The sequence below is a fragment of the Castanea sativa genome, chromosome 4 (genome assembly GCF_040712315.1).
Source record: "Castanea sativa cultivar Marrone di Chiusa Pesio chromosome 4, ASM4071231v1".
In the NCBI taxonomy this organism is placed as follows: domain Eukaryota; kingdom Viridiplantae; phylum Streptophyta; class Magnoliopsida; order Fagales; family Fagaceae; genus Castanea; species Castanea sativa.
In genome coordinates, this window is record NC_134016.1 from 21,279,127 (window position 1) to 21,402,651 (window position 123,525).

The window sequence follows — 123,525 nt, forward strand, 5'->3', positions numbered from 1 at the left end:
AAAACCAGTGGTGGCTTTCTCTCTAAAGCCATGGACTAACTAAATCGACGGTGGCTTTTGGATCTGGGGTTAGAGGTAGTGTGGGTTGTCGGATTTAAGGCTGTAAGGTTGTTTGTGGTTTCTAATCAAGGGTTTTGTTCATTGATTTGAGGGTTGAGTTTTTTGTTTGGTTGTGCATGGGGGCCGAAAATCTACGTTTGAGATATGGGTTTGAGATTTGTGTTTTTGTGTTTGGTTTCAAAGCATAAGAAAAACCTATTGAATGTCTTTGTGTAATTGTTGAATGTCTTTGTGTTTTGTAAATTTTTATTAATTTAACTATTTTCTTTTCTTTAAAAAAAAAAAAAAGAAGGTTAATTTTTTTTATCTGATGTGGCTTTTTAAAGAATTAAATTGCTGACATGGCATTTTTAAAAAGGCAAGTAAATTTTTTTAATATTATTTTAATGGACACATCAGCATTTACTATGCCAACAGTGCACTTTGTTTGCTATGTAGGATATTTCTGTTAAGTGAGTAATGGTAGAGACCAAAATAGAACGTTTTGTTTATTTAGGGACTAAAAGTGGTAAAATTAAAAAGTATGGACCAAAATGGGAATAGGGTCAAAACGTAAGGACGAAAATAGTATTTCCGCTTTGTTTTTAATTATACCCGTGCATTTCCAGGAAGTTACATGCTAGTTACAAATGATGATCGATAGTGGCAACCAAGTAGAGGAAGATAGAATATTGACAAATCAATGGCTAGTAAGTTAGAGTGTGAGATCAAAGAGGCATGATGATTCATGACGTCGGTGGAGGGAGATTGACCCTCACTCATCTCAAGAAAAGACAAAGATTAATAATAGTGAAGGGAAGAAATCGATATAGCGAAAAGCAAAGAAAGAGAGATCTGAGAGTTGAAACCTCTAAGACAAATAAAGCCAAAACTATATGAGAAATATTAGGGCCTATTTGATAAGGGTATTTAAATAAATATTTTTTTTTTAATTTTGCGATTCATAAAATGGTGTGCCCCACATTTGAATTTATTGTTTGGTTGATGTTCTCTAAATACAGTTTTCAAAAACCTATATCTTATTTTCCTTGTTCAAAACAGGATTTTGAAAACGGCAAAGGGATGTTTTCAAGATACATAAAATGTTTGTAATGGTATAATTATAAATAAATTGAAAACACTCAAAATAGTGGACCCCATAGATTTGTCCAAACTTTTCTATCTCTTAAATTAAGGAGTTTATCTTTATCACAAAAAAATTCTCACACTTCAAATTTGAAAATTATCATTATAATAATAATTAAAAAATGTACATGAGCTTTATTATCTTATCATTATCCAAAAAAAAAAAAGTAATCTTTCTACACAATACTTTTTTTAAAATTTTTTTTAAAGAAATCTCAAAAATAGAAATGGTCTCCCAAACATTTATTTTTCAGTATTTTGAAAATTGTTCATAAAAATGGGAGCCAAACACAAATAATGTAAAAATTATAATCTAAAAACTAGTTTCAATTTCAATTTCAATTTTTTGAATATTGTTTTCATACTGTTTTGAAAATAAAAACAAAAATTCTTTTACCAAACAGGCCCTTAGCATACTCATTATTTTTTCTTTTTTACCTTTCAAGTTTTGACAAGTAAATGGGTTTCACTTCATTTTATACATGCCTACACATCGCCCTATCTGTTATTATTTTATTCCCCCCCCCCCCCCAACACATGAATCGAGAGGGGAAAGTAACAAGAATGACAATGGGCTTTGTCCATGGAAAAAAAATTGTTTAATATTTAGGATGTAAATAAGTCCCAATAAAATCTATATAAAAACTTTTAGTTTTGAATACAATGGTGGCTTTAAGAATTTTTTTTACAGTGTAGTCATTAAAAAACTTAAATTATATAAAATCTAATAAAAAGAAAACTTTATATATAGACAAAAAAAAACACACAAATACATAAAGTCTTACAGCTTCCTTCTACGAATTTTCTTACTTTGAAATCATTGCATGATAGTCTTGTTATCAAAATGCTACAAGCTAACATATCTTTCAAAATTTTAGTTAAAATAAAGTTTTTCTTCAACTTTTTCTTTTTGTTTGTAAGGACCTAATATATGTTAAAGGGACCAAAGTTTAAGGACTAAGTTTGACTACAACTCCTACTAAACAAATTAACATGGCTATATATTTAAAAATCAAACCATTGAATTGTATATTCTTTATGTTCTTAAAACACATGTCAAATTTCATGCCAATCGGACGTTATTTACAATTCAATCAATAAACTTATTTTTTATGTATTATTTTAGACCACAAAAAATCAATATTTAAAATTTTGATTAATGACATAGCTATTGATCTTTGATTTTCTTAAAATTTTGCAACTATAGAAGGTATAAGAAGAAATTTTAATCCAATTGTGGATTTGTCAAAATTTACATCCAATAAAAAAATATTGAGTGGAGTTGTTACCTTAGTCTACAACCAAGTTTGTTGCCAAACCTTGTCCAAAGTGTCATTATGTTGGGCCTAAAAAACTTTAGGGTGGTCACAAATTTTTTTAAGGATAAAAAATCTTTAATTTTTTTAATTTTATATATAATAATTATTTTTTTTCCAGGTCAAGGAGGTCTTGTAACTACCCTGAACCCAATGTGGAGTTGCCCTTGAATTTGAGTCAAACTTTAACTCGTCATTATATTATCTGAGTTAATCTGTAGAATGATTTTTATTTATGAATTTATAAAAATTAGATTCACCAAATTTGTATTATTATTATTATTATTATTGTTATTGTTATTGTTATTGTTGTTGTTGTAAGGACACAATTTGCACCCGGACCCAACCGTGTGAAGGGTGCAGGCCCAAAAGGCCTTATATAATGAAATTTGTAGAGTGTGGGCTTAAAACCTAAGTTTTATGGATATTGGATAACAAGTATGGTGGGCTAGATCGCTAATACATGCACAATGAAATGATTAAATGACAGAAATTCTCCTCGGACGTAAGCCAAAGATGACTTATATTGCTTTTTCTTCGTTTCACAATAGATTATAGTTGAAGATGGTGTGTGCAATGTTTTTCTCTCTCTTTTTCCCGATCTCCCTTCTTGAATGCCACCCTTTTCCTTTTATATTCTCTTCTTTCTTCCCACCATCTTCCACATATGGACCAGATCACCAATCTAGATACTTGTCCCATCCACCGTCTTCTTGAACCCCTCAAACAATAGCTATAACACTGCCCACCACTGTTCAGAGGTCATTTCCCCATTAATTCGGCCAGAGAGGTAGGTGCAGAGTCTTTAATGCGGTGGTAGCAGCTTTCTCTAAGATATTTCTTATTTACTCCTTTTTTATGTATCTTTGCGAAATCCGTCTTCATCCACCATATCTCCTAAAATTTCCTCACAAACATCATGATGAACAACATATTCTTCACGTCGTATAGCCAAGGAGATGCCCCTCCTCAGACCATTCCCACCTAACTTCTGTCGCGATAGTTTGCTTGTAGGCCTTTGAGTCCAGTATCTTTATTATCACCAAACCCTCCTCGGACAGGTCAATATCCACAGATCAAGCCCAAGGCCCAAGAACATATTTTGACCCCTCTGCCCCGATAATAGCCCCTCAAAAATTCATTTTTCTCCTAGCTGAGGAGAAAAGTGAAGTTTTGATTCTACACCACAGCTTTCGAATGGTTTTTAAACTGTCACGTGTGAAAATGTCATTTCGCACTTCTCAAAACTGCTATTGATGTCTCGAAATTTATCACACCCCTATTAATTGCTCCAAGTAACGCCCTGTCTGCCACGTCCAACGGTAGGATGCATATCCAACAGTCTGGGTTCTTCTTCAAATTTTGAGTGGCATAACTCCCATTTAATGCCGTTTCCTTTATGTCAAAACGCCTAGGAAATCATGACTCGAACCATTACTCCAGAAATCAATCAAATCTTATAACTTCCTCCTTTTCTCTTTTCTCCAGAAGATCGCGAAGAATCGTCCACTCATTTCTTGTAAGTTTTCATTCTTTTAAAATCTTTTTCTCCTTGGCTGTAGTCCTCGGCCATTAACTGTACCCCTTCTCTTTCTTAAACTCCATTTTCCTTCCAACCAAATGGGTAGATTTAAGTGCCTACTAGATATTGACGCCAGTATGGAGGGTTTTCGGGCCAAATACCACATCCCTCCGGATGTGGGTTTGAGGTATTGCCCCCCAGAGGCCATAGCTAACGATAGGAAAAAAGGGGAAGTTGTCGTTCCCATCATCTCCTTTTTGGAGGGTGGAATGACTCTTCCCATGAAGAATGTAACTAGTGAATACCTGCGTAATCATAGATTATGCCTAGACCAGTGTACACCAAGGGAGTTGATACCGTACCGTACCGGCCGGTGCGGACGGTATTTTCCGTTCCGCCACCTTTGTCGGTACAGAAACACCTTTGTTTTGTACCGGTTTGAATACCGGACATACCGGGTTGTTTCGTCCATTTCGAAGAAAATATCGGATTCCAACCGAAAAATATGTACCAAACTGAAACAAAACCAAAATTACAGAATTAGATTTACATATAAAAACTAAAAATTACTCTCTCTCCTCCCACAGTAACTTACCGTTGCTCACGTTGACGTTGCCACCTCCATTTTGCCTTCATGTTGCTAGTTAGCTCAGGTTTTGGCGAGCTCCTCCTCATTGCTTCTTCTTCTTCATTTTCTTTTTTCTTGGCTCTCTCACCCAGATGCTTTCTGTCTTCTAGTCAACTTTATATTAACTTTTCTAATACTTTTTCATTTTCCCTCTTTGTTTTTTGTGTCTTCTGCCAAGCCCACGTGAAAGTTACTTTCAATATCAAATTTTAGTACCATTTGTCATGGCTATTGAGTACTATTTGTCAGTGACATGATGTCATTGATATGCCATTGCCTCAAAAGAAATTTATTTATATATTTATGTTATTATTTTGATTATTATTTTTAGTATTAGTATTTGAATTCTCAGCCGAAAAAAAAAAATATATATTAAATATATAAAATAGCGGTAAATCAGAAACGGTATACCGGTATTAACCGGTATCCGAAATATATCGTACCGCTGGCCAAACCGGTATAGCCTCCAGTATGGTATTAACTTCCTTGGTGTACACCCAACATGTTTAGGATTTTAGGTTGTGTCGATGCCCTCAATGAGCAAATGGGTTTAAGTCTCACATGGCATGATGTCGTCCATATGTACGAATGCCATCAACTTAAAGGCGTAGGTTACTACCTCAAGTCTAGGTCTAACATCGTTAGACTCATATCATGTCTTCCCAAATCTAACAAAGGCATGAAGGATGACTATTTAATTGCCTTCGGGAGATGGTCCAATGGTCCCCATTGTCCAGTCGAATGGGGAAAACCAAGTGTGATTCCTTAGGATTTAGATTCCATGGCCTGGGATTAAGTTCTCCTAACTTCATCATTTAGATGCACATTGTATTCTATTGCATTAAACGTTTTTCTTGATTTAACCCTATTTGACTTCTCAGATATTTTTCGTTGCAGATAAACAGCACGTATCGCCCCGTCTGAGCCTAACCAACATCGTAGACCTTAACAAAGTGTTAAGATCCGAGGTATTCGTAAGTGAAGACCTACAAGTGAGGGCAGCCCATCTCATTTTGGGGTACGAACCGTTGTCATCCACCTTCCAAGAGATCGGTAACGCGATCATCGCAGGTGATCGGAGACGTAGAAGGATAGACGTCTTAAAACCAGACTTCCTTGTTCCAAACGAATTACCGAACGACCCCTCCGTCATTCCATACATTCGCCCAATAAGAGCGATCCCCCTCTTGGCAAAATCTAAGGCAAAAGCTGTTCGAGAAGAGCCCGCGTCTCCTGGCCTATCCCTTGAAGAGGAAATAGTCCAATTCCGACTTGAGGAAGCAGAGAAACCTCTAAAGAGTTAGGTTGTCGATCTCTCGGACGAAGAAAACCAATCTGCCGAGGGCTCTGGTATCCAAGGTTTGATAACTGCACGTGTTGATAGCAGTGACGAGGAAGAAGAAATGTCTCAAAAACAAGGGTTAGGTTTGAAGGGTCTGCTTACCTAAAGAGGCCAACAATCCACTACGAAAAATGCCTCGGTGTCCCAACTTCCTACCAATCTCCCTCCTCCACCTCCTCCTCCAAGCCCTCTTCTCCCCGACCCCACCCTCAAGAAGAAAAGAACGATTGAGGTTGAAGAAGAGGAACTGGCCCAGAAGAAGGAACAGAAACAACAAAAAGCAGGAAAGGGCCAAACTCGAGCCTCCTCCGTGGAGAGTAGAGATAGCCGTGAATTGGCCGAGGTGCGCCGTACCCCGGCCCACTAGGCACCCTCGCTAGAGTTGGACGGAACTCCTATTCCTAACACTTTTCTATAAGGGAATTCCAAAAAAGGCATGCTCACCACTTAGCTGAATCCCTGGAAAAGCCCCTCCTCTTGCCAAGGGACATGGAAGCCTTGGAGAACATGAATCAACCACAACTTTTCCTTTCCCTAAAAAGGGATTTGGCTTTGGTATGTACCATTCAACTAGTTTTGCTTTGTTACTTAACTATTCTCTTCATATAAACTGTTTCGTACGCACTTTTCTATTACTCGCATCACAATGCATTTGTTCAACACTTCTTCTCAGGCTATCCAGGAGGTTTTTGTGGCTGGAAAATGGGTAGAAGATGCTCGGAGCAAGACTAATGCCGAGATCAAGGTCAAGGTAGAAACTGAAAAAGCCCTGGGCCAAGCTGAGTATGAAAAGAAGAAGCTTGTTGATAAGCTGGTGAAAGAGGAGCAACTAAGGAAGAGCGCTAAGGCTAGTCTTAACACAGCCGAGGAGCAACGCAAGTAGCTTCGAAGCAAAAGAGAGGTACTTGCCACTGCCTAACAAGAGATTGAACGCTTGAAGGGTGAATTAGAGCATGCTAAAGAAACAGCTCGTACCATCAAGGAAACTGTTGATGCTGCATTACTTGCTTCCTTCAACAAGGGGGTTGAAGAAACAGAAACTCGACTAGTTGAAGAATTTGCTGAAGTATGCAGGAAATACTATCAACAGGTATGGACAGAAGTCCTTAATGTTACTGGGGTCCCTACTACTTCCAAGCGGAGAAAAACTGAAAACATGTGGATTCCCCCAGACATTCGCGTGATTGAAGCTTTACCTCTTCCAATTGCCTCCGAGTCAGCGCCTTCTATGCAAACCTCAGTTGTCCAAGACTCACTTCCACCCCTTAAAGCGTCCCCAGGCCCTGATCAGGCTGCAGCCTAGGATGAGGAGGCTAACAAGGATCTGAACAAGAAGATTGACCAGGTTGACCTTTCACTTTGGGTGAAAGACAAAGGAAAACAAGTCATGACCTCGTCCGAGGTGAAGCCCTCCAACGTTCCCCTTGTTATCAGGGAAGTGACTCCTTAATCCAAAGAAACTGGCCGAAAAGGGGCGGAGAACAAAGCAAATGAAGTTGAGACCAAGTCCCAAGAAAACCCTCCAGTGAAGGCTAAGACATAAGTAACTTGGAACCCTCTCTCTCTCGACCTTTTTTTTAAATTCCAGATAGCACTTCTTCATTTCTAGTTTTTTATTTTCAATGTAATCAAGTACATTTTTAATGACAAGTTTAAGATTTTGATTTTTACTTCTTACAAATTTCACTCATTGGGAACATTTAACACTTGCACTCAGTACAACTAATGTTCATATTATGAATGACTTAGCGCACAAATGAACAGGGTAGGCCTCATATATGCATTAAATAACAACAACAATCTAACATAGAGATAGTTTCACTTTATGGACTTATGCCTTGAATCAATAATTTGTACGTTGGAATTATGTTATGCAACAACAAATAATTAAGTACATAAAAGAGTACATGAACTTAACATAGCCAAAATTTTGAAACTAGACTTCACGTGAAACTTAGGCATAAAGTAACTCATAAACCTTATCTAAGCATATGGTCCGAGAGCGAAATATAGCCAAAATTCTACTTGTTCCTTAGAAAGTTGAGTGTTAAATTTCCCAAAATAAATGATCTGAGGACCAGACGTAACTAAGGTTCTTTCTTTAATACTTAATAAAGATATCAATTTCTACAAGGTAAGTGGTCCGAGGAGCCAAGCATGACCAAGTTTCTGTTTGATACTTATCAAAAATGAACTGAAATGTTAATTTCCCCAAAGTAGATGATCTGAGGACCAGACGTAACTAAGGTTCTGTTTAACATTTAATAAAGATATAATTTCTACAAGGTACGTCACCCAAGGAGCCAAGCATGACCAAGTTTTTGTTTGATACTTATTAAAAATGAACTGAAATGTTAATTTTCTCAAAGTAGATGATCCAAGGCCAGATGTAACTAAGGTTCTGTTTAACATTTAATAAAGATATCAATTTCTACAAGGTACATGGTCCGAGGAGCTAAGCATGACCAAGTTTCTGTTTGATACTTATTAAAAATGAACTGAAATGTTAATTTTCCCAAAGTAGATGATCCGAGGACCAGACGTAACTAAGGTTCTGTTTAACATTTAATAAATATATCAATTTTTACAAGGTACGTGGTCCAAGGAGCCAGGCATGACCAAGTTTCTGTTTGATATTTATTAAAAATGAACTAAAAATCAACGCAACACTACATTAACAGAAATATGATGGCAAAAGTGACTTTCATTAATAATAATACCTTCGTAGGTTATTTACATTCCGGGGACGTTGTACAGCTTTTTCATCTAAGTCTGCAAGATAATATGCCCCTATACTAGCTATTGACGTAATACGATAAGGTTCCTCCTAATTAGGTCCCAACTTTCCCCATGCTGGGTTCTTGGCTGTACCCATAACTTTTCTTAATACCAAATCACCAGGGGCTAATGGCCTTAACTTCACATGAGAATCATATCCTTATTTAAGTTTTTGCTGATAATAAGCTAACTGAACCATAGCATTCTCTCGTCGTTCCTCAACTAGGTTTAAGCTTTTTTCCAGTAAGCTGTCATTACTGCTAGGGATAAAGGAGCTTGTTCTTAGCTCGGAAACCCAGTTTCCAAAGGGATTACAACCTCACCTCCGTAAATCATAAAGAAAGGCGTCTCTCCAGTGGATCTTCATGGCGTAGTTCGATACATCCACAAAACATGTGGCAATTCTTCTACCCACCTCCCTTTAGCATCATCTAGCCTTCTATTGAGTCCAATGATTATAACTTTGTTTACGGCCTCGGCTTGCCCATTCCCTTGCGGATAAGCTGAAGTGGAATACCTATTCATGATACCCAAATCACCACAATACCTTTTAAAGACTTTACTATCAACACTACAAAACACGCAGGTCTTAGGCCGCGTTTTTTTAAGCCGCGTTTGCAAAAACGCGGCTATAGACAGGCTAAAGCCACGTTTTTAAAAAACGCGGCCTAAAGAAAACAACTAAAGTCGCGTTCTAAACATGCGGCCATAGAACGCGTCTAAAGCTGCATTTTCTTGAGCTACAGCCGCGTTTTTGGAGGTGGAGCTATTGCCGCGTTTAAAACACGCGGCTATAGGACCTGCGTAATTCTTTTTTTTTTTTTTTTAATCTTATCTTAGGTCGCGTTTAAAAAAATGCGGCTCTAGCTTGCCTAAAGCCGCATTTTACAGACGCGGCTTTAAATTTTGTCTGTAGCCGCGTGTATAAAACGCGGCTTTAGTTTAGAAAGTGGCCACGTTTATTAAACGCGGCTTCAAATAGCCCCTATAGCCGCAGGTTAAAAACGCAGCTTTAGGAGTTATATAAATACTAAACTAAAAACCTTTTCAACCCTAGCCTCTCCCATCGCACATAGCCTCCATCTCTCAAGCCCGATCTCAACCCTCACCCTCTATCAGAACAGATCTTCCTTCACTTCCCTCATCTTTTCCACCTCCGCCGACCTCCACCAGATCCCTCCCTCTGGCACTCTCGTCACCACTCTCTTCCAAACCACCTGCGTCATTTCTATCCCTTTGCAATCATCAAACTCCACCGTGAGTCTCTCTCTCTCAGTATATTTGGTTTCATTTTGTGTGTGTGTGTGTTTTTGGCTTTTTAGTTTATCATCTTTGCATTTGGGGAAGTGGGTATTTCAAAAGTCAATGCTTTTTTTTTTAATTTTTGGTTTTGTTTGAGAGATTGGGGTGCGTGGGTTTCTGGAATATCTTGTTTGCATTTGCATTATTGCGACTGATTGTAAAATTAAATTTATGCTCTAAAATTTTAGCTTAGTTGTTTACAACCTCAATTTTTTAATGCAGCACTTGAGGCCAGAGGCAATTTTCTTCCAATTCCATCTAAGCGTGCTTTTGATCAGGTTTATCCCACTCTCACCTTGCTTTTGTTTTTATAAAATTACATTGGGGTATACTCTACTTTGGTTCCTTGGTAGTGACATATGACAAATCAGGAAAATGTGTCTATATACGCTTGTGTTGGGCTTCAGAATAAGAAAATCTATGATCCTGGGGTTTGTTAAATTGAGGGAAGGGATTTATGGTTTGTAGATCGAATTAGGTTTGAAAAGTTTGAATTTTGGCAGATGAAACAGAGGATGATAAGTTATAGAAATTTTGGGCAGCAGCAAAATTAGGTCCTTTATGGTTTATTTGATGGGTTATTTTGGTGGCTAAGAGATAGAAAAAAAAATGGTGTCTCGAGGTTTTGATAGGTAAGGAAAAGGTTTAAATCTGGAGTTGTAAAAGAGGTAGAAAAGAGAGAATTTTGTTGCTGTTTAAGGGCTATTGAAAGTGATGTGAACAGTGATAGTGAAGAGGGAGAAAGAACAAAACACTCTAGTCACTTTTCCTTCAATAAAAAATTTTGAATTCTTTGAGTACATTGAGCACAAATATGTAAAAACTATTTTTATTTATTTTTTAGTTATTATTAACCAGTAGTATTAGGACTTTTGATTTGACTAGTAAATAAAGACCTAAGAAATGCTTACTCTTAGGTGTCATTTTGTAGAGTGTGGAACTGACAAGTGAAGCTATGGAGTTTCTGACTAGAGTCTTTCGATTGTTTGACACTGACAATGTATGCCATAACAATATGCTGGCAGTTTTTAGTTCAATTCTATATCGTATCATATTAACCATTTTATTGCTGTTACAGGGGCTGGCTGCTTGTTTGTCAATATTTTTTTCAGATGTTGGAGGTGGTGTTCTTGGCTGTAGAGGATTTCATTCAAGTTTTAGAACCTCCCAGGGTGGATTATCTCTGAATATTGGTAAGATCATTTACACTTATATCTTGTTGCACCATGTTTTCCTAGTTGTATTAGGTGATTGGAAGCTACCCCATCTATTTCTTTCAGTTCAGGCAGTGGTGAGAGTTGTGTTGGTTCTGTGGTGAGACTTGAGAGGTATTATTCAATATTCATTATCATTAATGCACTTAATGAATTTTATGTGGTTTAGTTTTCAGTTGTGTTTATGACCAGCCTTCATTGACAAGATCACATAATTGTAGTGCATAATTAGTTGTTTTCCCATCCATCTAATTGTTTAATTTTTAAACTCAACCCATCCTGTGACATAGGAACTGACTGGGTAGGGCACATTGCACCATGTATTATATATGGTATATACCTTGACAACTAAACCAAAGAGAAAATGAAATTGATTAGGGCAGGGTAATATTGGAGCTCTATCCACAAAGATGCTCTTGAAAATCACTCCCAAAGATGAATCTTGGGGAAATACTATACAGTATATTTAAAGCAAGCACAGCGTTTGACCTCATATTATAATATTTAATTAATAAATGTTTATTTAAGGGCAAAAGATTTTTAGAGATATACTTTATTACACTACGTGTATGTACTCGATTACTCCTAAAAAGTACTGTTGTTCCTTACAATTTCATATTCAATTCTACAAAACCATTTTGGCAAGTATCAAATTTCTGTTGAAACTCAAATTTTGAGGTATGTGGGGTCCCAAAAATAATGACTTTGATTTTTTTTTTTTTAATAATTCTAAAAACTCTACATTAGTTGAAATGTTTAATTACACACATCAAAGAAAAGATTTGTGTAATATTCTCATATTGAAATGAACCACTACTGATTTTGCTAAAGTAAATAACATATAACTACATGATATCACTTTCTAATGTGTTTAGGCCTCTTAGGTTGTGCAATGGGGAGAGGAAATGGTCTCTTAAAGAAAGCCTAGTAGTTTCTTCATAAGATTAAATGTGGGCTCTGATGGGCAAGATGGGACTAAATGTGGACCTTTTTATTGTGGATAGTTGGTTGGAGTTTTATTTTTCATAAAATTTTATCAATATGCGTATCATGAATTTGAGGCACTGACATTACATAGTTCTGAAATTTACTTAAGGTTAATACTTTGATTGGTTGCCTAGCCAAAATAAATTCTAAGGTCTCTCTCTTGCTCTCTAAGGTTAATACTACTGTGATTCAAGTTACTTATCAGTCTGGCTGGCACTATGTTGTGATTGCAGAGAAGACGTGAAATTGAAGCAATTTATGGAGCATGGGCAAGGATTGGTCTCACCGTAGGCCTGGTCGTTGAAGGTCAGACTAGAATTTTTTACTGACTCAGGTATACTTGCTTTTCACCGTGTTTGTGCGCATGTATGTGCTCTCTAGCATATTTGTTATATATGTCATTTTGCGTAAAGATGATTTAAGGATATAGAAAATTGAAAAGGAGACACAATGTCTTTGATTCTAGAGACTTCTAAAATTTATTTTTATTTTTATTTTTCTTAAATTCCTTTTCCCCCAAATTATTTAATCATTTTCATTACATTTGATGAATCTGCAGAAAAAAATTTATCTTTTCAATATGAAAATGAAACTTTAAATTGTGATGGATTAGTTTTATTAGTTTGTACCTTTCAAACTAATAACCTGTGAAAGGGTTGACTTGGGAGATTCCCAAAGGATGGTGCCCCACTTTTTTCACTTGGGAGATTCCCACTTTTTGACTTTGGATTTTGATAAGTGTTGCTCAACTTGTTGATCACAGTTGAAGCAGAGGGAATATTATTATATTTGGATGGGTATTATATTGCCCACAAATTGAATGTTTTGGAAGGAAGATCTGGCGGGCCTAACGAGTGGAATTACTGTGATGGATAATAGTGTTCATGTAGGATGATTTGGTGGGCCTTATAAATGAAATCCATACGGAAGCCTGGAGATTGATTTGGCTACTAGCTTTCTTTACACTGTTTTTCAAGCTAGAAGAACACTATGGCAGGAAATGATTTTATTTTATTTTTTTTAGAACCCAATTTACTGTTGCTTGGGTATTTTTGCTTCTTAGGATGCAAAATGATGAAGGATATCATCATTCATTTTCATATTCTGACAGTAAAACTTAGCCAAATGGGTTGAATTTCTGTGAAATGATATATATATATATATATATATATTTTTTTTTTTTGGTGTGGATATGTAATCAATAAAGAAAAAGAACCAAAGTGGGCATAGCACAAGTATATGGTTCAATGAAAAAAGAGACCCCCTTAGGCCTTTTCAGTCCTTTCAATTCAATTATTAACACCAAACATTGGAGTTGTTTACAGGTACCATATGACCTTCATGTTTAATTTATTCAATTTGTATATATAATGTTATATTACGTCCTTTGTGCCATACTGCCTCAGGAATGATGGGATCATGGATTTTTATCGGGGACTACTTATGACTATAGGTGATGCATTTGTGTTGAATACATTTTTTTTTCTTTTGGCATTTATGTGAAAACAAGCCTTAAAAAGGTTCCTGCCTTAGAGTACTTAATGCTCCTACCTCCATCTTAAAGCCATCACAAAAGAATGCATGCTTTACTACCTTTTAGTTTTAACCCACGGCATTTTATTGATGTAATTTTTTTTTCCATCATTGGGTATATAATTGCTACAACTACTACGTCTTTACTACAGTGGGAATTCCCTACTATTTTGATATATATATATATATATATATATATATATATATATTTCCCTTTGTCGTTTTCTGTGTAAAATTGATTAATCGAATCATATTTTGATTTTTCCTTTGTATATTAATGTGTAAAACTGATGAGATAGATATTGTTTTGAATGAATACCATATGCATCTTTAAAGAGGTAACTTGATAGGTTATATGACGGTTTTAGAAAAGAAATGAGTTTTTCTAAAGTTTATGAAGGTGATTTAAGGATATGTATGACAGAGCTGTGATTTAAGGTGAGTTAGCTAATATGGTTGCACATGCTGACAATAATTTTATTGTTGGTTGTGTTGAAGGTACTTAAGCAGCTTAATTTGCCTCCTAATACTCCAATTTTGCTTGAAAAAGGAGATATTGATAGGGTAAGCCGACCTTGGGAGATCCTACCTACTGGTCACAAAATTGGGACACCAGAGCCATTGTTTAAGGAATTGGTATAACGCTCCTACTTCTATGATTTGTTTTGTGAATTGTGATGGAGATTTTTTTGTTTCATTAGTAAAATATGCTCAAGGCTTAAAACAAGATGTTGGAAGATAATTTCCTTTAAAGGAAAGTTAGTGTCATTTCATTTGTACATATTCATTGTTTCCCTTGGATCATTTTGGGGCTATAGACAAATTCAAAAAAGTATTTAGGGGTTATAGCTGCGTTTAAAACGCGGCTATAGTTGTGGGCTAAAGCCGCGTTTTTAGTGATAGGTTGAAGCCGCGTTTTTGAAACGCGGCTTTAGCTCATAACTATGGCCGCGGTTTTAAAACGCGGCTAGAGTATGTCCTATAGCCACGTTTGTAAAAACGTGGCCATTGGTCCTGGCTATAGCTGCGTTTTAAAAAATGTGGCCATAGACCCCTCAAGCCTATAGTTACGTGTTTTAGGCCACGGTTATAAACGTGGCCTAAAAAAACGCGGCTATAGACCAAATCGTCCTATAGCCACGTTTTTCTGAGCTATAGCCACGTTTTAAAAATGCGGCTATAGAACCTTTTTTTTGTAGTGCAAACTGCAGGCCATTATTTGAAATAAGAGTATGAAGGATTCCAAACCTAGTAACAATATTTTTCCAGAAAAACTTTTTTGCATCCATATCCCTGATGTTCGACAATGGTTCAGCTTCAACCCACTTAGTGAAGTAATCTGTTCCGACAGGCAACCATCTTCTATTCCCTGCTGCCTTTAGGAAAGGTCCTACAATGTCCAAGCCCCATTGAGCAAAAGGCCAAGGACTAGACAGAGGATTAAGAACACCCCCTAGTTGATGAATGTTGGGAGCATACCTCTGACACTTGTCGCACTTTCTTGCATAATCCTGTGCTACTCTCTGCATATTAGGCCACCAATATTCCTAGGTAATAGCTCTATGTGCCAAAGACCTTCCTCTTGTGTGACTTCCACAGATCCCTTCATACAATTCCTCCAAAAGTAATTCCGTTGCTTCAGGATGCACACACAGCAAATATAGTCTTGAAAATGAGCGTTTGTATAACTTTTGATCATCGGATAACCAAAACCGAGGTGTTTTCCTACGTATTTTGTCCGCTTCAGATTTCTCCTCGGGTAGAACATCATCCCTAAGGAAGGACACTATATGGTCCATCCAACTAGGTCCTTCCCTTATTTGATGAACTTGAATGGTGCCAACACTCATTCCACTGGGTTTGAACAAGTCTTCAACAAGGATAACCCAAGGTAGAATTTATGCTGAGGACGTTGCAAGGGTAGCCAGGGAATCAGCATGGGTATTCATACTCCTTGACACATGCAACAAGGTAAAAGATTCAAATTTTGATTGTAAATACCTGGCTCGGGTCAGATATTCTTGCATTCTTGGATCTCTAGCCTCCAATGTCCCTTCTACTTGGCCCACAACTAATTGCAAATCCGAGAACATTTGCACTAATTTTCCCCCCATTAACCATATCCATTCTGACCAATAAAGCCTCATATTCCGCCTCATTGTTGGTGGCCGAGAATCCCAATCTCAAGGATTTCTCAAACGTAAGCCCCTAAGGGGACACTAGAACTAGTTCCATACCAGATCCTCTTTGATTCGCTGCCCCATCAACATATACCTTCCATGTCGCAGGCTCCTTGCACGAGACCATGCCAACTGATTTTTCATCCATGTCCAGCCCTTTAGCATTATCTTCTAATGAAGGTTCAGCAAACTCCGCAACCAAATCAGCAAGCACTTAACCCTTCATGGAGGTGTATGGCATATACTTAATATCAAAAGCCCCCAAGATAGTGCCCCACTTAGCAATCCTACCCGTATAATCAGCACTTCGGAGTACAGATTTAAGAGGAAGTTGAGTTAGAACCACCACTGTATGAGATTGAGATTAATGGGGAAGCTTACGCGTATCGTGTACCACTACTAGGATTGCCTTTTCCAATGGTAGATAACGCACCTCGGCCTAGTGCAAAGACTCACTCACATAATAAACTGGTCTCTGTATAGTATTATCAACCCGTATCAGAACCAAACTAACAGCATGGTCTTCCACAGCAATATATGCAAACAGAACTTCATCAACTTCTGGCCGAGACATAATGGGTGGGCGCGAAAGATATTCCTTAAGCTGTTGAAAAGCTAGTGCACATTCCTCAGTCCATTCAAATCTCTTCCACTTATTCAGTAGCTGGAAGAAAGGCATGTACCTGTCTGCAGACCGTGAAATAAATCGGTTGAGGGCAGTGTCATCACTGTCAACCTTTGAACTTCTTTTAGATTCCGAGGAGGTTGTAAGCTATTAATAGCCTTGACCTGTGTGGGATTGACTTCAATTCCTCTGTATGTTACAATATAACCCAGGAACTTACCAAATCCCACTCCAAAGAAGCACTTGGAAGCATTAAGGCGTAACTTGTACTTCCTTAGCGTTTGAAAAGTATCACTCAAGTCTGATATATGCATAAAAACCATTTTACTCTTCACCACCATGTCATCCACATACATTTCAATTGTTTTTCCCAACTGAGGCTCAAACATCCTGGTCATAATCCTTTGATAGGTAGCCCCTGCATTCTTCAAACCGAAAGGCATCACCTTATAATGATAATTCCTTGTAGGAGTAACGAGGGCCGTTTTCTCCTGATCCTCCAAAGCCAAAGGTATCTGGTGGTAACCCTGAAAAGCATCTAGAAAACTCACCCAAGGATGCCCAACAGTGGCATCCACCAACTGATCTATGCGAGGCATTGGGAATGAATCATTAGGACAAGCCTTGTTCAAATCTGTAAAGTCTACGCAAACTCTCCACTTCCCATTCTTCTTCTTCACTACCACTATGTGAGCCAACCACTCTGGATAAAACACCTCTTTGATAGCGCCAGCCTTTTTGAGCTTAAGTACCTCTTCCTTGACAACCTCAGCATGCTCCTTAGATGAACGCCGAGGTGGTTGTCTCCTCGGCACTACGGACGGATTGACATTCAAGTGATGACAAATGAAACTTGGATCAACCCCGGGGGCTTCATAAGCATTCCACGCAAATACATCCATATTCCTTTTCAAAAACATGACCAGCTCCTCCTTCTCTAGAGGTGGCAGCTGAATTCTCACCTGAAAGAATTTCTCAAGATCATCGTTGATAAGAACCTTTTCCAATTCTTCACACGCATGCTGTTCTACCTCGGCAATCTTAGGTGTAGCCGAGGACATTGATTGCTATGAACCCCCTTCAGCTGAGGCCGATGACTCTTGCCTAGTCTGATGCAGAACTGCAGCCGTTATACATTGTCTAGCCACAGATTGACTCCCAATGATTTCCTCCATCAGTCCCCTAGATGGGAACTTCAACTTGACGTGAAGAGTTGAGGAAACAGCACCTAGAGCATGCAATCAAGGCCTTGCCAAAATGGCCGTGTAGGGAGAATAAGCATCTACCACAATGAAATCTACGTCTACAACCTCCGGACCTAATTACACAAGTAACCGAATTTGCCCTTTCAGAATGATAGCTTTCCCCTCAAAGCTTATGAGTGGCAAATCATAAGCCGTAAGATCCTCGAGCTTTAGGTTGAGCCCCCTAAACAAGTCAGGGTACATAATGTCAGCCCCACTACCCTGGTCAACCATTACCTTCCTCACGTCATAGCCCTCTATCCTAAGCATAAAAACCAAAGCATTGTCATGTGGTTGGATAGTCCTACTCTTGTCTTCTTCCAAGAAACCTAAGATAGGTGGAGTATTCCTCTTAATCCTTTTCGGCTCAGAGTGAGACTCCTCAACAAGAGTCCGTGACACAGACATCACCCTAGTGGGGCGAGAACCAGTCCTTCCCGGAGCAGCAAAAATAACGTTGATCGTACCCAAAAGAGGCCTTAAGGCATTATTACCCTAATTTACCAAGCTTGAATGATCTCCTTGCCCATTGGGCTGATATAAAAATTGCTTCAACCTTCCCTCCTTAACCAACTGCTCCAAATAATTCCACAAGGTCCTACAATTCTCAGTGGTATGACCTCTTTCTTGATGATAATGACAATGAATGTTCTGATTACGCTTCATGGGGTCCCCTACCATTTTGTTGGGCCACTTAAAGTATGGTTCATGATGGATTTTCTCTAATAACTGCTGAACAGGTTCACGAAACACATTATTCACTGCCTAAAGAGGGGCTGGACCAGATTTCCCTGCAAAATCTCTCTTAGGCCATTTGTTATTGTATTTGTCCGACCTGAAATCCCTCATCTCCTAAAGGATAACCTTCACCTTCCCTTTACTTTGCTGTTGATCCTCTTCAACCCGTTTATATTTGTCAATATGATCCATGAGCCGACGTACACTCTGTACAGGCTTCTTGGTCAGAGATTTCCTTAAGCCGTGCTCAGTTGGAAGGCCCACCTTGAAAGTATTAATCGCCACCTCATCAAAATCGCCATCGATTTCATTAAACATCTTCCAATACCTGTTAGAGTATGTTTTCAGGGTCTCCCCTTCCCTCATTGCCATGGATAATAACGAATCTAGAGGCCGAGGAACTCTACTGCAGGTAATGAAACGAGACCTAAATGCCATAGTGAGTTCCATGAAGGAATCAATTGAACCCGCCCTCAGGCCATTAAACTATCTCATAGCAACCGGTCCCAAGCTAGAAGGGAAGACTTTGCACATTAAAGTTTCGTTTTTAAAATGCACCGCCATTCTCTGATTATAATGACTCACATGCTCTATAAGATCCGTTTGGCCATTATAGATAGTGAAATTTGGTTGGGTGAAACGCCGAGAAAGCTTTCCTTTCTCCACCCTGCGCGTGAAAGGTGACTTGAAAATTTGGTGCAACGCCCTACTTATAGCATCATTTCCTAAGCCCCTAAAAGAAGACATCTTTCCCTTATGACCATGAAGATCATCCTCCTCATATGAGAAAGTCTCACTAGAAGGAGTTCTTTACCTGGGCCTATAACTACTACCTTGGGAGTCTTCAGAGGAAGGATCAAAAAACGAGGGTGTTCGTTGTCGTCTTGCATGGTGCAACTTCTTCTTCAGATGGTCAATCTCTTTTTGCATGGCCTTAGTATCGTCCTCGTGAGGGATTCTGCTTCCTCCCCTTGAATGACTCCTAGCAGTGTGCCCTGTGTGCATACTGCCTTCCCGATCTCTTTCCCATTCAAGATGTTGAAAGTGGTCTTCCTGCTGGGACCCCATAGACTCTACATGGTGTGGACCTGAGCCTGCCATCACACTATCCGTCCTTCAACACAAGATTTCTCATAGACGGCGCCAATTATAAGGACACAATTTGCACCCGAACCCAACTGTGTGAAGGGTGCAGGCCCAAAAGGCCTTATACAATGAAATTTGTAGAGTGTGGGCTTGGAACCTAGGTTTTATGGATATTGGATAACAAGTATGGTGGGCTAGATCGCCAATACATGCGCAATAAAATGATTATTTGACAGAAATTCTCCTCGGACGTAAGCCAAGGATGACTTATATTGCTTTTTCTTCCTTTCACAATAGATTATAATTGAAGATGGCGTGTACAATGTTTTTCTCTCTCTTTTTCCCGATCCCCCTTCTTGAATGCCACCATTTTCCTTTTATATTCTCTTCCTTCTTCCCACCATCTTCCACGTATGGACCAAATCACCAATCTAGATACTTGTCCCATCCACCGTCTTCTTGAACCCCTCAAACAATAGTTGTAACACTGCCTACCACTGTTCAGAGGTCATTTCCCCATTAATGCGACCAGAGAGGTAGGTGCAGAGTCTTTAATGCGATGGTAGCAGCTTTCTCTAAGATATTTCTTATTTACTCCTTTTTTATGTATCTTTGCAAAATCTGTCTTCATCCACCATATCTCCTAAAATTTTCTCACAAACATCGTGATGAACAGCAAATTCTCCACGTCGTATAGTCGAGGAGATGCCCCTCCTCGGACCATTCCCACCTAACTTCTGTCGCGATAGTTTGCTTGTGGGCCTTTGAGTCCAGTATCTTTATTATCACCAAACCCTCCTTGGACATGTCAATATCCTCAGATCAAGCCCAAGGCCCAAGAACATATTCTGACCCCTCTGCCCCCACAATTATTATTATTACAAAATTGACAAACTATATTTTAATAAAATACAAGTAATAATTCGACACCTTTGAAATTATTTACAAACTTATATAATTTAATCTCAAATCTATCGTGGGAACTACGACCTAGGAATGCTACGTTAGTGTGTCTTAAAGTGGATACTCAATAAATGATATATTACTCTCTCTAGAGTGATTTAATCTTGGGACAAGACCAATTGGATATTTCATAGACCCAAGTAGGTTGTAATACAAGTTTAATGGCCAAATACCACTCTTTTCCAAACTATGTTGCAAACTACCATTGTTTCGAAAATATTTAGCAATCTACCACTTTTTCAGTACACAAGCTTCATGAAATTGAGTTTCTAACAGTACTCGAATTCTAAGATCTCAAGTTCCTCTTGAGATTGCCAACGTAGCAGTGGCTGAGCTGGAAGTTTGTAAATTAAAAATGCCACCTTGAACTCGATGTCCCTAACATTAAGTTCTGTGTTGACTAAACTCGAGTTTATAAGACTCAGGTACTATGTTATTAACTACACAACACCCGAGCTCAATAAACTCTAATCTGGCTCGTGTACCATGTTATTTTACTACACTGTACTCGAGTTCATAGAACTCGAGTACTATGTAAGTAAATAACTGAGTTTTTAACTCTCGAGTACCATGTTATATGCTGCCCCGTCTACCACTCTCAGTCTCAGTCTCAATCTCCCTCTCACTCTCACTCTCAGTTACAATCTCCCTCTCCCTCTCCCTCTCACTCTTCCTTTCGCTCTCAATCTCACTCCCACCTAATTTCCTCTCACTCTAAATCTCACTCACATTCTCAAACTCAGTCTCACTCAATCTCACTCTTGCTCTCCAGTTCACTCTCACTCTCAATCTCGATGTTGATGATATCGAGTTCTTTAGTTGGTGATGCATCTTTAATTTCGAATTAAAAGGTACATACTCAATCTTTGTTTGACCATTTGGTTAGGATGGATATTACAGTTTGGGGGTTAGGGTTATTTGTGGTGTTTGGATGTTAGATGAGTCACTGTGATCAAAGAGGGAGGAATTTGGGGGTTATGGTTATTGGGTCACTATTATAACCTAGGCTTCCTAGAGCATTCTTTTTTCCTGCTCAAGTGTTTTTTAGGCTTTTCTGCCAAGTGTGGTGCATTTTTTTTTTATGGATGTTGACATAGAGTTCTGACTTGTTAGGGAGATAATCATGCTTGTAGCTAAAAGAAAAAATGGGACAAAAAATGTAGTGAAACTAAGGTAGTGGTAAAAACTAAAAAGAGGTGATTGACTTTGTTTGGTCAATTTGGTATTTCTGATGATCTTGTGGTCTTGTAATATGAAAACGTGGTCTATTATATGCACACTAATGTGAAGATGCCTGACTTCTGTACTCTTGTTGAAGTTATTATGTAGTTTTTATTTTTATAGATTCAATAGGATTTGAAAACTATGGTATTTGCTCCATAATGTTTACTTTTTACTATTAGGCTAAGACACTAATTAGTTTCTTTTTTGTGTAGGAGATGTTTCATAGTGCGCACAATCGCGCTTATAATCATATTTCTTTAACATTAAATTAGAATAAAATTGCTCTAATAAAGTGGAAGTTAACTATGGGAAGAAAATGTTGCAAAATCTAGTTTTGCATCTCATACAAAACACACAGCGGAAGCAGCAATCACATATCTACTTCATTCATGAGAGATAACATGTAACCTTGAATTTTAGAACAAAGAATAGAAAGCGTACCTTGATGCAGTGAAATTCAAAACCAAGACTTGAGAATACCTTAAATCTTCATCTCAATTCCACATGGTGCCCAAGAAGTGTGGTATCTCAATCAGTCTTTATGTATTTCGATTCTCAAAGAAAAATCCTTCTTTTCCTTGTAGAAAAAACTATTTTCTTTCTTTTCATCATAAGTACAGGCTAACTACCTTGATTGTTACTTTATTTAATAACTCTTATTAAATGAAAACTGATTATCTAATTGGGTTAGCCTTTTGGGCCTACTCAATTGGGATTTAGTTAGTGGCTTAAGATGGGACCAAAGGGAACAAATAAGACTCTAGCTCCAATGGGCTTTGGGCTTTTCTGTCAACTCTTGACAAGTCCAAAGTTACCATTAATTATATTTAATACCGCTATATAAATATAATTGCACTCTAGGCCTTATTAATAAATTATATCCCAAAACTCTAATGATATCATTTAACCCCTCCATAAAATATCCATAGTGAACAAAGTCATAATAAACTGTCACTTTGTAAACAACTATTTTATCCTTGAGTACCCGATTTAATCTTTTAGTTATTCACATTTATTGAAATCCAATTTCTCCAATTTCAATAAATATAAGCTTTAGTAACTTCTTACTAAAGTGGGGGCCCTGAATAACTAATTCCCATTAAACTTATCTCAAGGGAATATTTCGTGTTTCTATAAAAAGAGATTATGAATTCCATCTTGAGAATATGTGTTCCCTCAACACTATGGGTGGTTACTCAACATACTGAGGTTTTGATCGTGAATATTAGATCTCATTCCTGATATAACAAAGTAACCTACATTTTATGATCGGGTTCACTACCCTCTCAGGATTGAGAGTCTATGAAATTAGAAGTCGTGAGATTAATTATTCAAGTGACAGTTATTGATTGAATAATTAATCTCACAGCGGTCCTGTTTAATATGTCTTAATTTTTAAGACACATCAACTAGAAGTCTCCACTTCCATGATCAAGACAAATCATCTTAGTTGATGTGTTATAGTCTTTGCAGATGAAACGCTCAATTTCATCACCAACTACGAACTACGTTTTGAGTTTACAAGGAATTTGTGATTTACATCTTCTGTAACTAAATCACATACAATGCATCTCATAGACTATGATAATGTCTCATTAGTTCATTTATAAATAGTTTTATATAATTAAACAATTTAATTATGTATGACATGTCAATAAATTGGATTTTAGGGCAGAAACCCTAACAGAAAATATATGAACATTACAGATTCCACAGGACCAATACTAAGTAAGTCAGTTATTAGAATGAATTACGGTTTAAAGTAATTAATGCTTTCCTAAAATTTGATATAGAATAGAACAAAATTTTACATTAGAGCAATCACATTCAAGAATGCTATCCCATTCCATTTTACCATTCCAAAAAACTACTTTATCAATTATACCATATCATTTTACAGTACACCCAACATACCAAAACTCTATTATTTTTTCATTTTATTGAAATATTAGTTTTTAATCTTTCTTTATTATTTCTTTCCAACAGTCACTTTTTTTTCAAATTTAGCACGATTCCAACAGTCACATTTTCCTTGGCATTCTATTAAAATATTATTTTTTTAATCTTTCCAACAGTGATTTTGATTCCAACGGTCACATTTCTTTCCTTGGCCTTTATCATTTCTTTCCAACAATCTTTTTTTTTTTTCAAATTCAACAACTATTCGAAACAACATGCCAATTTGTTTTTTTTTTTTTTTGAGAAAGAACCTACCAAATACCAATGTACTCAAACTTGCCAACTTTAAATATCCACTTACATATATATTTCATCAAACTTACCAAATATCAATGTAAAATCCACATACATATTTATAGATGCATCCTACCAAATATCAATGTATTCAACCTGCCAACTTTAATGATCCACACACACACACACACACACACACACATATATAACCTGCCAATTTGTTTTTTTTTTTTTTTTTTTGAGAAATAACCTGTCAAATATCAATTTACTCAAACTTGCTAATTTTAAAAATCCACATACATATATATATATATATATATATATATATATATATATATACATATTATCAAATTACAATAAAACACCATATGCATAACTCACACATTTAAGTTCCTACAACTCCCCTTGTAATTGCCCTAAATTCTCAATGAGGTCTGTTGGAGTTGAGAATGAATTTTATGGTCTCAAATACATTGATGGGTTTCAATGAACTCCATAAATTCATTTGTGTGCTCCCATGACAGTTGTATAGTAGGATTGTCATCCATTTGCTCATAATCTAATTCTACCACTTCATTTACATTTCGCTCATCCTCAACGATCATGTTATGAAGAATTACACACGCTTTCATGATGTCTTAGAGCATTTCACTATATAAAAATCTTGTAGGTCCACGCACAATTTCAAATCTTGCTTGAAGCACTCCAAATGTACACTCTACATCCTTCCTATTCACCTCTTGGGCTTTTACAAATAATTGTTTTTTTTTTTTTTGTCCTCGTGGAGATGGAATTGTTTTAATAGTATCCCATTATATACTCATGGCCATTGATTGAGTGATTAATTGCAGGAGCACATCCTTGTTCGAGCTTAGAAAATATAGGAGATCATTCTAATACATAAATGTCATTATTTTGACCCAGGTAACCCAAAAAATGCATGCCATATCCAAAGATCAAATGATGTCACTGCTTCCAAAACAATGGTTGGCTCACGAATGTAACCAGAGTACTAACCTTTTCATGCAACCAAATAATTTTTCCATTTCCAATGCATGCAATCAATGCTCCCTAGCATCCTTGGAAATTCACGTCTTTCCCCATTGGCTAAAAGTCTAGCAATGTCTTCATTTTTTGGGGACCTCAAGTATTCATTGGAGAAAATATCAACCATCATTTTAACAAATTTTTTCAAACTTTTTATTGCAGTGGATTTTCCAATCTGCACATACTCATCCATAAAATCAGCTGTAACTCCATACGCAAGCATCCTAAGTGCAACTATTATCTTTTGAAGAGAAGATAAACCGAGTCTTTGGGTATTATCTCGTTTTTGGATAAAGTAAGGTTCATAAGTTTCTACCTTAGATTGAATACGGAGAAAAAGAGACCGACTCATCCGAAATCTCCTCCGAAATAAATTAGGAGGATATACTAGTGTGTCGGCAAAGTAGTCGAGATAAAGTCTTTTATGGCCTGCCAAACGATCACGTTCGATATACCGACGACGTTTACGTGGTGACATTGAACCCTTAAGAACTCGCCTCATTATATCATCCTTATTTGAGTCGTCAAAAAGCAATTTGAGAAAAAAAGAGCGACCCATATATTAGGATTAATGCCCTTAAATCCTATTGTATGATGCTATGTATAATATTAAGTATGACATTATGTATGACTTAATATTGTCATTAATAAAGTTGTTTCATTATTATCTAAAAAAAAAGGTAACATGAATATTGAGACATTATCATATAGTCCATGAGATGCACAGTATGTGATTTATGATAAAAGTCACAGAAGATATAAATCACAAGTTCTTTGTAAACTTAAAATTATAGTTCGTAGTTGGTGATGAAATTGGGCATTTCATCTATGAAGACTATAACATATCAACTAAGATGATTTGTCTTGATCATGGCAGTGGAAACTTCTAGTTAGTATGTTGATATATTTTAAGAGTTAAGACATATTGAACTAGACCGCTGTGAGATTTATTATTCTCTTAACTACCGTCAAATGGATAATAAACTCACGACTTCTATTTACATTAACTCTTAATCCTGAGAGCATAATGGACCTGATCATGAAGTGTAAGTTGTTTTAATATATCAGGAGTGAGGTCTAAAGTCATGATCAAAACCTCAGTATGTTGAGTAGCCACATTTGGTGTTGATGGAACATATATTCTCAAGATAGAATTTATAGTCTCTTAACGGAAATACAAAATATTCCTTTGAGATAAGTTTAATGGGTTTGATTATTCAGACTATTAGGCCTAACCACTTTAATAAGGAGTTACTAAAGTATATATTTATAAAATCTAATTTCATAAATATATGATGAATGACATAAATGATTAAATCGGGTACTCAAGGAATTAAGATGTAGTAATCTACAAAGTGGCAGTCTATATTCATGACTTTGTATTACTACAAATATTTTATGAAGGGGTTGCATATACAATAAAGTCTTGGGATATAATTTATAAATAAGGCCTAGAGTGCAATTATATTTATATAGTGGTATTAAATATAGTTAATAGTAACTTTGGACTTGTTAAAAGTTGACAGAAAAGCCCAAGGCTCATTGGAGCTAGTGTTTTATTGGTCCATTTTGGTCTCACTTCAAGCCACACACTTAAGTCCAATTGGAAAGGCCCAAAAGGCCAACCCAATTAGATAATTAGTTAGATACAAAGGGAGAAACATACATAATTTCGTTGAAATGAGACACTATTGTGAAATGGTGTATATGTGAGTGTAAGCCACTCTCTCTAATTCACCCTTGGAAAACTGATTGAGAGACCACACTTCTTGGGCGTTCGTGGAATTGGAGTGAAGATTAAAAGAATTTTCAAGTGCTTCTGATCTTTGTTTTTTTTAAATTCACCGCACCAAGGTACATTCTCTTGTTCTTATATTCTAAAACTTACATAGTACATGTTATCAATTGCGAATGAAGTAGATCCGTTATTTTTCCGCTGCGTATGTTTTGTATACGATACAAACATGTATTTTTCCAACACCATAGAGACAACCTTGAAGACATTAGTATTAGAAAATTATCACTATTATTGAAACAGACATAAAACAGCCCCAAAACAGAGGTGACAAATTTTGCCACTCAAACAGACATAAAACAGCCACATAAGCAGCAGTAAACAGCCACATAAGCAGCAGTAAACAGCCACATAAACAGCTACCAGACTTCAGAAGCATATAACTAAAAACAGACTTCAGGCAGCCAAAGAAACACCCTTACAACAGAACTAAACAGACTTAAAACAAAGGACTTCCTACACCCAAAATTATATGTAATAAAATGCTTGGTATGTATTATGTATCATATGAGCATGATAAATATTTGTACTTCCTATGTGTCATCAAACACCCTAAAAAATCCAAGAGAACTCTAACCAATAACCATGATAACCATTTGTTGCCACATAGGTTACTGAACCACGATAACACATATTTCCCTAATGATATACTCAAATCAATTGATAATGTGCCATATTTGCATAACTTGTGCGCTCTAATCATGCTGTTACCTCCAGTGAAATAAAATCAGTTCACAAAAATGGGCTGAGCTCCTCCATGTATCTTGATTAGAAAGTAATCAAGATACATGGAGGAGCTCAAGGTCCCAGTTTTTTTCCTTCACAAAAAAAAAAAAAAGGAATTCAAGGTCCCAGTTTTGTCTCTTCATGATATCTTGATTAGAAAGTAATCAAAGTGTTACTGTAGATGGAATCTGTAATTATTAAAAGTAGCAATACATGTACCTTCTTTATCCTGGCTTATACAGACAATCCTTGCTTTATAAATTATGTTCTTTTTGGAGATTATTCTCACAGTATTTGCTTCTACAAGAAAGATAACCAATGAAAATAAAAATTAAAACAACAAAAAGGAAGGAAGACAATCAAATATAATTGCAAAACTCAAATGACAAGCAAAAGTTCTCACTTCTCAGTTCCCACCTACAATAGAGTGCTCAAACATGGTATTTATGTAACTAAAATTATTGCAGACACAAGAAACGGAAACAAGGTAACAAATGTTGTTCCATTTTTGCTATACAAATTATGCATTCTTGGAAGAAGGGAATGAATGAAGAAGGGAATGATGTATGTGTGCATCAACAATGTGCTTGTAAAAATTCTTACATTTGATGTATGTGTGCATGAGCATATAAGGCATGAAATATGAACAAGGGAATGAATGAAGAACCTGTTTTCTCAAGAGGCCACTCTAATTCTACATGCTTTGATTTATGTTTGAACTAATATTCAGCTGACTTAATTAATCATGTAATGCAAATATTATGCAATGTTGTTTTTAGTGTATACCAATAAAAAGGAGAAAGAAATTGCTTTTAATCAATGAATAAAAGTGGCTAACTAGGATTTCTGCCATAACACACCAAATTAAAGTTTTTTGTAAAGGCATAGGCACATACAGATCTTAAGGGTGCAAAGTTACTATATCAGTAAGAATTTTCCACATAAGATTAATGTTACACTTGGACACGTTTTGAAACTTAAATCTATTACAATTAGCTAGCCTATTATAAATAGAGTCTTTGTCTAATTGAATATGCAACTTAGTCTTTGTTCATAAATTATATAGAAATAGATAGGACCTTGATGTTAGTCAAGTTTGTGACATGTTAGAAATAGATAAAACCTGCCAAGAACCTTGTAGCTCATGAAATGGCACTTTCTAATTTTTCCCCACCAGTAACCCCATTTACCTCCAATTCATCCTAGAAAATTAAACTGCTATTAATGGACATTTTCTTATAACCAAAGAAAAAATCTATGCATTCAGTATGGGAGCTTCAAGATTTTTGATAGCAATGTTACAAATTGGATGTGATAGAAAAAAACAATAGGGGTAGAGTTTGAACTTTACACTTAGTGCCATCCAACTCTTGGATATAGTCACAGATGGACAACATGACAACCAAGAATTGTTGCTTTCCCATATAACTTAGATATTAACGGATGAAGAAAGAAAGCCAATGATACAAATTATGATTGCCCTAGTAATAACTGGGAAATCATGACTGCAAAAGCCAGCAAAAAAGGACCACCACCACCACTCCTCTCTTCTCTCTTGCAGTACTATGACAACAAGACATGTTATCCAAAATGACAAAAGAAACATTGAATTCGAATGAAAAATATAAAAGATAGAGGGCATGCTATTAACTAAACAATTGGACCACCCAAGCGTCAACACTGATGACATATTGAGGATTATAGACCCTTCCTTCTTAACTTAATTAAAGTTTTTAAACTGGAAGTCAAAATATAAATTTCTTGCTAGGCATGCCAATTTAGCTGTCAAGCCTATGTAAGTGTTGGAAAATTTTTACAAAACCTTTCTTTTAATAAATTGACAAATACGTGTTGCATTCCCATATCTGTAAAATGATCAAAAGCCACAACCTTACAACTGCTGTTCAGCTTATTTTGCGTTTGGGTAGGGGATTGACCATTTGAGTAGGTTAGAGTTTAAGACATGAATGGAGCAGAAGAAAGAAATGAGAGATAGTGTATAACATATCATCTATAAGTTACACGAAGGGACGGAAAGTTAAAAAAAAAAAAAAAACAAGACCAAACATATCTAAACACTCTCACATATGCAGCAACCAGCATTAGTCCCAACAAACAACAGAACTAATGGTTTTACCTATGCACAATATCAGAATCTGTCGAGTGGCACTTGGGCTTCAAATATGCATCAATAACTCGCAAGTGTTGATCATCCCTTTGTGAATCATGCTTACTTCCTACAAGACCAAAAAATGTTCAACATTAACAGCAATGTGAAGTCTTCCATTTTGTAAAACCAAATATTTGGAACTAATGATCAAAACACATGCATAGCTATAAAACAATAGCAAAACCTTAATCCCAGGATTGGCTATGATCCTCAATAGACTAATTTAGGGTTGGCCACATCACATATATTCTCCATCATATTATCCTATCCAAAATCAGGCTCTCTATTATGTCTTTAATTAACATATCCTTTTTCAATTTTTTTTATTAGTAAAATAAGTTATTAATGAAAAAGGTTTCAAACAACTCATGACTACAAATCAGCCTCTACAAAAGGTTTGTAGGTTTGCTAACTTTGACTACAAATCATCCTACAAAAGGTTTCAAAAATCGGCCTCTACAAATTAGCCTCTCTTTCTAACTATGACTACAAACTAGGACACTTATTAGTGTGGTCCTTACCCCAACCTTTATCTAGTTAATGTAATTGAGCTTGGTTTTTAGCCTGATCTGCTTCAAGCAAACAATTTTCTGAAACTAAGGCCCCATAGATTCATCATATAAACAAGAATACCTTGTTCAGAAGATTTACACCATAATATTTAAAAAAAGGGCAGGTCTGCCACTTGGGCCTAGTTTTAGGCACACAGGGTCTCTGTGCATTTATGGACTCGGAAAGATGAAAAACTAGGCTAATGTCTGGGGACTCAAATTATGGTAACTCAGTAAGTTTGGCAAAGTTGACCTTGGATTTAACCCACAATGCTACATAAACAATGTTTTTCACAATAATTGAGTTAATATTCACACATAAACAGTGTTTTTTCATAGTAATTGAGTTAACATTCACAATAATTGAATTAACAAGCTTTTAGAAGTTTTCATTTGTGCTTACTACTGATTTTGCTTTATAGCACTTGTGAAAAGTTTTTCACGTGACCTTATTTATGACTTATCTGCCAAACTATTAGTCCCCACTGAAGTATAAAATTGAAAACAAACTTAAAATAGCCAAGGAGATAGCCCTAAAACATAATTAATCAAACACCAGCAGGCAAATAACTACCAGAAAAAAATTAAACAGAAGTATTCTCATATAAAATATGAGACGACCTTGAAGACAACATTGTTCAGAAATTATTCCCGTAGATGAAATGAACATAAGCAAAATAAGTTCGCAGCAAGACACAAGTGTAGAAGATATGATATCAAACATAGAAAATACATAAGTTTTTCATATAAGCAAAAATGATTTGATTACATAAGTGGCACAACCTACTGCCAATTAATCAAGTTGGAACAATACATCATCTACATGTTCAAAACCTACGCTTAAAATAAGCCACTACCAAAATACTGTCAAAACAAAATATCATCTACATATGCCGAACCCCAACCCTAAAATAATTTACTACCAAAATACAGTTACGACAAGATATCATCTCCTTGGGTCAAACCCAACTATTTACTCTAAATTTTGTCTTGCAAGGATTTGATCCTTGAGATTTTCAAAATAAAGTCTTTCTTTTTCATTCATGCCACTTGTATCCATGGTCATTATTCTTCCCTCCTCCCTAATAGTTTCAAGACAAAGCATTTCCTTTTCAATATTAGCTCTTTGCGCATCCACTCGAACCCTATCCGCTTTGATGCGAAGAGCCTCTTTGTCTTGTTCATGTGATTTCTGAATATATTGCAATTTTTTCGCCAAATAATCCTTAAAATCCCTATCACCATCTGTTATCTTTCGCTTAACCTTTTCGGCTTTTCTTCCAATTGGTCTCTCTAGCACCATTGTGTCATCATCATTACTACCAACTTGATCAATTGAACTTGGAGTTTGAGAGCCTTTTGATCTTTCCTTAAGCACACTCCACTTTGGTTGGTTCTTCAACACAGCCCAACAATGTTCAAATGCAAAAGCTATTTTTTTGCTGGTTGAAGCTGATGAAGCTTAATATAGATCCTTTGCATCTTTCAACTAAATTTTAAAATAATAATAATAATAATAATTAGTGTCTTGAAACTATTTGGAAATTAATATTATGACACCATTGCAATATAATTTATACATTGTCCTCGTCAGTCGCACCACTTTGATTTCGAGCTTCAACTTTAGCCATGAACCCAGCAAACCTACTTGTCTCTCTATTAATATTTCCCCATCGACTTGATAGGGAGGAAATAGATTGTGTGGTTCCGTAAGTATTGTTCTTGCAAAAGTATTGCCGAATTTTCTCCCAAAATTTTTCAGCCCTCTAGTCAGTACCATGCATGGCATCCATGCTAATGTTAAGCCATACAAAGATGAGAAGGAGGTCCTCATCTACACTGAAGTTGCCACCACGTTTTGTTGGATTAGAGGTGACAATTTCAACTTCCAGTACCGGTAAAGACTCTTGGGTGGGCATTGAAGTATTTTGAGACCCACTTAAAAATAGTGCCACAAAATCGAAATCTCCTTGTAAGAAATTAGCATATCGTGATATGTCTTCTTGTATATTCATCCCTTTTAAATAGGGAATTTAAAACAATTAGTGTATGAAGTCAATTCTTATTTGTATCTTTACAATCAGTATAAGCTAATCATAATATTTTGGTGGCAGCTTCTCATGTATAGCAACATCCTACAATATATGTTGACAACTCCTAATCAAAACAATATATGTTGACAACTCCTAATCAATATATTTCGACTATGTATACTACAGTAATTTTTTGTTACAGAAATACTAGCCCTTTACACAGCCAAATATTAATAGAATACAACAACAAATATAACTCAAAATATACTCTGCATAATATATCTGCAAACACAGCCCATACATAGCCAACATGTACAAATAGAAATCAAATAAACACCATAGAGTTGAACATAACAAAAACCACTGATAGAACCTTTGCATACAACATATTAATTTGTTGAAGAAAAATCACTAAACAAGAATACTGATTATCTAATAAAATTGGGATTTTGGTAGAAAAGAATAAAATAATTACTGTTACAGATCTAGTAACCTTAGCAAGGAGGAGTTGTTGAATGATTTGTGAGGGGAAAAAAAGCTTATCAAAGAACGGTTTTACAGAGGGGTATAGAAACAAAGAGAAAAGAGGGAAGGGAGAGAAATAGATAGAGAGTGAAACTTACTGATAATTGAAGTTGCACTTAAGCAAACTTTCTGAAGATGCTAATCCCATGACAGAGAGCAAAAACCCCTTGTGATGAAGCTGAATCCCACCTATGCAAACATCAACAACAATTCTTTGATCAAAACTCAAACACAAACACAAGTTGAATCCCTCTTTTTCTTGCAGAGAGAGAAAAGAAACACAAACACAAAAACTCGAATACATTGATCAAAACCCACCTAGTATATTGCTTTGCTTTTGATTTCAATGCGTTACGGTCAGCACCAACACCGACGGAGCCGAATCCCCCAACACCGACGAAGCTTCATTTTGAGATTTTGCAAACAAAATCTTAACCCAAACCTAAAAACTCTTAAGAATCTCGGTTTGAAGAGAGAGTGATAGAGTGAAGAGCTAAATGGGTAAAGCTATCTAGAGTGTTGGGTTTATGAGATGAGTAAATCGGTAAAGGGATTTGGAGATGGGTGAGGGTGAATTGGTTGAGCTACAGTGAGAAATGAGAGAGAGGCCATGCAAAGCTTCAACGATGGAGATGGGTGAAGGTGAATCAGTTGAGCTACAGTGCGATGAGAGATGACAAAGAGGCCGTGTGAAGTTTCAGTGGTGGAGATGGGTGAGGGTGAATCAGTTGAGCTACAGTGCGATGAGAGATGAGAGAGAGGCCGTGTGAAGCTTCAGCAATAGAGAGAGAAAAATGAGACCATGTGAAGCTTCAGCGATGGAGAGAGAGAGATGAGACCAGACCGTGTCGTGTGAATGAGAGAGCAAAAGAATAAAATATTGTATTTTGTTTTAGAATTGAGCTACAATGCGATTCTACATTTAGAATTGCACTGTAGCACAATCCAAATATTTTTGCAATTGTAGCATTTTAGATGTCCGGATGTAGGGGTTGTTTTGAGCTTTTATGCTAAATTAATCCAACATTTGGCATATAGCATTCCCAATGTGAATGCTCTTACATTAAGAAGGTGAGGTGTTGAAGAAGACTCTTCTATATTTGAAATTGCGCCATTTAAAAAAAAAAAAGGTTAGGCTAATAGTTTTGTACTGCTGCCAGGAAGTGAAAGGGTGAATTATGCTACTTCTGACTCAAATTGTACTTTGCTGCATTTGTTTACGTGCTTGATCATGAAAGACCAATAGTCACGAGGGCATCAAATTTTAAAGAAGAAATCTAACTAGCTAGTTCACTTTTCTTTTCTTTTAATGAATTAAGTATTTGGCAGTTTTTACTTATATATTCAATTCTGCAAATGGGTTTGATTGTTTCACTCTGTGCATTCCAAATTTCCAAGTACTTTAAGCTGCATTTTGTTTGATTGTGATAGGGTCTGGTATGGTGTTATCAATTGGAGGGAGTTAGTTACTTGTATTGCTGAGCTGGTAAGCTGTTAAGAGTAAGTTACAAGAGCTGGGCAGAAGTTGAGGTGGAGGTTAATTCAGTTAGTTAGTTGTGTAGTTGAGTTAGTTACTCCAGGTTGGCTAGATTGGTTAGTTTTGTGTATATAAGAGAGGAGGTTGTGCTGTAAATACTCATTCTGAAATGTATAAGAACAAATTCATTCTTTCTCTATAATTCTTCTACTCTTTTGGCTCTTCTATTCTTTCTATTTCTTGGAGGCCAGTTCCCTCGAAGAACTACTAGATTTTCCCACTCCCCATTGTTCTCTTTTTTGATAGAACCATCAGGCTCTTATCAGATTGTTTCACTCTTTGCTTCCCTCCCATGTAGATAATGGTAAAGAATAGAAGACCCTTTTGCATCTTGAACTTGAAGCTATGATTATATATATATTTTTTCATTTCGTCATAGGTCTATTTAATGAGGAAAATTATTTTGGTGATGCATTCCATCATCACTGAAGTGATTTTGAATTTTGTAAATTACAAATTTTGTTCCAAATCTCATTACTTATATTTTATTGTTTTGTTTTTAATTATATATATTTAGAAGAGGCATAAGTTTTTTTTTTTTTTTTGAGAAGATTCCTTTTCATTTTTTTCCCTACAATACTCATATATAAGGTTATTTAAATTTCATTAATTTCCTTTCAAACATTCAAATAAAATCAAGAAGAGTTTTTTTTCCTTTCTATGTCTTTATGATCTGTAAGGACCTAATTTGGTGCCTAAGCCTAAAGGGAAAAAGATCTAGGCCCAAACAACTCAATACAATGAATTTGTAAAGAGTGGGCTAGAAAACTAGGCTCTAATGAATCAGATAATAGTTGTAATGAGCCCAGATGAAAAGAAAACAAGAATAAAATGGTTTTGCTCAAAGTAAATCGTCTTTGGCACAATCTGAGAAGACTAAGCCTTCTATCTATTTCTTTTTGAAGTTGGTTACAAGTCTAGTTCTTGTTCCTCTCCCCTTTTCTCCCAATTTTCTTCTCCCTTTTATAAGGGACTTCTTTCTCTATTATATAATATGTTTTTCTTCATCTTCACCCTCCACGTGTAGGGCAAGCTACTGGCTTTTATCCTTGTCTCATTAACACCTTCTTGAAGTCCAAAGGAGTAGCTGTAAGGCTGCTGGCTACGGCTCAGGTATCACCTCCACATTAATGCGGCCAGAGGGTTAGCTGTAGAGCATTCAATGCAGTGGTAGCAGCTTTCCCTTTGATATTTCTTAGCTTTCCTTTATCCTATGTTGCCCTAATACTCATCCTTACTAGTAGAAACTTCCGGAAGGTTACTCTTAATAGCAGACCAAGCCCTCTGACCTCTGCCTTGCTTAGCCGAGGAGGCATTCCTCCTCGGACTACCTCCCCAAGCCTTTCCATCAATAGTTTGTCCGTGGCGCTTTGATTCGCACTTCTTCCTTGTTATCTTCTGGTCCTCTAACTAATATACATCCTCAGACAAGGCTCACGGCCCAATATACACTTATGGGCCCTTTATCCCTACATAATCTATTCATTACATTCCATAAAATTTATTTAGAACTTCAAATAAACTGTAAAGTGAATTATTTAATTGAAATAAAAGATAAGATGAATTGTAAAGTGAATTATTTGATTGAAATAAAATATTGATAAATGGATAGAAGCTAGAGTTTCAAATGTCTTATTATGCTTAGATTTACTAAAGCGCGAGTTTGGTTTTGAATGTCCTCTTTTTTACCATAGGCACAATGAAATTCAACTACATTTGTGGGGTCAAAAACACAACCTATAAAGAACAAGGCCTGTGTTCTAGATCAACACAACTAATTTCTAAAATAAAAATGGATAAAACTCCACAATGAGAAGATTTGTCAGATGATTGAAGGCAAGGAAAAAAATGAATATAGACACTTTGATTGAGAAAAATTATTTTCCAAGGTACAAAGGATAAATCAAAGGAAAATACAAGTTCTTGCTCTTTCTCTCTCTTTCTTTCTTAATTTTTCTAAATTTCCTCTCTTGTTGGCCATCTCCTCCTTTTTATCCCCCATCTTTCTTCATTTTTAGCTGTTTATCTCTTAGCTGAATTTGGGGAGATACTTATCCCATCAGACACCTCCCTGTGAATTCTTGATCATGAAGATAGACTCTTAGGGTGTCTCTACTATTCAAGCAAGTCATGCAGCATTTAATGGGGCTAACATTAGGTAGGAACAATCAATTAAAGCATAGGTAACTATTCTGATGGGCTCTACGTTGTCTTCGTCACGTTCCTTGGGGATGGGGACCAAAGCTGAGCCCTCGGTGAATCAATTTATTGCTTCTCAATTAGGCTATTACATCTCAAGATAAACATATTCCTTGGTTTACCTTGATAACCGTTCCAGATGGTCTATTTTCTTTGGAACTTGGGCTTTTCTATGTTTGTATCTGGCCTGAATCCTTACTTCGGGAGTTTCTTCAGTCCAAAGTCCACAGGACCACTTTGTTCTACCCCCCCCCCCCCCCCCCCCCCTACAACATTATTGTGATCTCATTTATAATCAAATTATTAGTACCTGATTCTATGGATGATAAGTATTATTGATATTATACTGGGTATTTTAAAATCGATAACTTTTATCTTCGTTATACTTTGCATTATATAGTACAATTTTTCATTAAAAAAAAATTATAGTACAATTTAGACTAAAACAACAGTTATACACCTTTTTCTTCTTCAGGGCAACATTATATTTTAGTATGGATTTTGCTGGTTAGTTCAGTAAATAAATTTTTTTTTTAATATTTGGTAAAAATAACAATGGTTGAAATTTATGTTAAGAAATAATATTTCTTAAATCTCATCTTTTTTAAGAGGCAAGTTCCAACACTGAACTTGTCTCTTGAAAAGATGAACTTCATGTTTTAGTGAAATGTCTTTACAATATAGATGAGTTTCATTAAGGGGTTGACTAAGTGGTTCTAAAGACCTTATAATATTCATCAGATCCTGAATTCGATACATTTTATTAGTATCTTAGGGCCACCTCAAGAGATTTTTCCCTATAATAACCTGGTTTGTATAGGATGGAGGAACTGCACATGCCTGAAAGAATAATTACATACTTAAAGATGTATGAATACCCTCATTTGTCACCCAAAAAAAAAAAAAGGTTATATTCCAAAAACTTTTAAATCAATCCTAAATGGTATTATTAAGCAAAAATGACCAATTTTTGTAACATCTTGGTTAAACTATATAGAAAATTTTGTTTTATTAGGATAAAACAACTCAACAGTAAACAAATTTGATTAAATTATGTTTGTTCTTTTGTAAAAAAAATTCTAATTTTATTATTATTTTTTCAATTTTTAAAATACTTTAATTTAACATTTTATTTATCAATAGATAATTAATATGTATTATATATACACACACATTTATGTTGTTTGAAAAAAATATAATTTACATTCTTTAACTTTGATAAATTGTCATTTTGATTCACTAAATATAAAATTATCATTTTAATCGAATAGCTTTGATAAAGCGATCACTTCAATTCAGTCCTTTCATCTGTTGCCGTTAAAATTACTCCGTTAAACCCCCTTGAAATGATGTGATTTCATCATGGTTCTATAGAATTATTAACAATAAAAAGTATTTTACTCATTAAATTATTCAATTTTTAAATAAAAAAATGAAAAAAAAGAAATGTATAATTAAACTTCCCCACCTATAAATGACCTGCAATTGCATGACCCTCGTAAAACTAGGGGTGTGCGCAATTCGGTCAGTATGGTTTTTTTTCAAATTTATCACCGAACCGATAGAGAGATTGGTTTTCTCATTATTGAAACCAATGCACACCGCTTATGGACGGTTTTCTAACTTATAGCGGTGCGGTTTGATCAGTTTTAAATATTAAAAAAACCTACTACAATTAAATTAGACAAAAATATTTAAAATTTTAAAAATTTCAACATATTATTCATGATCAAAAGCAAAACCTACTACTAAAACAAAACAAACAAAATCCAATGTCCAATAAACAGTTAAGCACTTAAGTTGTGGCCAAAATGGACAAATACCACAATTTTCAGAAATTTGTAGCAAGAAAACACTGTTTCGGAACTAAATAGGGAAATACTACTTTTCTGGAACTCGAGTTTTAGAAACTCGAGTTTAAATGGTACTCGAGTTTATGAAACTCGAGTTCTTCATCAGTTCCGCCACCGTGGCACTATTGAGCTGGAATTTATGCGATTAAAAAAAATAATGTGGTACTCGAGCTTGGTAAACTCGAGTTCCATGCAACACAGTACTCGAGTATACCAGGCTCGAGTACCTATTATAAAAATATTTATGTTTATGTTTATTACTATGGTACTCGAGCTCACCAAGCTCGAGTACCTTGTAAGGAACTCGAGTGTATCAAACTCGAGTTCCTTATAACCTTTTTTTTTTTTTTTGGTAATCGACAAATAAACATAAACATAAGCATAACAATAAGTAGCTATTTTATGTTTTTATTTATTTAAATATAAGCATTGTAAAATATAGGGATTTTAATTTCAAAATATGAGTTAATTTCTACATTAATTAAAATTGTTCATTGTTTTCTCATAAAAATTGTTCACTATGTTTTGCATAAACTATTTCTAGCATTCTGCATAAAACTATTTTATGTTTAGCATTATTTAAAAAATTGTTCACTCTCTTTTCTACGTAAATTATTCTCTGTTCACTATTTAAAAAATTGTTCACTGTTTTCTCATAAAACACCTAGTGAAATCGTGTTTTCTAAATTTAAATGCCAATCTGAATGCTTTTTCATGTTTGAATTTCACAATAATCGAATCTATTTTTCTGCATTGATAAAATCTATTTCTACATTAATAAAATTTTCTTTCTGCACATCATGTTTACGGTATATTCGAATCTGCTTACTCTACATTCATAAAATTTGTTTTCTGCATTAATTAAAACTATTCATTGTTTTGTCATAAAAATTGTTCACTATTTTCTGGATAAACTGTTTCTAGCATTCTGCATAAATTTATTTCTGTTCAGCATTATTAAAAAAATTGTTCTCTCTTTTTTGCATAAATTATTCTCTGTTCACTGCATAAATTGTTCACTATCACATAGATAGAATCATGGTAGAATTTGTAAAGTTTTTGAATTCCAGTTACCTTGATTATCATAGCTACTCTTATACCACTACTCAGCAAGAGCACAAAGGTGTACAGAAAAAATTTTGTTTTATTATATATGTTTTAAATTTTAAAGATGATTTTCTTATAAAACATTTTAAAAGGATATTACAAAAGGACATTGACAGAAAGGCTTTGGAATTACATCTTGTTAACACCAGTGCATTTATTGAAGCATTTGGTTGTCAACTCCCTGGTAAGGAGGTTAAAGACTTAAGCTCCACAAAGACAGAATCATAGTCTTCAAAACAGTGTTTTTTTGTTACCAATTTCTGAAAATTGTGGTATTTGGCCGTTTTGGCCAGGCTTTGAACCCAGTTACAGTTTGAACTAGAGCACATTGGCATAATAATTAATCTCTCACTATATCTAAAAGTGAAGAACTTTTCTCAAGCGAGTGTTTGGTTTATTTATTAATTATTGTTTCCTTCGCCACCCTTTGTGTTTGTGTCAGCTGTCAGCTTATGTCTATGCATGTCTAAAGTTCCTTCTTTTCATTTATGGGATGGAGAGTGGCATTTATAAAGAAATATATGTGTTTCTATTCTCATATATGACCTTTTAAAGGTAGCAAAGTCAACATAATTATCCTTTTGAATTGTATTTTGAATCCTTGAAAATGTGCTCAATGTTGCATATCTTATATAGGTGGAAGACCTCCTGGAAGTGGGTGCAAATATAAGAACTAGACTTAGAGTTCGTCCAAGAGCACGAGATGAATAAGTTACTTCTCGTCTACATAAATTGGAATATTTTTGTTATTTTTTAGGCACTGAGTTTTAATTCTGAGAATGATTGTAGCTTTGTCTGGCCATCTTCTTTAAAGATCATTGTCTATATTTTTTAATGAAAACAAATTCATTTACAGAGAATGGATATCATGCATGCGTAAAAGCACACTCATTGTTACACTTTTCTGTTTCTTTTCAAAGAGAAGCTAGCAGAAGATTTTTCTATTATTAAGAACCGTCCTTGCTTCTCTCAAACCAAAAGTAATATGTTGTGTGCTCTTTGTCCATGATGAACAAATGGGTGAGAAATTTCTTGTATGCTTGGGTTTCCTTTTCTTTTTCTTAGATAATCCATGATAAGAAGCTTGCTACCACTGATTACATTGAGTTAATATCTGGATTTAAATTCTATAAGAATTTAGTGTAAAACCATATGGTTACACCCTCCAATAATGTTTGCGCAAAATAAAAAATTAGGAGTTAGGTGACAGCGAGAGTAGAAGTATGTTTGGAGGTAAGTACTAGGGACAGCAATTTAGATCCGACCCGCGGATACCTAGCCCGGCCCAACCCTAATGGGCCAAATTTTACGCGGCCCGATAAAGAATAGGGTCAGGTATGGGTTTAAAAAAAAAACCCGATGTGGGTTAAGGTCGAGTCTGGATTTTATCAAAAAAATTCGAAACCCGGCCCGGACCCGGTTATTTCCTAAATTACTAAAGTACCCCGTTATATATATATATCTTGACACTTTGCACTTCAGTCTTCAGATCACACCTTAGCCGCCTCTCATCTCAAGTTCGGACTCAGCTCTTCTCTCACTCTCACTCTCACTCTCACTCACTCTCAATCGAACTCGCACTCACTCTCAATCGAACTCAGTTTCACTTCACCAATTTCTTCTCTCACACTCAATCATTCTCTATGATAGCAAGGCTTTGAATTTATATCGAATCGATCACATTTCGTTCCGATTTGAAATTGTAATTCTCTAATTTTCTTTGAATTTCTAGTTAATTTTTCTTTTTTTTTATCTCAATGATCATTTGCCTTTAGTGTTTTAGTGTATTTTTTGAGGATGTCAAATCATTTTGGTTGTACTTAATTGTGATTTGATTTTCGTTAGGCTTGGCTCTGTTTGGTTACCAAGAAAGTGTGAGAAAAAAGAGGAATCGTTAGAGTTTTGATAGATTGCATTTTCGACATTAACTCCGAGATTAGTTCTTTAGCTCTGTTCGATTTTTTGCTTTTTGGAATAGTTTGATTGAGTAAAATTTCCTTGAGTTTGGAGTTAATTATTCATTGCTTTGATTCAATTCTCATGTATTTTTTTGGTTTTTAGTTTGATTTTGAGGTTTTTGAATAATTTTAGTTACTAAACTGTGATTAGATTTTCGTTAGGGCTCTATTTAGGCTTCAATTCTTTCTTTTTCTTTTTTTCTTTTTTCTTGGTTGGGCCACCAATTGGGCCCAAATCTGGTTAGCCTAAACGGGGCCCGGCGGGGCTGGTTTGGGCCCCGGGAAAAAAATCCGTTTAATAAATGGGCCAGGTCCGGGCTGCAGGTCCAGGCCTACGGGTCGGGTCCGAGTATGGAAAAACCCGTCTCGTTGCCATTCCTAGTAAGTACTGAAAAAGTAGATGTCAATTTGAATGAATCATCTTTTCTATGTAGGTAAATCTTTGCCTACTCAGTAAGAGGATAGCAAGTTACAATCGGCCTCCTAATTCTGTCTGCACAACACATGGGTTGGAAGTTGGGAAGGCCATTAGTGCAGGGTGGGACTCTTTGTATAGTTTTGTTGGATATGAAGTAGGGGTGGTTTTGACATGATGCTTGGAGTGGTATTAGTCATTTGGTTCCTTTATTTCTTAAGCTATTCTAGCTAGTTGCAAATAAAGATGTTATGATGCTTAAAATTTGAATATATGGACGTGATTAATGGTGGAGTGCATTGGAATCCATTTGAGGCCTGTTCAAAATTAGACTAATTTCTTTGTGGTGGTGTTCTCAGCTTGGATCAATATGGGTGTGGAGGACAAGGTGTTTCAGAAATTAAATAAAATGGTTGTTTTAGTGCTCATTTGTATTATGAGGCATTATAAAGGAACTAATATGTTTTGGGAATGTACCAGTGCTCAGAAATGTTGGTTAGAATCAGGGTTGTTGAAAAAGCTCTTGTTGGATCGGCATATGCCTTTCATTGAACTGGTGGGAAAAGTGTTGCAAACACTTCACACACTGGATCTGAAGACATTTTTCGTGTCTATATGGATGTAATAGAAATGCTCAGTGGAGAATAGAGACAAATCAGCGGGCACAAGCTCCGTTCCATTGAAATGGAAGCCACCACCACCTCATCATTTTGAAATGAACATGGCACTGAGTGAGCTTTGGGATTGTTATTATAGACAGCAATGGACCAGTTATGGTGGCTTGCAGAGACCAGCTTCCTCTCTGGGTGATCAACTACAGATGGCAACCTACTTATCACTGAAAGCGTTGAACTTCAGTCAAGATATTTGAATTGTGGACCTAGTTGATGGTTATCGAGTTTGCAAATAGCTCCTTGCACTGCTTAACTCAAAGAAACCTTGCCGATTGGAGATTTTAGATTTGGTGGAACCTATTCGATCTTTTTGTTGCATTGATCAATACTCTAGCATAGTTGAATTCAATTGGGGAATCTATAAGACTAATTTTGTCTAAGATAAAGAGCACCTATGAGGGTGATTTTATTTAAGTGGACTTGTTCTTTTGTAAAGTTACGATAGAAAATTTTATGAAGTGAGTATGTTGATCCATCGTTGCTTCGAGAAAACACAGTGGTAGCATCCAACTAGTGACCCATTTGACAAGAATTCTGAACTTGACTTCCCCCAAAATCATAGTTAACCATCAATGTAATAAGGCGAATAATAATTAAAAAAACAAACAATATGTTAATTAGAATAGCAAATACGAAAATTTTAGCTAGAATTTTTACTAAGACATTGTTATGAGGCTGATGTTAATGCTCTTGCATAGGTCATACATCTTCTTCTAACTTTGGCAATGGTGCACATTCATTCACATTGGAATTTATCCTGTGGTGCTGAATTTAAGTGTCAAGGGTATCTCTCATGAGGCACTTGGTCCTGCTTTGGTGGATTTTGAGCGGATTAGTATCAAAATGTTTTTTGAGTGGAGGATAATAAGCACTTTAATAACTATTTACAAGAACAAGGGAGATTCAAAACTGTACAAATTATTGTGAAATTAAACTTCTGAGCCACACTATAAAACTTTGGAAAAAAAGTGATCGAGTATAGGTTAAGACATGAAACAACAATATCAGAGAATCAATTTAGTTTTATGCCAAAACAAACTACCCATGAAGCTGTTTTCTTATTTAGATGTTTAATGGAAATATACATAGAGGCTTGTAAAAATTTTAATATGGTTTTCTTTGATTTAGAGAAAGCAATGATAGGATCCTTAAAAGGGTTAAGTGGTGGGTTTTGGGAAAGAAAGGAGTTCATCTGATGTATATTAAGTTGATTAACGATATAAATGACGAAGTTGTAATTAGTGTGAGAACAATTGGAAGAATCACAAGTGAATTTCCTATCACTATATGTTAGTATCAAGGATCAACATTAAGTCCATATCTTCTTTAATAGTGATGGATGAGCTCACTAAGTCAATTTAATAGGAAGCCCCTTGGTGTATGCCTTTTTCTTATGATATAGTTTTATTAGATAAAATTAGAAGTGAAGTTAATGCCATATTAGAATTTTGGCGAAGCGCACTAGAATTTAAAGGCTTTCAATAAGACTTGATGGTTAAGAGATACTAAAGAGCGATGAAATCTTAGATCACTAATTCATAAATATAGAAAGATTGATGAGAATTTGAATTATAGGATAAGAACAAGGTGGATGAAATGGAGAAATATCTCAGAAATTTTGTACAATTGTAGAATACCTATTAAGCTGAAGGAAATTTTAATGAGACTACTATACGACTAGCTTTGCTTTATGGTTTTGAATATTGGACTATTAAGAAGTAACGTATTCATAAAATTTACCTTTTCCCTTGTTGTCTAGCCTTATCTTATTTGACTTGATTTGTTTATTATTAGTTTTGACTTCATAATAACAAGTCAGCCAATCTTAGCAATGGCACGATTTTGACTCATGGCACTCTATCTAAGCGTTGTTCTCTACCCAGCTCATAAGATGTGAGTGACACCATAAATTAATCTTTTCTTTGATAAACAACAATTACAATGGTACTTCTTATGACCAATCTATAGCAACTCTTTGTCTTACAATGAAATGCCAAAACCATACCAAATGGTGGTTTGATGGTAGGAATTCCTCATGACTTATCACATTGCAAGTTTAACGTTGTAAGTTCAATCAATGGTATGTCTCACCTAGTGTTGGGGTGGTACAATGCCCTGCACAATAGGGTTTAAGTGGACCAGAAATTAATCTTTTCTTTGGTAAACAACAATTACAATGGTCCTTCTTATGACCAATCTATAGCGAGTCTTCATCTTTCAATGAAATGCCAACACCACACCAAATGGTGGTTTGATGGTAGGAATTCCTCACAACTTATCACATTGCAAGTTTGACGTAAGTTCAATCAGTGGTATGTCTCACCTAGTGTTGGGTGATCCAATGCCTTGCACAATAGGGTTTAAGTGAACCAAAAATTAATCTTTTCTTTGGTAAACAACAATTACAATGGTCCTTCTTATGACCAATCTATAGCAAGTCTTTGTCTTACAATGAAATGTCAAAACCACACCAAACAGTGGTCTGATGGTAGGAATTCCTCATGACTTATCACATTGCAAGTTTGACGTTGTAAGTTCAATCAATGGTATGTCTCACCTCGTGTTGGGGTGGTCCAATGCCCTGCACAACGGGGTTTAAGTGGGCTGAAAATAAAGAAAACGCCTATAGATTCCATTTTCAATAGAATAATAAAATTATATTAAAAATGTCAGTAGTGAGGGAGATTCCATTGTACATCTTCATGGTTCTTGATAGTTGAGATGTACATAAAAATCTTATTTATTTGAAAATGAAAGGGTTTGTTATTTAATTTAATTATGACTTTTTTTTTGGAAATATAGTTTGAACTTATGGCATACACTCCTAATGATTGTTCATTATTATTAGATAGTTTTTGGTGTTGGTAGATCACTTATTCTATGAAAAGAGACTTTACCAGATAAGTTAATTAAAACCCACAATTGTTTTATTTTATTCTTTTGATAAGAACTATAACTCGCATTTAACTGTGACTTATGTTCACAAAAACAAGATGCCAATCCTAGCAATTGCATAATATTGATGTGCGGCACCTTATCTCTTCTCTCTCTTTTCTTTCTTTCTTTTTGTGTGTGTGTGGCTAGCTCATAGAATGCACAAATTTATTTTAATGTAAAAGATGAAGCGCTCCTTTTATAGAGCTTGATTCATGTTTTGTGAGTGGAGTGTTTCGCCGTTTCCCCTTCGTAGAATTGAGTGAGTATAGTGACACCACAACATAAATCTTTAGTCTTCTATCAAAAGACATGATATAGGACCATTCTCAATGTCCTTTTTTTTTTTTCAGCCAAAAAAAAAATGTCAATGGTCCTATAATTGATGACCAAATCAACTGGAAATCTTCGTTTCACATGGTTGCAGTTGCAACTTGTAGGTGTAGCCAGTAGCTAGTAGGATTGAGTAAGTTTAGTATCACAACTATTTTCACAATCTTACTATAGTTTGTTCATATGATAACTTGTTAGCAGTAAAATTGTGGATTTGCATGAACCTTTTTTTTTCTTTTTTTTTTCACTTTTTACAACTCGCCACATAGACAAATTGTGGTCAAAATTGTTAAAATTATTGTGGTAATAGACTTACTCAAGTAGGAAAAGTCTTTGTTTCTTCACATGTTAGCGTTTAATGAAACAAACCGAGACAAAGTGGTGGGTGCAAATTTCATTTGTGAGGGATACTACATGGTACATATAAAAAAGTTTTACTTACGTATTTAAAAATGTGATCTACCATTTTAGTTTAGCACATAATGGAAATTGTGAAATAATTATATTTAAATAGAAAAAATTAAGTAACAAGTTGGATTGGAGGAAAGTTCCTCTGGAATTTTTTTTTAATTTTTTAATTTTAGGAATGCTACATGGTAATTGAAAAGACAATCCACGAGTACTTTTATTTGCATGATATTTTCAAATGATACATGATTTATTTAAATTATACACGTGATTAATCTTAAAAATCTTCATTTAAATGGGTTTGAGCCTTTGAGGGGATTTTTCAAAACCAATTTGAAGTACATATAAAAAGGCCAACAAGAGAGCCATAAAGGATTCTCTTGAATTGTGGTGCTTAATCTGCCCACCACTCCTTTGATGCCGGCTGCTGCAGACTCCGGTCTCCATCCTGAATCCCGATCCACTCTAAGTATTTTTTCTTTCCTTCAATTTCAAAACTTAACATTGATTTTGATATGATTTTCTCTCCACTGTTACAAGGATGTTTGGTACTGATGTTTAAACAACAATTTTCAGTATTTAAACAATAATAACACTTCTAACACGTATTTTTATAACACTCAAATGCATATTTTTACAATACTGAAAATTGAACATCGATACTAGAAATCTCCACACAAAGTTTGTGAATCTGTCATATGTGATTGTGGTGTGTGTGTGTGTGTGTGTTTTTCTTTTTTCTTAGTGGGATTGTGAATTAAATTTAAATATGTGGATCTGTGTGTTTGGGAGTCTTTGTGTTTTTTTTTTTTTGCAGCTATTAATGTCTGAGATAGTGAGAAGTGAGTTGTGAATAAAGTTAAAATATAGAGAGAGAGTTTGTAGAGAATATTTGTTGGTACTAGGGCAATAATAGGGAACAAACAATAGGTGCCCCAAAAAAAAGGTAAGGCTAGAAAGGTAGAAAAGTAGTGCATTATAATTTCATAGTAGTGAGGTATGTAATGGTGACAGTTTGAAAGAGATAGAGAGACAAAGACAAAAATACACAATATAAAAATAAAAAAAATGTCACACAAACCAAACAAAATTAAATTGCGACTTGCCCACAACTTTGTAGAGAATATTTGTTGGTAGTAGGGCAATAATAGGGAACAAACAACAGGTGCCCAAAAAAAAAGGTAAAGCTGGAAAAGTAGAAAAGTAGTGCATTATAATTTCATAGTAGTGAGGTACGTAACAGTGACTGTTTGACAGAGGTAGAGAGACAAAGACAAAAACATCCAATATAAAAACAATTTCACACAAATTTAACAAAATTAAATTGTGACTTGCCCACATAGCTAACTCATAATTTTATAACTAATAATTTTTAATTAGATAAATGAAAAATGATTTTTTGATGGACTCTTTGATGTTATACACTGAATGGGACATATCTTTCAAATTTAGTTTGGATTCAATTATAGATGATTTTGAAGATTTAAAAGAGCGTCAAATTCCCTTTTTCATAGATAATGTATTAAGAAACAATAGTTTTTTGTGTCTTTTGTCTTTGTTTATAGATGATTACACCTTAATATATTAAGAAATATTGATTTGTTTATTTGTCTTGATTGATAGTTTTGTTAATACTATATGGATGCTTATTTAATTTATTTATTTTCACTTATCACCGGTCCCCCAGCTTGAAATTCTGGGTTTGTCCCTACTTGAATACATAAAGGAAGAAATTTATTATAAAATCTATCCTATGAAAAGAAAATAAAAATAGTTGGAATTTTTATTGATACAAAAATTTCAGTTTTCTTTTGTAAGTTTAGGACCAACTTATAGGTTATACAAACTAGCTTCATAAGTGAAAAATATTCTTAAGAATATATATCCTAAATATACTGACCTTATTTTGACTTAAAAGAAAAACTAAATACAATTAAAATGAGTAAACCAAACCCTAAATATCCATAAAGTGTATATAAATATCAAATATTAATAAATAATAAAAATTTTGTATATATTTCTCAAACATTGGTTATTCAATGAATAGGGAACCACACCATAGTCACACCCCATTAATAAGATAGCCATGATTGAATTCTGTAACCAAACTAAACCCAGCCAAGTATAAAAGTTCAAAATTGTTCATTTCATTTCATTCTATTTTGAACATAATTCAAGTTTATGCTTATCACCAAACTTAAATATATATTCTCAAATTGAAATAGAGTGTCAACCACAATTGATAATAGATTATAAAATTATTTTTCAAGTTTGTACATATCTTACATGTTTTTATTCTTTGTCAAATTAGTTATCCAATATGGCATTTGTAATTTGTTTTTTATAAATGTTTGGGGATATTGATATTTTGTAGAAATGAAACTTGTGTATTTGTTTTACTTATCCCGACCTGCCCGTTTGTCACGTCTATTAGCTGTGAAGAGAGGTCCACCCCGGCCGCGCCCATTGAATCCAAAATCAAGCTAAGGGTCAATGTGCCTAAGTTCATTTGCCAAGGAGAATATCACCTAATTTGGTGTCCATTTAGAAATAGCTTATTTAGCTAAAATTGAAAACTTTTTGCTAAAAGTACTGTAGATAAAGGTAAAAGTTAGCTGAAATAGTACAGTGAGACCCATTAATAGTATCAAAAAGTGTAGTGAGACTCATGAATAGTAGCAAAAATAAGTTAAATAATAAAATAAGCTGACAAAAATAATCAATGCCAAACACAGACTTGATTCGCTGTGGTGAATATGTCTAAGGTATTCGGTCGAATAGCAAGTGCACCTAGGGAAGCATGTATGCGGAACATGTCACCCAATGCATAACACTAATCACAAGGGAATAACCTTAGTAACGCTTTCAAAAGGAAGAAACATGGGTCCATATATCGGGACAAAATGGGGATATACCCCTTTCGATGAAAAGTTCTAGCAAAATGCCCCATTTTTTAAACTATTTAGGGATATGTCCTTGTTGTGAAACTCAATTTTATCAAATCGAGTTTTAGAATGGAACTTGAGTTCCAGTTTGGAACTCGAGTTCCTTGGAAATTTTCAAAAGCAATTTTTTTTTAAAGTTTAATTTGGCGATAACTCGATTTTTTAAAAATCAAGTTTTACATTGAAATTCGATTTTTACAAAATTGAATTTCAAAACAAGGGCATATCCCTAAATAGTTTTAGAAAGGGGGTATTTTGCAAAAACTTTTCACCAAAAAGGGTATATCCCCATTTTGGCCCCATATATCGATTATTAGATAACGTTTTAACGTGTCAGAAGGAAGGAACAGTAGACCATTGACACATCTCCACTATGATTCTAAAAAGGTAATTGAACTCATGGCAAAGCAGGGCCCACCCCTATCATTAATACTCATTAGTGCATTAGGGTAAAATAAAACCAACCTCATTGTTTGAGTGGTTCAGAAAAATTATTGAGAGAGATATATACACAAAGAGAAAGAAACAGTGTAATAGAGACAATTTTGGGCTCCTCCATTGTTGCATGTGTGTATTAGGAGAAGAATGATGTTGGCTTTATGCATGTTGAACCATTTTTCTCAACTAATCCTCCACCCCCAATAATCATTATTAGTCACGCAATCACCTTCCCCCACTAACTTGCTTGGAAGATGAGACAATGCGAAAAAGTAGTAAAAGATATGTTTTCTATAACATTTTTAAGAACTCAACCAAACAAATAAAAATATTTTTCGGAGCATTTTCAAAACCGCACAAAATATTTTCTTAAAAAAAAATATATTTTAACATGTTTTCCATCCAACCAAACACAATTTTATGTTCACAAAAACAAAGAAGTCAATCCTTGCAATTGCAAAACATTGACGCGTGGCCCCTTCTCTTATCTCTTTTAAGACATGAATCACTCCTTTCATAGAACGTAAGTCACATTTTATGAAAGGAGCGTTTCCCCTTCGATCAAATGACAATGACAGAGGTCCCTTAATTCATGACCAAAACTGGAAGTCTTCGTTTCACATTGTTGCAGTTGTAGTCAGTAGGACCAAGTCTTTGTTTCTTCATATATATTTGAAAATGTGATCTACCATTTTTCTACTATTGTTCAGGCTAGAATGAAATGTGTGAAATCGGTTGTAATGCACGTTCCATGTAATAAAACCAGATAGAAGTTTTATTTTTTCAATTTTTTTTAACAGGTAATATAGAATTTCAACTTATAATGCACGTTCCATGATGATTGTTCCCTATCATTAGGTCAAGAAGGTGAGATTCAAAACATAGATCTCTTATTTGATGACAAAAGGTTTGACCAATTAAACTAAATAGAGCCCACCCCTCTATGTGGTGGTTGAAAAGACAATCTGAATGTTCTTTTAGTCATATAACATTTTTTTAATATTCATGTGACTTGTTTAAATAATACATGTAAAAGGATTTTAATTTTTTTTTTAATATTCATATGACTTGTTTGATATTCATTTGAAGGAAAAATTTAATCTAGAGTCATGAAGGATCCTCTTGAATACACAAAAGAAGAATTTAACTATAAAATCTACCATATGAAAAGAAAAAAAAATTGAAAATTTTATTGATATGAAAATTGAAAATTTTCGTTTCTAAGATTATGACCAATTTATATGCTAAATTAACTTAATTCCTAAGTAAAAATATTCCTAAAAATATATATCTTAAATATACTACAATATAAGAACCATATTTTAACTTAAATAAAAACTAAAAAACAATTGAAAATGGGTAAACAAAACCTAAAAATCCATAAAAATTTTAGTAAAAATATGTTTTCTATAACATTTTTAGGAACTCAATCAATCAAATGGAAATATTTTTCTGAGCTTTTTCAGAACCACACAAAATATTTTCCTTAAAAAAAAATATTTTTACATGCTTTCCGTCCAACCATACAGATTTTTATGTTCACAAAAACAAAGAAATCAATCTTTGCAATTGTAAAATGTTGACACGTGGCCCCGTATCTTATCTCATTCAAGAGATGATGCCTCCTTTCATAGAAAGTAAAAAGTCAGGTTTTGTAAAAGTAGCGTTTCCCCTTCGTTCCTTCAAAAATGAGAAAACGTCCCTTAATTGATGAAACAAACTGATAAGCTAGCATTTAATGAAACAAACTGACATTCCATCAAAAAGAAAAAAGAAAGAAAGAAAGAAACAAACTGACATGCTTGCATTTAATGAAACAATTTGACACAGGGAGGTGGGAGCAAATTTCATTAATTTGTGAGGGAGACTACATGGTACATAACTACATGTATAAAAGTTTTACATATGTATTTGAAAATGTGATCTACCATTTCACTATTTTAGTTCAGCCCGAAAAGTAATGTGTGAAATAGGTTAGCAGGAAAATTCCTCCAACTAGATAGAGATTTTAAAAAAAAATTAACAGATAAGATAAAATTTCAATCTATAATGCATGTTTTTTATCATCAGGTCAAGAAGGCGGGGTTTGAATGGCCAAAATGGCCAAATACCACAATTTTCAGAAATTTGTAGAAAAAACACTACTTCAGAACTAAATAGGGAAATACCACTGTTGTAGTACTCGAGTTTGGCAAACTCGAGTACCATTTGGAACTCGAGTTTAAGACACTCGTGTTTTCTAAACTTAAACGTCAAATCTGAATGCTTTTTCATGTTTGAATTTCACAATAATCGAATATATTTTTCTGCATTGATAAAATCTGTTTCTACATTAATAAAATTTGCTCTCTACACATCATGTTTACTATATATTCAAATCTGCTTACTGCATTCATAATTTTTTTTTTTTTTTTGCATTAAGTAAACTGTTCACTGTTTTCTCATAAAAATTGTTCACTGTTTTCTGCATAAACTATTTCTAGCATTCTACGTAAAATTATTTTCTGTTCAGCATTATTTAAAAAAAATTTCACTCTCATTTTTACGTAAATTATTTTCTGTTCACTATTTAAAAAATTGTTTTCTTTTTTCTCATAAAACACCTAGTGAAATCGTGTTTTCTAAATTTAAACATCAAATCTGAATGCTTTTTCATGTTTGAATTTCACAATAATCGAATCTATTTTTATGCATTGATGAAATCAGTTTCTACATTAATAAAATTTGCACTCTGCACATCATGTTTACTATATATTCGAATCTGCTTACTGCATTCATAAAATCTTTTTTTTGCATTAAGTAAAACTGTTAACTATTTTCTCATAAAAATTGTTCATTGTTTTTTACATAAACTGTTTTAGCATTGGCGCGGTTATTGCACTTAAATGGTTTTTGTGTTTTTTTTTAAATATATAACCATATGAATAATAGACAAACTCCATAAAAGAAAAATGAGTGATTCGTATAAATCACCTAATGGTAAGTGCCTCAAATAATTCAAATTTGTTAAAAAGTTCAAACTAGTTGAATGTAGAAATTCGGGAAAAATCAATGGAAAATCAATGAACATACCAAATCGTGAAGGTGTACATAAAATGTACAGATAGTCTAGTCTTGTTGAGAAATTTGACTTCATTGAAAGTACAAAATAATGAAAATTCAATGGAAAAGTATTACGTTAGATGTACAGATCGTATGAATTTGTTTAAAAATTTGAATTCGTTGAATGTATAAAACTGTGAAAGTTCAAGGAAAAATAGTGTACATTGGATGTACAGATAATACGAATTTGTTGAAAAATTCGAATTCGTTGAGTGTGTAAAATTGTGAAAATTCAAATGAAAATTGAAGAACATACCAAATTGAGTAAACTCAATGGAAAATTTTATTAATGTAGAAACAGATTTTATAAATGCAGAAAAATAGATTTAATTATTGTGAAATTCAAACATGAAAAGCATTCAGATTTGGCGTTTTAATTTAGAAAACACGATTTCACTAGGTGTTTTATGAGAAAACAGCGAACAATTTTTTAAATAGTAAACAAAAAATAATTTACGCAGAAAAGATTATGAACAATTTTTTAAATAATGCTGAACAAAAAATAATTTTATGCAGAATGCTAGAAATAGTTTATGCAGAAAACAATGAACAATTTTTATGAGAAAACAGTGAACAGTTTTACTTAGTGCAAAAAAAAATATTTTATGAATGTTGTAAGCAGATTCGAATATACAGTAAACATGATGTGCAGAGAGCAAATTTTATTAATGTAGAAACAGATTTTATCAATGTAGAAAAATAGATTCGATTATTGTGAAATTCAAACATAAAAAAACATTCAGATTTGGCGTTTAAATTTAGAAAACATGATTTCACTAGGTGTTTTATGAGAAAACAGCGAGCAATTTTAAAATAGTGAACAGAAAATAATTTACGCAGAAAAGAGAGTGAACAATTTTTTAAATAATGTTGAACAGAAAATAATTTTATGCAGAATGCTAGAAATAGTTTATGCAGAAAACAGTGAACAATTTTTATGAGAAAACAGTGAACAGTTTTACTTATTGCCAAAAAAAGATTTTATGAATGTTGTAAGCAGATTTGAATATACAGTAAACATGATGTGCAGAGGGCAAATTTTATTAATGTAGAAACAAATTTTATCAATGCAGAAAAATAGATTCGATTATTGTGAAATTCAAACATGGAAAAGCGTTCAAATTTGGCGTTTAAATTTTGAAAACACGATTTCACTAGGTGTTTTATGAGAAAACAGCAAACAATTTTTTAAATATGGAACAAAAAATAATTTACGTAGAAAAGAGAGCGAACAATTTTTTAAATAATACTGAATAGAAAATAATTTTATGCAGAATGCTAGAAATCGTTTATGCAGAAAACAGTGAACAATTCTTATGAGAAAATAGTGAACAGTTTTACTTAATGTAGAAATTAAATTCATATTTTGAAATGAAAATCTCTATACTTTACAATGCTTCTATTTAAATAAATAAAAACATTAAAAAACTACTTATTTTTATATTTATGCTTATTTGTCGATAATCCCAAAAAAAGAAAAGAAAAGAAAAGTTACAAGGTATTCGAGCTTAGTGAGCTGGGGTACTGTAGAAATAAAATAAACAGCATTTTATGTTTATGTTTATTTGTCGATAATCCCAAAAAAAGAAAAGAAAAGTTACAAGGTACTCAAGCTTAGTGAGCTGGGGTACTGTAGAAATAAAATAAACAGCATTTTATGTTTATGTTTATTTGTAGATAATCCAAAAAAAAAAAAAAAGTTACAAGGTACTCGAGCTTGGTGAGCTCGAGTACTGTAGAAATAAGATAAACAGCATTTTATGTTTATGCTTATTTGTCAATAATCCAAAAAAAAAAAAAAAAAGTTACAAGGTACTCGAGCTTAGTGAGCTCGAGTACTATAGAAATAAAATAAGCACCATTTTATGTTTATGTTTATTTGTCGATAATCCCAAAAAAAAAAAAAAAAGTTACAAGGTACTCGAGCTTGGTGAGCTCGAGTACCGTAGAAATAAAATAAACAGCATTTTATTTATAAAAGGTACTCGAGCATGGCATACTCGAGTATTGTTTTGCATAATACTCGAGTATACCAAGCTCGAGTACCACATTAGTTTTTTTAATCGCCCAATTTCCACCTCAGCAGTGCCACGGTGGCAAAACTTCTAGGAACTCGAGTGTCTTAAACTCGAGTTCCAAATGGTACTCGAGTTTGCCAAACTCGAGTACCATAAAAGTGGTATTTCCCTATTTAGTTCTGAAACAATGCTCTTTTGCTACAAATTTCTGAAAATTGTGGTATTTGGCCATTTTGGCCCTTAAGCTGTAGCTCTGAACAGTAAAAGAAACATGGATTTAAAAAAAAATTATATTTAGTTCCCTCTACAATATCCTTTTACACAAAGATAATAACATAAAATTATAAATATTATTCTCAATATAAATATAAAATAAAAGCTAATTATATTGACAATATCAATTCATTATATTATTCTCCATATTATTATAAAAGCTAACTATTCAAAAATCTAAATGTTGAAAAATGCCCAAAAAAAAAAAAGAAACGTTAGCACTTAATACTTAAATGTTAGCAAACTATAGAGTAGAGTGTAGACTGTAATACCGTAAAAAATAAGTGGACTGGGACAGTTGGACTCAAAGAGAGAGAGAAAATCTTAAGATCTTTAAGGTGAGAGGTGAGAGGTGAGAGATGGAGTTATCCGCGGATTGGGCAGAGTAACTGGTGACAATGAGGTAGTAACAGGTGAGGTGGTGAGTCGGTGACAATGAGAGCCAGGCAGCCAGCTAAGAGTAGAGAGAGTTAAGGATAGGGTTTACCGGGGAGAGAAAAGAATGAATTTTTACTTAGTACTTAGGAGGGGTGAGAGACCCTAGCACAAATGACAACGTTTTGATAGTTTTTTTTTTTTTCTTTTAAAAAAAAAATGGTGAAACGGGCCAAACGGCATCGTTTTGTTTAAAAAAAAAACTACCTAAAATGACGCCATATGAATCCATTTATATATATATATATATATATATATATATATATATATATATATATATATATATATAAACATATTGGTTGGTTCGAGGACAAAATTGGTTTTGGACATGAGTTCTAATGGCCGAACCTCACCAGCATCAGAACGGGCTTTGCCCTTCATTCGTCGGCCTCAGCTCAGTTGGTCGGCTCTAGCTGTGGTATGGTATCGTCAGCGCTGGTCGGTTGGGTCGGCCACAATCTGGTTGTGCACACCCCTACTTAAAACGAAGCTGCTTCATTCTTTCAGTAACACCCAAACTAAAACACCATCGCTTGAATCCAAAGGTAATTAAGAGCTGGTTTTATTTTTGTAAAATGTTGTTGTGGGCAGTGGTGACTCTAGGAATTTTTCCCAGGGTGTTCCTCAATAAATATAAATTACACGATCTAATAAAAAGAAAATTTTATATATTGACAACAACAATCAAAAAACATGTAAATACATAAAATTTACAATTGCCTTCTACGATTTTTCATTTTTTGAAATTGTTGCATGATAGTCTCATTATCAATGCTACAAGCTATATCTTTTTCAATATACACAACCAAGCAATCATTCATCCACTGATCTCCCATTCGATTACACAGTTCATTCTTTATATATTTCATTGCTGAAAAACTTCTTTCTACTGTTGCAGTAGCAACAGGAATGGTCAAAGCTAACTTCACAAGCAAATAGACTAATGGATAAGTCTCATGCTTCCTCGTGCTCACTAACTTTTCAGCAAGTTCACTAACTCCTTGAAGCTCTAAAAACAAGTCATTGTTGCGCATATCAAAAATGAAATTCTAAAGCTGAGAGTCAAGTGCCAAGATATCTGTCCCAGGAAAATCATATGGATAGAACTTTGCTAGATGTATTAACTTTTCCTTATCAAAAGCTACAAATGAATTACTTTGATTCAAGCAAGCCATACAAATTAGCAAATCGGTATTCACCTCTAAAAAACGATTGTTTAGCTCTTGAAGTTGCATATCTATGACTGTGTAGAATAGCTCAACACGATAATGATGTAAATTTGTATTTTGTTGGGTGTTGCGTCACGGCCTCCCACTAACTACAAATATTTCATCCATGTTCAAGATAGGAATATCATGTGTGGCACAAAATGAAGACACTTCAGTCAATAAAGATGTCCATTCATCATCTCTCATCACTTGCAATCAAGGAAGTCAATACCGTACCGGAGGCTGTACCGGTTTGGCCACCGGTACGATATATTTCGGATACCGGTGTACCGTTTCAGGTTTACCGCTATTTTATATATATATATATATATATATATATATACATATATATATATATATATACATACACACACACACACATACCAAAATCTCTAGAACCATGTTTATAAACATATAATATTTCACTTATATTATAGTAAATATAAAAGTTTATTATAAAACATTACCTCAATTCAGAACAAATTATTCATAGTTTTAGACTTTAGTATCAAATAAAAGAAAAAAAAAACACAATATAAAAAATAGAAAGCTTAGTTGTTCATTGCATACTAAGAAAATAAATAATACTAAGAAGTTAATGTAAATAAGTTACCATTATGCCTTTACAAAAATTTAAAAATTACAAAACTAAAATAAAATAAAATAAAAAAGCTTTTTTCTGTACCGGCCGGTACACCCGGTACCGGCCGGTATTGCTTGAAATTGGCCGATATGGCCGGTACGCGGCCGGTACGGCCGGTATTTTTTTCGGTACAATATAGAAGTGTACCGGTACCGGTGCACTGACCGGTACGGTATATACCGGCCAGTACGGCCGGTACCGGTACGGTATCGGCCACACTGCTTGCAATCGTTGCTTAGACACTTTAACAAGATCCATAGCATTTACTATATCTTGATTTTTTTTTTTTTGCAATGCTATTGACAACTCATTTGTGATCCCTAAAATTTTTTTCATCAAGTGTAGAGCAAAAACAAATTCAAAAGATAGAATTGACCTCATAATAGATCGAGCTTCAACTTTTTGGTCATAGAGCCCATCTTCTTCAATAATCTCAAGTACATCAGCAACAGCAGAGAACATCAAAATCAAGTTGAGAATAGTCCCATAATATGATTCCCAACGTGTATCACCAGGACGTTTAAGATTTGTCTCTTGATTCAAACCTTGTCCACTTCTTCGTACACCATTCTCTAAATCTTCTTTAATTTTGGCAAATTGAGCTTCTCGAAGAGCATCTCGTCTCTTACAAGAGCCTCCAACAACAGTTACTAAATTACTAACCACATAAAAAAAATCAGCAATGTTAATGTGATTTTTAGCAACGGCAACAAGTGTCAATTGAAGTTGATGAGCAAAACAATGGACATAAAATGCTGACTTATTCTCTTTCAAAATTAAAGTTTTGAGACCATTGATATCACCTTGCATATTACTAGCTCCGTCATAACCTTGCCCACGTAGTCTCGATAAACTCAAATTATGTTCACAAAGTAAACCTTCAATAGCACATTTGAGTGACAAAGCGATGGTACTTGCTACATGTACAATACCAAGGAACCGCTCTATAATAATTCCTTATTTGTTCACATAACGAAGAACGAGTGCCATTTTTTCTTTCACTGAGATATCACGTGACTCATTAACTAATATTGAAAAGAACCCATTGCCAAGATCCTCGATGATGGCTTTGGATGTTTCACATGCAATTGCATTCACCATGTCTTTTTGAATATCAGGATGGGTAAGCTTGCAATTTTTCCAAGTATTTTGCATCACTTCATTGATAGATTCATTGTGATCCTCCAAAAATTGTAGAAGCTCAAGGGAATTTCCTTTATCACTTGAACTTTGAGATTCATCGTGACCATGAAAAGCTAATCCTCGGAATAAAAGGAATCTTACGCAATCAACTATTGCGTTTAATTGAGTCCAATATTCAGCTTTATCTTGATTTGATTGCTTAACCAAAACACTTTGAATGTGTTGCTTTTCCTTCTGTAAATCTTCACTCTTCTTGATAGCTTGGTTATGAGCACTATTAACTCCTCCAACATGGGAATCTAACTTCCCAACCTGATTCCAAAGTCTGAATCCCTTCGTTACAAAAGTGTCACCTCCTCCTTGCTTACCAACATCTTTCCCAAATAGGTAGCAATAAAAACAAAATGCTGCATCTTTGGCTATACTATATTCCAACCAATTTCTAGTTTCATACCATTCGACTCTAAATCGACGGGGCTTTCCAGAAAAATATGATAAAGGGTAATCATGAGGAGGTCGACAAGGGCCTTTTCCTAAATAATGTCTTCTTATTTCATCATGATTATTAGGATGATAAAATGATATCTTTTGTCATAGCCAGGATCTGAAGGAAGATTTTCTAAGTTAAAGTCAACACGACTTCGCTTAGAAGATGGAGATGAATCTTGCACATGAGATGAATCTTGGGTACGTGTTTTTTTATCAAGTATTTGTCCATAATTCTAGCAAAAGAATAAACAATAAATTATAAGTTTATTTGAAATATTAATAAATTATTAATTATTATTGTTTAGTTGTTTCATTAATTTGTTTGTTTTTTTATAAATTATAATTTGTTATATTATTGTTTCATTAATTATAAAATTATTAATTGTTGTTTAGCCTAACATAATTTAATTTTTTTTGTTTTTTTTTATAATGTATTGGTTAATTAAATTGTTAACGCTAAAAGACAATTAGAAAATTTCACAAAAACTAGCTACCAATCAGAAAATTTCACAATCACAACCTCACAAATCACAATAACGCAAAAAGACAATTAATGTCTTTGAGTCCAATACCAATACACACCAACCAACAGTCCAACATGGCAACACATAAGAATCAATAATAAGATAAAGCAAAAGCAAAATGCCAAATTCAAAAAGTAAAAAAAAAAAAAAAAAAAGTTAAAGTGTTAACTGAGTGCTTGTTTCCACAAAAAAAAAAGAAAAAAAAGTAGTGCTTCAGCCAGCCAATCACTGTTCACTAGTTCAAACAAGGAGACAAAATCATAAAGTTAAGAGAGAGAGAGTCATAAATAAAGGCATAACTCATGTGTTCATTATTTCATTTTTTCATTCATAATTTCCTATGTTCATTTCAGATTTGAGAGAGTATAGAGAGAGTGAGAGACCGAGAGAGAAAAAGAGAGAGAAATACCTGGGCAACGGCGGCGACTGCGATGGCGACGGCGATGGCGATGGCGACGAACGACGAACGAGGAGCGACTAGGACGATGTGGACCAATCTCCGTCTCCGATGCGACGAGGGGCGACGAGATGTGTCCGATCTCCGATGAGCGACTGGCGATTGCGACTGGAGCTGACCGATCTGGCGATCTCCGATGTCCGATAAGCGACTGGAACCGTGGATCGATCTACCTTCGAAGGGGAGCGCCGTTGCTCTATTTTTTCTTTTTAGGTTTGCTTAGCTTTACTGATTTTTTTAATTTTTTTGAGAAAAGCTTTAGTGATGATGTATTGAACTCTACTGATAGCTGATTTGAGGTTTCTGATGGGTCAGTTTTTTTTTTTTTTTTTTTGGTTGAGAAACTGTGGGTTTGCTTCCTCTGTCATCTGTTGGGCTTGCCGTGGGCTTGATGCTGGGCTTGCTGTGATCCCCTCCAATGTTTTGCTCTTACAATTTTTTTTTTCTCTGTTACAAAATTTTTTTTTTTTTCAGATTTTAGTTGAAATTTTTTTTTGGCCTTTTTTTTTTTTTTTTTGGCTTGAAAGTAGAACAAATTTTTTTTTTTTTTAATGTGAGGGTGTTCCTAATTTTAATTGAGGGTGTTCCTATTTTATATTTTAAGGGTAAAAAAAAAAATTGTATATATAAATTTCAAGTCAGGGTGTTCCTAGGAACACCCTGACCATAATGTGGCGCCGCCACTGGTTGTGGGAGACGACGTCGATCATTGTGGGGAGAGTTGAACAAAGGTACTCTAGACTCTAGAGCAGCTACGTCATTTCATAAGGCCACTACAGTGGGATATGACATCGTATTGCACTTATTTTATCCCTTTATTTTTTATTTTTTATTTTTTAAGTTTTGATTAAATGAATATAAATGCATGTTTGGTAACTTTTTTTTTTTTTTCTAGTTTTCTAGTTTTGAAAACTATTTTTAGTTTTCTATACCTAAAAACTTGTTTGGCTACTAGAAACAAATTTTAAAAAAACAAAACAAAAAACAAAAATAATTTTTAAATCTCAATTTATAAAGGAAACTAATAACAAGTAAAATGGTGTTTTCAATTTTCAATTTTTATAGAATCTTGAAAACACGGAGAAAACAAAGTGTATGATTGTGTTCTACTGCACACTTAAATGAAGTCCAAGTTTCGAATCCTAGTAGGAACAAAAAATAAAAATAAAAAAAAGCAAAAGCTTTAATCTGAATAGACTACAGCAATGCCTTCGTTAGTATTAGTATTGGTGGAGACAAATAGGTAAAATGCTAAATTTAACAACTAAATATAACAAAAGTGGAACAAAATTGTGCTGCTACAATGGAGCAAAAGCCATATTTTTTTTGGCTGTTGAGTTACAGTCCACAGCCAAAGATAACTGTGCACTATAGTTAAGATGGAAAAAATATATATTTTTTGTTGAAAGATATATTATTTTATTGTGTTAGTGATGGCGGTTGTTATTTATTGTAGCAAATATATTATTTTATTGTGTTGTTTATATTATTTTATTGTGTTGAATGCTAAAATAAAATCACTAATGTTGGGTATTTTGTAAAGTGAAATAGTAAAATAAATAAAGTAAATGGTAAATTAAATAAAGTAGCTTTTTGTGGTGTCAAAATTGCTAAATTTTTTATACTACCACTAATACTCTAAACATAGAGCTTGGATTCATCCTCCAATAGTTATTTAAATTACTACAACAATATTCTTTAAAGAATTTTTTAATCTTTAAAGTATGAAATGACCTTATTTTAAGGGATTTAATAGAGTAATTATAACAAGTCAAAAAAAAAATAGAGTAATTATAAGAGAAGGACTAAAGTAATTGCATTATCAAAGTTGCTGGACTAAAATGAAAATTTCAAACTTAATGACTTAAATGACGATTGATCAAAATTATACATTGTAAATTGTATTATTGCCTAATTTTTTTTTAGTTCATCTCATTGCAAGTAATGTTAAGATTTCAAGAATTTTCAAATATACAAAAATGTTTTACTATAAAAGAAATTTTTTTTTGTTAATAATTTGATAATTACAATGGAAGATAGGGGATTTGAATCCTAAATATTTTCGTTGAAAACATTAGAAGATGCCAATTGAGTTAATAGGCTCTTAGCTAAAAAAATATTTTTAATATTCTATAAAAAAAAAAATAAAAAAAAAAGGCCACGGAGGTCTAAAACATAAGACAAAAGAATTTCTTGAGTGTTCTTGATCTACACAACTAATTTCTAAGGTGTGGGAGATAGAAATCCACAATGGGAAGATTAAAAATATGTTATTAAAGACAAAAATAACTGAATCAAAGCTTCATTATATCTGGGAAATGTGTTCAGGAGGTAGGTACAAGGGCTTTAAGGGATGAAAACTTGTGGAAGCTCTTCTCACTTTCTCTCTCTAGTTCTTCCCTCAATTTTTCTTGATCCCACATCCTGTTGTTCTCCTCTTCCTTTTATACTCACCCTCCTCCTCTTCAAGTTGTTCTGCCCTTAGCTGGATTTAGGGAGATACTTGTCCCATTAGCACTTTCTTTTGCCATTTCTTGATCATGAAGGCAAACTTTAGGAGTGTCTTCACTGTTCAAGCTAGTCATTTAGCTTTTAATGTGACTGAAATTAGGTGAAGAAAGTCTTAAATGTGAAGGTGACTGTTACATTGAGCTCTACGTTTTCCTCAATGTGTTCCTAGGAAGAGCAAGTGAAGGAGGGTTTCCTTGGCATCGCAAATGGTTGATCGTCAGTTGGGCTACGTTTCCTCAAGGAGATGGGCTTCATGGATTACCGCGACAATGTGCCCGGAATGATTTCCTCTTGTCAGAAGGCTCTTTCGTTTCTTGCTGGGCCCTAGGCTGAATATTCTTCACAAATGGGTCTTCCTAGGGCTATCTCATTGGGCCAAGGTCTTCGGGGTAGGTTAAAGTCGAGCTCCCCCCCCCCCCCCCCACCCTCCAACCAAGGCTTTAGAGTGTTATAACTTAACAACATTATGTGGTCTCTTTATAAGAAGAGTCAAGGTTTAAATCTCAACTTTGCTACAGATTTATTTTTTTTTTTTTACAAATTTTTGTTGTGACTAATAACAAATTATAAGTTGTAGATAATTATTAATATAGGATTAATACCTCTTTTATTTTTTATAACTCACAATCTATCACTTCAATAAATTATAAGGAGAATTCTTAGAGCATTAGTGTGGGGGGTAAAAGCACTTGAATAAACGTCTGGGCTTTGGACCTGATTGATTGGTATAAGTCTGTTTGATTAGGGCCTCTAGGCCTACAGGTCAGTCCGCACTATGGTGGTCCAAGGAGTTGTCCAAGGAGGAGTATCTCCTCGGACAGGCCAAGTGAGGGCCCTGGAGCTTGCTAAACGACTTAGAGGCAGAAATTTGGAAGAACTAGTGGGTAAAAGTGTGATCGAAGCACCCTGTAGAAGCGGGAGCGTGTGAGAAATATCTGAGGAAAAAGCTGCTGCCACCACATTAAAGGCCCTGCATCTACCTCCCTGGCCGCATTAATGGAGAAATGACCTCTGAACAGTAGAATTCAGCCTTCCTGGTATTATTTGAAGACTTCAAGAAGGTGGTGGATGGGACAAGTATCTGAGAGGAAGATTTGTGTGACACGTAGATGAAACAGAGAAGAAGAAGAAGTATATAAGAAGACGAGAGAGGAAAGAAGAGGGAGGACCTGCTCCTTGGTTAAAAAGATAAACCTTGTAATCTTTGGCATAAAAAGATAAATATTATATAAATTGTCATCGGCTTACGTCTGAGGAGGTTACTTTGTCATATTTATTTATCACTTGCATAGATTGTGACAATCTAGCCTGTTAATCAACTTCCAACATCCCAAACCTAGGTTCCAAACATATACTCTACAAATTTCATTATATAAGGCTCATTGGGCCTGAGCCCATCACTTGTTTTTGGGTCCGGGTATAATTTGTGCACATACAATTAGCATTTGCAATTGTAAAACTTCAAAATTGCTATTTTAAAAATCCAAACGCCAAAAAACATTCTCCATCTGGAATGCTATACCTAAAAAAATTTAAGAACTTGCTACTATAAATTCTTATTAAATAGAACTCACCGTAGCAATTCTTGCTTCTTTTTTAATTTTCGTTCTTTCTCCTCTCTATTTACTGTCACTCTTGCCCCATTGTGTGTGTGTGTGTGTGTGTGAGAGAGAGAGAGAGATAGAGAGAGAGAGAAACCCAAATCCTAGAGCCTGACTTGGTGGTGATGGGTCTTACGATGTGTATTTACTGTTTTTGTGGGTGTTTGGTGGTGGGTAATTGGCAGTTTTGGGTCTTACTTTAATGGTGGATATTTGGTGGTGGGTTTTTTTTTAACATATATATATATATATATATATATATATATATATATATATATATATTGGTTCTCTGAGGTTTTTTGTAGTTGTGTTATGTGCTGGGTTGTTGCTTTGGGTCTTCACTCTTCTAGGTTCTTTATGTTGTTGGGTTGCTTCATCAAGAGTGAGAGAGATGGAGAGGAAGAGAGAGAAAAATGAATAAACAAATGAATAGTATTGGTTTTGATGTGAAGAATAAGAAATGAGATGTTGTGTGAGTTGTAAAATAGTGCTAAAATAAATAAAGTAACTTTTTAAAGTGTAAAACAATAAAAACTTCAACAAAACTGGATGCTAATTTACTTAGAGCACTAGCATTTGATGTGCTAAATGCTAAATTTCTAGCATTTAGCATATCAAATGCAAAAAATAATCAACTCCATTGGATGTCTCAAATGCTAAAAAAAATTGCCATTAGTTACAATGCCCATCTACTAGTATTAGGTTTAGGACAAAGTTTAACTACAAAATTAATTGTAGCCCTAGACTACAACCTTACTCAATATATTTTTATTGGAGGTGAATTTTGACAAATCCATCATTAGATTACATCTTCTTCCTATATTCTTCATGCTTGCAAAATTTCTAGAAAATTAAAAATCAACAGCTATGTCTTCAATAAATTTTTTAAATTGCAAATTTTTGTAGTTTAAAATTATGCATAAAATATAAACTTATAGATTATAAGTAAATAATATCCGATTGACATAAAATTTGACATGTGTATTAAGAGTGTAAAGAACATGCAATTCAACAGTTAAATTTTCAAAATATGTAGTGTTGTTTATTTTATTGAGTAAAATTATAGTCTTAGGCTACATCCATTTTTATAACTAAACTTTGTCCTAAGGTTTATTAGTTAATGACATTGCAACAATGCCTTTCCAGTAGAGGGAACTGTAGCAATGTCACTAACTAAAAAGTCACTTTTAATTAAACTCTCTCTCCTCTTTGAATAATTTAAAAAAAAAAAATCAGTCTCTCCCCTCTATCTTCAAATCTGCCCCTCGCACTCTTTCTTCTCTCTATCCCCCATCATTCTATCTTCTCTTTTTTGAAAATATTTTAGTGAATAACAAGTTTTGATGCAACAAATAATAATTTGAATAATTTGCAAAAACATAAAATAAAAAGAAGTTTAGAATGATCTCACAATACTATGAAATCACATTGAGAAAAGCGTTGTCCTTAAAGGTTGTTCATGCCACTTGGAGTAAAACTCAATGCGATTGATTCTCTTGGCCAAACAACCCCCTAGGATTAGATTATAGTGTCAACCTTTGTAATGAGCGCACTTCCACTCACGGAGGTTCAAGAACAACCTTCTAATATTGCATTTCCTTGAAACAAATAAAACTATAGAAAAATATGTGGAAAAGAAAGATAATAGAATTGTTTATTTTGAAATATAGAGTAAAAATACAAGTTATAGGAAAGGGTGTTGTGATGTTATTATATAGACTATTCATGATAATAATGGTCTATAATTTTTTTTTTATATATTTAAGATAGAAATTCTACTCTAATTTAATCTAAGTGTATATGTATGTGAAACTCCCTCCTAGAGATTTAAACCATGACCCTTATCTCCCACACCCCACAAACACATATACTTGTAGAGTGATTATTGTGCCAATGATCTATAGTTATTGATTATTAATAGCCCATAAAGCTCCAACGGCTAGTTTACCCATTATTGCTCAATAGCTATTTTTCTAATAATTCTCTAACGTCTATTTTATATTTTATTACTCAATGGCTACTCTGGGAGTACCATAAATACGTACTCCCCTTTCTCACATGAATTGTGGATTCTACCATAAATTTAGGAATGACAACGGGTTAGGTTTAGGTCGGGTTTCTTTATACCTGAACTTGCCCTGTTGGGCCAAACCCGCCTTGTTTAATAAATGAGTTTTTTTTTCCAACCCCAAACCCGCCCCGTTGAGCCCCGCAGGCCCCACGAGCTTCGTCTCGCGATGCCTAGCCCTAAATCACAACAAAAACACAAACACAGAAATCAAAAACACAAAAGTTTCAGATTTATGATATTCCCTTTCAAAATCACAAACACAAATCCTAACACAAATAGAAACACAGATTTCATAAACACAAAAATTTCAAATTTTCCCTTTCAAAATTACAAACACAAACACAAATCCTAACCCAAACACAGATTTCACAAACAATAAATTTTCAGATTTTCCCTTCCAAAATCACAATCACAAACACAAATCCAAACAAAAACACAAACACAGATTTCACAAATACAAAAATTTCATGTTTTCCCTTTCAAAATCACAAACACAAACACAAACATAAACACAAATCCTAACACAAACACGTAAACCCTATCACAAACACAAACACAAAAATTTTAGATTTATGATTTTCCTTTTCAAAATAAAAAATACAAACACAAACACAAGAATCACAAACATAAACAATGAAATACGGAATGAACCAAAAAAAGAAAAAAGAAAAATCACAGCCATGAGGCTGAACGAGGCCATGAGGCCATGAAAGATTAGTTGAGCAAAGCTATGAGGGGGGGCGAGCGGTAGTGCGTGAGAGCTTGAGAGAGATAGAGAGAGAGAGGGGCAGGTGAGTGAAAGGAGAGTTAGAGATTTAGTAGTTAGGATTTTCTAAGGTTATATATATATATATATATATATATATATATATTCAGGAATTTTGGTAATTTACCTCTTCAAAGGGTCGAGTCTAGGTTCAGGTTCGGGGCGAGTTTCACCAAAACTCGTACACAAATTGAACCCGATTCAAGTTTTATTTTTAAAATCCAAATCCGACCCTATTGTTTCGCAAGTCGGGTAAAACCCGCCCCATTAGGGTTAGGTCGAACTGGGTACCCGTGGGTCGAGTACTTTTTGTCATCCTTATATAAATTTAATTAGTGGGACCCATAGTTATGTGAGAGAGAGGAGTATACATTTATGGTACTCTGAGAGTATTCAATAATTACCCCCTAACAGTGTTTGCCTCTCTCATGGCCACGACGCCATTGTTGCCAGCCCATCACTTCTTTTCCCATGTTGTGGTTTTTTATTTATTATTATAAATTTTGTGGTTGGGATCGGTGCTGTTTGTGGCAGTGGGGAATTGTTGGTGGTTGGAAGATTTGGGTTTTTATTTATTTGAAATTTGTTAGTGGATATCAGTAATTATGGACCTATGGTTGTAATTAATGGCAGTTGATCTCGTTGGTGGCTATGGTTTGGTGGGCTTGTTATGGCCTTATGGGTATATGGCTGGATTTGTAGGGGTTTGTTTTGGGTTATGGAGGATGTGGTGGTAGGGGTTAGTGGTAGCAAGATTGATCTTACCTTGCTGGTGAGCCGCTGTGTTGCTTTTTTTTTTTTTAGATTGTTTTTTGAGTCAATATTATTTTATTATGTTGTATGGAAAAATAAAAGATAAAATATAAAGTGTAATGTTAAATATTAAGTCAAAAATAGATAAATTATTATTGGTATGGTGATGTATGAATTTTTTAAAACATTCATGCTGATGGTAATGCTCTTACCAAAGGGTAAATATTGTGTACGAGGATAAGTTGACAACTTAGTTAAGGTGTGGCAACTTGGCCCTGTTAAAATGTTTGACCGAAAGTCAGAACTTCAAAATATTACCACATCCACAAACCAACAAATATGGGAAAAAGCCAAAAATATGAAAAATGAGAAACAAAAAAAGCAAAGAAAAAACGCATCATAGTGAGTGACAGAAGACACGCGGCAAAGCAAAAGTTCACATCATCGACACCTTCTACTTCTCTCTCTCTCTCTCTCTCTCTCTCTCTCTCTCTCTCTCTCTCTCTCTCTCTCTCCCTCTTAATATCAATTTCATAATGGGTTTAATTAATGAATGAAAGTCGTTTTTTTTATTATAAAATGATAGTGTTAAAGTCTCACAGTTCACACTGCTTCAAGTTACTTTTTGAGTAGGAATTATATATTAGAGCAAGCATTTCACTTCCCCAACTTCTTCTTTAATTAATAAACATAGAGAGAGATAGAGTCTGATTGTTTTTCGAGGCCTGGTTTTGGATGAACACAATGTGGTGTACGTGGTTTTAGTCATAAAAGGAAAGTGAATATCTTGTTCATGCGTGGCCTCCATGTTTAGATTTTGGTTACTACTTTTGGGTTAAATGGAAAACAAGGAATGCCAACAAACAAGATTGAGAGAGAGAGCTAGCTTAAAAGGGTATTTATTTCCCATAATTCAAGGTTTTGGATTTGATTTCATTCACCCGTTTTTTTGATTATATATTGTTGTCTTTTGAGAAAGTATTTTCAAATTTGAAAGAACTTGTAAGAACCCATCGATATCAATGCCTTCAAATCTGGAGTTTTTTCTTCAATGTATGACTCCCACTGTTTCTTCTCGACTCCTTCCTCAGGTACTTTTCTTTTTCTGAGTATTTTTCCTTTTCTTCCCTATGAATATGATTGGCTATATAGAATGCCTTTTATAATTTTATTTATTTGTTTTGTTTATCTCTCTATGTTTGTATAACAGTATATATACATATATATTGGTCTTTCATAATATATATATATATATATAGGATTTTTGGTAATTTTGCTCTCTAAAGGGTCAGGTCTAGATTCGGGTTCGGGGCGAGTTTCACCAAAACTCATACCCAACTTGAACCCGCTTTAAGTTTTACTTTTGAAATCCAAACCCGACCCTATTACTTCGCAGGTCGGGTAAAACCCGCCCCATTAGAGTTAGTTCAAATTGGGTACCCGTGGGTCAAGTACTTTTTGCCATCTTTACATAAATTTAATTAATGGGACCCACAGTTATGTGAGAGGGAGAAGTATGCATTTATGGTACTCTGAGAGTACTCAATAATTACCCCTAACAGTGTTTGCCTCTCTCATAGCCACGACACCATCGTTGCCAGCCCATCACTTCTCTTCCAATGTTGTGGTTTTTTATTAATTATTATAAATTTTGTGGTTGGGATCGGTGCTGTTTGTGGTAGTGGGGAATTGTTGGTGGTTGGAAGATTTGGGTTTTTATTTTTATTTATTTGAAATTTGTTAGTGGATATCAGTAATTGTGGACCTATGGTTGTAATTGGTGGCAGTTGATCTCATTGGTGGCTATGGTTTTGTGGGCTTGTTATGGCCTTATGGGCATATGGCCAGATTTGCAGGGGTTTGTTTTGGGTTATGGAGGATGTGGTGGTAGGGGTTAGTGGCAGCTAGGTTGATCTTACCTTGCTGGTGGGCCGCTGTGTTGCTTTTTTTTTTTTTTTAAGATTGTTTTTTGAGTCAATATTATTTTATTATGTTGTATGGAAAAATAAAAGATAAAATATAAAGTGTAACATTAAATATTAAGTCAAAAATAGATAAATTATTATTGGTATGGTGATGTATGAATTTTTTAAAACATTCATGCTAATGGTGATGCTCTTATCGAAGGGTAAATATTGTGTACGAGGATAAGTTGCCAACTTAGCTAAGGTGTGGCAACTTGGCCCTGTTAAAATGTTTGACCGAAAGTCAGAACCTCAGAATATTACCACATCCACAAACCAAAAAATATGGGAAAAAGCCAAAAACATGAAAAATGAGAAACAAAAAAAGCAAAGAAAAAACGCATCACAATGAGTAACAGAAAACATGCGGTGAAGCGAAAGTTCACATCGTCGACACCTTCTCTCTCTCTCTCTCTCTCTCTCTCTCTCTCTCTCTCTCTCTCTCTATATATATATATATATATATATTAATATCAGTTTCATAATGGGTTTAATTAATGAATGAAAGTCGTTTTTTTTATTATAAAATGATAGTGTTAAAGTCTCACAGTTCACACTGCTTTGAGTTACTTTTTGAGTAGGAATTATATATTAGAGCAAGCGTTTTACTTCCCCAACTTCTTCTTTAATTAATAAACACAGAGAGAGATAGAGTCTATTTGTTTTTCGAGGCCTGGTTTTGGATGAGCACAATGTGGTGTACGTGGTTTTAGTCATAAAAGGAAAGTGAATATCTTGTTCATGTGTGGCTTCCATGTTTAGATTTTGGTTACTACTGTTGGGTTAAGTGGCAAACAAGGAATACCAACAAACAAGATTGAGAGAGAGAGAGAGAGAGAGAGAGAGAGCTAGATTAAAAGGGTATTTATTTCCCATAATTCAAGGTTTTGGATATGATTTCATTCACCCTTTTTTTAATTATATTTTTATTATATATTGTTGCCTTTTGAGAGAGTATTTTCAAATTTGAAAGAACTTGAAAGAACCCATCGATATCAATGCCTTCAAATCTGGAGTTTTTTCTTCAATGTGTGACTCCCACTGTTTCTTCTCGACTCCTTCCTCAGGTACTTTTCTTTTTTCTTTTTCCGAATATTTTTCCTTTTCTTCCCTATGAATATGATTGGCTATATAGAATGTCTTTTATAATTTTATTTATTTGTTTTGTTTATCTCTCTATGTGTGTATAACAGTATATACATATATATTGGTTCTTTCATAATATATATATATATATATATATATATATATATATATATATATTCAGGATTTTTGGTAATTTTGCTCTTTAAAGGGTCGGGTCTAGATTTGGGTTCGAGGTGAGTTTCACCAAAACACATACCCAAATTGAACCCGCTTCAGGTTTTATTTTTAAAATCCAAACCCGATCCTATTGCTTCGCAGGTCGGGTAAAACCCACCCCATTAGGATCAAGTCGAACTGGGTACCTATGGGCCAAGTACTTTTTGCCATCCTTACATAAATTTAATTAGTGGGACCCACTGTTATGTGAGAGGGAAAAGTATACATTTATGGTACTTTGAGAGTACTCAATAATTACCCCTAACAGTGTTTGCCTCTCTCACAGCCGCGGCGTCATCGTTGCCAGCCCATCACTTCTCTTCCCACGTTTTGGTTTTTTATTTATTATTATAAATTTTGTGGTTGGGATCGGTGCTATTTGTGGCAGTGGGGAATTGTTGGTGGTTGGAAGATTTGGGTTTTTATTTATTTGAAATTTGTTAATGGATACCAGTAATTGTGGACCTATGGTTGTAATTGGTGGCAATTGATCTCGTTGGTGGCTATGGTTTGGTGGGCTTGTTATGGCCTTATGGGTATATGGCTGGATTTGTAGGGGTTTGTTTTGGGTTATGGAGGATGTGGTGGTAGGGGTTCGTGGCAGCTAGGTTGATCTTACCTTGCTGGTGGGCCACTATGTTGCTTTTTTTTTTTAGATTGTTTTTTGAGTCAATATTATTTTATTATGTTGTATGGAAAAATAAAATATAAAATATAAAGTGTAATGTTAAATATTATGTCAAAAATAGATAAATTATTATTGGTATGGTGATGTATGAATTTTTTAGAACATTCATGCTAATGGTGATGCTCTTATCGAAGGGTAAATATTGTGTACGAGGATAAGTTGCCAACTTAGCTAAGGTGTGGCAACTTGGCCCTGTTAAAATGTTTGACCGCAAGTCAGAACTTCAGAATATTACCACATCCACAAACCAACAAATATGGGAAAAAGCCAAAACCATGAAAAATGAGAAGCAAAAAAAGCAAAGAAAAAACACATCACAGTGAGTGACAGAAAACACGCAGCGAAGCAGAAGTTCACATCGTTGACACCTTCTACTTCTCTCTCTCTCTCTCTCTCTCTCTCTCTCTCTCTCTCTCTCTCTCTCTCTCTCTATTAATATCAGTTTCATAATGGGTTTAATTAATGAATGAAAGTCGTTTTTTTTATTATAAAATGATAGTGTTAAAGTCTTACAGTTCACACTGCTTTGAGTTACTTTTTGAGTAGGAATTATATATTAGAGCAAGCATTTCACTTCCCCAACTTCTTCTTTAATTAATAAACACAGAGAGAGATAGAGTCTATTTGTTTTTCAAGGCCTGGTTTTGGATGAGCACAATGTGGAGTACGTGGGTTTAGTCTTAAAAGGAAAGAGAATATCTTGTTCATGCGTGGCTTCCATGTTTAGATTTTGGTTACTACTTTTGGGTTAAGTGGTAAACAAGGAATGCTAACAAACAAGATTGAGAGAGTGAGAGAGAGAAAGAGAGCTAGCTTAAAAGGGTATTTATTTTCCATACTTCAAGGTTTTGGATTTGATTTCATTCACTCTTTTTTTTAATTATATCTTTATTATATATTGTTACCTTTTGAGAGAGTATTTTCAAATTTGAAAGAACCCATCGATGTCAATGTCTTCAAATCTGGAGTTTTTTCTTCAATGTGTGACTCCCACTGTTTCTTCTCGACTCCTTCCTCAGGTACTTTTCTCTTTTATTTTCTGAGTATTTTTCCTTTTCTTCCCTTTGAATATGATTGGCTATATAAAATGCCTTTTATAATTTTATTTATTTGTTTTATTTATCTCTCTATGTGTGTATAACTGTGCGTGTGTGTGTATATATATATATATATATATATATATATATATATTATTAGCGAGAAGTGCAATTTATTAATAGTTTTGGCTTTGTTCTCTGACCGACAATCTTTTCGTTTCGTTTCTTTTGTATCATTTTATTTTTATTTTTATTTTCGTTTCTTTTGTATCATTTTGTTTTTATTTTTATTTTTATGAAGAATCAGTAAAGTAATACTAACATGTGATATACATGAATTATTATTATTTTATCATTCCGGCACAAAAGGGAATTCAGAGAGGTGATTTTTTATTATTTATATATAAAAAAAAAAAACGAAATGCATTTATTTACGAATTTTATATTAATACTTTTTTAGTTTTTTAGTCTTTCATAATTAAAAAAAAATGTAATTTCTTATTATTATTATTATTATTATTATTATTATTATTATTATTTTCATTTAGATCTTTTATTTTTTTATTTTTTTATTTTTTGGGTTTGGGTGTGTGCGCTTTTGTTTTGTTTTTCCTCTTCAAATATCTAATCCAAGTGCCAAGTATGGTGATGAGTCTGTTGATAAGTCTTGCGACAAGAAACATATGGCAGCAGCCCCTTTCTTTGGTATTATTCCTTGGAATATTCTTCTAGGTGTTTTTCAATCTCATTCTATTTTTATAGCGTCAATAAAATTGGATAAGTCATATGGAACAATGGACCATGCTCCTTGTAGTATTACTCAATGACATTTGTTTTTCCGTAAATTATATTATTTGGTCCCTAAATTTTAACCCATGAGGGGTTTTAGTCCATGGTTTTTCTTATATAAAAATAAATGAATGAATAAATCCATAGTTTTTAGTCTCTTATTAAATGATGTAGCTACACTAAAATCTAATACGTTATTACTCCATTAAATACATTAGGGATTATATATAAACAATCCTTTTAAGTTTGCTAGGAATTAGAAGTAACCACTTAAGTTTTAGGGGCTAAAATATAAATCATGGACTAAAGTTTAAGGGCTAATAGTGTATTTTGACATTTTCTAAATATGCGGACAATTTTTAATGTGAGCTCTATCAAAGGTATGCGTCAATAGCATATAAAATCAATATCTAAAAATGGTCCACACTTGTTTAACATCTGCAATGAAAGGAGATAGCCATCACCATGTAGGTTTGGGATGCAAAAATGTCAAATCTTTATTTATTTATTGTTTATAATTAATTAGATATTTATAAAGATCTGTTAGTTTTTTCAACAAATAGGTAAGAAGCATAAACTCTTGTCAGTCTACTAACTGTCCTTACATTATAAGGTTGATAATTCAACCAAATATTTGTACAAGAGACTAATTATGGTTCCAATTTAAGAAATTAATTACAGGCTTCATTATCCATTGATCGTGTTGATCAATGTTGCCTGTTGAACTCTTATTGAAGATCTTCTTTGTGTATTTAAAGCTAAGTGATCCTCAAAATGAAAATGTGCAACTTCACATTGATTTCTATCACATTGATTTCTATCCTCAAAATGAAAATGTGCAACTTCACATTGATTTCTATCACATTGATTTTTATCTTGTAACTTTTTGAGAAGAGTCATGCATCTCAACTAGCATTTCCTGATATTTTAAAGAGAGATATATGGGGTTAAAATCTCCCCTCCCTTATAGTAACTATTGAATTATCAAAACTTTTTGCTTTTAAAGACAGAAAATTTTTAAGAGTGAGACTGTTACTGCGTAGAGAGTTTCAAGAGTTAGTTTTGCAATCATCTTAATTCATTTCCCTGGCAATTAGATTATAAGGTTATTTCCTTTATTTATCTTCAAATTACAGCCTTTTCAGCTATAACTTTGAGTGTTTGAAAGTTTGTACGTTCCAAAGGATAAAAATCTTAATGATGGAACAGATCAAGATTTCATGTACCCTATAAAAAGAAAAGGCAGGAGTAATGAGTTCTAGCTCGATTGGCACATTCTCTTCTTGTTGAAGTGTGATGGAGTATGGGTTTTCAGTTCAAGATCCATTAGGTGCTTGTGTAACTTATTGATATTCTTGGAAAAAAATAAAATGAAGAAGTTACATGTTCATCCAATTTCGAGGTCAAATTGAGGAAGATATACCTTTGGTGGCACATCAATATATATATAAAAGCAGAGACCTCATTGTATGAGGGTCTAAACTTTTGCCAAGTGGCACCTCCTATGAAGTTTCTCTACAATCATCCAACTCTCCCATTAATTGACTAAGTTTACATCACAACTCTCTCTCTTCTTCATGTCTTTTAGTATACCAAATGTTTCAGTTTTTTTTTTTTTTTTTAATAAAAAGGGATACTAATAATTAATGAGATCGAGATAGATAATATTCTAGCATTTCTGTTGCCTAAATTACACAAATTCATATCTTTTATTTACTATAATCATTATTATTTTATTTTATTCTATAGGAATCCTTATTATTTTATGGTTATGAATTTACATACAAACATCTCATAAACAAAGTCTCCCTCCCCTGTTAGTCTTTTTTTTTATATTTTAGTATGGCAAGTTTTTACATTAGTTATTTAAAAAGTTTCTGCCTTTATGATTGTGTAGATGCATTAATCACAGCTTGCCTCCAAAATGACGTTTTGGTTTTTGCCTTTTTGTTTTCACATTATGTACATTATCAATACTCTGCTATAATGATTAATATAGGATTTTCTAAATCTTTGACTCCCCAACCACTCTCTCACGCTTTGCCTTCCCCTCTCAACTTTGACCATATGCCTCCATTCTCTTTCTTTCTCTCTTAAAAAAACTTTCTTTCTCTTAAAAAAAAAAACCTTTAATAGTTAAATTTCCTAAACTACTGCTACTCTCAAATTTTGCTTCCATACTCACAATTTTTTAAAACACCAAGCCAATAGAAGAAACCTATTACTCTTGTGATCTTTTGTTGTAGCCAGTGGCTATCCATCGCACATTAAGTGGCCTTGACATATATGAGTTCAAGCTATCTTTTATTACTTTCAAATTTTCATTTATTCACTTACAATCGGTAGGGTTAAGATTGTGAGATTCTTTATTTTCCTATTTTCTTTTATAGGTTGTGTTATTGTGTATGTCGATTTCCAAAATATGCTTGAAGTCTAGAACTGAGAAATCAATAATTGTTTATTTAGTATAAAAGTCTCATTATCATTGTCCTTTCAAGATTGTTTAATCTTTGCATATAACTTTAGTAGATTGGTCTTTTCAAAATAAACAAAAGCTAAACATGTTGTAAATCACAAATTGGATTATAGGGATCAAGCAATTATCATCTAGGGTGGAGGGTTTTTTTTTATTTTTTTTATTTTTTTTATACAAAATAGAAATTTTACTTTAGCCAAATCTAAGTGTATATGTGTGTGAAGCTCTCTCTTAGAGACTTGAACCCCGACCCTTACCCCCCATACCCCCACAAACACTTATACTTGTGGAGTGACCATCACACCAAGGGTGTGTAGTGGTAGGGTGGAGAGAATTTAGTCAATGACAATTGAATTTGCAGAGGAAAAACAACACGACTATTCAATCCGCATTCTTTAGACTCCAAAGCTTATTTCTCGAGTAAGTCTCTTGATATTTCATTAAAGAAATATATATTGACTATTTTCCTACAATAAATTGAGTTTTGGGTTAATGTTTTGTTTTTTGTTTTTTGTTTTTTTTTTTTTTTTTGAGTTTTGGTTTAATGATGATTGTATAATGATCTATATGTGGTGTGTGCTTTCTTTTCTATGAATTTCAATAATGTATGAATCGAGGATTTTAGCATTTTAGTGTATTAAGGTTTTTTTCATCTTTATTTCATTATTTTGTTTAGTTTTTGTTCCTTTTTATAATGAACTCATTACTAACAAAGTTCTATGACAATTATGGTATAATATATGTACAACATTCTCGAAACTTATTTTACATAAAATATTACAATATTATCCGTGCATCGCACGGGCAACTTACTAGTGCATCATAAGAGTAAACTACCTCTAACAGGGGTTCAAGGGATACCTAGTGGTTCCAACACCTCCTGTGGTGTGTGGGCACTGGAGTTCAAACCTGACCAGCCTCCCTTCCCCTACTTACCTAGTGCAAAAAACAATAAAGATAGTAACCACTAATAGCTTTTGAATTCAATTTGAAGATTATAATTAGTATTAGAAAAGAATTGATCTGTTTATACATTTTACTTTTATTTACCATACAATCCCATTTTATGAGTTTAAGAATATTGAATGTATTCCTTGTTTGTGTCTGTGTTTAGTGTTATTATGTATTTTGTTCACAGCAATTCTTAAGCCCGGTAAAACGAAGAGGATTGCCAAAATAAAATTTAGTTATGAATGAATCCATTACAAATATATGATGGGCCATCTCCTAATACCTGTGATCAACTATCATTAGTCTGTTGAGGATCTATAGTCGACCCCAAAATTTTGAAACTAAGACTTGGTTGTTATTGTATTCACTGATTTTTATGTCTTGTCATATTTTTTCCAGAGCTGCTTTAATGATCTAAATAGCCTCTGGCAACCACCTGGCAAAGAGAGAATTGAATATTTCACATTAGGAGATCTCTGGGACTGCTATGATGAATGGAGTGCATATGGTGCTGGCACCCCAGTACTGTTGAATGGCGGTGAAAGTGTTATGCAATACTATGTTCCTTATCTATCTGCCATTCAGATATACACTAACAAATCAGCTGGCACTTCCAGGTATGGGAACAATTTCACTTCATGCTTTGTCAACCAAATCTATTTTATCAGTTGTTTGCTTGTTATGATACATGGCAATAATACTGAGCTAGCCATCTTTTCCTCCTTTAGGACTCGTAAAGAGGATGGTGATCTGGCAGAATTTGAAAGCGATTCTTGGAGTGATGATAGCGGGAGTGATAACCTATCCAGATCGCTAAGCAACAACTCTAGCAGGACTTGGGATGCTATTTCGGAGGATTCAAGCTTTGACCAGGAGGGTTCATGGCCAATGAGCAATAGGCTTGGCTGCCTTTACTTACAGTATTTTGAGATGGCTTCTCCTTACTGGAGGGTGCCACTCATGGACAAGGTACTTCTCTCTTGGTGTTTACTTTATGTATTCGGCACTGTTAATCTGTGTCTTTGCTTCTGACTAAGAATGACACCTGTGTTAGTATATCTTCATTTATAGTGCTGAGAAAATGCATTTATGATTTAGTATTTCTTTCAGATAACTGAATTGGCTCAGAATTATACAGCACTAATGACACTCAAGAGTGTGGATCTTTCCCCAGCAAGTTGGATGGCTGTTGCTTGGTAAGCTTGATTAGTTGTCCTTTTAACATGTCTATCAGGTTTAGTCAATTTTGTGGCTGGTGTAAATGAATTACACAATTTACTTCAATTTCCTTGACCGGGATAGCAATAGAAGCTCCGTCTTGTTCATGCATCCAATTAGTTTTATTGCTATAGTTGGTGTGCTCAGCATAAAAACAATTTTGTTTTCCATAATTGGTCTTTCTCAAGTCAATTAGAATTAGGGTTTAGCCTAGGAGTCTAACTCCAACAGAGACAGTTTATAGCTTGCTTGATTAATAAATTTGCCGTCGAAATTTTCTCAATGTTATGATGTTGATTTCAGCCAACCCCAGGTCTTGTTTCCTTGCTTGGTGCCAATTCCAAGCAAGTTTAGATGCTGATTCCTATGCTCTCTTTTTCATTTTTTTTCCCCATATGCTTCACTTCCATTGTTGCATCCATTTTGATTTTGTCCTGCATCAACTTTACTTTCTTTTCTTACTTGAATAGAATAACTTTTTTGTATAATATTTTATTATTGATCAGGTATCCTATTTATCACATTCCAAATCAGGAAAATATAAAGGACTTGTTGGCATGTTTCCTCACGTACCATACATTGTCCTCAAGTTTCCAAGGTATGTGACTGTTTACCACTGTTTTTCAATTTAGGAATAATTTGTAGCTTTTTACTGAGAAATGGATACACATGAAAATCATTTAGATAATCCTTTTTTTTGGGGGGGGGGGGGGGGGGGGGGGGTTCTTGTTTGATGAAAATGTTGCAAAACCACCTGTGCAGCTGGCCAAAATTCTAATATGGCATTTTTTAGGTAGTTTATTGGAAATCAATCTCTAGCTTCCTGTACTCTACATCCTTGTATAACCTGTATTTTACAACTTCACATTATTTTCAATGTTAACTGTGATGGATGCAACTAATATTACCAATATTAGATGAGTACCGTACAGCTATCATTGGACAGTTTTATATCTGTCTCACTTTTCTAAGTATGCTGAAGTTGACACATTTGAGTGATGAGTGGTTGACTTGAAATGCCATTTGCCATTCAGCTGCAAATTGTATTGAGTATTATCATTTTATTTTACTGTGCTTATAGGGCATCATTTTGGTTAATTCAGGACCTTCTGTGAGAATATGTATTTTACATTTTCTGAAAGGAGAAAAGAATTGGGAAGAGGGGTGGTTCTCTCAACTGAAGTAACAAATTCAAATGCAATACATTCTATTTCTAGGATGAAGGCAATTGATGTTTAGTTTCTAAAATTTCTGTCCAATTTAACAGAACTTTTGATTCTACTCTTAAATTTTCCTCTCTTTTTTTTCTTGCCAACTAAGGACATCATTTTATAATGAAACATTGGTTGGGTTGACCATGTAGCTTATTTGATCGTGTATCATTTTCATATTAAATGTTCTGGTATTTTCTTCTTGTATATGATGCTAAATCATTTTCTTCTTGGACTTAGTTGTAGCATATTGTATTTTCCAACTTTTTTCAGTTTTGTAGATGAGCTCAACTTGAAAAGGACTGTGAGTTTGCAAGATTTTCACTTGTATTGAACCAAGTTTGTTCTTACTGTTTTGGTTTAACAAATTATTTTGAGGGGCCCAACTGAGATCTTGATGGCTGTTGTTTTGTACATGCTATCTCTCTCTATCTCTCTCTTTAAAGAGCTAGTCCCAACTCTGAAGAGGAGGGAATGAGGGAGATTCAAACTAGTGACCTCCACCTCATGAGGCCCTGGGGCTATAAATACTCTTTTTAATCATGGGTTGACATATATGAGCCCATAGTAGTAATGAACTCATAGATAAGTCCTGAAGTGTTGGTTTTGCAAGATTTCACTGTTCAGAAGAGTTTCTTCTTTGTTTCTGGCATTCTCTTGCAGACAATGCGGTGGAGAATACTGACACCAACATTGGAAATGGTACGTGCCATCCTGAATCCTTGAGGATTGTAGAAGAGGAATGCAAGGAAGAAAGCAAAGATGGAATTTCCCTTCCTCCCTTTGGGCTTGCTTCTTACAAGTTGCATGGAGATGTTTGGGTAAAGCCACATACATCTGATTATGAAAGGATGATCCATCTTTATAGTGCTTCAGAATCCTGGTTGAAGCAGCTTGGCGTCCACCACCATGACTTCAACTTCTTTACTTTCCACTCGACCATGTAAATTGGTTTTGTTTGGTTTCGGCGGGCCGAATCTTTCTAGGTCTCTTTTGTTTTTGCTTGGTTTATATGAAGTGCTCCAGCAACCGCCCTTCAAAATGTTCCCCCTGCTGCAGTACTGAAAATATTTGCAAACTGCAGTAGTACCTTTTAAAGCAAGGAAATGCCCTAGGAAGTTCTGTCAGAGAGGGGGCTGTTGGACTGTGTTGTTTTTTAGATATGTTTATGAGGGACTTAAAGAGCAGAGCAGAGTTGAGTTTTGAGGCAAGGTGCCTTTTTTTCTTTTTCTTTTTTAATCTGCTCTTTATGTCATTCTATTTCTCTCTTTAGTGGAGGCGGAGCTATGCAGAAAAAATGTGTATAACGTAGATCAACTCATTAAACTTTCGTTCAGCTCATTTTTTTTCTTTTTGCATGATGTTAAATGTATATATCAACTGATTTGGCCGAAGGAAGGATATAATTATGTTCATCTCTTTGGCGGTAAATTGAGGCATCTGTTGATCTCTTGTTGGTTGTTTCTTGATTGTTACTGTTTTTATTATTTTTCGGGGGTGGGAGATCATCTTGAATTTTATGAAAATGAAGAAATGCTATTCACCTATGAGGCTATGATCTATAGATTAGAGACTATGAGCAATGCTCCCTTGTTTCATGTGAATGATTGTTTTACCGTGAATTAATTTATGCGATCCTAATTATTTAAAAATATATATTATGCATACAGTTTATATGAGAGAGAGAGAGATAGTTTACTTCTAGCTCTAGGATACTGAATAATTACTCACGAAAAAACACTAGTAGCTCACCTAGAAACAAAAAATAGCCACAAGATATATATATGTGTGTGTGTGTGTGTGTGTGTGTGTGTGTGCAAATCAAAGTTTCGACAATATTGGGAGACAATGAGCTACGAAAAGGATTCAAAACACGACTCCATGTGCTAAATGCAGATTCTGATGCAACAATAGAGATAGGAATTGCCAAAACATCACGGGAAATTTGAGAAAGGACCCTATATCTTGAAGAGTTTACCCTCCACCAATCAAGAATATCAAAGTCGTCTGTCTTCGGATCTTCACTAGCCTCTAACAAGTATTGGTCCAATTCAAATTTGCATTTTACACTATCCTCATTTACTAAGTGTTGTTTGTATATGTTATTATACCTATTAATCCTCTCTTCTGCACTACCAAACCCACTTAGCATGGAGGACATGGCAATAACATTACTACCACCAGACTCATTAGTCCCACTAGCACTAGCACTAGCACCACATGGGGTCCCCCATTGCTCCACTATAGTACTTGTACAATCTATTCAAAGCTTCCCTAACTCTCAATTCTAACTCATCAGCCTTCTCTTTGTCATACCATTGCTTAAACCAAAACTTCACATGTTTCAATTTATATCTAAGATCAACCACAACAGCCATAGATAACATCAGATTTATCCTATCAACACAATACTTATCATACTTCAATTTCATTCTTTGTGCCATACCCTTTAACAAAGGATCACCCCTACCATTACACAATTAATTTAATTGGTCTTAAAGACTAGCAAGCTCATGGAAATACACATAGTAGTCACAAATGAAGAACCAAAAAATCTTAAAGTTGCCTTATAGAACAAACCAAGAAACTTTGTAAAAAATCTTACATTTTCCCAATCTAAAAACTGAGGGGGGCCACTAGATGGATCCTCAAAATAACGAAGGAATGACCATCATCATCCTCCATCCTTTCAAATGTAGCCACAAACTTTTGTGCACTTTCTAACATTAAGTAAGTTGAATTCCACCTAGTAGACACATCAAGGCACAACAAACTCTTGCTTTGAATTTTTTCTTTTTCAACACATGCCTTGAACTTCTCAAATCTATTAGGAGAGGATTTCACATACCTCACTACATTACAAACCTTAACAATTGACTTATTAAGGTCCTTTAGGCAATCTTGCACAATTAAATTCAAAATACAGGCACAAAAACGCATATGAAGAAACTCACAACCCAAGAGGCTATATACCCTATCCTTTGTTTTCGTCCTAAGATAGTCTATGATCACATCATTTGAGCTTGCATTATTAACAGAAATTGTAAAAATATAACCTATCGCCCATTGAAACAAACAAAACTCAACCACCCTACCAATGGTCTCACCTTTATGATCAGGTACTAGGCAGAAATTCAAAATCTTTATATGATAAACCCAATTAACATCAATATAATGTGCAGTATAAACACTGCATTTTGTACCCATTACAACTTGAGCCCCTATTCCCCAATGATGTTGAAATTCTAAGACCCAAGGTTGGTTTAGGGCCCAATCAAATGTTAAATTGACTTGAGAAATGTTAAAATTGAAAATATAACTTTTAATGAGCAAATAAATCTATTTTTGGAAAAGTAAAGCCAAAGGAACCCTCGGCATGCACAAGCAGGAATCAGCCTGCACGCACAAGTATAATTTAATATCAAAAACTATCTCTAATCAAAGTATTACGAATCGAGACTTAAAAACTCGAGTTTTATCTTGGAACTCGAGTTTAGACACTCGAGATGCTAGTTTACAGTATTGTTTTGAAACGTAACAACTAACTAAATTTTTTGATATTTAATATTATTTGGAAAAAAAATTCCGAGAAATATTGAGAAAGAGGAGTGGGTTTATTTATGGGTTTGCAACTTTGTTTTTCTTTTCTTTTATATTTTGTTAATTTTTTTAATATAGTTGAGGGTTTTTTCAGATTATTTTAATGTTGTCTAATGTTAAAATAGAACAACTGATGTAGAGTGTATTGTAAAATAATGTGCTAAAATTAATAAAGTAATTTTGTATGTTAAAATGGCATTTAGTGCACGCCTGATGCTGGTGCTCTTACTTTTTTTTTTTATTATTTTTTTTCAAGATGCTGCTATTAAGCAGCTGGCAGAATAACAAAAGTATCTTTGTTTATAATACCTTGGAAATGAAATATGTTCTTTGATAAAACTGACCAATGGCTCAAAAATAACAACTGTGATATGCTTCTACTTAGACGTGGCAAAACAGGCAGGTCGGGTCAACTTTGGGTCGAGTCAATCAGGTCGCGGGTCAAAATGGGTCGTTTTTAAACGAGTCAAAAGGGTTACGGGTCAATCGGGTTGTAGGTCGGGTCGGGTTGACCTGTATTTTTCAAACGAGCTTTTTTTTTTCAATTATAAAAACAAATCAATATAACTTGTTTACAAAGAATGAATAAAATCAATGACAACCTGTTTAGAAAGAATGAATAAAATCAATTAAACAAATCAAAAACAATTCTGACAGTTTTGAGCATGACAAAAATTCTTTATAGTCATAAATTCATGATAGAAAAAGTCTTCAATGTTAATAACTCACTGTCACCACTGCTCCTTCTTGGTACGGTGGTTACTCTACAAGTATAAATACTTGTGGGGTGTGGGGGGTAAGGGCTGGAGTTCAAGTCTCCAAGAGGGAATTTCACACACATATACACTTAGATTAGGCTAGAGTAGAAATTCTATCTTGTATCAAAAAAAAAAAATTTTTAAATAACTCGCTGTCAAAATGCATGTAATTACAAGTTTACATCTTCAAAAAGAGATAGATCTTAAGGGGTACTAAAAAGTATATATTTTAAGTTTACATCACTAATAATATCGTTCCTACACAAAAAAAAAAAAAAAAAAAAAAAACTACATTTCATGGACCATGTCAAGTTATCAGCCTCCTTAAGTGCACATGTTCCTGTTGCATTTAAAATAATAGTAAAGTTAGATTACTTAAAAAGATAAACTAAACAAATTTTTTTTAAGAATAAACATAGTATATTAAGTAAATATTTTATAAGAATTATACCTCAATCTTAATCTACTCAACGTTGGTAGCAGATTTAACACTACAAATATTCATACTTGCAAATTGTGACTCAAGTTGGCCAATTTCGTCAGCATCTTTATCTACACTATAATATTTTAATATAACTTAAGGTGCGACGAAAGCAAATCAATAAAAAATTAAAATTGTATAATAGAGGCCGAGAAAAGAGTAGAGGCGCAAGAGTCTTCTTTGAAAGACTGAAATTGTGAAAGGCTGAAAGCTCTTACTCTTAGTGGTTTGTGCCTTTCAGCCTTTGTGGACTACAGCTACTACAAGTTCTTCTTCTTCTTTGTTTTTTTTTATTTATTTATTTATTTTTTTTAGAATCAACTACAAGCTCTTAAGTCTAGCCACTTACTGTGTTAGTAAATAGTGAGTAGGTTAGTGTACTAGACTGCTAGACTACATTTGATTGAAATTGTGAGTCAAGTGTGTGAGCTCAAAGCTATAAAGTGTCCTATCAAATTGAATGAGAAATTTTTTTTTTTTAATAAATTGGTTGTCTTGTCTTGTCTCATGTCTATAAAGTGTGAAGATCTATTTATAATCTATTGGTTCCAGTGCTTTGTGCTTTATGCACCTAGTATTAGGACGTAGTTTTAATATTTTTTTAGTGAATTTTTTTAACGAGTCGAGTCACAGGTTATTAGGGTTGGGTCGGTTTAACCCGCAAAAAAATTCGGGTCGGGTCACAAGTCAACCCGTTTTTGCTTCGAGTCTAAAAATTCGGGTTCAGGTCAAGTCAAAAAATTCTGACCTGTTTTGCCATGTCTACTTCTACTAGCATAAATGTTGGAAACAATTTTCATCATAGGTGTGAAAAAACTTCCACAATCTAACAAACTTGGTAGGAGTTTGTTGGTTTTACCCTGATCATCTTAGTGGAAATGCTTTGTTTTGTTTTTCTTTTTTTTGTTTAACTAGATGTGATTTTTTTTTTCCTACACATGATTTTTATTTTTTAAAAATTTTGGGTGATTGTTTTTTTTTGGTTGTTTGTCACTTTTTTGTTTTAATTGGACAACATTTTTTAACAAGGGTATATAAGTAAATTTATACAAACTAATTTTTTTTCCATCTCTTAACTTTTTCATTCCCAACCAAACAAAAATGAGGAAAATTAAAATCTTTTCTATCCTCCCACCATTTTCTTTTCCACACCTCAAACCAAACCGACCCTAAGGAAAACTTTGATAGGATTTCAATTTGAAGGGCCTTTTATCTCAATGGATAATCAATGGATGTTTGACCATGAAGCTTAATAAAGTATTGATTTTGCCTCTTGATTTAATTATAGAAAATGAAGTATTGATTTTTTTTTTTTAGGGAAAAGCATTGATTGTTTTTACACCTGATTTTACTTAATTATATACTTTGGACTAGCATAAGAAATAAGAAATATACAAGTGCTGGTTGGGTATTCCTAGCCGCTTAATAATGTATAACTGTGTTAGTGTGTTAGGATTTTAGTTGGCTAATAGGCTTGATGCTGTATTTAGATTATAAGGGCTGCAATTCCTGGTTCAAAAGAAATCAAATCTGTTGTCTGAAGCAGCTCAAGTAGTGTAATCTGTGTATCCTCAACAGGTCCTCGATCAAGAGATGCATTTCGACAGTTGCTTAACTGATTGAGAGTCTCAATTTGAAAGTTCCTTGATAGAAAGCTCGATCAATTGAGAGTCCAGTTCAACGACTTTTTCACTCGATCATAGTGGATTTTTCAAAGTTGTCTTGTAGTTTTTCTCTCTACATAGAAGGATTTTTCATGTAAAATTTAGTGTTCTTGTATAGTTGTGTTTGCTAAAAGTTGCTTTCATATATATATATATATATATATATATATATATATATATATATATATATATATACACATACATACTGTTATTGCTTGGTAGTCATTTATTTTAATTCTCACAATGGCATTGACGAGATTTAGGTTTAAGTTTTTCCCCCCAGCAAAAACACCATTGTTTGTTAATACATTACAATAAAATCATCTATCAGTCTTTCTCAACTCGCAACTCTCTCTCTCTCCAATTTTTTTTTATTTTAAATTTTAATAATATTTGTTAGGTTTTTGGGCTGAGGATTGACATGTTTAGGTTTGGTTTGAGTTGGGTTAATGATCTTGGAGGGGAGGGGGGCCAAAATTTTTGGAAGAGCCCCAAATATATATATATATATATATATATATATATATATATATATATATATATATATATATATGTATGTATATATATATATATATATATATATATATATATTTTTTTTTTTTTTTCTTTTTGGGTTGAGAATATACCTAGTTACCTTTTAAAAAAAAAAATCTTAAGGTTAGGGCTGCCTAGCCCCCTACTTGATTTTGTCTGCGTGGTTAACGAAATGGCATAGTTGGTAGACTTGAAACTCATGTGGTTAATAAAATATAATAAAAAATTTTAATTTAAATTTAAAAATGTCACGTTAGCATTTAAATTTTAAAAAATTAATGTCTCAATTTTAAAGAATTAGTAAAAACTTACTTTGCAATTTTTTTTTCATTTTCTTAGCAACCAAACACATAATACAACCAAAATAAATCAATCAACCAACCTTTAATTTCATTAGATCTTCAACCACAAATCAACAATGACCATCTGTTACTAAGGTTTTTGAAAGAAAGAAAGATCTAAAAATATAAATGGGTGAGAGACTGAGCAGGACTACGTAGCGGTTCATGGACTAAAAGGGTTTAGCTCCATTACCGCCAACGATGGCTGCAAAGTCCTATTTGTCCCCTAAAACACAAAAAATGTTTTCTGCTGAACATTAATTTGATTGATACTTAGGTCAAGGTGAACCAATAAAATCCAACCCAATGTTTAGTTTTCACTGGTTCAACTAAAAAGCTTATCCTCCCTGCATAGACATGATAATTTTATAAGGTAATTGTGAAATTTTTAATTTGATTTTTAGAAATAGATAATTAAGTTGATAATTTGAATTATCTAATCTTTTTTTTTTTATCAAGCTCATAAAAATAGAGTTCATTTTGATATATATATAAAAAATAAATAAATAAATAAAAACCTTGACATCATTTTCCAGAAAGGTAGAAAATTTGTTGGGAGAGGGGGAGGATGGAAAATCACAAGAATATGAAAATTAGGAACAAAGCGTTGTTCAGGTTTTGACTTTTTAGGTTTTGTTTGGTTGAAAGGATGGAAAGTAGTGGATAGAAAAGATTTTAGTTTTCCCTCACATGTGTTTGGTTGGATAGATGAAAAAGTGGAGGGATAAAAAACTTCTTTATTTGGTTGAGGAAAAAAGTGAGAAAATGGAAGAAGTAGTTTATAAAAATTAAGAGAGTGTGTTATATATAGTATAACTTGCCCCTCCCTCCCTTAAAAGTTACCATAGCTTTTGAGTGGAGTGTGTAGTGTGCCTTTGTGTTAGGACTCATTTCCCTCTCCCTTGCGTATGTGTTTGTTTCTCTAAAAAAAAAAAAAGGGTAATTATTCTATATTACTTAAAAAAGTGTGCTGTGTGTAGTATAAATTGCCTATCTCCCTTAAAAGTTACCATAACTTTTGAGTGGAGTTTATTGTGTGCTTTTATGTTATAACCTCTTTTCCTTTCATCCCTAAAAAAAAACATATTTTCCTCTCTCTTGTGTGTGTTTGTTTCTCAAAAAAAAAAAAAACTCTTATACCCATGATATATAAAACAGCATAATTTTTTTAAATGTTATTCTAATTTTTTTATATTATATTAATCACTAATTTTTTTAATAATTCAAATTATTTTAAAAAAAATACCCACACACAATAAGCCGTTTGTGGCAATTTTTTGGAGGTTTTGGTACTAAACATTTAAGACGAAAAAAAAAAAAAAAAAGATGGTTTTTGCCTTCATGGTACTGACCATTTTCAAGACAAAAAGAAAAAAGAAAAGAATTTTTTTTTTTTTAAAGGAAAGATGCTTTGGTTAATGCCTTAATGGTTAACGTGATTTACGTTAGAATGAAATAATTGGGCAAAATTGACTTTTTACCACTGAGAGAATACGCACCCGTTTACGCTCTTTTATTGATTTAGGGTGATTTATTTTTGGTTGGCTCAAGTGGAAAAGTAGCCCGAGACCACCAATTTTCCCCTCCCTTTTTTCTTGTTACCAAACAATAAAATCTTTTATCTTCTCTCCACTTTTCCTCTTCCTTTTTTTTATCCATTCACTTTTCACCCTCAATGAAACACACCATTAGTTCAGGGCCAAAGTGTCGAATAAGGGCTTGTTTGGTTGGATGATGGAAAAGTAGGAGGATAGAAAATTGTGGAGATGGAAAAGTGAGTAGATAGAAAAAAATTTAATTTTTTCTCATGTGTGTTTGGGGAGTGAGAAAATGTAAGAATGAAAAACTTTTTTGTTTGGTTGAGAAAAAAAAATTAGAAGATAGAAAATGGTGTTTGTATAAATTAATTCTCATGCCCCTCTAACTATAAACACACACTCAGGGTCTGTTTGGCTAGAACTTATTGCTGAAAACTGAAAACACTGTAACAAAATAATTTTTAAATATGTGAATAGTACCGTGAGACCCATTTTTAATATATTTTTTTTCTAATGAACAGTGCACAAACATTACATAAACAGTGCACTGTCTGCATGAACAGTGCACTATCCCCTAAAAGTTGTTGCGCGTGAATCAAAAAAAAAAAAAAAAAAGTAAACGCAAACGTGAAATGCAGCTTTGACGTGGATCCAAACAGGCAACAAACGGACTCTAAGTCACCCAATATTCTCTATCATATTTTCTCTCCCTCATTTTCCATCCCTCTTGTTTTCAATCCAACCAACTGAACTTAAAGTCATTCAATATGCCTAGTTTCCCCAAGAGTGGCACTCTATCCCAATAGACCATCCCCAATCGACATCATTTTCTAATCTAATTCTATATGATTTTTGTAAAATTTATTAATAAGTAAAATGAATAATTACATAGGAGGAGTGTTTGTTGTTGTTAGAGCACTCACAGTATTACTTGTATGATAGAAAAATATCATATTTTAATCAACTAAGTCCAAAATTCACCTATATCATGCTATGTAAAATTGTGTAAGAATATATAGTTACTACAGTATCCGTATAAATTTACACTAGTACTATTCATTTTACATTTAATTTTTTATTAATTCTTTATGTATTTCGAGAATGGAGTAAGATAATAGATGATGATTGTTGTATATAAAGAAAGAAAAAAAATTAAAAATATTAAGAAAAATTGATATTTTAATAAAATGTAGCGAAAAATAGATAATATAATATGTGGTGTTTTGAAAAGTGAGTGTTTAAAATTAATGTTATTAAATCCATTCAATTCTGGCTAGAATGGCAAGAATATCCTGTATCGGAACACTAATACCATCTGTTCCACCTCGAGTTCAATTCCAATCAATTTTGGGTCATTCATTAAAATAGAAAAAGTAAGTTCTTAAATTAAAATATACGTACATTTTTGCCTGAGTTGACGTGAATGGTCTATTTAGAACTTGTCAAAATTAGTTCTTTAAGGGGTAAAGACTCCTATGATGGAGTAGATTTTGAATTTGAATTAGTTTCATATTAAATCATTTATTTTCGTCCATTGCTTCAAAAAAGGGGGGGAAAGAAACAAAAATAAAACAAGGAAAGTATAGATGGATGATGTTTCTTTCTTACTCTTAAAAGGCAATGGTCCATTTTTGTTGCTTCCTTCATTTCTTTTCAAGGAGCGTTCACTCTTTGTTTTTTTCTTAATAATTGTCCTTCCCGCACTTTTGTCTTAGAAAATGATTGTTTAGCATTAAAATTAGATAGTATTTCTTTCACAACTTATTGTCATTTTGGTTTTTTTTTTTTTTTTAGTTATATATAGGATTCAAGTTACATATGGTGTAACTCTAAGCAATGTTACACTTTCTAATAACTTGTTATTAAATTCATATTTTAAAAATCTCATCGCTAATCATATGTTTTATATGTTCTTAACACGCATGCTAATTTTCATGTTAATCGAATGTTATTTACCATTTGATCCATCAACTCATCTTTTATCCATCATTTTATTTTACAAAAACTTGAATTTAAAAAATTAATTATTGATGTAATTATTGAGTTTTGATTTTCTTGCAATTTTGCAAGTATGGAAAATATACAAAGATAATGTAATCAAATAGTGAATTTGTCAAAATTTACATCCAATTAAAAAATATTGAATAGTGTAACATTGCTTAAAATTGCATCAAGTGTAACTTGAATCTAAGGGAAATTTGTAGTTTTTTTATAGCATTTTTTTTCAAGACTTTATAGTCTTTTTTCAATCATTCATGGGCAGTCAGTGTAAATAGTTTGAATTTTAGGTTAAGTGAGTGTCTTATTCCAAACCAAAGGACAAGTAATTCTCAATTGGATGCCAATTTTCTTATTCCAAACCATGAGTGTCTTATTCCAAATCATCGAATCATATTTTCTATATATTCTTAACATGCATGCTAATTTTTATGTCAATCAGATGTGATTTACCATTTGATCCATTGACTCATCTTTTATCCATAATTTTAAATTACAAAAACTTGAATTTAAACAATTGATTCATGACATAGTTATTGAGTTTTGATCATCTTGTAATTTTGCAAGTATGAAAAATATATGAAGATAATATAATCCAATAATGGATTTGCCAAAATTTACATCCAATTAAAAACTATTAAATAATGTAACATTATTTAAAGTTACATCAAATGTAACTTGAACCCAAGGGAAATTTGTGGTTTTTTATAGCATTTTTTTTCCCGAGACTTTGTAGTCTTTTTTCAATCATTCATGGGAAGCCAATGTAAATAGTTTGAATTTGAGGTGAAGTGAGTGTCTTATTTTAAACCAAAGGAGAGGTGACCACCGCACATCCATGGTGCAATAGTCATGTGCGATGGTCACTTTACAAGTATAAATGCTTGTGGAATGTGGAATGTGGAATGTGGAATGTGGGAGTGGGAGTGGGAGTGGGAGGGGAGGAGGGGGAAAGGGCCAGGGTTTAAGTCTCCAAAAGAGAATTTCACACACATATACACTTAAATTATACTATAGGAGGATTTCTATCTTGTATAAAAAGAAAAGGAGAGGTGATTGTAATAATGAAAAACCTCAAGGGAGGTAAATGCCATTTTCTCTATCTTAAAGTTTTGAGTTTTACCTTAGTTTCAAATTAAATCATATACGAAGAGAATGTTAACAAGGCCCAAAGAATGGTTTAAAAAACATTTTTACAAAAGGTGGGCCAAGATAATTGTCACATCTTCACATATAGAGGTATATTGTCGGTACTTCTCATGAACTTGAAGTCAAATTAAAAGTTGGGGGGTGGGTAAGTCCAATGACCCCAATAGAAAATAGGCACACAACCTTTCTTCCATTTCTTTGATTGCAAATAAACATCATTTGATTTTCCATGGTTTTTGATCATTGGGTCATTTTCCCCAAATAGAAAGAAGGGAGGCTCCAATCGAATCCCCATTTCATCTGTCAAATTGAAGTGATTGGTTAGGGTCAACCGTGAGCCCATAACTACTTAGGGGCAATTATATTGCATTCAATGCAAGGTGGTTGTCAGTAGGTTCTATATTAAATGTGAAGGTGATAAACATCTTTCAAAACGACTTTATTTACTAATAATATTTTACTTAACTTTTTATTAAAAAAAATGTGAAGGTGATAGTTAACATCTCAAGGAAGCTAGCTGAGGTCTTGGGAAGCATCATGAGCAATTTCTATTTTACATCCTTACATGCTTAAAACTTGGTTCCAACCGGGTTGCTATTGCTAAAACAATTTAGCAACCATGAACAGTGGATTTATATATATAACTCACTGTAGCTCAAGATGTATACGTTTTAATATTATTTTATTTTCACCTTTCCCAATTAAAAATAAAATACACTCTCTCTTATGTCTCCATCTCCATTTGAGCATCTCTCATCAATTCTCTCTCTCAACAAAATCAAAGGTTCCCTCTCTCAAATCAGTGCTCTTTCTTCTCCCTTTCGTCAATCTCTCTCTCTCTCTCTCATCTCTCTCTGTTGCTTCTCTTCTCTCTGATTGGACCAAAATCATGCTTTGAGGGTTTGAAACGATGTTGATTTAGTGTTATGGGCTTTGGGTTACTGGGGGTTTTGGGTTTTGTTCGCGGCGACGATTAGTTGTTTGGGGTTTGGGTTTGAATATAGTGGTGGGTTGTATGGGTTTTGGGTTTAAGTTTTAGTTTGAAACTTTGAATCGGCAATTTGGTGGTGAGTGGTGTGTGTGGGATGCTCGGTGGTGGTGGGTTGCTTGTTGGTTTGGGTATGGGTTTATCTGGGTTTGGTGAGTGGTGGTGATGGGTAGCAGTTAGATCTGTGTTTTGATTTTTTTTTTTTTTTGGGTTTATGGGTATGGATATGTGATTTTGATGGTTGTTGATGGTGGTGGTGGTGATGGATTCTAGGTGGTGGTGGTGGGTTGTGGGGTTGGTGGCTGTTGTGGTTGAGTTTTTTTTGCTAGGGGTTTGATTTTGGGATGGGTGGTTACTTAGTTTTGATTGTTGTGGTTTGGTTTTTTAGTGGTGGTGGTTGGTGGTGACAATTTTTTTTTTTTTGGGTAATTTTGGTGGTGACAAGTTGGGGTTTGTGGTTGAGTTTTGGTGGAAGGTGGTTGTGGGTTTTCTAGAGAGAGAGAAAGAGGAAGAGAGGAAAGATTGATGAAAAAGAGGAGAGAGAAACATAATTTTTTTTATATTATTTGATAGTGTAGTCTATATTACTTTAATGAGCTGTATATAAAAATAGAAACTGGGATGTTAGGTGAGTTGTAAATTGAGATGGTAAAATAAATAAAGTAGGTTTTGAGGATGTAGAATAGATGATTTTTAACAAACCTAGATGCTACTGCTCTAAATGGTTTGGCCAAAGAGAAATTTTATTTAGTACGAGAACTTCTATTGTTGGTTCGATTAAAAAGTTGTTTTGATGACTTGTTATGAAAGACGATTGGCATAAAGAGCCATAATTCAATTGAATTCTACCTTGTGAAGGAGGGGGCTCAAATGTTTTGATCAAACATATCCTTGCCTTTTGGAGGGTTGGGCTTAAAATTAATTTTATGGGCCCCTTCCCTTAAGAAAGTGTAAGCTGCAATGTAAGACATATGAGCGTTCTTTTGGTGGGTCATCCTCAAAGAAGGGATGGAGGTAGGTTAGCTCCGAGTTTGTCAAAGTCAAGATCCTACATAAGATTGTGGAAGGTTGGTGCGGGATCCTACATAAGATTGTGGAAGGTTGGTGCGATTGTGAATCATAAGTTCCAATTTTTTGGGGGGAAAAATAGCAAAGTTAACAAAATGTATCCAAAAAAATTACTAATTGTTTAACTAACCACCAAGTGTCAAAACTATCATCAGCACATTTGGAAAAAAATTTCCATGTTCTAAGTTCCAAGTTCAAAATCCAAAATAAGTTTGCAAATGACAACTAACTAAGTAGCTAACTGTTTCTCAAAAAAAAAAAAAAAAAAAAAAAAAAAAAAAAAAAAATTACTTAACTATAATATAAAATCCAAAAGCGAAATTTGGTTGGAGAGGAGGGAGAGAGTGAGAGTGCTGTTAAGTTGATTTTAGTGGCTTGGGGAACAAGTTTTTAATTTAAAATGAGGGTTTTTTTTTAAAATTATTTTATAGTATAAGACATATTGGGTCGTTCCTATCCATTGGGTTGATTGGATTTTATTTTTTTTAAAGCCAACTCAAAGCCAATTTAAGTTTTAGTAGGATCGTTTAGGATCGGTTCAATCCTACTGACCCCACATGATCCAACCAATTTTACATAGAATATTGAAAAAATAGACGATCCCATTATGATCTGAGTTGTTTTGACCTAGTAGGATCGTAAGATTATATGATCATGCGATTCGAGTCTGGATCTTGACAATCATGGTGGTTCTCTTTAGCCTCTTTTTAGTTTTTACTCAAAAAAAAAAATCACACAAACTCAAGTAAGTCATGTTGTAATGTAAAAATTTGCAAAAGAATGAAATCATCGTTAAAAATGTGTTTATCTGTCATGCTTTTTTTATTATTAAAAAAATGGTTAAATTTTTTTTCTTATTATTTTTGAGTTTTTATTTTAACAAAGTAATACATATAATTGTGAAAAAATTTGTAACTCAATGACATTAACTAATTGCTCTTTTCAAGGAGGACTAGAATTTGAATCTCTCTCACAGTTGAAGTTGATGCATACAATACAATACATGTCGCTTAACTTGCTGTTATTGTTATTCACTAAAACTCAATTATAACAAAGTTTGAATATTTTTATTATTAATTTTTGGGCTATAGGTCAAATTTTGAATATATGTTGGCGAAATAAATTTTGAATCCATTCTTCAAAAAAGAAAAAAAAAATTGAATCGGTTAGTAACTTAATATTAATAATGCAATACATAAAAATAAACCAAAATTTAAAATTTTTTTTAAAATAATTTCAACCTATAGCATCTGTTTACCGGTTGAGTTAATTGAAACCAGTACCAAGATCTAAGTTTATATCTCATAGTTAATATATAATTTTGGAGGACTGCCGGTGCTTGATCCAATATTGACAATAAACGATGGTTGGTGTTATAACGAGTTAATAAAGATTAAGATTCCTTTCCTCTCATCAAAATTTTTTGAACTCCCAATAGTCAAGTCCTTTCTTCTCCAAAAAAAATAAAGTCCTTTCCCATACGCGTTTTCTTTTCTGTCTCTGTCTCTCTCTTTCTTTCTCTCTCTCTCTAGAATAGAATAAAAATCTATTGCAGTTTGCGGAAGCATCTGCACCTGATTCCTAATTGGGAAAATTTAATACCCCATTAAATCATTGAGTAATTATATATATCTTATCCTCTCATTTCTCATCCAGAATAAATTCTTTTTTTTTTTTTCCAAAAAAAATTTTGATCTAAAAGTGGCAGTGGCATTGGGCAACCAAATTTGTAGAAAATGATGGTGCTGTTTCTATGGTTGATGGTGTTCGTTGTTGGGTTTGCAGTTGGGGCGCTGACCATTTTGGGCGCAGAAGCAGTTGGAGTGTATGTCTTCATAAACCGTTTGAATGAGAAAAACCTTAAAAAACAAGCTCAGATATCACAACACTCATCCCGCGACCTTGATCCCCTCCAATCTCTCGGTTTCGCTTCTAACAAACAGGTCCGTACATCTTTCTTTCTTTCTTTCTGGTCTCAGAATTGGTGACCCTTTCATTTCTATTTCTTTTCTTTTCTTATGCTATCCCTATCTATATGCTTTGATGTCAAGTAAAGAAACCCTTTACTCTAAACTGTAATTTGGGAACTATTTTCTGCCTAATGTGTTCTTGTTTAGTTTAAACTAAAACTACAAGTAATCGTGGACACCTTCTACTTCTCTCTCTCTCTCTCTCTCTCTCTCTCTCTATTAATATCAGTTTCATAATGGGTTTAATTAATGAATGAAAGTCGTTTTTTTTTTTTGTAAATGATAGTGTTAAAGTCTCACAGTTCACACTGCTTTGAGTTACTTTTTGAGTAGGAATTATATATTAGAGCAAGCGTTTCACTTCCCCAACTTCTTCTTCAATTAATAAACAGAGAGAGAGAGAGAGAGAGAGTCGGTTTGTTTTTCGAGGCCTGGTTTTGGATGAGCACAATGTGGTGTACGTGGTTTTAGTCATAAAAGGAAAGTGAATATCTTGTTCGTGCGTGGCTTCCATGTTTAGATATTGGTTACTACTTTTGGGTTAAGTGGCAAACAAGGAATGCCAACAAACAAGATTGAGAGAGAGAGAGCTAGCTTAAAAGGGTATTTATGTCCCATAATTCAAGGTTTTGGATTTGATTTCATTCACCCTTTTTTTTTTTTTATCTATTGTTGCCTTTTGAGAGAGTATTTTCAAATTTGAAAGAACCCATGATATCAATGTCTTCAAATCTGGAGCGTTTTCTTCAATGTGTGACTCCCACTGCTTCTTCTCGACTCCTTCCTCAGGTACTTTTCTTTTTCTTTTTCTGAGTATTTTTCCTTTTCTTCCCTATGAATATGATTGGCTATATAGAATGCCTTTCATAATTTTATTTATTTGTTTTGTTTATCTCTATGTGTGTGTATATATATATTGGTTCTTTCATAAAATATATATAGAGAGGTTATTAACGAGAAGTGCAATTTATTAATAGTTTTGGCTCTGTTCTCTGACCGACAATCTTTTCGTTTCTTTTCTTTTGTATCATTTTATTTTTATTTTTATTTTTATGAAGAATCAGTAAAGGAATACTAACATGTGATATACGTGAATTATTATTATTTTATCTTTCGACGCGAAAGGGAATTCAGAGAGGTGATTTTTTATTATTTATATATAAAAAAAATGAAATGCATTTATTTACGAATTTTATATTAATACTTTTTTAGTTTTTTAGTTTTTCATAATAAAAAAAAAAATGTAATTTCTTATTATTATTATTATTATTATTTAGATTTTTTTTTTTTTTTGGGTTTGGGTGTGTGCGCTTTTGTTTTGTTTTTCCTCTTCAAATATCTAATCCAAGTGCCAAGTATGGTGATGAAATTGGATCAGTCATATGGAACAATGGACCATGCTCCTTGTAGTATTACTCACTGACATTTGTTTTTCCGTAAATTATATTATTTGGTCCTTAAATTTTAACATTTGTTTTTCCGTAAATTATATTATTTGGTCCCAAAATTTTAACCCAGGAGGGGTTTAGTCCATGGTTTTTCTTATATAAAAATAAATGAATAAATAAATCCATTGCTTTTAGTCTCTTAAATGATGTAGCTACACTAAAATCTAATACGTTATTACTCCATTAAATACATTAGGGATTATATATAAACAATCATTTTAAGTTTGTTAGGAATTAAAAGTAACCACTTAAGTTTTAGGGGCTAAAATATAAATCATGGACTAAAGTTTAAGGGCTAATAGTGTATTTTGACATTTTCTAGAAATGCGGACAATTTTTAATGTGAGCTCTATCAAAGGTATGCGTCAATTGCATATAAAATCAATATCTAAAAATGGTCCACACTTGTTTAACATCTGCAATGAAAGGAGACAGCCATCACCATGTAGGTTTGGGATGCAAAAATGTCAAATCTTTATTTATTTATTGTTTATAATTAATTAAATATTTATAAAGATCTGTTAGTTTTTTCAACAAATAGGTAAGAAGCATAAACTCTTGTCAGTCTACTAACTCTCCTTACATATATATATATAGATATATATATATATATATATATTTTTTTTTTTTTGAGAAAAGTCCTTACATATATAAGGTTGATAATTCAACCAAATATTTGTAATAGAGGCTAATTATGTTCCAATTTAAGAAATTAATTACAGGCTTCATTATCCATTGATCGTGTTGATCAATGTTGCCTGTTGAACTCTTATTGAAGATCTTCTTTGTGTATTTAAAGCTAAGTGATCCTCAAAATGAAAATGTGCAACTTCACATTGATTTCTATCACATTGATTTCTATCCTCAAAATGAAAATGTGCAACTTCACATTGATTTCTATCACATTGATTTTTATCTTGTAACTTTTTGAGAAGAGTCATGTATCTCAACTAGCATTTCCTGATATTTTAAATAGAGATATATGGGGTTCAAATCTCCCCTCCCTTATGGTAACTATTGAATTATCAAAACTTTTTGCTTTTAAAGACAGAAAATTTTTAAGAGTGAGACTGTTACTGCGTAGAGAGTTTCAAGAGTTAGTTTTGCAATCATCTTAATTCATTTCCCTGGCAATTAGATTATAAGGTTATTTCCTTTATTTATCTTCAAATTACAGCCTTTTCAGCTATAACTTTGAGTGTTTGAAAGTTGTACGTTCCAAAGGATAAAAATCTTAATGATGGTACAGATCAAGATTTCATGTACCCTATAAAAAGAAAAGGCAGGAGTAATGAGTTCTAGCTCGATTGGCACATTCTCTTCTTGTTGAAGTGTGATGGAGTATGGGTTTTGAGATCAAGATCCATTGGGTGCCTCAGTGCCTGTGTAACTTATTGATATTCTTGGAAAAAAATAAAATGAAGAAGTTACATGTTCATCCAATTTCGAGGTCAAATTGAGGAAGATATACCTTTGGTGGCACATGCATCATAAGAGTAAACTACCTCTAACAGGGGTTCAAGGGATACCTAGTGGTTCCAACACCTCCTGTGGTGTGTGGGCACTGGAGTTCAAACCTGACCAGCCTCCCTTCCCCTACTTACCTAGTGCAAAAAACAATAAAGATAGTAACCACTAATAGCTTTTGAATTCAATTTGAAGATTATAATTAGTATTAGAAAAGAATTGATCTGTTTATACATTTTACTTTTATTTACCATACAATCCCATTTTATGAGTTTAAGAATATTGAATGTATTCCTTGTTTGTGTCTGTGTTTAGTGTTATTATGTATTTTGTTCACAGCAATTCTTAAGCCCGGTAAAACGAAGAGGATTGCCAGAATAAAATTTAGTTATGAATGAATCCATTACAAATATATGATGGGCCATCTCCTAATACTTGTGATCAACTATCATTAGTCTGTTGAGGATTTATAGTCGACCCCAAAATTTTGAAACTAAGACTTGGTTGTTATTGTATTCACTGATTTTTATGTCTTGTCATATTTTTTCCAGAGCTGCTTTAATGATCTAAATAGCCTCTGGCAACCACCTGGCAAAGAGAGAATTGAATATTTCACATTAGGAGATCTCTGGGACTGCTATGATGAATGGAGTGCATATGGTGCTGGCACCCCAGTACTGTTGAATGGCGGTGAAAGTGTTATGCAATACTATGTTCCTTATCTATCTGCCATTCAGATATACACTAACAAATCAGCTGGCACTTCCAGGTATGGGAACAATTTCACTTCATGCTTTGTCAACCAAATCTATTTTATCAGTTGTTTGCTTGTTATGATACATGGCAATAATACTGAGCTAGCCATCTTTTCCTCCTTTAGGACTCGTAAAGAGGATGGTGATCTGGCAGAATTTGAAAGCGATTCTTGGAGTGATGATAGCGGGAGTGATAACCTATCCAGATCGCTAAGCAACAACTCTAGCAGGACTTGGGATGCTATTTCGGAGGATTCAAGCTTTGACCAGGAGGGTTCATGGCCAATGAGCGATAGGCTTGGCTGCCTTTACTTACAGTATTTTGAGATGGCTTCTCCTTACTGGAGGGTGCCACTCATGGACAAGGTACTTCTCTCTTGGTGTTTACTTTATGTATTCGGCACTGTTAATCTGTGTCTTTGCTTCTGACTAAGAATGACATCTGTGTTAGTATATCTTCATTTATAGTGCTGAGAAAATGCATTTATGATTTAGTATTTCTTTCAGATAACTGAATTGGCTCAGAATTATACAGCACTAATGACACTCAAGAGTGTGGATCTTTCCCCAGCAAGTTGGATGGCTGTTGCTTGGTAAGCTTGATTAGTTGTCCTTTTAACATGTCTATCAGGTTTAGTCAATTTTGTGGCTGGTGTAAATGAATTACACAATTTACTTCAATTTCCTTGACCGGGATAGCAATAGAAGCTCCGTCTTGTTCATGCATCCAATTAGTTTTATTGCTATAGTTGGTGTGCTCAGCATAAAAACAATTTTGTTTTCCATAATTGGTCTTTCTCAAGTCAATTAGAATTAGGGTTTAGCCTAGTAGTCTAACTCCAACAGAGACAGTTTATAGCTTGCTTGATTAATAAATTTGCCGTCGAAATTTTCTCAATGTTATGATGTTGATTTCAGCCAACCCCAGGTCTTGTTTCCTTGCTTGGTGCCAATTCCAAGCAAGTTTAGATGCTGATTCCTATGCTCTCTTTTTCATTTTTTTTCCCCATATGCTTCACTTCCATTGTTGCATCCATTTTGATTTTGTCCTGCATCAACTTTACTTTCTTTTCTTACTTGAATAGAATAACTTTTTGTATAATATTTTATTATTGATCAGGTATCCTATTTATCACATTCCAAATCGGGAAAATATAAAGGACTTGTTGGCATGTTTCCTCACGTACCATACATTGTCCTCAAGTTTCCAAGGTATGTGACTGTTTACCACCGTTTTTCAATTTAGGAATAATTTGTAGCTTTTTACTGAGAAATGGATACACATGAAAATCATTTAGATAATCCTTTTTTTTTTTGGGGGGGGGGGGTTCTTGTTTGATGAAAATGTTGCAAAACCACCTGTGCAGCTGGCCAAAATTCTGATATGGCATTTTTTAGGTAGTTTATTGGAAATCAATCTCTAGCTTCCTGTACTCTACATCCTTGTATAACTTGTATTTTACAACTTCACATTATTTTCAATGTTAACTGTGATGGATGCAACTAATATTACCAATATTAGATGAGTACCGTACAGCTATCATTGGACAGTTTTATATCTGTCTCACTTTTCTAAGTATGCTGAAGTTGACACATTTGAGTGATGAGTGGTTGACTTGAAATGCCATTTGCCATTCAGCTGCAAATTGTATTGAGTATTATCATTTTATTTTACTGTGCTTATAGGGCATCATTTTGGTTAATTCAGGACCTTCTGTGAGAATATGTATTTTACGTTTTCTGAAAGGAGAAAAGAATTGGGAAGAGGGGTGGTTCTCTCAACTGAAGTAACAAATTCAAATGCAATACATTCTATTTCTAGGATGAAGGCAATTGATGTTTAGTTTCTAAAATTTCTTTCCAATTTAACAGAACTTTTGATTCTACTCTTAAATTTTCCTCTTTTTTTTTTCTTGCCAACAAAGGACATCATTTTATAATGAAACATTGGTTGGGTTGACCATGTAGCTTATTTGATCGTGTATCATTTTCATATTAAAAGTTCTGGTATTTCCTTCTTGTATATGATGCTAAATCATTTTCTTCTTGGACTTAGTTGTAGCATATTGTATTTTCCAACTTTTTTCAGTTTTGTAGATGAGCTCGAAAAGGACTGTGAGTTTGCCAAGATTTTCACTTGTATTGAACCAAGTTTGATCTTACTGTTTTGGTTTAACAAATTATTTTGAGGGGCCCAACTGAGATCTTGATGGCTGTTGTTTTGTACATGCTATCTCTCTCTCTCTCTCTCTCTCTCTCTCTTTAAAGAGCTAGTCCCAACTCTGAAGAGGAGGGAATGAGGGAGATTCAAACTAGTGACCTCCACCTCATGAGGCCCTGGGGCTATAAATACTCTTTTTAATCATGGGTTGACATATATGAGCCCATAGTAGTAATGAACTCATAGATAAGTCCTGAAGTGTTGGTTTTTGCAAGATTTCACTGTTCAGAAGAGTTTCTTCTTTGTTTCTGGCATTCTCTTGCAGACAACGCGGTGGAGAATACTGACACCAACATTGGAAATGGTACGTGCCATCCTGAATCCTTGAGGATTGTAGAAGAGGAATGCAAGGAAGAAAGCAAAGATGGAATTTCCCTTCCTCCCTTTGGGCTTGCTTCTTACAAGTTGCATGGAGATGTTTGGGTAAAGCCACATACATCTGATTATGAAAGGATGATCCATCTTTACAGTGCTTCAGAATCCTGGTTGAAGCAGCTTGGCGTCCGCCACCATGACTTCAACTTCTTTACTTTCCACTCGACCATGTAAATTGGTTTTGATTGGTTTTGGCTGGCCGAATCTTTCTAGGTCTCTTTTGTTTTTGCTTGGTTTATATGAAGTGCTCTAGCAACCGCCCTTCAAAATGTTCCCCCTGCTGCAGTACTGAAAATATTTGCAAACTGCAGTAGTACCTTTTAAAGCAAGGAAATGCCCTAGGAAGTTCTGTCAGAGAGGGGGTTGTTGGACTGTGTTGTTTTTTAGATATGTTTATGGGGGACTTAAAGAGCAGAGCAGAGTTGAGTTTTGAGGCAAGGTGCCTTTTTTTCTTTTTCTTTTTTAATCTGCTCTTTCTGTCATTATATTTCTCTATGCAGAAAAAATGCGGTAGATCAACTCATTAAACTTTCTTTCAGCATTGGGACATATTTTTCTCTTTGCATGATGTTAAATGTATATATCAACTGATTTGGCCGAAGGAAGAATATAATTATGTTCATCTCTTTGGCGGTAAATTGAGGCATCTGTTGATCTCTTGTTGGTTGTTTCTTGATTGTTACTGTTTTTATTATTTTTCGGGGGTGGGAGATCATCTTGAATTTTATGAAAATGAAGAAATGCTATTCACCTATGAGCTATGATGCATGGGTGCGTTTTTGGATTCAGGTGCGTTTTTGGATTCAGGTGCGAGTGCGGGATTCGGCAATTTTCGAAAAAATAGGGTGCGGATGTGGCGGGGTGCGGCGATTAAAAAATTATTAAAAATATTTTTATTTATATTTTTAATATATTGCTAAGCATACTTTTTTATATAATAATAATAGAAAACTCATATAATAATAATAATAATAATAATAATAATAATAATAATAAATAGATAGTAATAAGTACACTAAAGTTTTTGACATTTGTCAATATTTGAATTATTGATAGAGGTATTAAAATAGATGAGGCTTCTCATAAATAAATAAATTTGGTTTAATGGCTCACGTATTTGGTCAACCCAAAAACAAAATGAATGATATATGTGGCATGTATTAAAATAAGTGTAGTTTCTTCCCATTACCAAAAAAAAAAAAACAAAGGAAGGAGAAAGATGTGGCTGGTCCACGTGATTGGTCACAGGGCACAAAAAACAAAATAAAGTTAACAAAGGCATTTAAAGATGTGGCTGGCTCCTGTTATCCCATCGTTCTACTGTCAAAAAAAAATTTTCAAAAAAAGAAACAAAACAGAAGGCAGGGGCTCCAACGAAAATAAAGGAAGAAGAAAACGAAGAAGTAAAGAAGAAGCAAGGGGTTAAGGCCACCAGTATCACAATCACACAAAGAGATAGAATGGTTGTAGCAAGCTCAACTTCGTCTTACCAAAACCACACCTTCTTCTCCAACTTTCTTTCTTTCTTCATTTTCTTGTTCAGTGCCGGCACGGTGTGTTTCGACCGATATGGACCGATTCGGCGCGAGTTGGCGCCGCGTCGGCGCATATCGCGAAACAAAAAAAAAAAAATTGGACGCGGTTCGACGCATAGGCAGCGACGTCCCTCACGCGTCGCTGCGTCGGCCGCGGGTGAGGCAGCCATTTTGCCGCGTCCGTGTTTCATAGCCTATGAGGCTATGATCTATAGATTAGAGACTATGAGCAATGCTCCCTTGTTTCATGTGAATGATTGTTTTACCGTGAATTAATTGATGCGATCCTAATTATTTAAAAATATATATTATGTGTACAGCTTATATGAGAGAGAGAGAGAGAGAGATAGTTTACTTATAGCTCTAGGATACTGAATAATTACTCAAGAAAAACACCAATAGCTCACCTAGAAACTAAAAATAGCCACAAGATATATATGTACAAATCAAAGTTTCGAAAATATTGGGACACAATGAGCTACGGAAAGGATTCAAAACATGACTCCATGTGCGAAATACAGATTCTGATGCAACAGTAGAGACAAGAATTGCCAAAACATCACGGGAAACTTGAGAAAGGACCCTATATCTTGAAGAGTTCACCCTCCACCAATCAAGAATATCAAAGTCGTCCGTTTTCGGATCTTCACTAGCCTCTAACAAGTATCAGTCCAATTTAGATTTGCATTTTACACTATCCTCATCTGCTAAGTGCTATTTGTATATGTTATTATACTATTCATCCTCTCTTTTGCACTACCAAACCCACTTAGCATGGAGGACATGGCAGTAACATTACTACCACTAGACTCATTAGTCCCGCTAGCACTAGCACCACATGGGGTCCCCCATTGCTCCACTATAGTATTTGTACAATCTATTCAAAGCTTCCCTAACTCTCAATTCTAACTCATCAGACTTCTCTTTGTCATACCATTGCTTAAACCAAAACTTCACACGTTTCAATTTATATCTAGGATCAACCACAACAGCCATAGACAACATCAGATTTATCTTATCAACACAATACTTATCATATTTCAATTTCATTCTTTGTGCCATACCCTTTAACAAAGGATCACCCCTACCATTACACAATTGATTTAATTGATCTTGAAGACTAACAAGCTTATGAAAATACACATTAGTAGTCACAAACAAAGAACCAGAAAATCTTAAAGTTGCCTTATAGAACAAACCAAGAAACTTTGTAAAAAATCTTACATTTTCCCAATCTAAAAACTGAGGGGGGCCACTAGATGGATCCTCAAAATAATGAAGGAAATGGCCATCATCATCCTCCATCCTTTCAAATGCAGCCACAAACTTTTGTGCACTTTCTAACATTAAGTAAGTTGAATTCCACCTAGTAGACACATCAAGGCACAACAAACTTTTGCTTTGGATTTTTTCTTTTTCAACACATGCCTTGAACTTCTCAAATCTATTAGGAGAGGATTTCACATACCTCACTACATTACAAACCTTAACAATTGACTTATTAAGGTCCTTTAGCCAATCTTGCACAATTAAATTCAAAATATAGGCACAAAAACGCATATGAAGAAACTCATAGCCCAAGAGGCTATATACCCTATCCTTTGTTTTCATTCTAAGATAGTCTATGATCACATCATTTGAGCTTGCATTATTAACAGTAATTGTAAAAATATAACCTATCCCCCATTGAAACAAACAAAACTCAACCACCGTACCAATGGTCTCACCCTTATGATTAGGTATTAGGCAGAAATTCAAAAAAAATTTATGATAAACCCAATCAACATCAATATAATGTGCAGTGTAGACACCGCACTCGAGCCCTCGTTCCCCAATGATGTTGAAATTCTAAGACCCAAGATTGGTTTAGGGCCTAATCAAATGTTAAATTGACTTGAAACATGTTAAAATTGAAAATATAAATTTTAATGAGCAAATAAATCTATTTTTGGAAAAGTAAAGCCAAGGGAACCCTCAACATGCACATGCAGGAATTAGCCTGCGCGCGCAGCCATAATGCATGCACACTCAGGCCCAATCCTGCATGCGCATGAAGGTTTCCAGAAACTATGAAAGACAAGTTTTTTGCATTAGAGATTGAGGTTTGGAACGAATCTCACATCGTCTTAGAGTCATTCCAAACCCCTATTTTCACAATATAAATAGCCATACATGGTACATTTTCAAAAACAAACAGAAATCATAAGCAAAAAAACTAAGGTTCACTAGAAATAGTAAATCAAAGACGGAGTTTTTCACAAAACATTCTCAAGTCAATTTTCTTTTGATTGGGGTCTTTTTTGGCCTTGATCTTTGAGATTAAGATTCATAATCGCTTTTTATTGATTGTAAATAGATTTGACTGAGGGGAACGGTAAAAGATCAAGCCTAGGAGCTTTTGTTTTGAGGTATTGAGTTCTAAACTCTTTTCTCTCTTTTCTGTTTTAATCTTGCTTTCAATCTTGTTTCTTTGCTTGCTTTATGTTCATGTATGTTTATATAATTTAGGTTCTTGTAGTTGTTATGTTTTAAAGCATGTTGGGTTGGTAGAATTCTTGTTTAGAAGTTCTGCTCTACTTTCTGTGTTGCTATAGTTTCTGGGTCGAAACTCACATGTCAAGACTGGCTCAAGGTATTGTGGGGCCTAAGACAACAACTTCAAGTGAGATCTATTCTTATACTTTGAATATTAATAGAATATTTATTTAACTTCTAGTTTTTTTTTATATAAAATCTATTTTTTTAGAAAAAAAAAATCACAAATTAAAATGAACTCATCGCATTATTCAATGACTATACAACTAAAATAAACACTATTCATTGAATGAAGTAACCAAAGACTAAAAAATTATGATTGAAAATTTTAATAAAGTTATATATTTGATATTTCTAAATAGAATTTGAGTATAAATTTATATACTAGTGTAGGATTAATGAATTCTTTTAACATTTATGTGTGAGAGATTAAATGATTGACCCATCCAATGAAATTTTTTTTCTTTAGCTAGTTTTTCTTTGATAAAAAAAAACTACTTTTTATTTATTGATGAATATTTAGGGCTTAATTAATACTTCTATTGGTACAGGAATATCTCTATTGGTAAAAATTTAGGGGCCTTAGGCGGTTGCCTATTTGGCTCATCTATTGCCCTACTTGATTTTGTCTATGTGGTTAACAAAATGGCATAGTTGGTAGACTTGAAGCTCATGTGGCTAATAAAATATAATAAAAAATTTTAATTGAAATTTAAAAATGTCACGTTAGCATTTAAATTTTAAAAAAATTAATGTCTCAATTTTAAAGAATTTAAAAAAACTTACTTTGCAATTTTTTTTTTCATTTTCTTAGCAACCAAACACGTAATACAACCAAAATAAATCAATCAACCAACCTTTAATTTCATTAGATCTTCAACCACAAATCAACAATGACCATTTGTTACTAAGGTTTTTGAAAGAAAGAAAGATCTAAAAATAAAAATGGGTGAGAGACTGAGCAGGACTATGTAGCGTTCAAGGACTAAAAGAGTTTAGCTCCATTACCACCAACGATGGCTGCAAAGACCTATTCGTCCCCTAAAATACAAAAAATATTTTTTGTTGAACATTAATTTGATTGGTACTTAGGTCAAGGTGAACCAATAAAATCCGAGTCCAAATCTTCTGTCTCACTCTATACATGTGTCAAGTTTTTATTTGTGGAGTATAGAGTGAGATAGAGAGTGAGACAGAAGATTTAGACTCATAAAATTCAACCCAATGCTTAGTTTTCACTAGTTCAACTAAAAAGCTTATCCTCCCAGCATAGACATGATAATTTTATAAGGTAATTGTGAAATTTTTAATTTGATTTTTAGAAATAAATAATTAAGTTGATAATTTGAATTATCTAATCTTTTTTTTTATCAAGCTCATAAAAATAGAGTTCATTTTGATATTAAAAAAAAAACTTGATATCATTTTCCAGAAAGGTAGAAAATTTGTTGGGAGAGGGGGGAGGATGGAAAATCACAAGAATATGAAAATTAGGAACAAAGTGTTGTTCAGGTTTTGACTTTTTAGGTTTTGTTTGGTTGGAGGGATGAAAAGTAGTGGATAGAAAAGATTTTAGTTTTCCCTCGTATGTGTTTGATTGGATAGATGAAAAAGTGGAGGGATAGAAAACTTCTTTATTTAGTTGAGGAAGAAAGTGAGAAAATGGAAGAAGTAGTTTATATAAATTAAGAGAGTGTGTTATATATAGTATAACTTGTCCCTCCCTCCCTTAAAAATTACCATAACTTTTGAGTGGAGTATGTAGTGTGCCTTTGTGTTAGAACTCATTTCCCTCTCCCTTGTGTATGTGTTTGTTTCTCTAAAAAAAAAAAAGGGTAATTATTCTATATTACTTAAAAGAGTGTGTTGTGTGTAGTATAAATTGCCCCTCTCCCTTAAAAGTTACCATAACTTTTGAGTGGATTTTATTTTGTGTTTTTATGTTCTAACATCTTTTCCTCTTGTCTCTAAAAAAAAAAAAAAAACAAAAAAAAAAAAAAAAAAAAAAAATTCTTATACCCATGATATATAAAACAACATAATTTTTTTAAATGTTATTCTAATTTTTTTTTATTATATTAATCACTAATTTTTTTAATAATTCATATTATTATTAAAAAAAATACCCACACACAATAAGCCGTTAGTGGCTGTTTTTTGGAGGTTTTGGTACTAAACATATAAGACAAAAAAAAAAAAAAGGATGGATTTTGCCTTCATGGTACTGACCATTTACAAGACAAAAAGAAAAAAGAAAAGAGTTTTTTTTTTAGGAAAGATGCTATGGTTAATGCCTTAATGGTTAATGTGATTTACGTTAGAATAAAATAATTGGGCAAAATTGACTTTTTACAACTGAGAGAATATGCACCCATTTTCACTCTTTTATTGATTTAGGGTGATTTATTTTTGGTTGGTTCAAGTGGAAAAGTAGCCCGAGACCACCAATTTTCCCCTCCCTTTTTTCTTGTTACCAAACAATAAAATCTTGTATCTTCTCTCCACTTTTCCTCTTCCTTTTTTCTATCCATTCACTTTTCACCCCCAATGAAACACACCATTAGTTCAAGGCCAAAGTGTCAAATAAGGGCTTGTTTGGTTGGATAATGGAAAAGTAGGAGGATAAAAAATTGTGGAGATGGAAAAGTGAGTAGATAGAAAAAAATTTAATTTTTTCTCATCTGTGTTTGGGGAGTGGGAAAATGTAAGAACAAAAAACTTTTTTGTTTGGTTGAGAAAAAAAAAAGAGAAGATAGAAAATGGTGTTTGTATAAATTAATTCTCATGCCCCTCCAACCATAAACACACACTAAGTCACCCAATATTTTCTATCATATTTTCTCTCCCTCATTTTCCATCCCTCTTGTTTTCAATCCAAATGAACTTTAAGTCATTCAATATGCCTACTTTCCCCAAGAGTGGCACTCTATCCCAATAGACTATCCCCAATCGACATCATTTTCTAATATAACTCTACATGATTTTTGCAAAATTTATTGATAAGTAAAATGAATAATTACATAGGAGTGTTTGTTGCTGTTAGAGTACTCATAGTATTACTTGTATCTCATAAAAAAAAAAAAAAAAAAAAAAAAAAAAAAAAAAAAAAAAAAAAAAAAAAAGAAGAAGAAGAAGAAGAAGATAGAAAATGGTGTTTGTATAAATTAATTCTCATGCCCCTCCAACCATAAACACACACTAAGTCACCCAATATTTTCTATCATATTTTCTCTCCCTCATTTTCCATCCCGCTTGTTTTCAGTCCAACCAAATGAACTTTAAGTCATTCAATATGCCTACTTTCCCCAAGAGTGGCACTCTATCCCAATAGACTATCCCCAATCGACATCATTTTCTAATATAACTCTACATGATTTTTGCAAAATTGATTGATAAGTAAAATGAATAATTACATAGGAGTGTTTATTGCTGTTAGAGTACTCACAATATTACTTGTATCTCATAAAAATAAAAATAAAAACAGTATTGCTTGTATGATAGAAAAATATCACATTTTAATCAACTAAGTCCAAAATTCACCCATATCATGCTATGTAAAATTGTGTAAGAATATATAGTTACTACAGCAATCATATAAATTTATACTAGTACTATTTGATGGGGGATAAACTCCAAATAATCGTCCATGGAGGTCGTCCAGGGCAAGACCAAATAATTGAAGGCTGTCAGAACCTCGTCCATGAAGCTCGTCCATATAGGGAGATGTTTGGATGAGGTTTTGTGTGGTCAAGTTTCACAAGAACCCCGCCATGTCATCCAGGGTCGTCGTGAACCTCATCCATGGAAAGGGTCGTCCATAAAGGAAGGACCTCCCTAGGATGCAAGGTACGCTCGGCTGAAAGTCCTCAGGACGAGAACCCCTAGACAAACCTTGGACACTTAGGAAAATTCCTGAGCGTGTAGAACAACTCCTTATTACACGCATAACTTCCAACAACAGTAGGTGAGAAATATGTAACTCCCAAGCAGTTGTGAAAGTTATCTCTGAACCCTCACACCTCCTCAAATCTAAGGGAGGTTACAAGTTTGATAACTATTCTTAGGATACTATATAAACGTTTATTCAGACAAAACAAAGGTACGTTTTGACATTTCCTAAAAAGTTGGAACTCCAAAAATATAGAGAGAAAACTAACTTTGTCATCGGAGGGTTCTTGGCCGGTGACCCCGATCACCTTTGATTGCTCTTATTTCTTTTTTAGGCCATCGAGAGCAAGTAGTCCTTTCAAGTCCGAAGCATTTAGCCTACTGATTTTCTTCGCATCATCAGTTGGCGTCGTCTGTGGGAAAAACTAGGAGTTTTCTTTTCGTTCGAGTTCTGTTTTTAACAATTAGCCTTTCCCAAACAAAAGGTTGAATGGTTCGAACAAGATCAAGGGCTACCAGCCCAGGCCACCAGGAGAGTAGGGATGCTTCAAGTAATCCCCTTTGTGATTGTTAATTAGGGCCTGTCATGCAACTGCCTTCTGTTCAACATATACAGTCCATGGCTGCTGCTATGGCGGAATTGACCCGTCAGAATCAGGATTTGAATAGGGAGATCAATCTAAGGAGGCAACGCCATGATGGGCACGCGGAAGGACGAGCCCAGAGTCAAGAAGGTGGAGGAGAAAATGTTGAGTCCGAAAACCAAACAAGGGGTACTGCTTCAAGAAGAGTGCCACACTTAGAAAGGAAGATGGACTAGATGAGAAAAGCCATGGATGAGATGAGGGAGAACATGAGGCGGGCGAACCCAGTGGATGATTTAGTTCACCGAATGGACTCCCATTTCACGGCTTCCATCAACAGTCACCCCTACCTCCAAAATTCAAAATGCCTTCCTTAGATTTGTATGATGGCAATCGTGACCCGTGTGATCACATTGCTACTTTCAAGACGACCATGCACCTTCAAAGGGTCCCGGACGAGATTATGTGCAGAGCTTTCCCTACCATACTTAAGGGACCAGTGCGGTTTGGTTCAGCAAAATACCCCCAAACTCAATGGGATCATTTGAAGAGTTGAGTAAGTTGTTTGTCAATAATTTCATTGGAGGAAAACGCCACAAGCGTTCCTCTTCTAGTTTGCTAACTATAGAGCAAGGGGAAAATGAGAGTTTGCGGTCCTTCATTACCCGGTTTAATAGGGAAGCCTTGACGGTGAACGAAATGGATGACAAGCTGTTATTGGCCGCTTTCCATGATGGGGTCAATTTTGATTTGTTCATCCATAAGCTCTACGAGCAGGAACCACAGACTATGGCCGAACTCGTCCATTCGGCCTAGAATTTCATGAATGCTGAGGACGTTATCATAGCCAAAAAGAGAAAAAGAGTAGAGCGCTCGGAAGTAGGTCACTAGCATTACTCAGATCAGGCCCCTCGTCCAAAGAAGGCTCGGGTAGATGAGAGAAGAGACAAGGATGGTAAGAAGGCAAGTTCCTCAGCGAGAAATCCACAATACACACCCCTGAGTATGCCACTAGAGCAGGTTCTTATACAGATCAAGGATGATTCGTCCTTAAAGTGACCAGATAAGATGAAAGGAGATCCTAACAAGCGCAATAGGAACAAGTATTGCCGCTTTCATAAAGATCACGGGCATGACACGAATGAGTGCTTTGATTTGAAGCAGCAGATAGAGAATCTCATTAGACAAGGAAAGTTAAGGAATTTCCTTGGACGAGACCAGAGAGATGAGAAATTGAAGGCTAAGATGGAAGAGTCATCACCACCCCCACTAGGAGATATAAGAGTAATTATCGGAGGAACCTCGACAGCGCAGTCATTCAAGTCGAGGAAGACATACCTGAAGGTGGTGCAGAACGTCCAGCTGTCTGGACGACTTCTCAGGACGAGGGAAGCAGATGAGCAGACCATTACATTCACAGACGAGGATGCAAGACGACTTCACCACCCACACGATGACGCGATAGTCATCAACCTACTTATTGCTGACTGTATAACCAAGAGGGTGTTGGTAGACAATGGCAGTTTTGCAGATATTTTGTATTACCTCGCCTTCCAGCAAATGAGGCTAGGACGAGATCAGCTTCGACCAGTGAATTCACCATTGGTGGGATTCAGAGGAATGAAGGTGCAACCAGTGGGCACCGTCACATTACTAGTGGTCGTTGGAGCGTATCCACAGCAGATAACCAAAAAGGTAGATTTCCTTGTTGTTGATTGTGCATAATCATATAATGCTATTATTGGACGACCGACTCTGAATAGTTGGAAGGCGATAACCTCTACCTACCACTTGTCCATCAAATTCCTGACCGAGCATAGAGTGGGCCAAGTACAAGGAGATCAGTTAGCCGCCAGAGAGTGCTACCAAGCCATGCTGGCGATGGACGAGCAAATACAGGCAATGAGTATAGACGAGAGAAGGATCGCAGCAGAACCGACTAAGGTGTTGGAAGACGTCCCTTTGGACGAAAGCAGGCCTGAGAAGTTCACTAGAATTGGGGCGAGCATGGAAGAAGAGGCAAAGCATGCTTTGATCCAGTTTTTGAAGAAAAACCTCGATGTCTTTGCATGGAGTCATGAAGACATGTCTGGTATTGATCCAAGTGTTATTACTCACACCCTGAACGTGTGTCCCTATTCCAAGCCAGTGCATCAGAAGAAGAGGGTTTTTGCTCCTGAGCGAGACAATGCCATCAAAGAAGAAGTCCAAAAGTTGATTACTATGGAGTTCATCCGAGAAGTTTATTATCTAGATTGGTTGGCGAACGTAGTCATCGTAAAGAAAGCCAACGGAAAGTGGCGGATGTGCGTGGACTTTACTAACTTAAACTAAACTTGCCCCAAGGATAGTTACCCATTACCATGCATTGACCAGCTGGTGGACTCGACGACAGGTCACAGGTTGTTGAGCTTCATGGACGCCTTCTCAGGCTACAACCAGATAAAGATGGACAAGGCAGATCAAGAAAAGACCTCATTCATTACAAGCCAAGGGTTGTTTTGCTACACAGTAATGCCCTTCGGTTTGAAGAACGCAGAGGCAACTTACCAAAGACTGGTTAGCCACATGTTCCATCCTCAAATCAGGCGAAATATGGAGGTTTATGTAGATGATATGCTGGTAAAGAGCCTGGACGAGGGAAATCATCTAGACGACCTTCAAGAGACTTTTGATACACTTCGGCGGTATAACATGAAATTAAATCCAAGCAAGTGTGCTTTTGGAGTTTCGTCGGGGAAGTTTTTGGGGTTCATGGTTTCGCACAGAGGAATTGAAGCAAATCCGAACAAAATCCAGGCGATACTGAATATGGAACCACCGAAAAATATCAAGGAAGTCTAGTCTCTTGCCGGACGAGTTGCCGCCCTTAACAGGTTTGTGTCGAAAGCTACTAACAAGTGTTTGCCATTCTTTAAAGTCCTTAGGAAGGCATTTGAGTGGACGGACGAGTGTCAAAAGGCCTTCCAAGACTTGAAGACATACCTCATGACATCGTCGTTGCTGAGTCCATCTGTACCTAGAGAAGAGCTGTATTTGTATTTGGCGGTGTCCCCACACGTAGTAAGCTCGACGTTGGTCAGAGAAGAAGGGAGAATCCAGAAACCAGTTTATTACACAAGCCGTGCGATGAGAGGAGCGGAAGGACGATACCCGATGATGGAGAAGCTAGCCTTTGCCTTGATTACGGCTTCCAGGAAACTGAGGCATTATTTCCAAGCTCATATTATCAACGTCCTAACAGATGATCCCATAAAGAAGGCAATGAACAAGTTGGAAGCCGCTGGACAATTAATACAGTGGGCTGTGGAACTTAGCAAGTTTAACGTCAGATACCTTCCAAGGAGTGCGATAAAGGCGCAGACATTAGCAGATTTCATTGCAGAGTTCACCCCTAGCCAAGACGAGCTGGACAAAGACGAGGGAGTTGAAAGGTGGGTTATCAATGTAAACAGATCATCCACACTATATGCAGGGGGGGATTGGAGTCATACTCAAGTCCCCAGAGGGTGATAAGCTGGAGTACGCGGCCTGTCTACAGTACCAAACCACCAACAACGAGGCTAAGTACGAAACTCTACTCAAAGGACTGGAATTGGCTAAGTCCTTAGGGGCGGAGTCAATAATAGTTAAAGGAGATTCTCAGCTAGTCATCAACCAAGTAAATGGAATGTGTGATGCCAAGGAAGATCGGATGAAGAAATACCTCAGCAAAGTGAAACGACTTGCACGAAAGTTTTCAGAGGTAAGTTTTATTCAACTCCCTACGAAGGAAAATATGGAAGCAGATGCCTTGGCGAAAGCAGCTTCGGCAGGAGGAGTTACGGACGAGTACGACAAAGTCCAATATATGCCAAGCATAGACCTTCTAGACATACAGCAGATAGGAGGGGGAGGAAATTGGATGAGTCCAATAGTAATCTATCTTAAAGATGGAAGGCTTCCAGAAGACAAGGACGAAGCTAGGAAGTTAAGGGTCAGGGCAGCCAAATACGTCCTCATAAACGAAGTGTTGTACAAGCAAGGTTTTTCCCAACCTTACCTAAGGTGCTTGGCTCCGGACAAGTCAAACTTTGTTTTAAGGGAAGTTCATGAAGGAGCATGTGGGAATCATTTAGGAGCGAGATCGCTTGTCCATAAGGTTGTCCGTGCAGGCTACTATTGGCCTACAATGCAGGCAGATGCTAAGGCCTATGTCAAGGTGTATGACCAGTGTCAGTGCTATAGCAACATCCCTAGACAACCATTAGAGTACCAGACCCCAATGATGGCCCCATGGCCCTTTGCACAGTGGGGACTGGATATCCTAGGTTCTTTCCCCATGGGAACCAGATAAATGAAGTTTTTGGTAGTAGGGATTGATTATTTTACCAAGTGGGTAGAGGCCGAATCTCTTGCAAAAATCACCCAGCAAAATGTCAAAAATTTTGTTTGGGAGAATATTCTATGTAGGTTCAGAGTACCCAGGGTACTAGTATCAGATAACGGACGTTAGTTTGACAACGCACCCTTCAGGAAATTTTGCGAACATTTTGGAATCAAGAATCACTATTCCTCACCCTCCCATCCACAGGCGAATGGACAAACAGAAGTAGCGAACCGATCCTTGCTGAAAATCATCAAGACTCGGCTCGAAGGGGCAAAAGAGATATGGCCAGACGAGTTAACAGGTGTTCTTTGGGCCTACAGGACGACTGTACGAACTCTGACAAGAGAAACCCCCTTCAAGCTAGCCTATGGAAGTGAAGCCGTCATACCGGTAGAAGTTCATATGGCTAACCATCGAGTGATGAAGTATTAGGAGAGAGAAAATGGGGAACAACTTCGTCTTGACCTCGATCTCATTGACGAGGTAAGAATAGATGCAGAGCAAAGGACAACAAGATACAAGAATCTTATGGCTAGGCAATATGATGCCATGGTGAAATCCAGACGATTCAGTGTTGGGGACCTTGTTCTCAAAAGAGTCTCTTTGGCAACTAGGAATCCAGCTCATGAAAAATTGGGACCCAATTGGGAGGGACCCAATTGGGAGGGACCCTACGGGGTAATCAACTGCAAGAGGCAGGGGTCATACTACCTAGAAGCTCTAGACGGACGAAAGTTAGAGCACCCCTGGAACGTGGAACACCTGAGGAGGTACTATCAGTGATGAGCTTGGACGAAATTTTCCAGGGATGAGGTTGATACTATGGACAGTTACAGCTACAATCTATGTGTTTACTTATATCTACTGTTGTGTTCTTATTACTACTATGGTGTGTATTAAGAATAAAAAGGACACTAGTTCTTAAACTTTTGCACCGTCTACAAACCAGTTTGTGAAAGACAAGGTTATGAATTTTCTTAAGTATTTTAATAAGGCACTAGCTTCTAAGCGTGCCATATTTGTGGACAACGTTCATGCAATAATATGGTTTGGATTTCTAATGTATTTAGTGCATAAATCTAATTTCCATAATAATACCCACAAGAGGGGCAAAAGCCTAAGACGAATGAAAATCTCTAGACGCAGGGATGTAACGTTCATAAGCTTTCCTCGAAATGAGGTTAAAGCAAAGGAAAATAATCTAAGGCATGCTCGTCTAAAGATAAACAGACGAGGAAAAGGCATATAGTGAAACTAGGCCATGGACGAGCATCTGGCCAAGACGCCCAGGTGTACTAGAACAAGGTAAACATTAGAAACGTCTAAGCGAAAGACGAATGCCAACTACCTAGCCCATGGACGAGAAAAAAGATGCATGACCATCATTGCCATTTCTGAGACGAGTTATACTTAGAAAAATATAAAATGGCTAACAAAAACATCCAAGCATAGGTAGGTCGTTCATAAGAGAGATGTATGGACGACCATTCAACACTTAATACTCACTGTTTAAAAGCCAACAACACCTAATGGTGAAAACAGAACATAAACTCGTCCATACAATAAAATAAAATACTGGATAAAAGTATACGTTTATCAAAGTCTAAAACAATGGTAGATGACTATCGTCCAAAAACCCTTACAAAGTAAGCCTTAAAAAGGCAATTGTTAATAAACTTGTCCAGAAAACTCTAGACGAAAAAATTGTATTCAAATACATCTTAAAAAGGGTCCTAAAAACAATGGACCAAAATAAAGAAACAAAAACAAACACTTTGAATGATTAATAAAAAATCTCGTCTTCAAGAAGGAGGAGCATCAGCATTAGGATCGTCCTGAGCTGGCTTTATAGAGGCATCGTCCTCAATATTAGCATCTTCTGAGCTCGTCTGGAGGAGGGAACTTGAAGTAGCTCCACCAAGGTTAAGTTTAACGAGGCTGAAGTCAATTTCAGGAAATTTCTCCACTGCCTCCATCCTGAACTCTTCAAACCCAGTTGCGTAGTTGGTGTCCAATAAATTAGTGAATTGTTTGGACGCTTGAAACTCTGCAACTGCGTCTCCCTTAGCCTTGGCAAGAAGGGCGCTTAGCTCGTCATTCTTCTTCTGGAGGAGTTCAAGACAAGCGTCCTTCTCTTTGACGTCTATCCTCAACTCTTCGACGTTGCTCCTCAGCTTCTTTGCATCCTCCTTAGCCTTGGCAGCTACTTCAGCCCACCTTGTAGACTCGCCCTTTCCCTTTTGGATCGTCTTCTCCAGTAGAATCCTAGTCTTATCCAATTCAGTTGTCTGCTTGAACGCGGCAATAAACTTAGACATAGCCTGCACAAATTAAAATTTTCATTATAATGAGCATACATACGAAACTGGCAAGACGAGGCATATATATATATAAGAAAAAAAAGAAAGAAAGAAGGGGGCATACCTTAAAAAGGTCATGAACGCCAGAACGTTCAAAATCCTTTAGAGACATGTCATATCACGCCATCACGTCTTCGTCCGCCACAACTTTCTCAAACCTTTCCCAAGTCAAGCCCTCATTGGAAAGAAGGTTTTAAGGGGCTTGTTGAGAAGGCTGAGACGAGGAAGGAGGGTCAGCTTTGGACGAGATCTGCATGGATGGAGAATCCTTCGATTCAAAATCAACTCTAAAATTTGGATGGGACTCTTGGGGACGAGGAAAGGGTGGGATTGATCGTCCTGGGTTTGAGCCTTTTTAGCCTTGGACGACCTGTGCTTGACCCTCTTTTCCTTACGTCTGCTCGGGAGATTCCCCAAATCAACTCCAAGGGACAAACTCTTTCTTTTGTCCCCAGTACAAGGATGAGGCTGCTGAGACTCCTCAAGGACAGGACGAGGTTGAGACTCCCCGAGGGCAGGACGAGGTTGAGGCTGAACCTTTGGCCCCATAGCCTCGTCCATTATCTCTTTCCCTTTATTCTCCTTTATGGTGGCCATTCCTGCAGAGAAATTCATTAGAATCACTCCTAGAAATGACAAGAAATCATTCAAAAGTAAAAACTTACGTTTACGGACTGTACGCTCTTGGGCTGTGGCTTCAGGAGTAGGCTTAAGAATAAATCCCCAAGTAGCGAGGCGTTGGAAGGTGACCAAGGAGTAGAAGTCCCTTTCAGGGTGTAGACGAGCTTTCTGAACTCGTCCAAGGTAAAACTTGCTCAAAAGAGGTCGTCTGGCACCTACAAAAAAAAGGAGGGTGATTCGACGACTACAATACGAAGTGTAACAAAAGTTGAAGGGACAACCAGACATACCTTCAGGACGAAGGTTCCCTAATTCTCACATTCTGACTGGTGGAGTTAATGCTCCAATTGCATGACCCTTGAGTTTCCCGTTGAATTTCAGTTTTTTGAGCTTTGGTTTTTAAACTTCTTCTCTCCTCATTTTTTCCTTTCACCTTTTCAAGCTCCCAATCATTACTCTGAGCGTTCTCTTCTCCGATCTCTTTCTGTGATTCTTCTTCAGACTGGTGCGTGGCAGAGCTTTCTACATTTTCTGTTGAGGTATGTCTTTCTTCTCACCTTCTGTTTCTTTTCTCTTATCGGCATAGACATACTATGGTGAATTTCTGATTTTCTCTCCCTCTTCTTTTGTGTTTGTTTCTGGGTTTCGGGGTTTTAGGATTTATCATTTTTCCTTGGTTTTTTGGTTTTGAGGGAATGAATCCCTGTCAACCTCAATAGGGCGTCCAGCCCAAAAGCCAGAGACGAAGAAGAACTCTATCTTCCATTTCCTATCTGAGGTGACTAAGGATTTTATCAGCTTATAATCTCTCCCTCTGGCTATAAGCTGGTAAAAGCCAAGGGATTGGTTAATCTCGGAGGGCTTACAACAGTAGAGGAACTCGTCCACAGTAAGAGGACGATCCCCCTCAAACACCTCCCTCCATAAAACTTGCATAGTGACTATTAGCCTCCATGCATTGGGGTTGAACTGACAAATACCTAAGCCTAACCTAGAAAGCAACTCCCTGGCAAAGGCATTAAGGGGCAACCTCAAACCCCCCAAGAGGTAAGCCTCATAAATGCCAACACCAAAATAGGGCTGACAACACCACTCATCACGCACAGGGACTCTAGGATTTAAACTTTCAAGGATTTGGTACCAAGACTTAAGGAGGCCTAATTTTCTCTCGTCTGTCTTGGAGGCAACCCCAACAACACAACTATAGACCACTTCTTCCTCGTCTTGAGCAAAAGACGAGGGGGCACTTGTGCCAGCCCTAGACCCAGACTCAATCTTTGTCCTAGGGCTTTCCTGAAATTCCTCTAAGGGAATCCCAGGAACACCTGACGTATACTCATCCGTGGTGTTTCCCTCACTACTGCTATGGCTATCACCACTACTACTATCGCTAGACCCACTAAAACTACTAGGGACATGATACTCGTCTATAGCTTTGTCAACACTATTGCTAGACGAGGAAAGCTCTACAGACATTTTTTGAGAAAGCTTAAAACCCGAGGACGTAGAAAATACCTGAGTCTAGACGAAGGGGAACTACGGACGCAGGAAACTTCTAGACGAGGCGCGAAGACAAGGATGTCAAAAAAGAAAATTTGAAAAAGTGCAGAGGGTATGAGAAGAAATCCACTATTTATAGGCGTTGAAAAATGGTGTCTCGAATTACGTGACTAATCAAGACACGCCACCTGGCGTTTCTCTCGAGAAATTAAATCGACATGACAAATTGCCAATGAAGTTACGACACGTGGCACACATACAGCTAACATAAAGACATGCATCCAAAAATGACATCGTTTTACATGCTTCCTAGACGACCCATAGACAAGGGGGCAACTGATGGGGGATAAACTCCAAATAATCGTCCATGGAGGTCGTCCAGGGCAAGACCAAATAATCGAAGGCTGTTAGAACCTTGTCCATGAAGCTCGTCCATACAGGGAGATGTTTGGATGAGGTTTTGTGTGGTCAAGTTTCACAAGAACCCCGCCATGTCGTCCATAAAGGAAGGACCTCCCTAGGATGCAAGGTACGCTTGGCTGGAAGTTCTCAGGACGAGGACCCCTAGACGAACCCTGGACACTTAGGAAAATTCCTGAGAGTGTAGAACAACTCCTTATTACACGCATAACTTCCAACAACAGTTAGGTGAGAAATATGTAACTCCCAAGCAGTTGTGAAAGTTATCTCTAAACCCTCACACCTCCTCAAATCTAGGGGAGGTTACAAGTTTGATAACTGTTCTTAGGACACTATATAAACGTTCATTCAGACAAAACAAAGGTACGTTTTGACATTTCCCAAAAAGTTGGAACTCCAAAAATATAGAGAGAAAACTAACTTTGTCATTGGAGGGTTCTTGGCCGGTGATCCTGGTCACCTTTGATTACTCTTCTTTCTTTTTCAGGCCATCGAGAGAGCAAGTAGTCCTTTCAAGTCCGAAACATCCAGCCTACTGATTTTTTTCGCATCATCACTATTCATTTTACATTTAATTTTTTATCAATTCTTTATGTATTTCGAGAATGAAGTAAGATAGTGGATGATGATTGTTGTATGTAAAGAAAAAGAAACAATTAAAAATATTAAGAAAAATTGATATTTTATAAAATGTAGCGCAAAATAGATAATATAATATGTGGTGTTTTGAAAAGTGAGTATTTAAAATTAATGTTATTAAATCCGTTCAGTTTTGGCTAGAATGGCAGGAATATCTCATATCGGAATGCAATTCGGAACAGTAATACCATCTGTTCCACCTCGGGTTCAATTCCAATCAGTTTCGGGTCATTCATTAAAATAGAAAAAATAAGTTCTTAAATTAAAATATACGTACATTTTTGCTTAAGCTGACGTGAATGGTCTATTTAGAACTTTTCAAAATTAGTTCTTTAAGGGGTAAAGACTCTTATGATGGAGTAGATTTTGAATTTGAATTAGTTTCATATTAAATCATTTATTTTCCTATATTGCTTCAAAAAAGGAAGGGAAAGAAACAAAAATAAAACTAGGAAAGTATAGATGGATGATGTTTCTTTCTTACTCTTAAAAGGCAATGGTCCATTTTTGTTGCTTCCTTAGTTTCTTTTCAAGGAGCATTCACTCTTTGTTTTTTTCTTAATAATTGTCCTTCCCTCACTTTTGTCTTGGAAAATGATTGTTTAGCATCAAAATTAGATAGTATTTCTTTCACAACTTATTGTCATTTTGGTTTTTTTTTTTAGTTATATATAGGGTTCAAGTTACATATGGTGTAACTCTAAGCAATGTTACACTTCCTAATAACTTGTTATTAAATTCATATTTTAAAAATCTTACCATTGGATCATATGTTTTATATGTTCTTAACATGCATGCTAATTTTCTTGTTAATCGAATGTTATTTACCATTTGATCCATCAACTTATCTTTTATCCATCATTTTATTTTACAAAAACTTGAATTTAAAAAATTGATTATTGATGTAATTATTGAGTTTTGATCTTCTTGCAATTTTGCAAGTATGGAAAATATACAAAGATAATGTAATCTAGTAGTGGATTTGTCAAAATTTACATCCAATAAAAAAATATTGAATAGTGTAATATTGCTTAAAATTTTATCGAGTGTAACTTGAATCCAAGGGAAATTTGTAGTTTTTTTATAGCATTTTTTTTCGAGACTTTATAGTTTTTTTTTTCAATCATTCATGGGAAGTCAGTGTAAATAGTTTGAATTTTAGGTGAAGTTAGTGTCTTATTCCAAACAAAAGGAGAGGTAATTCTCAATCGGATGCCAATTTTCTTATTCCAAACCATGAGTGTCTTATTCCAAACCGTCAGATCATATTTTCTATATATTCTTAACATGTATGCCAATTTTTATGTCAATTGGATGTGATTTACCATTTGATCCATTGACTCATCTTTTATCCATAATTTTAAATTAAAAAAATTTGAATTTAAACAATTGATTAATGACATAGTTATTGAGTTTTGATCATCTTGTAATTTTGCAAGTATGAAAAATATACGAAGATAATATAATCCAATGATGGATTTGTCAAAATTTACATCCAATTAAAAAATATTGAATAATGTAATATTGTTTAAAGTTACACCAAATGTAACTTGAATCCAAGGGAAATTTATGGTTTTTTATAGCATTTTTTTTTCGAGACTTTGTAGTCTTTTTTCAATCATTCATGGGAAGTCAGTATAAATAGTTTGAATTTTAGGTGAAGTGAGTGTCTTATTCCAAACCAGAGGAGAGGTGACCACCGCACATCCTTTGTGCGATGGTCACTCTATAAGTATAAGTGTTTGTGGAATGTGGAATGTGGAATGTGGGACAGGGGGAGGGGGGAGGGGGAAAGGGCCAGAGTTCAAGCCTCCAAAAGGGAGCTTCACACACATATACACTTAAATTAGATTATAGTAGGATTTCTATCTTGTATAAAAAGAAAATGAGAGGTGATTGTAATAATGGAAAACCTCAAGGGAGGGAAATGCCATTTTCTCTATATTAAAGTTTTGAGTTTTAGCTTAGTTTCAAATTAAATCTTGATTTTTACCTTATTTATATACGAAGAGATTGTTAACAAGGCCCAAAGAATGGTCCAAAAAACATTTTTACAAAAGGTGGGCCAAGATAATTGTCGCATCTTCACATATAGAGGTATACTGTCGGTACTTCTCATGAACTTGAAGTCAAATTAAAAGTTGGGGGTGCTTGGTGAGTCTAATGACCCCAATAGAAAATAGGCACACAACCTTTCTCTTTCTTCCATTTCTTTAATTGCAAATAAACATCATTTGATTTTCCATGGTCTTTTATCATTGGGTCATTTTCCCCAAATAGAAAGAAGGGAGGCTCCAATTGAATCCCCCATTTCATCTGTCAAATTGAAATGATTGGTTAGGGTTAACCTTGATGCCATAACTACTCAGGGGCAGTTATTTTGCATTCAATGCAAGGTGGTTGTCAATAGGTTCCATATTAAATGTGAAGGTGATAGACATCTTTCAAAACGACTTTATTTAGTAATAATATTTTACTTACTTTTTTCTTAAAAAATATGTGAAGGTGATAGTTAACTTCTCAAGGAAGCTAGCTGAGGTCTTGAGAAGCATCATGAGCAAGATGTTCAAGTAAACTCACTTAAAGCATTAGCATTGGGGGGTGTAAACAACCTCCCACCCCACAGTTCCTATTTTACATCCTCACATGCTCAAAACTTGGTTCCAATTGGTTTGCTATTGCTAAAGCAACTTAGCAACCATGAACAGTGGGTTTTTATATATATAACTCACTATAGCTCAAGATGTATAGGTTTTAATATTATTTTATTTTCACTTGTCCCAATTAAAAATAAAATACACTCTCTCTCATGTCTCCATCTCCATCTGAGCATCTCTCATCAATTCTCTCTCTCAACAAAATCAGAGGTTCCCTCTCTCAAATAGTGCTCTTTCTTCTCCCTCGTCAATCTCTCTCTCTCACTCTCTCTCTCTCTCTCTCTCTCTCTCTCTCTCTCTGTTGCTTCTCTTCTCTCTGATTGGACCAAAATCATGCTTTGAGGGTTTGAAATGATGTTGATTTAGTGTTATGGGCTTTGGGTTGCTTGGGGCTTTGGGTTTTGTTCGCGGTGACGACTAGTTGTTTGGGGTTTGGGTTTGAGTATGGTGGTGGGTTGTATGGGTTTTGGGTTTGAGTTTTAGTTTGAAACTTTGAATCGGCAATTTGGTGGTGAGTGGTGTGTGTGGAATGCTCGGTGGTGGTGGGTTGCTTGCTGGTTTGGGTGTAGGTTTATCTGGGTTCGGTGAGTGGTGTTGGTGGGTAGCAATTCGATCTGGGTCTTGATTTTTTTTTTTTTGGGTTTATGGGTATGTATACGTGATTTGTTGATGGTGGTGGTGGTGGTGATGGATTCCAGGTGGTGGTTGTGGTGGTGGGTTGTGG

General features: G+C 34.8%; 3 protein-coding genes and 1 long non-coding RNA gene across 9 annotated transcripts; 3 read left to right on the forward strand and 1 right to left on the reverse strand.

The window, feature by feature from the left end:
• The first annotated feature begins 9,823 nt into the window (after positions 1-9,823).
• Positions 9,824-25,786, forward strand: LOC142630457 (uncharacterized). 3 transcript variants are annotated; one of them, XR_012843320.1, is made up of 8 exons: positions 9,827-10,028; positions 10,296-10,351; positions 11,005-11,073; positions 11,186-11,266; positions 11,354-11,401; positions 12,508-12,608; positions 14,306-14,443; positions 24,985-25,786. It is a non-coding gene; the product is annotated as an uncharacterized LOC142630457 (long non-coding RNA). The 3 variants fall into 3 exon arrangements; XR_012843319.1 differs by lacking the exon at positions 11,005-11,073 and having other exon boundaries at positions 9,824-10,028; positions 11,152-11,266; XR_012843321.1 differs by lacking the exon at positions 11,005-11,073 and having other exon boundaries at positions 9,830-10,028.
• A 46,378-nt stretch (positions 25,787-72,164) lies between these two features.
• LOC142630545 (uncharacterized) lies at positions 72,165-80,788 on the forward strand. 2 transcript variants are annotated; one of them, XM_075804540.1, is made up of 7 exons: positions 72,165-72,675; positions 77,309-77,526; positions 77,638-77,878; positions 78,020-78,105; positions 78,634-78,725; positions 79,231-79,309; positions 80,002-80,165. In XM_075804540.1, exons 1-7 carry the CDS (start codon positions 72,601-72,603, stop codon positions 80,021-80,023), a joined length of 813 nt encoding a protein of 270 aa, XP_075660655.1. In that variant the 5' UTR covers positions 72,165-72,600; the 3' UTR covers positions 80,024-80,165. The 2 variants fall into 2 exon arrangements, with proteins under 2 accessions (XP_075660655.1, XP_075660654.1); XM_075804539.1 differs by lacking the exon at positions 79,231-79,309 and having other exon boundaries at positions 72,170-72,675; positions 80,002-80,788.
• A 14,165-nt stretch (positions 80,789-94,953) lies between these two features.
• On the forward strand, positions 94,954-102,352 carry LOC142630366 (uncharacterized). Of its 3 annotated transcripts, XM_075804356.1 has the most exons (7): positions 95,123-95,400; positions 96,134-96,216; positions 98,894-99,111; positions 99,223-99,463; positions 99,605-99,690; positions 100,218-100,309; positions 101,584-102,352. In XM_075804356.1, exons 2-7 carry the CDS (start codon positions 96,139-96,141, stop codon positions 101,865-101,867), a joined length of 999 nt encoding a protein of 332 aa, XP_075660471.1. In that variant the 5' UTR covers positions 95,123-95,400; positions 96,134-96,138; the 3' UTR covers positions 101,868-102,352. The 3 variants fall into 3 exon arrangements, with proteins under 3 accessions (XP_075660470.1, XP_075660472.1, XP_075660471.1); XM_075804355.1 differs by lacking the exon at positions 96,134-96,216 and having other exon boundaries at positions 94,954-95,400; XM_075804357.1 differs by lacking the exons at positions 96,134-96,216; positions 101,584-102,352 and adding an exon at positions 100,806-101,117 and having other exon boundaries at positions 95,112-95,400.
• Positions 102,353-104,056: 1,704 nt separating this feature from the next.
• On the reverse strand, positions 104,057-104,839 carry LOC142632588 (zinc finger BED domain-containing protein RICESLEEPER 2-like). Its single transcript, XM_075806963.1, has one exon. The coding sequence runs from the start codon at positions 104,837-104,839 to the stop codon at positions 104,057-104,059; it is 783 nt and encodes a 260-aa protein (XP_075663078.1).
• Positions 104,840-123,525: the final 18,686 nt, after the last annotated feature.

What these genes read in the sequence shown, in the direction of transcription:
- LOC142630545 (XM_075804539.1), top strand. Translation starts at nt 72,601, where the DNA reads ATGTCAATGTCTTCAAATCTGGAGTTTTTTCTTCAATGTGTGACTCCC. An exon ending in GGGTGCCACTCATGGACAAG is followed by an intron (nt 77,879 to 78,019) that starts GTACTTCTCTCT and finishes TATTTCTTTCAG; the next exon opens with ATAACTGAATTGGCTCAGAA. An exon ending in AGTTGGATGGCTGTTGCTTG is followed by an intron (nt 78,106 to 78,633) that starts GTAAGCTTGATT and finishes ATTATTGATCAG; the next exon opens with GTATCCTATTTATCACATTC.
- LOC142632588 (XM_075806963.1), bottom strand. Translation starts at nt 104,839, where the DNA reads ATGAAAACAAAGGATAGGGTATATAGCCTCTTGGGCTATGAGTTTCTT.
- LOC142630366 (XM_075804355.1), top strand. Translation starts at nt 95,194, where the DNA reads ATGATGGTGCTGTTTCTATGGTTGATGGTGTTCGTTGTTGGGTTTGCA. An exon ending in GGGTGCCACTCATGGACAAG is followed by an intron (nt 99,464 to 99,604) that starts GTACTTCTCTCT and finishes TATTTCTTTCAG; the next exon opens with ATAACTGAATTGGCTCAGAA. An exon ending in ATTGTCCTCAAGTTTCCAAG is followed by an intron (nt 100,310 to 101,583) that starts GTATGTGACTGT and finishes ATTCTCTTGCAG; the next exon opens with ACAACGCGGTGGAGAATACT.